This window comes from Equus caballus, chromosome 2, assembly GCF_041296265.1.
Source record: "Equus caballus isolate H_3958 breed thoroughbred chromosome 2, TB-T2T, whole genome shotgun sequence".
NCBI classification, from domain to species: domain Eukaryota; kingdom Metazoa; phylum Chordata; class Mammalia; order Perissodactyla; family Equidae; genus Equus; species Equus caballus.
The window spans coordinates 40100242-40234391 of record NC_091685.1 but is presented as its reverse complement, the minus strand read 5'-3'; the positions used below and the strand labels follow the sequence as shown (position 1 = coordinate 40234391).

At 52.9% G+C, this 134150-nt stretch overlaps 1 protein-coding gene and 3 long non-coding RNA genes across 8 annotated transcripts; 3 read left to right on the top strand and 1 right to left on the bottom strand.

Annotated features, from left to right (window-relative positions):
- The first annotated feature begins 7830 nt into the window (after nucleotides 1-7830).
- Nucleotides 7831-11293, top strand: LOC111772445 (uncharacterized). The gene is made up of 3 exons (XR_002806317.2): nucleotides 7831-7964; nucleotides 8637-8778; nucleotides 8936-11293. It is a non-coding gene; the product is annotated as an uncharacterized lncRNA (long non-coding RNA).
- Nucleotides 11294-11805: 512 nt separating this feature from the next.
- Nucleotides 11806-14401, top strand: LOC138923223 (uncharacterized). Its single transcript, XR_011436541.1, has 2 exons — nucleotides 11806-12111; nucleotides 14081-14401. It is a non-coding gene; the product is annotated as an uncharacterized lncRNA (long non-coding RNA).
- Nucleotides 14402-38541: 24140 nt separating this feature from the next.
- Nucleotides 38542-39281, bottom strand: LOC138920000 (uncharacterized). The gene is made up of 2 exons (XR_011430585.1): nucleotides 39126-39281; nucleotides 38542-38628 (listed from the first exon to the last, which is right to left on the bottom strand). It is a non-coding gene; the product is annotated as an uncharacterized lncRNA (long non-coding RNA).
- Nucleotides 39282-52297: 13016 nt separating this feature from the next.
- On the top strand, nucleotides 52298-125205 carry DISP3 (dispatched RND transporter family member 3). 5 transcript variants are annotated; one of them, XM_023635798.2, is made up of 21 exons: nucleotides 52298-52435; nucleotides 93556-94657; nucleotides 95581-95800; nucleotides 105090-105226; nucleotides 106030-106164; nucleotides 106686-106846; nucleotides 108167-108306; nucleotides 109231-109379; nucleotides 109605-109766; nucleotides 110590-110751; nucleotides 113282-113395; nucleotides 113995-114131; nucleotides 115272-115456; nucleotides 117340-117470; nucleotides 117548-117720; nucleotides 118714-118840; nucleotides 119400-119545; nucleotides 121664-121823; nucleotides 122386-122499; nucleotides 122909-123075; nucleotides 123923-125205. In XM_023635798.2, exons 1-21 carry the CDS (start codon nucleotides 52433-52435, stop codon nucleotides 124283-124285), a joined length of 4188 nt encoding a protein of 1395 aa, XP_023491566.1. In that variant the 5' UTR covers nucleotides 52298-52432; the 3' UTR covers nucleotides 124286-125205. The 5 variants fall into 5 exon arrangements, with proteins under 5 accessions (XP_023491566.1, XP_070109694.1, XP_070109701.1 ...); XM_070253593.1 differs by lacking the exon at nucleotides 52298-52435 and adding an exon at nucleotides 53914-54059; XM_001915116.5 differs by lacking the exon at nucleotides 52298-52435 and adding an exon at nucleotides 74295-75075.
- The last annotated feature ends 8945 nt before the right edge of the window (nucleotides 125206-134150 follow it).

Here is a 134150-nt window from a genome sequence, read left to right as displayed (position 1 = left end):
CCTTCTCTCCGGCCATCGACTGCAAGAGCGGGGCCTCCCGCCCTCTGTAGGAGGGGTGGTGCCTAGTTTGGGCCAGTAGGTGAGCATCTAGGCCTGGGAGGGAGCGTCCTGAGTCCCAGTCCCCACTCTGTTTCCCTGGGCAGGGTGTGCCCTTCCGCAAGGTGTGCAGCCTCTGCTTATGAAACACCCTTCAGCTGAGTTGGACAGCGTCATAAAAGGCCCAGATTGGGCAGCATCTCCACTTGGGAGCTGGTTCATCAGCCATCCTGAATCTCACATTCCTTAGTGTCTCCCTCATGGGGCTGTTGGGAATGTTAGAGATGATGCGTTCAAAGGGCCTGGCTCAATATCCGGCACACGGTCCTTGCTCAAAAGTCATAGCTCTTATTGTTACTAGGATGGGAGTAGGGGTCTTGAGTTTTCTCGAGGAGTTGAGTGTAGAGCATGGAAGACTAAGTGAGTAAACTTGGCTTCACCAAGAGGAATTTGGTGCCAAAGTGATGGAGGATCCTTCTTTGTTTCGCCTGTTTGGGCTGGTCCTCTGCACACAGGTCAGAAGGGGACTGCAAAGAGACTGTGAAACCACAGGGCAGAAGAAAGAAATGGGAAAAGCAAAAAGAGGAGAGGAGAGGGGAGGGACTCAAGTAAGCAGTCAAGCCACAGGGTGGGGCTGTAAGGGAGTGATGAGACCGGGGGTAGATTTTAAGAAGAGGTTGCCAAATACTAAATTTCCTGCCACGCCCACCTCCGTTACCTGCTAAACCTTCAATAAAGTTGTCAGTCACCAGGAAGCGCCGTTGAGGGGTTCACTGTCCCCTCTCGAAATCCAGGAGAGGGACCTAGCGCAAAACTGGAAAAGCCACATGGGATGGCAAGACGGACCACAAACTAAGCTAATTTGGGTGAAGACAGAGCATGGAGGCCGAGGTGACCAGAACAAAATGGAAGAGGCCCCCGTCCCCCACTGCAGAGATGCCCGGAAAAATTGGGAAGGATATGGAATCTTTTGACTCCTTTTTAAAGAGTCTTTTTCTCTTAAGGCTTTATTTTTAGATTTTGAAATTTCCAAAGCCACAGAAAAGTTGAAAGAGCGGTCTATCGAACGTCTGTCTATCCTTCACAGGGATTCATCAATTCTTAATGTTCCTACTTTCTCTCTCCTTCTCTATTTTCTTCTGATCATTTCAAAGTAAATTGCAGTCATCCCTACATACAGAAGCTCCTATCATCTCTGGACAAAGACCTTCTCCCGCATAACCAGAATGATGCAGTTATCACAGCCAAGGACTTTCGCACTGCTCCAATAATGTTATCTAATGTGCTGTTCACATTCCCGCTCCCCAGTTGTTCTAAAAATGTCTGATAGAGCCATTTCCCCGTCATTCAGGATCCACTAAGGATCGTGCGTTGAATTTAATTGTCGCGTCCCTTTAGTCTCCTTTAATCTAGTCTTTTTGTCTTTCTTGTAATTGACATTTTTGAAGAGTCCGTATCAGATGTCTTGTAAAATGCCCCACAATCTGAATATGTCGGTTGTTTCCTCCTGATCTGATTCACTTCAAACGTTTTTGGTGAGAATACTACATAGGAGATGTTGTGTACTTATTATTTCATCTCCTGAAAAGGCACGTAATGTTAATTTGTCCCATTTTTGGTGGCCCTATGTTGACCACTTGGTTAAGGTGCTGTCTCCCAGATTTATCCACTGGAAAGGTATCTTTTCCATCTTGTGATGAATAAGTAATCTGTGGAGATATCGCGAGACTGTGTGAATATGCTATTGCATCCACTGATGGTCAATTATGACGCTGGAGTTGCAGAGAGGAGTCTGATTCTGGGCAGGGCTGAGCCTGGGGTACAAGCCCTGCCCACAGCAGGGCCCACCTCTCTCCTACGCAGCCAGGATGCTCATGCTGTCAGACAGTGTCCCTCCTTCTCTCCAGGACAGCAAGTGCATTTGCCTCTTGCAGGGCCAGAGCCTCTGCTGGCATGTGGCTTATGTGCGTGGCCATGTGAGTTACCTCCATGCACCAGCCCGGTGGGTGGCTTTGTGAGTGTGACAACCAAGGATTGTCCTCAGTGGCCTGTCTCAGCCCTTGTCGTCAGCCTTGCCCTTTGCTGTCCTTGACCACTGGGACTGACTTCTCTGGCAAGAGACTTGGTCTTCTGCCAGCTAGAGAAACTTGGTCCCCTGGCACAGCCCAGTTGAATGGCTGCTAGTCCACTGGGTTAGCCAGCTGGTTGCTGGGAGTCTGTGTGTGTGTGTGTGTGCACGTGCGTGTGTGCGTGCTGGGTGGGAGGGCTGTCTGGGGACTTGGAACCCAGAGGCGGCACATCCGCTATGTGTCTGGGAGTTGCAGGGTGCTGGGCTCTGGCCTTCGTTTCCATGGCAATGGGCAGCCTCCTTCTGCAGTCTGCTCCTCTCTGGACCAACTGACAGTCATAGGGCCAAGGGCTTTGGGCCAGAGACAGAGGAAGGGGAGGGAACTCCATCAGACCCTCCATGGATATCTTGGAGACAAGAACTTTGAGCAACTGCTCCCTTCCCTGGGCTATAGAACGGACTTTTCCAGGAGCCCCTGGTTGCTGTCTTCTCACTTACTGCAGAATGGCCTCTTCCATCAATAAGATCTGTGAGAACATCCAGGTGCCAGCAAGGTCCAGCACCTTTCTCGTGAATTCAGCTCTAGCATTAAACAGATTTAGGTCCTTTTCTTGATCTGCTCCGTTTGATCTTGATCCTCTATCTACATGCATTATCTGTCTTGCTCCACAAGTCAGCCATTTGATGTGGGTGTTATTATTATCCCAATTTTATAGGTACAGAAATCAAGGCTCTGAAGACTTGCCTAGGGTCACATGGCTAGTAAGGGGGTGAAGGCAGAGCTGGAACTCAAGGCAACAGTGTGGCATAGCAATTAAGAGCAGGAGCTGCAAAGACAGGCAGTGCTGGTGTCAATCTTGACTATTTCACTTATTAGCTGGGTAATTTTGGCAAAGATAGAAGCCCACTGACGGCTGAGGCTGGGACTCCTGGGGGTCCAGGCTCTGCAATCAGACTTAAAAGTTCAAATACTCCATGTTCTCAGTTCACCCAAGGCTCTCAAGAGAACTTACACCAATCAAAGTCCCCAGACGTGGATGTGTCCATGTGACTAAGTTATGACCAATGAAAAGTAAGCATAAGTGATATATTAGACTTCTAGGAAGTCTCTTTAGAAGAGAGGGGCTGTCCCTTTTGTCTCTTTTCTCCTTTCTTCTGCCTAGAATGTAGTTGCTATAGATGGAGCACCAGCAGCCATATTGGACTAAGAGGTGACCTTGAAGAAATAGAGAAAGATCCTGGGTCTCTGACGACTTCATGGACAGACCCTACAAGCCTTGTATTGCCTACATCTAGATTTTTGCGCATGAGAGTTTAAACCCTTGTGTGTTTGAGCCACTAGTTCATAGTGATCTGATACTTGTAGCTGAGTGTTATTCCTACCTGATAAACCAAGTGATCAGTTTGATCAGTTTATAGTGAGGAGAAGCCCTTCCAATGACCCTGACTCCTACCCACCCACCATCTAGGACACCTGGACTGTGTATTCCCCAGAGGTTGTGGCTGAGAGTGGAACTGGCAGAGTCAGGCCCTGAGAGTTGTCTGGGGTACAAGCCCTGCCCACAGCAGGGCCCACTGCTTCTAAGCAGCCAGGAAGCTCATGCTGTCAGACAGTGTCCCTCCCTCTCTCCAGGACAGCACAGGAGGAACACTCTTTGCACACAACAGGCAGGTCGTAGCATGGTTGGTTAGACTTGACTCTCCAATCCCTTGGGGAAGCTTTGAGATTTGCACCTCAGCTGAGAGCCACTCTGCCCTCTGGACACAGGAGATGCCAGGCCTCCTTTCTTTCCTGCAACCCTGACCCACCATCTCTGAAGATGGTGCATCTGCCTGTTTTCGGTTGTGAGATGTTAATTCTGCTGACTTCGAAGGGTGGCATGTCCTGGCCTTAGGCCCAAGGTCTATGGGTGGTGTTGGGCAGGGTGGGCAACTCCCTTCCGGAACCTCCTACCCACTAGGCCCTGTGCCGGAGGACTGGCTGGTTTGAGGCTGCACTGCATGGCTCCCTCTTCTACTCTGGCCGTTGCTCCCTGCAGCTCAAGGCACTGAATTATGGCTTGTAAATTCCCAGCTCCAAAGTGCTAATCCTTCCCTCTGCCTTTTTGACTCTAGCTTTGTCTGGTGCCTGTGGGGAAGAGGAACTCAGTGTCATATTTTGGTAACGTCATCTTGGGAATTATACAAACCCTGGAAGATTTGCCATCAGCGTAAGTTGAAAGCATATTTTCCACATTGCAAAAGTTCAGGACTTTACCCGTCCACCCACCTATCCATCTACTCAAAAACCCCTCCATTCACCGAGCCAACATTTATTGAGGGCTCCGTGTTCCAGGCACTCTGCCAGGCATCGGAGATAAAGAAAGTAATAAGTGATGGTTCCTTTTTTCAAGGATCCCACAGGTACACAGGCAATTATGACATGTGGTTGTGTGTGCTGCAAGAGGGGAAGAGTCAGGTGTCCGTGGGGCCACAGGAGGGGCCACCCCAGCTGGGACAATGAGGTTTTTGGAAAGCTTCCAACTCAGGCGGTTTTTCAGCTGAGACCTGAAGGATGAGCTGGAGCTGGTGGTGGTGTGAGGAGGGGAGAGATACCCGGCAGAGGGAGAGACATGTGCAAGGGCCTGAGGCCAGAGCCCGGAGTGTTGGCTGTGTGCAGGCAGTTGGGTCTGGCTGCCGTGTAGAAGGTGGGCACGACCTGTGGGTCTGATCTGTCTAAGATGCTTATGGCACCTTCCTTTTGCAGAGTCTCAAGTGGTTTTGGTTTGCCCGGGGAGGTAGGGAGGAGGAAATCATTTCTTATCGTGTGATCCTGGCGGCCGGGAGAGGGTGAGTGGCTTGACCCCACGGCCGTTCTCTAGGACGTCTCTGTCTTCCAGCCCAACCTTGGCTCCAGGCCTGGCTCACCCCTAAACTATCCAATGGTTGGAGAGCTCCCCTCTCCTTGCCTGTCCTGCCAGAGGAAGCAGCAGGGTCCTCGTGCCTGTTCCCTGGGCAGCCGGTAACTTGGCCTGGCTCTCCCCTGCGTGGCTCCAGTCCCGGCCTTTTGGCAGGGCTGCTCACTCATTACAGCCATCACAACCAGCCCTTCTCCCTGTTCATCATCCCTCCAGCTGAGCCCGTGATATTTTCCTTTGAGTCTCCAGGGCGTGCTCCAGTCTTGAAGGTCTGGGAGAGGCCTGACCCAGTCAGGAGGTCCAGGAGGGCTAGAAGCGGGGTGCAGGGGGCCTGGCAGGCGGTGGGCAGCTAGAGCTGTTCAGCCCCTTCCCTCCTTTCTCTGCCCCTTTCCCCAGGGTGGGGCAACTCCCCTTTGGAAACTGGGCATTGGAAGGCCTAGGGTCCTCTGGGTTGGTTTTTCTGCAACATGAACTAATTAAAGGGCAGAACATGCAAGTACCTTACGAGACCCACAAACCACCCAACTCACGCAATACACAAACCACACCATAGGCAACACACAATATGCACACACCCCATACTACACACCCACCAAACCCATGCACTCCACACCCGTGCAACACACACTGTGCAACATGCGTACACACAGACACAACATGTAACCCACATAAAATGTGTGCACACACACATCACCTGCTCTTCCCCACGGAGAACACACACACACCACGTACAGGGCACACATCATGCAGTGCATCCATTGCAAAACATACAGAACTTTATAATAATACGATAATAGCTAATGTTAACTGGGCACTTACAGTGTTAGGCACTGTTCTAAGACCTTCCCAGAAATAAACTAATTTAATCCTTACAACACATCTAGAAAGTGAGTACGATTATCTTCCTTTTGCTGATGAATAGGGAGAGGCACGGAAAGCTTAAGCCACTCAATATTCATGCCATTCAACACACCCTACTTGACAGCCATCATGACTACACACAACACCCAATAGCCACTCTACACTCTACGCTCAGGAAGCAACGAGCAATTTGCCTGGACGCACCTGGCATGCACAGGACCCATGACGTACATCTCTTTCCGTAGGGCACCGCGTCCTCTGCCGCTCTTGCTGACTCCCTCATCACGTGGCCCTGCCCCATCTGCCCTTTTAGTCCTGCCCAACCCCCTCCGCCATTTGGCATAATCATTTGCCTACCCTTCACAGTCCCATTTGGTCCATATCCTAGTTCTTTCTCCCATCAAATTCCTTTTTCCTGAACTGTCAAAGCCGTTCTTTCAGCGTTCTATGGCTTTGGACAATGCACTTTACTTGTCTGTGCTTCACTTTTCTCATCTGCGAGATGAGGATTGTGGTCCAGAGCTGGCGGGATCGTGATGGGGAGGAAACGAGGCTGAAGTATGGAAGAACTTAGGCACCTGCCACAGGAGGTGCTCAGGAAACCTGGCTCCCTCCATCCCAGTCTTCCTTCCTGGCAGAGAAACTGCCAGGGTCCCATCAGGCTTCTTGCGAAACTTAACTGCCCAGCTGGGTGTGGCCACCATGCCGTCACCCTCTGGAGGTGGGCAATGTCCTGTCTCTCTGGAGTGTGTCCCCTGTAGCTGGACAGGGCCTGGTCTCCTCTGCTGCAGATCACCTGTCAGCTGCCCCCTCCTTCCCCCTCCAGCCCCCTGCCTCTTGCTCAGGATGGAGCGTAGTGACAACGGTGCCTGATCCAGGCCTCTTTCCTCCAGCAGGAAGAACGCGGTTGCCACAGTGATGATTCTCTTCGTTCCCAGCTCCCCAAGGACACAGCCCACCTACCACGACCCTGCTTGCTGGCTGCCAGGGTCTCTGCTTCCCTGCTCACCGCCCCCGTGAGGTCCTCCAGCTCCAGGTCAGCGTGTGGAGGTGGTGAGAACATCGGTGGAGACAGCAGCCCAGGCTGCTGCTGTGGGGCTCTGAGCCCCCTCAGTATCCTCTCTTTCTGTTCTTCCTGGGCCCACCCCCGGCCTCTCCCCAGGCCGAGACACCTGTCCACAGGGGTGCCCCATCCACTGAGGCAGTCGACTTGTTGAAATCGCCTCCAGCCCCAGCTTCTCCCTCTGCCACCTGCTTTCTGTCTGGGGAAGTGCTGGGGTGTGTGGGGGTGGGGGTGGGTGTCCTGCCAGGGGCAGTGGGGCCTCTGGAGACCCCGGGGAAGCAGCCACAGCAAACTGGACCTTGCACTTGGCAGAGAGCCTCAGGGAGGCTTAGGGGCTTCCAGCCTCCTTTCAGTGGTCCTGCCCCTGCCCAGGTGAGTCAAGGTTGGTCGGGGGTGAGACCCGGCCAGTGGGCTGTCCAGCGGCTGTAGGTTTCTTGAAGAGTCAAAATCCTGTCAGTCCTCCAGATGTACGGAAGGGGACTGTCAAGCTTTCCTCTCACCCGTTCACTCCTCCTGGGAGTGGCCATGGCCCAGGGCCTGTCAACTGGTGACCTTCCTCTGGGGGAGCCAGGACTCCTCCTTAAACCATCCACACCTCCTTGGGTGCTGTTTCCAGGCAGGAAACGTGGAAGGTGTTGGCCAACACCCCCTCCCGTTTTGTATAGAAAATGTAGAATTTAGGATTTTTGAGGTTTGGCCTGCAGTGCCAAGGTGTGTGGCCATGTGGAATAGTGAAGCTGGAGGACACTGAGGGAAGGGCACAGCTGCCACGGGCTGCCTCCCTCACCCCATAAACAATGCCCTATGTCCTCCCCTCGCCCCCACCTTCAGACTTGGTGGGTACCGTATCCTGATGGGAGGGCGTGGATGTGGAGGGGAGGTTGTGGGAAGTTACCAGAACTTGGCAGCAGTTTCCCTGTCTCTTTGGCAGCCTGAAACAAAGCCCCAGGGCAGACCTGGCTCAGCTGTAGACACCGGCTCTGGCTACAGAGACCGTGACCTAATTTCCAGTTTTCTAACTGGCCCTGCTATGGAGGCGGTAAGCCATATGTCTCCCCTTCCCCACAAACCATATTTCTTACGTCTTTGGAAGCCTCTCTGGTCCTGTGGTCCCCCTGGGGGACAGGCACCCCTCAGGGACCCACTGCTGCTCCAGCCCCTTCCCCATTCCCCTTCCCCTGGGAGCCCCGTTTCCCAGGCTGGGGGCGTTATGAGAGGGCGGGGCTCCTCTCCACCGTCCTTTTCTCTCTGCTCTCCCCACTCCCCATCTTTCATCATGATTACACCCGGCCTCTCTGAGGGGGAAGGAGGGAGGGAAAGGGGGAGAGAGAGGAGGGAGTAGGAGGTGGGAAAGGATAAGGGGGAGGAAAATGGGGGTCCCTGGGGAGGGCCAGGAAGAGAGGAGAAGGAGGCAAAAGTTAAGGGGCACCCCTGGGCCGGGGCGTCACTCCTTACCGCCTCCAAGTCTTTCTTCCAATGTCACCTTCTCAAAGAGCCCCCTCTGTCCTCACTGTTTAAAATGACAACCGCTCACCCCACTCCCAACCCTCCAACTCTGCTCTGCTTTTTCTTTTGGTTTTCCTACACGGCCCACATTCTTTTCTAACACACCATCTAATTTACTTCCTCTCTCTGTTTCCTTTGGTTCTCGTCTGTCTCTGAGTGCCTCGCCCCCGCCATTGGGATGTACTTTTGTCTGTTTTGTTCACAGAGGTATCCCAAGGCTCTGTAGTGGCCGGGATCTGGTAGGCACTCAAGAAACATGTGTTGACCGAATGCATGTGTGAATGCCCTCGAAGCCAAGGAATAGGCTGGCCACCCTGCGGAGGGACAGACTCCAGGTCTCCGTCCGGGTACATCTCAGCATTTCTGATCTCTGCAAGGGCCCGGGGTGGAGGGGCGGTCTCGGCCCGACTGTGGGCCAGCTACGCGGGTCGTGGCTGATGAAGTGGGCAGGGGGCCGCTGCTCCATCTTCCCGGGCTGCTGACCCACTTTCTGCTCCTCCTCAGCTGCGGCTGCCTCCCGTGCTGTGTCCAGCTGGACACAGGCTGGTCTCCTCTTCCTCCAGCCCCACCCGGGACCGAGCAAGCAGCCTCTGGGGATCCTTCTTCTCAGCCTCGGCAGGGTCCGTTCCCAGCTCCAGGGCATCCTTGGAAAGCATGCACTTGGTACCTCGCTCCTGGCAGCCAAGAAGTGGAAGAGCCCAGCTCCAGCTGCTGGCTCCTCGAGGCCTTTGTCCACCTCATCTGCCCAGCAATGGTCTCTGTCCCAGCCAGGCTGCCTCTGGGGAACCTCTCAGAAACTTCTCAGGAGAGGCCCAGCCTCAGAGCGGGTGTGACAAGGTCTTGCTCCGGCCTCCTGCTCAGCGATCATCTGTATCTTCCTTCTGAGCATGGTCACACTGCCTCCTCCCGACGGGGGGAAGGACAGAGGGGTTTCCCCACTTACGCCTGTCCATTTTGGGGAGGGCTTTTGATGGTCAGGCTGGGCCCTCCACACCCTGGGAGCGTGGATCAGGGACCCTGGAGCTCTCCTACATCCTGCGCCATCCTGAGGGTTCCCAACAGGCTTCCCCGCCTTAGCAGATCCAAACCCCTCTCCTTCACCCCACCTCGTCCCACCTGCCTTGGTGAATGGCTCCCCTAACTGCCTAGCGGCTCAGCTCTAGAACCCTGGAGTAGTTCTTGCTGCCTCTCTCTCACACCCACACCGTCTCAAGAAATTCTGTCGGCTCTGACTTTAAAGAATAACCAGAAGCCAGAAACTTCTTCCCATCCCCACCGCCCTGCCCTGGTCAGAGCCACCATCGAGTCTTGTGTGGAGGGTAGCTGTGGCCCCCTAAATGGTCTCCCTGATGACACCCTTGCCCCTGCCAGTTTATTGTTTACCAGCAGCCCGAGGGGTCCTGCTAAAACCATAGTCGGTCATGTCCCTTCTCTGCTCACAGCCCTGCCAGGTCCCTCCGCAGCCCATAGTCCCACACAATCTGCTCCGCTGCTACTCTCTGAACTCCTCCTTTGTTCTACCCTCCCGCTCCCGCCCGCCAGCCACACTGGCTATCCCTTGAAATCAACTAGTATGCTCCTGCCTCAGGGCCTTTGCTCTTGTTGTGTCCTCAGCCTGGAATGCTCTTCCTCTAGATAGCTGCATGGCTCACTCCTTCCTTCAGGTCTCTGCTCAGATGTCACCTCCTCAGACAGAATTTTCTCGACCACCCTCTGTCGATGTTCCCCACCCCATCCCTCTCAAGCCTCTTGAGAGGTTGGTGCTCTTGAGAACATCATGCTTAAAGCAGGCTGGGGCGCTTCTCCTGTGGGCTGGGCATCTGGTTGGGAGGTTTTCAAGTGTTAATTCAGCCTCATAACAGCAGCACGAGGCAGCTCTCACGATCACGTTTCCAGACAAGGAAACTGGGGCTGAGAGAGACTAACAGATGTTTTTAAGCTTTATTGAGACATAAGTCACATACTATAAAATCCACCTATTTAAAATATCAATGTTTTTTAGTATAGTCACAGAGTTGTGCAACCCTCACCACAATCAATTTTGGAAGGTTTCCATTACCCCAGAAGAGTATCCGTTAGCAGTTGCTCCCCACTCTACCGTCAATCTGCCTTCTGTCTCTCAGGATTGGCTTGTGCTTCACATTTCTTGGAAACGGGATTGTGCAATATGTGGTATTGTGTGACTGGCTTATTTTGTGCTAGATTTTACAACTCCGCGATGTTATTAAATAACCAATGGTTAAACTACACACTTTCAAATGTGTTAGAAAGGAACAACAGTAGATATTTGTTAGACAGTCCGTGAGACAGGATGATGGGGAAGAAGAAAGACGGTGGGTCTGGAAGAGATGTCTGTACATCCACGTTCACAGCATCCTTATTCACGACAGCTCAAACGCAGGCACAGCCCAAGCATCCTTGGATGGATGAGAGGGTGAGCAAATGTGGTCTATACATGCAATGGAATATTATTCAGTCTTAAAAAGTAAGGACATTCTGACACATGGGACAAGGTGAATGAACCTTGAGGACAGTATGCTAAGTGAAATAAGCCAATCAAAAAAGAAAAAATACAGTATGATTTCACTTATCTGAGGTACCCCGAGAAGTCAAATTCATAGAGACAGAAAGTAGACTGGTGGTTGCTGGGGGCTGAGGCGGGGGACAAGGAGAGTTATTGCTTGGTGGGGACAGAGTTTCAGTTTTGCAAGATGAAGCGTTCTGGAGGTGGGCGGTGCTGCTGGTTGCACATTATGAATGTATTTGATACCACTGAACTGTACAGTTAAAAATGGTTACAATGGTAAATTTTATGTTATGTGTATTTTACCACAATAAAAAAATTGGGAAAAAGAAAAGAAAGGCCCTGGGCTAGGAGTCACAGGGCTTGAGTTCTTGTCCTGATTCTGCCTTTCACTGTGTGACTGTGTGCAAGACAGCAACCTCTCTGGGGATGCTAACAGGTTTGTCCAAGTCACACAGCGACTGAGGGAAAGTGACTACAGTGGCCGCGCTTCAGGGCAACTCCCAGGGCGGGCCTTCAGCAGAGGAGTCTGTCCAGCCGTGGCCCTGGGTTCCTGCTTGCCATCCGCCCCAGCGTCTCTCTGGTCTCCCCGGCCAGCTCCTCAGGAGCCGAGGGGAACCCCTGGAGCATTGACTGGATTCCCAGAAGACCCGTGTTCAAATTTCAGTTCGCTCCTCCCCAGCTGCATGCCTACCTCCGTGAAGCTCAGTCCCTTCCTCTGTAAAATGGGACAACACACACACCCACAGCCCGGGGCTCTGAAAACCACACGTGATAAAGCACATGGCCGGCACGCGATGAGTGCCTGGCAAACCATCTGCGTCCTCTCCCGGGGAAGAAAGCTTTTGCCGAATGCGGATGGGAGGGCAGGAGGAGGCGCAAGTTCTGAAGCTCAGGCCGTTCTTTCCACCTGGCTCTCTCTTGGGGATCTGGAGCCACAGCCCCTCCCCCATTCTGTGTTCAGCCCTGAGGCTGCCAGGTGGTGTTGGGGACAGGGCACCTGTCCCCACATTTGTGGGGCGGCAAGGCAGAAACAAACTGCTTGTTTATTCTCCCCGCCTGGGACACTGCGGTCTCCTTGCTGGAGCATCTATCTCTGTGGAAATCTTGGCTGAGATTTATCGTCCTTTTCCTGCTGGCTGCAGACTGTGTGAAGGTAAGAAACGTCCTTTTTGAGGCAATAAAATATAAAATGGAACCCAATTTCTCTCCAGGGTAAGAATCATTATGTTTGACAATGGCTGTAAAGTGTGCGGCAGTGAGGGGCAGGGTTGGCTCCCGCGGGCCTGGGTGGAGGAGGGGGACGGGAGCCACCCCTGCGAGATGGAGTGACTGCGCAGTCACCAAAGTGGGCCTGGAAGGAGCCAGGAACCAGAGACGCCACCCACAGCCCATCTGATGCCCCAGTACGCTTGAGGTCCCCATCCCTGGAGGTCCCCACATGGATTCACGCACATTTATCAAGTACCTACGCGAGGCAGCGAGAGGTTAGCAGGCCGCCCTGCTTGCTAAACCCGGCACTTTGGAGAGAGAGAATAAACATGTGCTCAACTAAATTAAATTGAATTGAGCATTCAGGAGTTTGGGTCTTACGCAGGGGTGTGGCGAACCCAAGTTTTAAGAGATGTTATGTGTGTGTGTTTCCATCCTTTCGAGATCGAATTTACAAAGAGCTTAAGTCTTTTCTTTTTTTTAAAGATTGGCCCTGAGCTAACATCTGTTGCCAGTCTTCCCGATTTTTGTTTTTTTTCCCTCCCCAAAGCCCCCTAGTACATAGTTGTATATCCCAGTCGTAGGTCCTTCCAGTTCTAGTATGTGGGACGCCGCCTCAACATGGCTGGATGAGCAGTGCTAGGTCTGCGCCCAGGACCCAAACTGGCGAGCACGAAGCAGAGCGCGCGGACTTAACCACATGGCCATGGGGCGGCCCCAGCGCTCAAGTCTTAAGTGTACAATTTAATAAATTTTTTTACATGATCATATCCATGGAAACACCACCCAGATCAAGATACAGCACATTTATGGCACCCCAGGACATTCCCTCATGGCCCTTCCCAATAAAGGCTCCCCAAGACAACCACTTAGATGCGTTTCTTTCTTCTTGAATGTCGTATAATTGGAGATCTACAGTGTGCAGGCTTTTGAGTTTTCCCTTCTTTTGCTCGTAAATAAGATCTATCCGTGCTGTTGCGTGTCCCAGTTCAGTCTTTTTCATTGCTGTTTACTATTCCGTGTTAGGAATATATCATGGTTTACCTATCCATGATGACGTTGACGGACATCATGGTTGCTTCAAGTTTGGGGCTTTGACTAGTAAAGCTGCAGCAAACGTTCTTGTAAACACCTTTTAGTGGACGTAGGGAAGAGTTTTGAGTAGAGGAGTGACATGATTAGATTGGTTTTTTTCTTCTGTCCCTTGTGATGGTGAATTTTATGACTAGGGTGAATTTTGACTAGGTCATGGGGTGCCCAGATATTTGGTCAAACATTATTCTGGGTGCGTCTGTGAGGGTGTTCAGGATGACATTAACGTTTGAATTGGAAGACTGAGTAAAGCAAAGTGCCCTCCCCAATGTGGTGGGCCTCATCCAATAAGGTGAAGGCCTGAATAGAAAAAAACACGGACCCTCCTGCAAGTAAGGGGGGACTCCTCCTGCCTGACTGCCTTGAGTTGGCACATGGGCTCTTTTTCACCTTTGATTCGAACTGAAACGTTAGGTCTTCCTGGATCTCGAGCCTGCCGGCTTTTGGACCGGAACTGCACCGTGAGCTCTCCTGGGTCTCCATCTTACTGGGAGCAGATCTTGGGGCTTCTCAAGCCTCTACAATGATGTGAGCCAATTCCTTATAATAAATTTCTTTCTCTCTCTCTCTTTCATATCTATCTCTCTCGCTCGCTCTTTATGTGTATATATATATATATATCTCCTATTGGTCTGTTTCTCTGGAGTACCCTAATATAGCCCTCTTTTTATTTTGAAAGATTTCAAGTTTATTAAAAAGTTAAGATTGCATACAATTGTGATAAATTGATTGCATTAACGACACTTGCCCCCTGTGTCACCTTCTTTGGAAGCGTCTCCCTGCACTGAGCCTGGCCTTGGCCCTGTGACTTGCTTTGACAGAAGGACAGCAGCATCACTGAGGCAAGCAGAAGCTTGAAAGCACGTGTGTTCCTTTTCCTCTTCCTGCTTTGGACCCCGCCATGAGGACACGCCCAGGCCAGCCCGCCCTCGGGATGGGAGACTCGTGGGGGACAGCTGAGCTGTGCAAACCGTGGTCACCCCAGATCAGCCCGGCTGCAGCCCACCCACCAGCTGAAGACAGACTCATGACCCACCCAGCCCGGGGCTTGCAAGAAATCATAAACGGCTGCTGTTCTAAATTCAGGGATGATTTGTTAACACAAACAACAGATATGACAATAAATGCTTGTTTATCCTTTACCTAGATTGACCTATTATTAACGTTTGCCATGTTTGCTTTATTGTTCCTTTTATACTTCTTTCTCTGAAACATTTGAAAGTTGCGACATCATGACACTTCCACTGCACACGCTTTATCATCTGTCTCCTAAGAGCGAGGCCATCCTCCTGCACGGCCGTGCTACCACGATCCCACTAAGACACTCAATCTTATCGCAATAATATCATCTAACATAGAGCCCATATGCAAATTTCCCTAGTCACTCAAAGCTGTCCTTCATAGCTGTCTTATTTCTTGTTTTAGATGCAGGCTCTAATTAGGATCATTCCGGTACACTGCCCACTTCCACAGTCCTGTCCCTGTACCTGGATGTTTGTAGGCCGGGCCCTGCGTCCAACTGTGACGACCGAGGCAGGGCAGCCACACGGTCTGCCTTCAAATCCCTACAGTGCCACCTCCCAGCTGGGTGACCTTGGAGAGTCACTTCATGTTCCTTGGCCGTGGGTGCTGTATCTGCACAACAAGCACGTTACCGTCATCCACCTCATAGGTCATTGTGAGCATCAAATGAGTTATACACGGAGCGGCCCACAGTGTAAATTGCCGTGCATACGTTAATGACTTTTGTCACAGAGACAATCGTTATTACTCTCTGTGTCTGTTGATCAAAGGATTTCTTGTCAGACACCTTTCTGCTGTGGTTGGGAAAGCACAGTGGCTTCCTGCTCCGATAACCCCTGTGCAGACTGGGGGAGACGGCGTGGTTTTGGGGAAAGGGCACCCTCGTCCTCACTTTACCTCTAACTTGCTCTCTGGTCCCCAGATTCCCTCTCCTCCCTCCCTCCCTCCCTCCTGTCTTCCTTCGCCTTTCTTCCTCCCTTCTTTCAATTTTATCAGTTGAAGCTTTTTCACCCCCTCATTCCATTTTCCCCCTATTAATTTGGAAGTTATAATACATTGCTATTTCTAGTCTGGTGTAATTACCCTAGAAAATTTAACATGCACATTTAGGCTCTAATTGTCATCGCTGAGTTCTGTGTTCACCCTGCTCCCACACAGATCCAAGACCTGAAAATGCGGCCAGTCTGCTTGCCCCGGATTTTGCATCTTTCTTGTTGGTTTGTTTTAACCCCACAAATTAAGCATTTTAAATCGTCAATGTTTGTTTAAATTTACCCACTGTTTCTTTTTTGCTCACCGTTCTTTCTTGCATCTCAGACCTTCCTGCTGGGCTCATTTTCCTTTCCTCCTGAAGTTTATTCTTTAGGACTTCCTTAGCAAGGGCTTTGGCTGTAAACTCCAACAGTTTTTGTTTGTCTGAAAATGTCTTTATTTTGCTCTCATTCTTGAAAAACAGTTTCAGAGGTTATGAATTCTCAGGTGACAGCTGTCTTCTCTCGGCTTTTTGAGGGTGTTATGCTGTGGCTTCCGGTTTTCTTTGAGAACCCCGCCATCAGTCTATTTGACGCAATCTCTCTTTTATCTCTGGCTGCTTAAGATTTTCTCAAAGTCTGTGATATTCTGTAGTCTCTGTATGCTGTGTTTATGTGGAGACCTCTTTTTATTTATCCTGCTTGGGATTCGTTGAGTTTTCCGGATCTGAGTTTTGGAATTTTTCACAGTTCTGGAAAACTCTCGGCTCTTTTCTCTTTGAATTTGCCTCTCCATTAATCTCTCTAGTACCTCCTTCTGGAACTCTGATTAAACACATGTTAGATCCTCTCATTTTACCCTCCACGTTTCTTAATCTTTTATATTTTCCATTTCTTTGTCTCTCTCTGCTGTCTTCTGGGAAAGGCATTCCTATCCTTCGTCCACTTTACTAATTCTCTTCTTGGCTGTGTCTCATCTTATGTCTTACCCGTTAATTAAGTTTCTAATTTCAACTATTATACTTCCCGTTTCTAGATATATTATTTGATTCTTTCCCAGATCATCCTGGTAATTTCTCACAATCTCATTTTCCACTGTCGTACGTTTGGTACCCACTTCTACATTTTGAACAGACGTGCATACTTATTTTATAGTCTTTCTCTGATAACCCCCGCATTTGCAGGTCTGATTAGTAGCTGTTTCTGCTCTTGCTCAGAGGAGCTTGTTTCCTTGTGTGTTTCGACTTTTTTTTACTGTGCACCCACATTTCTTGGAACTTGTTTTCTGTAGGAAGTCTTCGAGGCCTGGCTTTAGAGGGTGTTTCTTCAAAGAGAATTAATGTATGCTGCTGCCAGGGGCCACTACCAATGGTGGGTCAGTTTTCTGCTTGTGGTTTTTTAAGCCACGTGAGTAGAATAAATCCTGGCCCCAAGCCCAGTGAGGGTGAGCTTGTGGGTAAGAATTCGCACAGAGGGAGCTTTCTTCCCCCGTTTTCCCCTTCCCACCAGTGCCAGGGTAGGCTTCTCCTCTGGAGGCATCTCACTTTACGCCGGGCTGGCAAACTTGACCTCCCTCCTTGCACAGGCTCAGACTTGGTCTCCCGTCCTCCCACCACAGTGTGTTAGAGGCCAGGCCTTGGGTTGACCAGATGGCCCCAGGGAAACGCTGGCTTGCTTCTCTTGAATTGCATCTCTTGTCCTTTCTGACTCCTGAAGGTTTTCTTCACTTTCCCACAAGCCTATCCATGCATTAAAAGATATTTTAAGTAGCTCATCTAGGGAAGATACCTTGAGATTAGAAGTCAGCCATATGGCTTGGTTTTATTTTTTCTTCGTTTATTCATGCAACAAACATTTCCTCGAGCACCCACTAGGGGCCAAGTCCTGGGTCAGACAAAGGGGATACAGAGATCGATAAGACACATTTTCTGTTCTTGGGAGCTCACCATGAAGTAAAGGCCCTTAAAAAGTGACTGGATGGTGTCTGGAGAAATAATTCAAATTATACAAATCACAATGGCTGCCATTTCTTGAGCTCCTCTGCTGTGCTGGGCACTATGCCAAATACTTTATGTGTATCATTTCACTGACTTCTCCTGAAAACCCCATAAGGGAGGCTGTGTTATTAAACCACTGATGGGGAAACTGAGACTCAGAGAGGTTAAGTAACTTGGCCAAGGTCACATAGTTGCAAGATAGTAGAACTGTAACTGGAAACCAGGCTGTCTGGCTGAGGAGCTGGGATCTTAACCTTGGTGTTAAGGGAGGGTACCCCACCTTTCTATCCTCCTGCCTTGAAGACACCCCTGTGCCGCCATCCTTACCTCCTCCATCAAGCGCCTGGCTCATCAGTGACTTCGTAGCCCTGCCACCGAATCTGGGCCAGACACACGCTGGGGCGTGACTCCCTCCCGGCCTGTCCTTAGAAAGACCTGGTCCCAGCCAAGAGGTAGCTCCGTAAAGGATAGGGGAGGGCGGCCTCACCGATGTTCTTGCCTTCTGTCACTTTTCAGGGAACAGTGAGATACAGGGGAGAGGGTTGTGCACCTGGCAAGAGGAGGGGCTCTGTGGCATCATTCATGAGAGTGGGTTTAGCCTAGTGGAGGTGTCAGGCTGGGGAGAGGGATGGGAGGGGTCCTCAGGCGGGGTCCCCACAGGATGGAGAGGGATAGCCCGGAAGAGATGAAGGTGGGGGGACTGGGTGCCCACCCCCAGGAGGTCACAACCAGGGCCACCCCCCAGCTGGGTCTGACTCCTTTGTGCCTATAGAAGTGGCGTGGGGGACATTCTTTATAACCAGCCCAGCCAGTCCTGTGTTGTGTGTGCATGTGCCTGTGTGCGTGTGCATGCACACACACACACACACACACAACTGTGCACTCCCTAAGGAAGGACATGACTGGACTCAGTCGTCTCTTTGTGCCCGGCTCACTTAGCTAAGAGCCTGGCGATCAACTATAAATATCCACTAAACGGATCACGGTGATATATATTTAAAAAAAAATTTAATTACATGTGTTATATCTGAATATATGCTCACTGTGCAATTTAAGCACTAAATAAGCATATTATGGAAAAACAGGTGAAATTGCCTTGTTTATCCCACCCCTTCTCATCCCCCCTCCCCCAAAGGTACCTACTGATAGCAATTTGGTGTGTCTCCTGCCGGATGGTTTTCCTGACTGCAGGAGCTACTGCTCTCACAGAGCAGACATCACACACCCTGTGCACACACACGTGCACCTGCGCACACAACGACACCCGGGTCCTCTCCACCCCCAACTTTACTTTGCCATCCACAGGTCTGGAAGAACCCCCATTGTCATCCTCCCCCTGTTGTTAGGTCATGCTGTCCCCGAAACCCCTCCGAGGTCCTGGGCTCGGCAGGGCCACGGAGCAGGATGGCAGATGCTGCCCTGTATTCCCAGCATTCCTCCTCTGCCAAGAGGAAGGAGGTGGGGCAGGGGTGGCTGGGGAGCGTGGGACGGGTCCCCAGGAGGGGGTCCCCAAAGGCGAGGGAGAGCAATCAGAAGACCCAGGAGTGTCTGCGTTTTCAGTGGGCACCTCTTCCCTGAGATCTCCCATCCTCCTTTTCTCCCTTCTCCTCCTCGTCAGTCCTCGCACCCTGCACCCCAACAGGGTCCCAGCCTCGCGTCGTCTGCTCTGATCTGGAACACTCCGTGGAGGTCGCGGCTTGCTCTGAAGGCTTGTCATGTTTGCGTTTAATGAAGTTTAATTATCTTCCGAGATTCAATGAATAATTATAAATCTTTTCAAGATGCAATCACACGGGTTCATGCTTCATTAACGGTGGAAAATCAATTGTAATTCGCATAATTCCTCTCTTCTGGAGAGCCGTCTGTTTGTACACGTGCTCCCCCTTCTCACCGCTTTGTCGCCCCCAAGAAGTACATCAGATGCCCGGCCTTTTCCTTCAGAATTGATGAGCCTGGGGGCAGGGTGGGGGCCATAGGTGGGGGGGCGAAGGGAAGAGAGAGTGGAGTTCTCTTCAAGGCCACAAGAAAGCAGTGTCTGTTAATGTTTTTAGGGAGTCACAGACCCTTTTGAAAATCTGATGAAACCTACCGATAGCCCTGAAGAATGCACGCAGAGCATCCTGCTGACAATCCGAGGCCTTAGGTCCCAAGACCCTTCCCTCAGCTCCTGCGGCCTCCTAAGAGTCGCAGATTACTCAGAGCCGACAAGATGAGGCTGCTTCTCGGTAACTTGGGACGGCCCTCTCTGAGAAGTCAAGCGCCTCTGCTGGGAGCTGGGTGCCATCCGAAGCTCGTCTCCAAGAAAAGCCATAACCTGGATTTTTCCAGACCTCAGAATCTCATCTTTGAAACATCTGTGGCCAAAGCGTCTCTGACCAGCACAGCCTCCCTGTAGCCCAGACTCACTGACCCGCAGGTGGGGCGAGGTGCCTGCATTCACACAGCAGAGGGGAGTGGGGCGCTGCACGGGGGCCACAAAGACACAGGGTAGTCCTCACCTCATCGGCCAGACCAGCGGAGGGAGCAAAGGGAAGCCTTTGTGCAGAGACCTGGGCTCTTCAAAGCGAACAGCGGCTGACGACCCCGCAGTGCCCACTGCAGGTCTCCTTCCACCGCCCCGTCTCCCTCCTCTGAGCTCTGGCAGCTCCAGGGCCCACAGCTTTTGTCGCTCTCACCAAGGTCTGTGGAGTGCCCTGAGATTGGAGACAGTGTCTTCTTCCTTTCTGCATCTTCAGACACAGAGTCTTGCCCACAGTGGGGGCTCATTGAGTGTTTGTTGACTGACTGTTGGTGATCTCAGCTGGCCTCATGAGGTGCGTTCTATTATCCCCATATACAGAGGTAAGGTTGAGAAGGGAGTGAGACCTGGGACACAGCCCCATCCTGGAGACTCGTTTTCCCTAGAAAAGACGTCCTGGCAGCTCCCCAAACTCCAACAGGCCCAGAACGGGGGTAGAACTGCCAACAGCTGCTTGGTTATCTGAGTTAGAGGAACAGGAGCTGTGGCTCCTGCCCAATGAATGATTCCTCTTCCCCGCGTATGTTTCTGGTAATCAATTGGCGCATTGTTAGCCCTCGGCAGTAGTTGTCTCAACTCCAAATGAAACGCAAATATAATTGGTTTCCTTAGGAGTGGTGGGTAGGCCCCTGGCAGCTCAGGAAGGGGCCAGTGTCCACTCCCAGAGGCAGAGACTCAAGACCTCGGGGGCTGCCCGGAGCACGGGAGGAGGCCGCCTGGGATTGGGAGAATGACATAACTCAACCACGCTCTCCCAGCGGTTGGGAGCAAGGCCTTGACTCTGGGCTGGGAATTTGCAGGGTAGGGAGGCAACGAAGACAGAGATGTCTCTTTGCTGCTGTCTTGGGCAGAGGGAAGGCCATGGGACCTCTGGTGCCCCAGGAGCCCTCCCGTCTGCACAGGCTCCCTGAGACCCCCTGTGCCTCAGGGAGAGGCAGCATGGGCCCGTGGAATCTGGGATCGTCTCCTTCCCCCACACCCCTTGCCAGCCGCACCGCCTGGAGCCTCACCTGGTACAATGGAAGCGACACCACCGACCTTGCGGGAAGGTCGTGAGGATGACATACGATGTGGGGATGGCTTGCTCAGAGTTGGAGCTTAACAAATAGACATTACGATGTGCTGATGACACTACCTCACATTTATGAAGTGCTCACAGGTGCCAGGCCTCATTCTGTTCAGCATCCACTATTTCGTTCCATCCTCACAACAATACTGTACAGTAGGTGCTATTATCTCTGTTTTACAAATGAGAAGACTGAGGCACAGAGAGACTAAGTAATTCACCCAAGGTCACACAGCTAGGGGGGCAGTGGAGCCAGGATTAAAGTCCAGGATTAAAGACTGTCAACACAGTCTGTGCTTGTAGTCTTCACTAGGCCACACTGCCTCTGACCACACATCCTGCCTTGGCCCTCCCTCAATGTCCCTGCTCTCCCCCTCCCTCCCTGAGACCTGCTGGGCTGACATTGTCTTCTCAAGTCTGCTATCTGCCTCCTGGGAAACAGGTGGGACCCTCCCTGCTTCTGGAGTCAGGTGGGCTGGCCCCACGAGGGCAGCTTATGGGTTGTTGGTGGGTCACATGGTTTGGATATCACTCGTGTGACTGGCAGGACCTAATTTGCACCCAGAACCCTAGCTGCAAGGGAGTCTGGGAAACCCAGTTTCGGTTGTGCGGCTTCTATAGTTCAGGAACCCAGGCTAGAAGGAGGTGGAAGCTTGTTTGTGTTCATCTTATGCAAAGGGGCAAAGAATCTGTGCCTCCTCCAGGCCCCTTGGCTCTCTCTGCTCCTGTGCTCCCCCACTCCCTGGACTTTGCTGTCAGGCGTGGCACAGCCAGAGTTCAGTCCTGGCTGGCTCTGCCTCTCTCTAGCTGTGTGACACTGGACAAGTCACCTAAGCTCTCTGACCTCATTATTCTCATCTGTAAAATGGCAATAATAGTATCTTCCTGGAAGTTGTTGTTGTGAGCGTTAAATGAGCTTATGCAAAGCAAAGCGCCCCAACAGAGCCAGCCCAGGGCCTGCGCACAGGCAGGGCTCCACAAATGTCGCAGCTGCCACCACGGCTACTGCTCCTCCGTCTGCTAGGCCCTTTTCTCCTTCTAGTGGGGACCCCGGGGTTGACTGGAGAGGGCTTGGAGCTGTCCCTGGAGCTGAATGATTGACCGTTTCCCAAGTGGTAGCTGTGGGTTGATCGAATTCTCTCTCTGCCCCAAGCCCCTTCCTCTGGGTGGCTCAATAGGGCAGGGGACAGTGAGAGTCTGGTGATGTCTTCTGGGAGGGTGAAGGTGTGGCAGTGTAGGTCCCTGGGGAGGAGGCAGGTGGCTCTGGCGGGCTTAGCAGGTGGTTAAAAGGACAAATCCAATCAAATCCATTTGCTCAGTTGTTTGCTAAGAAAAACAAAAAAACAGAACCACATAATTCTTCCTCTCTACCTGGTCAAAGCCTTCTTGTCTCTGATGCTCACCTGAGGGGTTGCCTCCTACAGGAAGCCCTCCTTGACCACCCAAGCTCGTCTCACATTTTTGGTTTGTTCATTTGCTTTTCCCTAACTAGCATCACAGTCTGCTTGCCACCCTGGTGTGCAGTTCAGTTGCAAGTATGCTCAAGCAACGTGTCACTAATAGTCATTGAAGTACCAACCCCTGTGAGTAATTTGCTTTTAAAAAAAAGATCAAATAGAGTAGATTTAGTGTTATCTCTCTAATAAGGTTGCTGTCACTCATCCCATGTGCTTCCTTGCAGGGAAGAGGGCGGGGGATTGAAGTCTAGGAACAGCAGGTCCTGGGGCTGGCTCATCGCCGTGGCAGCTGAGGGTCATAAACGGTCAGGGTGGCTGTGAGTGATCGTGGGGCATGTGCGTTGCAATTTTATAGGTACGTCTATTTCTTTCTACACGCTGGATATTATTAAACTGTGCATGAGCTCAGATGGGGAATTTATTGAACTGCTTATAATGAGGGTAGTTAACCCCTCCAGAGCACTTTCCCACGTTCCAGATACCACGTTCAGGATTCACTGTGCACGACTACGTTCTTAATCCTCCCACAAGCCTACGAGGTGGGTTCCATTAGTCTCCTCCTTTTAGAGAGGAAAATGCAAGCTTGGAGGAGTTGAGAAACTTGCTCAAGGTCGCACGGCTACTGGGTGGCAGAGCAACTATTTGAACCTAGGTTTATCTGGGTCCAGAGCTTGCTTTCTAAAATTCTTTCAAGATGTGTGTTGAGCCCCGTTGTATCCACTCATTCACCCACCAGCTGGGAGCTAGGCCTTGTGCTGGGTGCTCCGGAACATAAGACAGGCCGAGGGGCCAAGCCCAGGGCACGAGGGGGCCCTGCACCCCTGGGGAAAGTTGCTGTCCACATATGCCCTGGTGTCCCATCCCGTCCCCACTCAAGGACAGTGCTCCACTGATGTCCTCCTCTCACTCTCTCCTGCATCATCAATTTTCCCTCTCTGCTGGGTCATTCCCAGCACCATAAAGCATGCTATTATTTTTCCCGTCTTAAGAAGAGAATCTTCTCTACACCATGTTTTTCTCTATCTTGCCTCCCTATTCTCATTCCCTTTACACCAAAACTCCTTGAAAGAGTTCTCTTGCTGTCTCCAATTGCTTTCCTCCAGTGCCTCTTGAAGCCACCCAATCAGGACCTCAGCCCCACCCCTCCGTCAAAACTTCTCACCAAGGTCGCCAATCACCTCTGCATTGCTAGAGTCAGTGGTCAATTCTTGGTTCTCTCTGTTCTTGTCCTTTCCAGAAGAATTGAGTAAATTTGGACTCCTATCTTACGCCACTCACAAAAATGGATGAACTCAAAATGGATTCAAGACTTAAACGTAAGACCTGAAACTGTAAGAAAACGTAGGGAGAAAGCTCCTTGACGTTGGTCTTGGGGCTCTGACCCCAGCTGACTTGGGCCATTCCCCGCTCCTTGAACCTGTTCTCTTGGCTCCAGGACCCCCCCTCTCCTGGCTCTCTGCCTGTGATCCCTGGTCGCTTCCTCTCTGCCTCTTTTGCTGGTTCCTCCTCTTCAACCTGACCTGCCCCACACTCCGTCCTCAGACTTCTCCATCTACCCGCGCTCTCCAGATGCTCTCGTCCAAGCACATAACTTCAAACACCACGTAAATGCTGATGATCCCCAAAGGTCTATTTTCAGCCCCAAGATGTCGTATATCCAGCTGCCCACACAACATCTTCGCCTGAAGGACTAAATGACATCTCAAATGTAACATACACACAACTGAGCTTCTGATCTATCCCCCAAACCTACTCCACCCCTAGCACACAGTGCTCAATAAATATTTGTTTGATGAATGAGTGAATGAGGCCCCTTCCCTGTGCAACATGAATAGATCCGATTGTCCATGGGGCCCATGTCACCCAGGCATGGGGTGTGATGCTGGAGGTAACCCAAGACAGCAAACGGGACTTTGTTGGGCCAACTTGAATTTATGTTTTCTTATGTCATTGGAAAAAGTGGTTAAATATCTACTTATAAATTTATTTATTAGTTTAATTACATGCATCTATTTAAAAGCGTGTATCTAAAATAAGGTGTGCTAATTTAGAAATGTGAATTTTTCTACTCAGTGCATTTTATGAAATTAGTTTACTCAAGCTCCTCTCCAGGGACTGCCCCCCACCAGTTCCGGGAAGTTGCCAGGCCCCATTTCCAGTTGTCTTCAGAACACAGACTTGGCCTCCATCTGGGGTGTCCAAGATTTGGCACTTTTTTTTTGTTTTTTTGTTTGTTTGTTTTTTTGGAGGAAGATTAGCCCTCAGCTAACTACTGCCAGTCCTCCTCTTTTTGCTGAGGAAGCCTGGCTCTGAGCTAACATCCGTGCCCATCTTCCTCTAGTTTATATGTGGGACGCCTACCACAGCATGGCTGCCATGTCCGCACCCGGGATCCGAACCAGCGAACCCCGGGCCGCCGAGAAGCGGAACGTGCGAACTTAACCGCTGCGCCACCGGCCCGGCCCCCAAGATTTGGCACCTTTGAGTCTGTGTGTGTTGCTGTCACTGGGAATTCCAGCCTAAGCTACAGGTGCCCGCGCTTCAGAATAAGGAAGGCAATTCTTTTCCCTCATCCACTGGTGTGTGTTACACTCACCCCAACATGGCCAGTGGTCTGTAAGTAGGGTGACCGGCTGTCCTCGCTTGCCTGGGCCTTTCAGTCCTGGGAGAACCAGCCCAGGTTGGTCACCCCACCAATAAAGGGCTCGTTCATAGCCACGTCCTTGCCATTCCGAGGTCCCACACCCAGCAATAGTGGACACATTTGGGTCGATTTTCCTTCCTGCTTTTTGTAAGCCGATCCACCAGGAGACTGTGCAAGGGTCCACAGCCAGCTCTGATTGAGGCCAATGTGTTTTCCCTAAATAGCACTGTATGGCCCAAGAGAAATAACTGAGAGGGGACTCCATAAGAGGCTTTCTTAGGACCCTAACGTCACCCTACAGCCGGGCCTTCTTTGGGTTGTTGTGCAGCCTCAGTAGTGGGAATTCTCCCCATCTCCCACTTCCCTCACCCGCCCCCACCCGTCCAATGGGATTTAGAGTAAGTGGCTCACTGCCCCAGACTCCCACCCCACCCAGGGGGCATGAAGAACAGCTGCTGTGCGCTAGGCTACCAGCACGATCTCTAGTCCTGGTAATGATATCCCCATTTTAGAGGTGGGAAAACGGAGGCTCCGGGAGCGGAAGAAGTGACTTGTAAGTGCCCATGCATCCTGTACCCTCCATGCTGCGCAGGCTCTTCCCACCCCCGCCCCCAGCACCGTGTGTGTTACCTGGGGCTTGTCTAGATTCACCCGCCAGCTGGAACAAAGGTAATTTGGCCCTCATTCCTGGTGCCCAGACCCATGACCCGGCTGTAGACCCTTTGGTCTTGGGAGGCCCCAGCTCCCAGAGGCCCAAGCTGGGGACAGGGTGGAGCAAATATTTCTTTCATCTTTCATCTTCTGGGTCCCTGGCCCCCCGACGTGCAGCGTTCATTCTGCTATGACAGCGGAGTAACGGAATCAGCCCCATTTATCCTCACTGGGTTTTAGGTCATAACTCTCTGCTCAACCCTGTGCACCCACAGCTCATTGGCTCCCTTCGGCTTGGGAGGGAAGGGTGGGCGGCAAGAGTGGAGAGCCTGGACCAGCAACCTCAGGGACGCAGGGGCCGAGGGCTTGGGAACACAGGTGTGCCTACCTGCCTGTCCGCAAGCATTTCTTGAGCACCTACTATGTGCATGCACGTGCAGGCCGCTGAGGATGCGGCGGTAAGCAAGGCAAGGACCCCTCCCCACACACCCCAGGCAGACAGCAGGACTTTGTGAGCTGAGAGGGGCCTTAGGACTGCCCCCCACCCCCAACCCCAAGGCCTGACCCTGTTCCCACTGCCTCTGCCTGCCTCTCCTCGGACTCAAACCCTTCCTGCTCTTCAAATCCCAGCTCTGGAGGCCCCAGGAAGCCCTCCCTGATTGACCCAGTGCACACCTCTCCTTCCTGTCGTCCTTACCACAAGGATGAGAAATGAGCCAGAGACAGGTGAGGGCTCCTGGAGGGTGGGGCCAGGTCTCTTGTTCTTTTTATCCCCAGAGGCATCAGCCCTAGATCTCTGATTTCAACAAATTGGAGAATCAAAGAATGTCCTCAATGGAAGGAAAAAAATCAAAGGTCAGAAAGGGGCAGTAACTTGCCCGGGGTCACACGGCAGGTTAGCAGCAGAATCAGGACGAAAATGCTTCTCTCTCGAGTCCTTTCCCCTCCTTTTGACAGTACCCAACATTAATTCAGAATCTTTTTATGTGTCTGGAGCTGTACTAACTGCTTAAGGCACATGAGCTCATCTAGACTGCCCACAGCTCTTCTAGAAAAGGGTTGATGTTATTATCCCCTCTCCACTTACAAATGCACTATGTGAGGCCTGGAGAAGCTACAGAAGTGGCCTCAAGATCCCTCACAGTCAGTAAATGATGGAGTCAACATTCCACCCAGGTGGGCCGCCGTCAAATCGTGCTCTTCACCACTGCGTAGCATCATGGACTCAAGGTCATCGGGGGACCCGGACAGGCTCTGGAGGCTCTGGCCCCCTGAAATTGCGTGTGTGTGCATCGTTAGGGGAGAGAACCTACAGCTTTTGTCAGATTCTCAAAAGGATCTAAAACCCAAAACTAAGGCTCACTCTTCTATGAATTACTGATGAGGATGGGGGTGGAGGTGAGCTCAGTGGAGGAGGGTGTGTGTGTGTGTGTGTGAGCTGGGATGGAGATGGGTGGGGCAGGTCCCTGCTCTCTTCATTTTCCTGTCCTGGCCCCTGACGTTCCCCACCCACCTGCTCTCCCCTGTCAGCAGCCTGTGGACATCACAGGCCTGGCTGGGCACATGCGTGTGCTCCCACGTGCAGCAGGCTGGACCCAGCACCTGCCTCCATGCCGTGTTCCATTTCTCCTCTGCACATCATCCGGGCTTCCCCAGTGCCCCGTCTCCACGGGTGTTTTATGGAAGGTGTCAGCTCCCTGCTCCACTCTCCTGCCTGATGTAGTTATTAGGAACAGCTACAAGAAGAGACAAAACACCAGGCGAGGAGGTGGGGGCTAGGGTCCCCGAGGCAGCTGCTGAGGACGTGTAATCCCTCATTCCTCGTGTCACCGAAACAAACTCTCTGCTCCTGCCATCACTTCCTATTTAGAACTGTATAATAATTAGGATGCGCATTTGGAAACAATTAAAAATAAGCTGCCAGCATGTGGCTAATTTTGCTCAGGCCTCGACGACGATAATGTTAATCCAGAAGAAGGGAGAAGGAGGGGAGGAGGAGCCCATGAAAGTCAGCAAGACCCAGGTGGCTCCTGGCTTGGCTGCTGGTCTTTATCCGAGGGCCCCTGGCTTCTCATTGGCCCCGGTCCCAGGCCTGGTGGAGGCAGAGATGGCTTGGGCCAGCAGCTGAGGACCTTGGTGGTCAGTTGGCAGGGAGGGCTGGACTGGGGGACTCACTTCTTCCACTGGGTTCGCACGCCCCACGCCCTCTTGCCACCTGAGCTGAGTCCCACATGCCTGGAGAAGACACCCTCTGCTCACCCTTGCCCAGCTTCCCTGCTTCTGAACCTCCCGTGGTTCCTACTGCTCTGGCAGGTGCTGGTTGTTACATGTGCACTGTGCTTTGTGAACCATGGAGGTCCTGGGTTCGAGTCCCGGCTCAGCCTCCAGTTGCCTGGGCGACCTTAGCTGAGCTCCTTTCCTCCCTTCCCCACCACTGTCCCTCTGCTGCTCCAGACACAGGAGGATCCCAGCTCTGACCTCAGCCAGAGCTGGTTCAAATTCGGCCTCTGCCGCTCGCTAGCTCTACGTCTTTGAGCAAGCCTCAGTTTCCTCATCTGCAAAATGGAAAGACAGGACCCACCTTTTACAGTTCTTATGAGGATGAAACGAGACAAGGCATGAAAAACACTTAGCAAGGAGCCCGGCTCGTGGGGAGTATGCAGTAAACGTCAAGTGCAATCGTTCCACTATTTACCGTGTGCTTTGTACTCGTAGGAGCAGCTTGACCACTTGCGAGTCCCTGCACACAGCGACCTTGTCCCTGCAGTCCCCTCTCCATGCTACATCCTGGGCAGTGAGCTCTGAGAGGGCCGGGGGCCAGGTCCCAGGGGCATTTTGTGCCCCATGCCGTGCCCTGCCCTCAACACTCAGTGCGTCTTTATCAAGTTTCTGCCTGGATACTTGCTGTGGCCTCCTGCCCTTCTCTCTCCTTCCAAACTTCCTCCCATCATCTGTACTCGGTGAAGTGCACATCCCGTCTGTTCAGAGCCTCCACAGGCTCCCATTTCACAATGAACGCTGGGGTCCTTGCTATGGCCCCCACATTAGTTTCCTGTGGTTACAGTAACAAATTATCATGAATATGATGGCTTAACACAACAAGAATTTATTGTCTCACAATCCTGAAGCCAGAAGTCCAAAATTAAGGTGTTGGCAGGGCCACGCTCTCTCTTTAGGGGCGAATCCTTCCTGGCCTCTCCCAGCTCCTCGTGGCCGTTTGCATCCTTGGCTTGTGGCTGCATCTCTCTCTCTGTCTTCATATTGCCTTCTCCCCTGTGTGTCCGTGTCTTCTCCTCTTCTGCCTCTCTCTTCTGCTTGTCTCTTATAGGACATTTGTCATTGGATTTAGGGCCCACCCAGATAATCCAGGATGATTTCCTCATCTCAAGATCCTACTTTAATCACACACAAAGGCCCTTTTTTCCCAATAAGGTCGCTGTCACAGGTTTGGGGATTAGGATGTGGATAGATATTTTGGGGGCCACCACTGAACCCACTACAGCCTAATCGAGACTCCCCCTCTCCCCACATCTCCTCTCCCCGTCACTCACTCGCTCCGGCCACACTCGCCTCCACACTGTTCCTTAACTTTCTGGCTTCAGGGTGCCCCCTGCCTTCAGAAGTCCTTGCAGCTCACACCCTCACTTCTTTCAAGTCTTTGCTTGGGTGGCATCCGTCCAGCGAGGACTTCCCTGGCCACCCTATTTAAGCCCTATTGCAACGCTTCCCCTCGTCTCTGCTTTGTGTTTCTCCACAGCAGCCATTCCCTTCCACGGGTATCATTTTACTTATTTATCATTTCCCTCCTCCCAAGAGAAGAACCTCCATGAAGGCAGAGACTTTGTTTCCTTCATTGATATATTCCCGTGTCTAAAACCGTACCTAAGCCACAGCAGGTGCTCACAAACCATTTGTGGCATAAATGAGCGAATGTTAGGGGTGCTGTCCTGGGCTGGGAATGCACTGGTGGCAAAATGAGCCGCACCCTGTGCCCTCAGAGCTCAGCATCTGGGACAGAGCGGCCGGCCTCTCTGTGTTTGCTTTGCCCTCCTCTCTCTTGGAGGAGAGGACCAGCGGAGAAGACATACTCTGGCAGAGGTGAGGGATGGGCCTTCGTCTTCTTTAGCAAAACCATGGGGGGCCCTCCGATGTGCCAGGCCCTGGAGCTGGAGCAGCATCTTCAGAGGTCGATGAGGCGTGGCCCAGGAGGGCAGCTGTCTTGTCTTGCTCATTGCCGTGTCCCTAGTTCCCAGCAACTCGTAGGTGCTCAGCCAAGATTCGTTGAATGAATGACGGGCTCTTCTCTGCCCTGAATCTGAGACCATGCAGTGGGGCCAATCAGGAGGAGGGCTGAGTATTGGCCAAGAATGGAAGCTTTTGGTCTGTAACATCAGTGTGCCAAGGTGGAGGGGCCCTGGGGTCGATGGCAAGCCCTCTGCTCTAGGTACAGATGGGGAATGGGATGCCTTCAGAGACTGCCCATCTGTCTCAGCAGCAACCCGCCGTGAGAACTGGCAGATGTCCCCATTGGGGGTAGGCTGGCCGCTGACCAGCCCACACCCTCAAGCTTCACTGACTCCTGGGCCAGTCGCCCAGGCTACTGTGGAGGTGGCCCTCCACATGGCATCGGCTGGCCGGCCGTGTACCACGCTTTTCAGGAGGCCCATCACTGCCTTGGAATTCGCCCACGCAAGGGAGGATGCTCTGCTAATGACCGCCAGGCTGCCAAGCCAGGAACAGCAGACTGAGGGGTATGTCATCTATTAAGGGTCCAACCTCTCACCCAGGAACACACAAATCACCACGTCATCTGTCATCCCCTCTGCCACCTGCAGTTCCAACCTGGCCCTGCTGCTGACTGCACCTGCTCTCCAGGGACCTTCTCCAGCATCTCAGGGAGGCAGGTGTTGGGAGCTTGCTTCAGCCCCCTAGGGAACAGAGAGCAGATGGCAGGGGCATAGCAGTTGTGCTCCCTGTGGCTGCCCATGGAGGACACTTCCTCTGTCCCCTCCCAGGCCCACACCTAACACTGATGCCTGAGAAGACTGAGGCAGCCCCATTCCCCGGAAGTATCTGGGCCCAGAGGTCCAGAGCCAGACCAGACTCCCACTCTGGGGAGCAACTGGGCAGGGGATCCGGGCAATGCTTTCCTCCCAGATGCCCTTGGGCTCAGAGTCTGTCTCACAAATATGTCCAAGTCCCCATCTGGCTTCTTAGCACCAGGCGGTCTTCCTCTCCGCAGCAGGTGGGGGCCTGGGCAGAGCACACAGCTGCCCCACCACTGTCGCCCATCGTCTGTTCTGCCCCAGGAGCGCCCGGCTGTGTGTCTCCCACAGGCAGGATGTGAAGGACAGGCTGCCCGCCCGCCCGCTGCAGCCTGGCAGGCTCGTCAAAGGCAGTAATTGTTGGGAGAAATTTGCCAGCGGAGTGAAATAAAGAGCCTTGAAGGTATAAAGCGTCGGAGCGGCCGATAAGAAGCTGTTTTATATAGGCTTTCATTCCCCAGATTGGAATGAGAACACAGGGCTTTTTTTTTTTTTGACATCTGAGCCAAAGTCTTTTTGCCCCAAGAAGGCCAGTTTGGGTGCCAGACACATTGACTATGGGGCAGACGGCAGCTGGGGGAGCCTGGCTGTCCAAGGCCCCCAGGGTGGCCGCAGGGTTTCCTGTCTTCTTGGGCTGCGTCTGAGAGCCCCCTCAGAGTGATCCTGCGGCCCAGGGCCTGCTGTTCCCCAGGTGCCCAGGCTGTCCATCCCCTCTCATCCCACAGAACTGGGGGGGCCGGGCCAAGCAAGCCCGGGACCCAGCTCCTGCTGCCCCCCAGCAGGACAGGAGGGAGGATGAATGGAATTCTCCACTGGTGCCCCGTCATTCCCACTCTTTTCCAGCTTGAGAGCTCCTCTCCTTTTATAGAATTTGGTTAAAGTGACACATATCCATGGAAGAATATTGAGAAAAGAGATGAGTACAAAGAGAAAAATTAAAATGGCCTGTAAATCCTTTCACTATCTATTGTGTGCTGCGGCTTTCCCTCCTTTCTCCTCGTATATTTACAAACGCGGGCTCCTACTGTACACATTTCTTTGTGAGCTGCTTTCCCACCACCTAACAGTGCATTAGGAGCCCGCTCTGTGAAGCCGCTCCGTTCAACATTCAGCTGGTCCACGGGGTGCCCCCCCGCCGTCAGCTGTGCTTTCCCACGCACTGATTGAGAACATCCAACATGGCAACAAGTGACCATGAATCCAGCCGACATGCATACATGAATTTATCCCTTATGAACCACAACAGCATCCTCCTACCCTTGAAAATGGTCTTGCATAGACCGGCAAGACACATTATTTATTTAATCTGCAGGCAACCTGTGGATGTGTGAGGACCCCTTGTAATCAATCTGTGACCCCTTAGGATCCGTGGCTCGCTTGGGTTGGGAGGAGCCAGTGGGAGCGCCTCATGGTATGTGCTGGGGTTTAGAGAGGGATGGGTTCGGACCTGCATGTGTCCCACGTGTAAACTGAGCCACTTGAGATGTAATTTGTGATTTGCTGTATTTGCTTCCGGATCTTCTCTCCTCCTTGCTCTAGCTGCTTCCTTAGGGTAAGGTGGCGTCTCTGGACTCCCCCCAACCCCCATGCTCCCCACCCCACGAAAGACCTGGGGCAGGTAACCCATTTTTAACTCCTTGAAATCCACCCACTTAGACATCAGCATAGATGAGTTGCCTAATTAGTTGGCTAGATAGCGAGGAGGGGAGCACAGGAAGTATCCGTTTCGACGAGCGAGAGAGTTGGAAAGGATGCGGGGCACAAGGGACGTGCAGGGTCGGCTGGGATGGGGCTAGGACGCACTGCAGTGGGGGCAGCAGGAGAACTTTTAAAATAAAAAAAGAGGCTCCCCAGGTGGAAATTGCCAGAAACAGAGGTGGAAAGACACTGAGATGCAGACTTCTTCAATATTTGACAAGGAACCGGCAAGAATACAGAATCATAATGCTGGACTCACCAATATCGACACTTTCCTAAGAAAAAAAAATCCCCTCTATCATAGCTCCAACAGGGAATTGTCCAGCTGCTGCTGAAGATCTTTCTAAAATATACATCAGACCCAGTCCCTCCCCTCTGACGGCTTCCATCACTCTGAGACTCAAATAAACCCCTGATGATGGTCCACAAAAACCGCTAGCTCCTCCCCCGCCTGCCTCTTCCACTTCATCGTATACCTCGTTCTCCTCCCCCAGGCCCCAGCCCCAGGGGCCTCCTTGCTCTTCCTCCAACACACCAAGCTCTGTCCTGCCTCAGGGCCTTTGCACTGGCTGTTCCCTCTGTTAAGGATGCTGTTTCCCCAGGTCTTTGCATGACCCCCTCCTTCCCATTATTCAGGTTTCTCCTTACCTGTCACCTCCTCAAAGAAGCCTGTCCTGTCCACCCAAGACAGAGTAGCCGGCCAGTCCCTTTCTTTTGTATCACACCACTTTAATTGTCTGCATCCGTTTTCACCACCTGAGGTCCTCTTGCTTTTTACCTTGTTTATACCTTTATCCTCCATCTCTCTCCCTCCTATAGCAGCCACCAGAACTGCTGTCTCCCTAGAGCAGTGCCTGGCATACAGCAGGTGCTCAATAAATGCCTGTTGACTGAATAGACAAACAGGGATGGGATCCTCACTCCTGAGTGAGGCAGCCCATTGCATTTTGGGAAACTCCTGTTTGTTAGAACCAATCAGAGATGGCAGGGAGAGGTTTCACTTCATGTACCTGGGTCAACTGATGGATGGAGGCTGCCTGGAGCACGGGGTTTGACCTCTGTAGGAGAGAGGGCTGTGATTGACTAGTAATGTCTGCCACGGGCACCACGGCAGGAACAGCGGTATGTATGCCCCATAGCTGCCACACCTGGATTAGGCTAGCAGCCCCCCCGAAAGAGGGTAGGGCCTTCTTCCTCTCCTTTGCAGCCCCTAGCACCTGGCACACCTAAGTGCTTGGTCATGACTGATGTTGGCTGACCCGCCAACTGGGAATCATTCAGCTTTGAGGCCCAGGCTCCTGAAGAGACAGGTGAAAACATCTAAGCCAGTGGTTTCAATTTCGTTTTAGACCTGCGGGGCTCTTTCTTCAAAGGACATCTGACACGAGGCCCGTCCTGTATTAGCAGACCAAAGCAAAGCTGCTCTGGCGGAAGCTGGGTCTGGGGCCCAGAGCCCCACCTGCCTGCACCCCTCACTGTCTGCACCCCCATGGGCAGCCCTGAGACACCTTCAAGGAGCCTCATGGCTCCCCAGAACCCCATCCGAGAACCCTGGATGGTCCAGAGAGGGGAGGGGCCTTACCTGAGGTCACACAGCAACTTAGAACTGCAAATGGAGTGCCTGTCCTGGGACTCCCAGTTTAGAGCTTTTTGTCACATCTCCAGGGTCTCCTATGGGGCAGGTGGGCTCAGCCCTGGCTGGGCCTTGAGGCAGGAAAGGCCTTCTTCCCACCTCCTTGGGGCTGCATGGACACTTGAGCCGCCATCTCAGCCTGGACCCCGAGGGAGGAGCATTCACCCCTCCCAGCATGGGCACTGGCTGCGGCTTCTGCTTTATCTACCTTGCTCTTGGAGCCGCAGGGTGCGGCGTCGGAAAACAGCTCCCTCTCCCCGACTGAGCTTTATTAATTAAAGCACCTCCCCTCCTTGGTAGCAGCTGCTTCGAAAGAGCTCAGCAAATGTTTAATTCATCGGTTCAGAGCCTGTCCCCCCCGCTCCCCCAGCACCTCCTTCCTTCAAAGTGCTTTCCCAGGAAACCCTCCCGGCACGAGGGCTGTTCCTGCTTCTCCGCGGAGCCGCGCCAAGCTGCCTTCCCCGACTCCTCCCCGCGGAAAATATATACGGAAGGAGCGAGGCTGGGCGCAAGCCCGGCTTCTCCTCCTTGAGATGGTTTAAAAGGCCGCAATTTGTCGAATTACTACATGAGTATTTAATGATCATCTTCCTTGGCCGTTTAGAGGCAAAAAGTGAGAGCATTGATTACCCAATGATGCTGATTAGAGGCCGTGGTGCCCAAGGTGTGTGTGTGTTGGGGGGGGGGGGGGCAGCTGCTGCTGGCATGAGGCTATCTAGGAGGGGGCCTGGGGAAGCAGCATCTGGGGGACCCCCGTCCTCTTCACAGCTGTGGTCGGTGGAATAGAAGGGCCCTGTTGCCCAAGGTCTGCCTGGGGGCTCAGCTCCAACGGGGCCACAGGGCACAGGGAAGGGTGACTGCCTCAGGTGGGGACTTCCAGCCCACCAGCTCTCCCCAGTCCCCAAAGATAGGCTTGTCTGCTTGTCTGCACATGCACCAGAGCCCCCACCCCAATTTCCTGAGCTCTCGAAAGATCCAGTTTAAACTCCACGGTTGGATACAGTGAGCCCTCTCAAGGTTGGGAGCAGCGAGCCCCTTTTCCTCCTGTCTGTAGGCTGAAGGAAGGGGAGAAGATGTGTGTGTCCTACTCCAGCCTCCTCTCTCTTTGCCCCTTCCTCAAGCCCCCCGGGTCATGTGGCTCCAGGCACAGCCCCTTCCACGGTGTGTCCCAGGTTAACACCCAATTCCTCTTTCTCTCTCAACCAGGGAACACAACAGGGTGTGGTGACATCATAATATCGGCCGAACTGATAACAAGAAGCAGATGCTGTGCAAGTTTGTGAACTTCAGGGTGTCGGGAGCAGACTGCCTGGGGCACAGCTCACCGAGCCCGGGGACACAACAGGGGCCTCAGCCCTGGGGTTGGGTCCCGCTGAATAGGCTGGGCTGGCCTGTGGCCCTTGGCACATCACCCAGTCAGTACATTAGACCTACCCCCTGGCCAGGTAATACTACCCAGCAGATAGCCCAGCAGGGTGGCCCTGCCACCCTTGAAACACTGGGAAATATTTATTAGACATCTTGGAAACGGTAATGAGGGCGGCCAGCATTCACTGAACGCTTGGCGTGCGCGGGTGCTGTGTCAATAGGCTGGAGAACCTGCTCCCTGCACCTCATCCAGCTCTAGGAGGCAGGCGCCATTTCGTGGATGAGTAAACTGAGGCGGGTTGAGAATAGGTAACTGCTCAGAGTCGCTCAGGACTAGGTGGCAAGTCAGGATTTGTACCCAGGTCTGTCTGACCCCAGCCCACGCCGCTGACAGGGACTAACTTCTCCATTAGACCTGGTCGGGCAGCTCTGCATGGACTCCAGCCAAACAGGGTGGGCCCTGGGCTTGTCATTCCCGGGCAGCACTGGGCTGTGTAAGAGCACAGCTCGGGGGTCAGGAAGACTGTGTTGAGATCCAGGGCTGGCCACCTAACCTGTGTGGCTCTGGGCAAGACGCTGAACCTCTGTCTGCCTCAGTTTCCTTGTCTGTAAAGTGAAGGTGACAACAGTGCCTACCTCCCCAGGTCATTGTGAAGGTGTCTTTATTCAGATGACAAATATCCGAGTGTCTAATATGACCCTGCCCCGGTCTAGGCTGGAAGATAGATGAGACACAGACTCAGTGAGTCAATGGGAGCCTGTTAAGAGGACGAGAGAAAGAAGAGAAGGACAAGAAGGATGCCAAGTGCTGGAAGCAGGAGTGTGCGTGTGTGTGTGTGTGCACGCGCACACTCTGTGCACGATGGAGCAGTGGGTTACAGGATTAAATGGAGGAGGGGGTCATGGCAGGCCACAGGAGAAGGAAAGACCAGGCAAAGTGGTCCAAGCAGACGTCCAGGAACAGAGTGTTCTGGCCAGAGGGAGCAGCCAGCACAATGCCCGAAGCAGGCCACCTGGTGTTTGTGGAGGAGGCCACCTGGTGTTTGTGGAGGAGGCCGCCCAGTGTGAGCAGGTCAGCATGGCTGGAGCAGAGACAGTGGGAGGGAGGGTGGCAGGAGATGAAGGCAGATCAGGCGAGGCTGCAGAGGTCTTGGTAAGGCCTCCTGCTTTACTCTGAGTGGAACGGGGGCGTGAGAAATCCAGGTGAAGCCCTGGGCACAGTGCCTGGCTCAGGTAGTGCCCCTAAATGTTAGTTATTCTTTGCTGTTCTTATAAAATAGTTATCTTTTTTGTGATGGGGTCCAGTGGGGTCCTAGTGCAGCCTTGGAGAGAAGCTTCCGTCTTGCTCCTGGAGACAAATAGCCTAATGAGATGCTGGCCGCATTGTGAGGCAGTTTCTTCCCCGGACCTTGCAATGGAGACCTGCTCCTTTGTCCTGTTTCCCACTGACAACAGGTAGATTTAGCGAAGTGAGGACTCCGTGCACTGGGAGGCCCTTGGGCAGGAGGGGGCAGCAAAGAGGAGGACGAGGAACGGAGGGGAAGAGGAGCAGAAGGGAGAAGGGGGGAGGATGGCGGGAGGAGGAGGGAGAGAGGAGGCGTGCAAGGAGGAGGGAAAGGGGCACATGGGGAAGGGGGATGAGGGAGAGGGGGGGAGGAGGGAGGAGGAGCACCATTGGGATCAGAATGTCATGCAGTCCCCTCAGCTCGGGGATCCTCACATGGCTCCCTCCCAGTGGGGCTCTGCCAGAGTCTCAAAGAGGTGGTTCTTTTGGGCGGCAGCATGACTGGGAGCTTGGAAAGCAGGAAATTGAGTGGTGATTAAGATTGTAATAAGTTGACAACATCAAATATCATTACACCCAGAACATGCAAATGATCCCATCTTTACCCGGGATTTGCCATGCAAATACCAATTAGCAGAGAAAGTATTTGCCTCGATAGGAGGAGACTGGTTCTCCTTCCAGTGTGCCCCCCAATGCCCCCGCAGGAGGGTAAACAAGCGGGAGGGGGGCAGTGGCAGCGTGGAGGAGGGGGCTGTGCTTGAATGTCACCAGCAGAGGACAGTGAGGATCCACAGGGGTGACCGCGGATCTTGTGAAAGGCTGCCAGAAACTCTGGCCTAGACCTCCCCTGCCACAGGCTCTGCCTTCCCCATGGGCCCAGGGGCTGCTAGAAGCTTCTTGGACCAACCCTGGGGCAGCTGGTCTCTGCCCCAGCTGTGTCCCCACCATGGGCTCCTGTGCAGTCTTTGCAGCCTGGGCATCCTGACACTGTCAGAAACTCATTTTCCAGGACTGAGAGCCACACAGCTGGGGATGCCCTGCAGTGGAAGGATCTACAGTAAGACCTGCGGGGCCCTCTGGAGGCTGTGGCCCCGGAGAGCTGGCGCCACTGTGTTTTAGGGTTCAACCTCTGAAGGGTCCAGGGCAGATGGCTGAGAGGCACAGGACGAGAACCTCTGGAGTTTCCTTCTCTTGGTCAGCTATTTGCTCCCTGCCCCCAATGTATCTGGCACCACCATACTGAGATGAACGCGGCACAGTGTCTGCCTCAAAGAGCTTCCTGTCTCATTCGGCAAGTAGAAGGAGACAGTAGATGATGAGGTGCAAGGTGAGTGGGACCAACAGGGGCGTCTTAGGCTGTTTGCAGAGATGAACTTGCTTTTTGCTGTGGTGGCATGAGAAGACAGCACAGGGTTTGGGCTGAGCCTTGAAGGAGGCATAAGAGAAGGGGAGAGAAGGAGCCCTTGGTGGGAAGAACGGCAAAGCCAAGATTTGGAGGTTGGAAAATGCATACTGTGCTCTGGGGTCATTGAGTCCGCCATGCATCCTATCCAACCACCCAACTGTCCAGCCCTAGGCCACCCATCCAACCCACCAAACCATCGCCCAACCCATCACCTACCACCTTTCCATACCCCACCCAACCCACCACACCAACCCACCCATCCAAGCCAACCTACCATCACCCAACCCCCAACCCATCACTCAATCCATCAATCCACCTCACCTACATGAACCAGCTCGCCCACCCACCTGCCCAGGTGAAGAGGATCAGCTCTGGAGCAGATGGCCGGGGTTCTTCAAATGAGGGTGATGAGTATATGGGGTTGTTGTGAGGAGTTGGTGGCACCTTGGGCTAACGCACATCAAAGGCTTGATCCAGTGTCTGGAATATAATAAGCCCTCGAGATATGGCAGCACTTGCTATTTAGGTTGATGTGATTTATTCCAAAGCCAACACGGCCCGCTAGGCGAAGGAGCACCGGGGTTGAGCTGAGATGGAGAAAAGTTAACCTGCGGGAAGATATGAGCGGGATCAGTGGGGGCAGAGTCCAGAGCTGGGCGCCCAGTAGGCCATTTGTCCAGACCCTGATCTGGTATGGAGGAGCTGGATGCTTGGGGGTCCTCCCACCACCCCACCCGTCCATCCTGCCTCAGAAGAGGACCCGCCCGGAACTAGGCACCCCAGAGTTTGTCAGCAGGGAACTTGCCCTTATCCTCTGCCCTTGTATCTGAACTTTTGCTGATGGGCACAGCCCCAGCAAGCTGGCCCAGGCAGGACAGCAGGGCCAGGCTGCAGATCAGTGGATCTTGCTGCCCTCTGGAGCCCCCATCTGGCCCAACCCCTCTTCCACCCTCCATCCCACCAGGCTCCTGCAGACGGAAAGGAAGGCTTCCTGCAGCCCATATCCAGCTGAAAGCTTCCAGCGGCTTCCATACAGCTGCCTCCAGAAATGCTTTTGATCGTCTCAATCCAAGTTGTATTAATTCACCAAATCCCTTAAACTCACAGAGATTTTCTCTGACGTCTCCTCAAAGTCTCTTCCTCAGCTCCTTGGAGCATCCTGTGGGCACTCAGGGCACAGGCGGTGGATGAACTTGAAGCTTCCTAGGCAGGAACTGGGCAGCCTCGGCCACCCTTCACCACACACTCCTGTTCCAGTGCCCAGCCAGGCAGTGCGGGCGTTGGGGTGCCCCCGACACAGTGCCTGGGCGGGTCGGGGCTGACCCAGTGGGTTATTAGCCCCCGGCCGCCGGCTGGCAGAGCTATTACAAGGCGCAGTGCAATTTCATGCCCTGTTTCCTCCTTCCCTGGTCTGCAGTTTCTGCTCTATTTCTCCAAAATGAACAGAGATGAAGTGAAATGAATTACAGTCTCTCCTTTCCCCTCCCCAGGCCCTGCCCCTCTCTTCCTCGGTACTCCCCAGCCAACCCCTTGCCCCCATCTCCTTTGCCCAGTTTTCTCTTCCGCTCGTGCTGTCTGACGCTCTCCTCCCCACTCCATGCTCCCTCTCTCCTTGCTCTGTGAAAATCTGCGACTCTATCCTGCTTGTACGCACTCCTTCGTCCATCCATTCGGCAAACATTCATTGAACACCGGCTGCGTACCAGAGAATGTGTCTTGTGACAATTGTCTGCTCTCCCCAACCTCTCCCCTCTGTTGTCCTGCCTGGGCAGGGAGGTGCCAGCTTGTGTCCGGTGATGAGGGGGCTGGATGTCTCCAAGAGCCCCGTTTAGTCCCTTGGGGGGCAGGGTGGCATGCTCTTTGGCTCTGAGTGCCACAGCCCTTTTCAGCTCAGGTGGTTATGACTGGACAGCTGGCCCTAGGGTACCCCTTAAATGTCAGAGTTACTGCCAGCCAAATGTCAGGGCCACTCACAGTGCTAACCCCCCCACTGAGGACTAACTCTGACCCCCAGGCACAGCCTCACAAGGCCTTGGAATAGATGCACCTCTGGGTTGGTCCAGCCCAGGGCCTCTTCTCTGAGAAATGCCCTGAGAGCTAAGCCCTGTGTGATGTTCCCGCAGCCACCTGGGTGGGCCAGACCAGGGATGTAGGTGCCGGTCCAGGCCGGGACCCAAGCAACCACCTTGCAGGGGTTTAGAGTCTGGCCCTGGGAGATTGGTATCAATTCTCTCATTTACAGATTCTCTGATGGGCTGGCACCTGAACTGGATGTGGTGGGAAGCTGGGGCTTCGGTGGTCACATCCGACCCTCTGCATGGGACAAAGGGAGGGCTGATGCAGAGAGAAGGAGGGGAACCAAGTGGACCTGCAGAGAGGGGCAGAAGAGGGGCAAGCTGCAGGCAGGCCAGGGCAGCACGGGACAGAGAAAGACAGAGACACATAGAAGAGACAAAAATGGAGAGGAACAAAGAGAGGAACAGAGACTGAAAGACAGAGCAACGAAGGACAGTGAAAGGGACAACGAGAGACAGGTTGACACATGCACAGAGGAAGACGCAGGGGCAGCCCCTTAAATCCTATCATTTTGCCATTCAGTGCCCCGCCCCCACCCGTGGGGGCGGAGGCACCTTTAAGACTGAATGATAAGCCCCGCTTTGCGCAGGTCAGCGCGAGGTGTCTTGAGGCGAGCTTGATTCCTTTGAGTCTGTGCAGGGACCACAGCACAGGCGCTGCTCCTAGGGCCCCTCTGGCACTGTCCTCCTGTCCTGCTGCCCCCTGGTCCCTCCTCTTACCCCCTACATCCCCACCGCAGCCTCAGCCCTCTCTTCCCCGACCCTGGAGGTCTCAGGTTCATGCAACACCTTTATTCTTCCAAATTCATTTCAACTGTCTGGCTTTTATTGAGCACCTGCACCATGCAGAGTGCTGGGCCTGGGGCTTAATTTATTCCCTCTGACATCCCTGTGAGGTTGGTATCAATTCTCTCATTTACAGAAGAGGAAAACCGGTCCAGAGAGGTCAAGTAACTTACCAGGGCTCATCTGGCCGGGAAGAGGAGAAGCAAGGAATGGTACATTTTCGCACTCTGATTCCAGAGCTTTTCTCTGTTGTGCTCAAATGAAGGCCCTGCTATAGACAGTGCACCGTGCTGGACACTACAGGGTCCCTTTCTTAGGAGAGCATTGGGTGACCCCCTATCTGGCCGGCCTCTCAGCAGCTGCCTCAGCCGTGGTGAAGTGGGGAGGCACAAGTGGGGAGCACTTGTCCAGATGGGCAGAAGTTCAGAACCTGTCCAAGGTCACCAGGCAGTGCCCCATCCAGGGGCCATGGCTCCCACTCTCACTCCAGGCTGGAGGTGGGGAGGGTTCGGGATGCTGGTGCTCGTGGCAAGTCGGGAATCGAATTACCCATGAAAATGCCCCACAAGACCCAAGGCTCCTGCCCCTGTCCCCTCTGATGGTGGCTTCTGGTGATGAGGCTTAATTTCTGGAACAAGTGTGCTTGTGGCGTCATCTAAAACATGGAGGGTTGGTTCTTCCCCACCAAGGAGGTCTGTGTGCGAGCAGGACAGGGAAGGCAGGAGCTGCCCCTCACCCAGGCATGCTCCTTCTCCTACATCAAGAGCTTGTCCCCCTCCGGGCTCCTGGCTTCTAGTTCTTAGCTTTGCCATTCCAATCCTCTTCATTTCTAAACTTTCCAAATCCTAAACCAGGAGGTACAAACTCAAATGCCTACAGGGCCCAGACAGGTGAAGCAAATGGACAAAGTGGGCTGGGCACGGTACAATAGGAAGTGATGGGGACCGCAGTAAACTGGAGATGAATGCCTGTCACCAGGGGACAGCCGCCACTCTGTCCAGCCCGCTGTCACCATGTGGGATTGTGGCCCAGCATGGGCAAATTTCTCCATTGTTCCACAGAAATTATAAATCCAGGTTATCCATTTTGTTTAAATATGGTGCAGGCCAACATTTTAAAACAGGCATGCAGGCCAGATTGGGCTGACAGGCTGTCAATTTGTAACCATTGTTTTAAATGCCCTGAGTTCTAAATGCTCCAGAACTCTCCAGAACGCCAAACGCTCCCTATGCACACTGCCATCCAGGATGGATGGATCCCATTTGCTGGGCTAAAACTGTTTCCAAACCATTGCCTTCGACAGAAGGGGTAGTAATTACACTCTGACATTAATATTTAAACCACAAACAGAGTTAGTGTGCTAATACCATCCCTGAAGGCTTCGGACTTGTTTAAGTTTTATTCTTGTGAGACCTAATTATTGTCAGCAATGAATCCTGCAAGACTGTGGGATTAGGGCCAGGGAGGAGGCGCGAGGCAGATCCCTGGGGCCTGTGGCTTCCGAGGCTGAGGCATAGGGTGGCCTGAGGGCCGGGCTCCATGCCCACTCGTCATGTGTTCTCCTGACTATCTCCATAATTAGGGAGCTTGTCCTAATACTTCCCCCGTGAGGCGGGGGCATCTAGGTCTCACACTCTGGGAAGTTCACAACAGTCTCTGACCTTTGACCCCTTGGCCCAACCTCATAGGAGATCCCCAACCCACTTGAGGGAGATCTCAGCGGGGAATTGGTGTGTTATGGCGTCTCGAGAAAAGAAAATGGGTCTGTGTAGGAGTTGTGAGGTAGGGGGCAAAGGGCTGGGGCAGGTGTGTGGTGTGGAGAGGATACTGAAGCTGACTTCTCAGAGACTGGTTTCCAGAAGCTTCTGCTGCTGGACTGCTGGATGGCATTGGACAGCTGAGGCATTTGCTTTGTTCACTACAATGGCAGCAGCACCATCTCGGCGCTGGTGGGGCTAAAGGGCAATGGCTGTGATGAGCCAGGAGACCTGTGCAGAAACAGTCCAGAAATGTCCCCCTCCCCGTCTCAGCCGGGGTTGGCCTTGAGAAGAGGGTCTGGGTGGGGAGGGGGGGAGCTGAGGAGCCGTGCACGCAGAACCCAGGTTTCTGCTCGGAAAGCCCGTGTTCTCTCCTCTTGGAGGACAGGGGCTGAGAGCTGAGGTTTAGGGCCAGGGGACCTGAGTTAGGATCCAGGCTCTGCGCTCTCACCAGCTCTGTGACCTCGGCGAGTCACTTAGCCTTCTAGACTTAGTTTCCCTCTCTGTAAATGGGATCCTTTCTGGGGTGCAGGGTTTGAGGGAGAGTTAAGTGAGAAGATAGAATCATAGAGGCCAGCACGCAGGGCGGGCTTGCTGAGCGGTGGCTCCCTTCTTATTTTACTGCTAGTCGTCTCTCCCGAGGGACCCACACGCTCTGCTGAGGATGCTTTACTGTGAGCAGAGTGAATGGATTGGGGCCCTTCCCCGCCAGCCCCTGTGCCCCGTCACAGCACATGAGCACCCCCCATGCCTGACACCACAGCTGTCTCCCCTCAACGCCCTGGTGGTCTCTCCATGCCTCCGGCTCCCCAGGCCCTTCCTCCAGACCCGTAATGCTTCCCAGCTTGCCCGGGAGAATGGCAGGCTGTGAATTTTCTCAGTTTGTCTCAGGGAAAGAAAGGCCCAAGATAAATTTCCTTGGACGAATTCGCTAGAGGAAGGAATGGGGCTGTAACTCAGCCCAGGCCACCCTGGTGGGTGGAGGCGGCCCAGGCTGCGGGTCTGCAGTGGAGACTGAGGAACCCAGGGGGCTAACGGGAGAAGGGGCCTAGCCTCCCCTTGGCCTGGTTTCCAGCTTGGGGACAAAAGTCAGAGCGTTTCCAGGGACAGCCATGTCAACAAGGGAGACAGTGGATGGGGGGTTTCTCCCTCAAAGCCAGGGAGAAATGACAGGAGACCTGGGAGAGGCTGAGGCTGGCTCACCCCCTGGCCCCCCTCCCCACCCTGAAAGGCAGTGCTTGCCTGCCCTCACAGCAGCGTCCACTCCGGGCGAAGCCCCCTCTTCAGAGGGTGATTAGAAGCATCTCTCAGGATTAAAAATGTGCAAACCTTTTGATCTAGCAGTTCCACTCCAAGAAATCCACCCGACAGTGACATTCACCATGTGTACACAGAGCAGCGTGCTGGAGGGACCGGAAACCACGCATAGGGCACCGCTTAGAGGAGTGGTGGCTCAGCCACATAGCGTCAAAATGAAGCTCAAGAAGGAATGGGGCAGCTCTAATGTGCGGGGGGACCATTGCCAAGATCTTCCACCGAGGGACTGAAGGGTACACACGGAGCTAGGAAGAGTGGGTGCCCTAAGAAGGGAGACAGCATCACAGAACAACAGAACCTGGACGACCCCACTCACCTGAGGCTCCTACAGGGGTCAAACTCAGAGACAGAAAGCAGAACAGGGGGTGCCGGGGGCTGGGGGACGGGGAAGGGAGTTAGTGTTTCTTGGGGACAGAGTTTCAGTTTGGAAGGTGAAAAAGTGCTGGAGATGGATGATGGTGGTGATGGTTAGTCCACAGTGTGAATGCACCTAATGCCACTGAACCGTACACTTGAAAATGGTTAAAATGGTAGATTTTATGTTATATGTAATTTATCACGATAAAACAAAAAGAAGGAAAAAGAAGGGAAGCAGGAGTCCGGTTGAGGAGAAGCTTACTCTTTGCTGTCTGTACTCTTCACAATGCTTGATTTGAAAAAATCACATACACGTATTACAAAATGGATTACAAAAAGATACAGTGATGCCACGGAGATCCCTCTGCTGCCCACACCAGCCACACTCGGCACTCCCCGCCCGGGGCCGCGGGGGCAGAGGTCAGCGTTTGAACGATGGGTTTGGCACAGGGCTGATGTGCCCAGCTCCTGCAACGCTCGTTGAGTAAGCTGGGGAGATCTGGACTGGAGAGTCTCTGGGCCTCATTCAGTGTCCCCATCTGTGCAGAGGATACTGGATCTGGTCCTGCCCGTGCTGCCTGAGGCCTCTGACTTACTGACCTTGGGCTAGCGGGCCCGCAGGGCACGGCTGAGCAGGACAAGGACTGGCAGACTGCAGCTGGCCGGCCAGAGCATCCTGGGCAGGGCTGGAGGAGCTGCCCTGACATGTGGAGGCTGGCGGGGCCCTGGGGTGGATGTTCTGACGAGAAGGAGGAGGAGACGGCCTGAGCCACCTCCTGTGGTCCCTGCCATGCTTCGTCCCGGGGAGCTGGCTGCTACCTTCCCTCCGAGAGCGCTCCGGCTCCCGCTCCTGCCGAGCACCCCCCGTCCCCCACCCCCACAGCCCAGGAGGCAGCCCCTCTGCCCTGCTAAGTGGCGCTAAGTGGCGACTTTCATTTCTAGCCTCCCAGTGATCCTCAGGGCTGGGCAAGGCCACCACCAGCACGCACAGCACTTTTGGGTGAATGGAAACAGGTGCCCTTTACACGGACCAGGAGCTGCTGGGGTGTGACTTTCCTCCTCTGTACAGATGGGCGACTGGGCCCCAGCATGAAGCCGTCTGTCCTAGGCGGCCCAGCTCTGTAGCAACGATGTTGAGCAGGGACGGGGCCCCCACCCCGAGGCCAGGACAAGACTCTCTGTTGAGAGGTGATTGGGAGAGGAGGCCAGATGACCAGGGCAAGGCCAGGGCACTTCCCCAGCACAAGCCGAGAGCCTGGGCTGGGGCTGGTGAGTGGGAAGGGCACCACGTCAGAAGGAAGATGGGAAAGACTCATCACCTGGAGGGGAAGAGAGCAAGAATCGGAGGTTCCTAGACGAGACCCCACCAAGGCGCTGAGGAGCCAGCTCCCAGACAGGAGGGCCTGGGTGCGAATCCCAGCTGTCCCTCACAGTCTCTGCTCCTCTCTGAGCCTCAGTCTCCTCGTCTATAAATTGGCAGCAAACTCACATCTACCACTTGGGGGGTTGTGAGAATTAAATGAGATGATTGTGCAAAACGCCAGCACTGTGCTTGCTCACCACAGAGTGCTCAGGAGTGGGAGCTATTATTGTTACTGTTGTTCTCGTTACCTGCGACGGCCGGTGGTTTCGGCCTGACCACCTGTTTTTTGGAGGTGCATTTGGAGAAAAAGGAAGCACAGAAGGGAAGAGCTGGGTAGGGGCTGGAACAGGACTAGGGTGACGGCAGCAGAGAGGCGGGCTGGGAGGATGCTGAAGAATTCGGCTCTGGACTCAAGAGCAGGATCTCTGATGTGGGGCACAGGTGCCCTCCATTGGTCTTCCCAGACGTGTCCCCAGGCCTCTGGGCCTGCTTTCTACATGCTCCAGTTTGCCCTCCTTCCAGGATCCATCCATTCGCAGGGCGCCTGCTTAACACCCACCCCCGGAAGGATTTAGATTGGAGCAAGAATTAATTGCAAGGGAGAGAGAGGTGTTGCTCCGTGAGCTGCGGTTGGGAGCTGGCCTCCGAGCTGGCAGACAGGCTGATGGCTCAGTGTGGACACTGCCCCTGGGACTCCTCAAGCGCCTGGCTGCCTGCCACCTTTGCGCATCCCACCTCAGTTGCAAGACACAGAGAAAAACTGAGGCCTCGGGAGGCCAAGGGACTGGCTCAAGGTGGAGAGACAGAACTGTGGGGTGGAGAAGGGAAGGCGAGCCCTGGCAGGCGGCCCAAACTGTTAGCCACGAGCGGCCTCCGTGGAGATCTGGGTGGTTGGGGACAGCGTGTTTTGGGGACTGCTGACCAAAGTCCTCATGGAAAAGGGAAGGGTTGAGCCGTGAACTGCTGGCTCCATTGACACCTCAAACTACATCAAATGAGTTCCCGAACTGAATTGAATCTCAGAGAACACTGAGGGGCAGAGTGTGGCATCGTCCACAGATTGGGGCGTGACCAGCCCTTGTTGAGCCCTTGCTGTGGGTCTGGTCCGTGCTTGATGAGCGTTATCTTCCCTGGTCGTTGGGGCATCTCAGGCTCCAGGAGGCACCAGGCAGACCTGACTTCAAATGTTGCCTCTGTCATTTACCCGGGACAGGTCACTTCTCGTGGGGTTGGTGCCCTTATTACCACCATTTTACAGATGGGGAAACTGAGCCTCTGCAAAGGTGATGGCTTGTCTGAGGCCCACGGTCAGTGGGAAAGCCGGGACTTAAACCCTGGTTGATCTCACTCCAGAGCCTGTTCCGTCCGCCAATGCACTGCCGGCTCAACGTGGGCTAAAGGAAGCTGGCGACGTCTTTGGCAGAGCACAGAGGGAGGGGGGTCCCTGTGTCCCATTTCTCAGATCGTGCTCCTGAGTCCAGAGCCAAAATCATCATCGTATCCCCAGCCTGTCCCTGCCCCACCGTCACCCGTGCCCTGTGCCAGCCCCTAGCTGGTCTTCCCTTCTGTGCTTCCTCTGGTGTGGAACAAGCTTTCATATGGGAGACAGCGAGGTGTCCTGGGCTCCAGTCCAGGCTGCGACTGTGTCCTTGGGTAAGCCGCTTCCTTTTTCTGGCCTTAATTTCCTCATTTGTGAAGTGGAGATCTGCCCTTGCCTCCAAGCAACTGGGTTTTATCAACTGGGTTTATAAAACTGGGCACGCTGGAAAGAAAAATGACCAAAAGATACCTCCCTGTATCGCGAAGGGCTGACGAACACCGCACCGAGGTTGTGGGTGGTGGAGGGGAGGAGACAGGTTCCCTCTGAAGCTCTGTGGCCTTACAGGTGGCTCCTACTCCACACCCAGGGGGAGGAGCTGGCACCTGGACTGGCCCCAGACAGCCAGTCATTCCTGCTGAGCCTTAGGAGGCATTCCACTGTCGTTGCTGACACCTGAGTTACTCTCAATCCTCTAGGCTCAGGAGGCTGTTTAGATGAGCCTGCCTTCCCTGAGTGGTCACGGGAAGGATTGGAAGAGAAGCCGGCTGGGGAGGGCAATGCATGCCAACATGGTGCGCCGGAGGGTGGTGTGGGGGTGGGGCTCAGCGGACCCGGAGGGAGGAATGGGGCTTTGCTCCAGTTTGGTCACAAATTGCCTTGCGCAAGTCCCTTCCCTCTCTGCTGTCCTGGGCCTCTGCAAGGGCTCCCCCTGCTCCATCCAGCCTGGGTACCCTTGGGGCATACAGCAGGCACCCTGCCCTTCTAGCTTGCTGCTGCAACCCCTGCACCCGGCTCTTGGTAGGGTCCCAGTTTACCTTTGCTTCTGTGGTTCTCCGTCTCTTCCCCCATCTCCCCATCCCATCCCACATCTCCCACCTGACCCTGGGTCCATCTGCATCCCTGTGTGGTCCAAACAGAGAGTGAGGTGCCCGAGCTTCTCAGGACTCCATCCTTGGCTGGCTTCTCAGAACTGCCAGGTGCTCGAGCCCTGGGTGGAGTGAGCCGTGCAGCAGGGCAGTGATGGCGGGAGGACCAGACGACCTTACCCAGAGCATCCTGGGCTGCGGAGCTCTAATTTATTTCATCAATTCCGGCCCCCAGGCTGGGGAAGGAAAACGGCAGGATATTAAATCTGTCTCTCTCACCAATCTGTCATAGGGATGTCAGCGCATTGACTCTCCTCCTCCCGCCTTCATTAACTATCTCCTCTGGGGGCCGCCGGCTCTGCCAGTGCCAACCTGGACCCTGCCTGGGACAAGGCAGCAGATTGCAAGGCGGCAAGGAGGGGCATGGGGCGGGGACACAAGAACCTTTCAGGGGACAATAATAACAAGAAAATATTTAGAGTTGGGAAGCAGGGACCCTGAAGATCATTTGTAATCCAATCCTTCAATTTACAGATAAGGAAACTGAGTCCTGGGAGCAGTGGGAGATGCCTCAGGAAGTACAGCCAATAAGGTGCTGGAACTAGAATCCAGACTCCTGATGCCCAGGCCAGGGTTCTTGTTATTCACTTAATCAACATATTTTTCTTGTGTGACTCCTAAGCGGTGACAGAATTGATTGCTCAGTGGGCACTGTACTCGGTTCCTGTTGCTGCTGTAACAAATTACCGTCAGCTTAGTGGCTTAGAACAACACAAATTTATTACCGTACTGTAAGTCGGATGTCTGAAATGGGTCACCCTGGGCTAAAATCAAGGTGTCGGTCAAGTTGCATTCCATCTTGGAGCTTCTGGAGGAGAATCCATCTTTGTGTTCTTCCAGCTTCTAAAGGCTGTCCACATTCCTTGGTGGTAGTCTCCTTCCGTGTTGAAAGCCAGCAATCCTGGTGGATTCGTCCTCATACTGCATCACTTTGACATTGACTCCTCTGCCTCCCTCTTCCACTTCTAAGGACTCTGTGATTACCTTGGGCCACGCGGATAACCCAGGTTAGTCTCCCCATCTCAAGGTCAACTGATCAGTAGCCCTAATTCCTTCTGCAGCCTTGATCCCCCGCTTGCCACGTAAGGTGCCACATTCACGGGTTCTGGGGAGTAGACGTGGATGTCTTTGGAGGCCATTATTCTGCTGACCACAGGCACACCCCCATGGACCACACACCAGGCTGAGCACTTCACATGCAGTGCCCCACTTCGTGCTTACAACGACTGATGAAGTCAGTGCAAGCTTACCCCCATTACACAGATGAGAAAACTGAGCTTCAGGGAGACCGAGATTTCCTAAACCACACAGCTGCTCGATGGCGGAACTGGGATGCAGACTTGGTCCAGATGAGCCCGGAGGTCAAACTCTCCCCTGCTTGGCTGCCCTGGGGAGTCACAATGTGCAGTCATTCAGGGAAGGGCAGCCTGGAATGGCCTGCTATGGATCCAGGCAAGGAGGGCAAGACCCCCTGCCTTGGCCCACGGAGCAAAGTGGAGGAGCCACGCCTTTAAAAAGGGGGAACATGGACAGCCTCCCAGACTTGGGGAGGCACTTCCTGCTCTAAGTAATTGAGTGTCCTGCCCCGCCTCCCCTCTCTCAGCCCACTCTCCCTCATGCAATTTATTTGCTCATAAAATAAGGCCTTCTTCTCAGGCACCATTTTCTATTCAGCTTAAACAAATATTTACCAGCCAGACCTGACCTTAATTTCCTTAAATATCAGGGTCCCCGGAAGATGGAGAGCCTGCCTGTTGGGTGAGGACATGCTGAATCTGGGGTGGGGAGAATGGTTGTGCTGCTGCTGCTCCTCCCCTGGTGAGGACCGCATGTCCCCGTGACCCACCAGGTACGGGGCCCCTCCCACTCCCTATCAACTATCGGGTCTCCCCTCCGCTGAGGCCACAGGAAGAGGCGGGATGCAGACAGCAGGGTTCCAGCAACTCATGCCGCCTGATGGAGCTGACATTCTGGGCTAGGTTCTCTCTGCTGGAGGTGATGGGCAGAATGGCTACCAGACCCACCCCCTGAAGCCCCCTGCCGAGAGGGGTGTGGCCTGGGCTGTAGACAAGGGGAAAGAGGAAGCAGGAGTGGCCATAGAGGGTAGGGGAGCCTCACTCTAGGGCTGAGGGGACTGGTGACTCTGTCACTTGTTCCCTTTCCCAGACATTCACTCATGGACTCATTTCATTCATTGATTCATTGAGAAATATTTCCCGTGCTTGACCTGAGAGTCTGAAACAAAAGTCCAGCGCTGCTTTGCAGGAGCTCGTGTCCTGGAGGTTGGCCAGTGAAAGGAGGTACACAGAATCTTGGGTGAAGCAGGGATGGAGGGAAGAGAAAGGGCAGGACCATCTTCATGGAAGAGGAGTGACCAATGAGTCCTGGAGGATGAGTTAAACAGGCTCCTAGCAAACGGCCGGGTTTCTGAAGGAGATCATCAGGGTGTGCAGGAAGCAGGGTTGGCGATGCTGGCAGAGCCTGGGGGTGCAGCTGGGAAGACAAATGGTTAGTGCCAGCAAGAGGCAAGGACCCTTGGGTCCTATTCTCAGATCTTGCCTCTGAAGTCAGCTCCAAAGCCCTTGTCCTCCCACGTGCCCTGAGCCTGTCCCTCCCTTCTGGACTCCCTGTTTTGTTAAATAAGGCCACCCGCATCCTCCCAGCCATCCAAGTGGAAACCACCACCACCTCCTCTGACTAATAATGGTAACACCAGCTACCATGCCAAATGCTTTGCGAACATCACCTTGTTCAATTCTCCCAGCAGCCCCAGGAAGTAGGCACATACACGTCCCCATTTTGTAGAAACTGAGGTCTCGGGAGGTGAAGTCCCTTCTCCAAGGTCACCCTGCCAGCATGTTGTAAAGCTGAGAGTTTGCAAAGAGGACAAGGCTGAGGAGAAGGCACTCCAGGTAGGACACAGCCTGTGCAAAGGCCCAGAGGTGGGAGAGAACATGGCACATTCAGAGAACAGCAGGTGGTTGGTGTCGCCGGAGGCTCAGGGGTTTGCAGGAGAGAGTAGGGTGGGAGAAGTGTTATGATCAGATCTCGCATGTTGTAGAGGAAGTGGTGACATTTCCTGAAAGCTTTTAAGTCCCAAACCACTTTCACTTCTATCATCTTATTTGATCCTGTTCAGTTGCTGTGGCAGTAAGTGTCTCAGAGAGGTAGTGAAGGTGCCCAAGGGTATACAGCTAGGAAGTGGCAAGGCTGGGCCCTAGCTCTGTCACTGTGTCTCCGCAGGGCCTTTGGGGGATGGCCAAGACCACCAGGGCCCCTTCTGGGGAGCTGGAGTCAGACCAGGAGCCTTTTAATGGGGAGGGGGAGGCAGAAGGGGCACTGGAGGCCAGAGCTTCTAGCCTCTAATTTTGCTGGGTCTCGCCCCAGGGTGCAGAGGTCGGAGCCTGCCACACCCAGCCCTCAACACTCTGTGACCTTGGGCTTGCCCTTCTGTCCTCCGGACCTAGTCTCCCTGTGTATAAAATAACCCCTGTTCACTCTCCAGATCTCTGTTCCTGAGCCATCTCCTCCAGGAAGACCCCAGTCCTGCCCTCTCTGTCTGGCTCACCTCCTCCAGGAAGCCTCTGGGGCCTCTCCACCTGCATCATGTGTCCATACTGAACGCTCTCAGAGCTCTGGCCCCCCAAGCCCTGGATCCCCCATTTCGCTGTTGCGATGCCACCTCCGGCAGGACTCTGCAGCGTGTTCCCGGGTCTGGGTCTGGATTTGGGACCTGCCACATTTCAGCTACACGTCTCTGAGCCTCAAGTTTCTCATCGATAATAATAACTTTTTAAAAAGTGGGGATGGTAACAGTACCCACTGCGTGTTTCTGCTGTGAGGGTCCAACCAGAGACCCAGGAATAGCTCCCAGCAGAGTGCTGGGCATCGAACAAGCCATCAGCCAACGTTGACTGTGCTGTGGGCTGAATTGTGCCCCGAAAAGATACGTTGAAGTCCTAAGTCCCAGGTACTCGTGAATGGGTCCTTATTTGGAAGTAACGTCTTTGCAGATGCAATCAAGTTAAAAGGAAGCCATAATGGATGGGGGCTCTGATCCAGTGATTGGTGTCCTGATAAGAGGAGGAAAATTTGGACAGACACAGACACACAGGGAGAAGCCACGTGAAGATGGAGGCAGAGACTGGAGTGATGTATCTGCAAGCTGAGGAATGCCAAGAGCTGCCGGCCACCACCAGAAGCCAGGAGAGGGGCACGGAACAGACTCCCTCACCGCCGCCAGAAGCATCCGTTCTGCCAGCGCCTTGAACTTGGACTTCCAGCCTCTAGAATGGTAAGAGAGTAAGTTTCTCTTGTTTTAAACCACCCAGCTTGTGTTAACCAGTTACAGCAGAACTAGGAAACTAACACAGTTGTTAACGTAGCAAACACTCTGAATGCAAGTCCGGGGACACAGTGGCGCCCAGTAAGCTCCGGCTCCCTCTGGTCTCCTTGGTGCTGACCCTCTGTCTCCACCACCTCCTCCTCCAGCTGCCGGCACCCACGCCCCGCCTCCTCCCCGGCTTCTGAGGCCGGGCCAGTCTGGGCTGGGGGACTCCGGCCGGGGCAGGCGCCAGAGCAGCTCCTGGCCCCACGCCAAGGCCCGCAACAACTCATTACCGGGCAGGATGTAACGCAATTTCACCCATGGACAGCGCTGAAAGCCAGGCCTTTGCCGGCGTGATGGATGGGCCGGAAGCCGCTATCTTGCCTCCGCCCCTCCCAGGCCTGGGAAGGCTCTGAAGCGCCCAAGCAGCTGGCACGCAGCGCGCCTCGCAGCTGAGGCGCACAGATAACCCTCAGCAGCGCGCTGGGCTGCCCGGCCGGCCCGGAGCGAACGTCAGGGTGTTAATGAGTCTCCGCGGGCGGCGCCTCCCGCCGCCCCACGCCCTGCTGGGCGCCTCGCTCCGCCGCCCGACTCCCCTCCCAGGGCTTTGTTCCTTTCTTCCTTTCGTTTCCTGTTTGGGATAAACATGATTCATGCCAGCCCCAGGGCCCTGTCACCCTGCCCAAGGCCGGCTGTATGTCTCGGGATGAGCCTCCGCGGCTCCAGCCCGGGCTGGACGTGGGCGCAGGGGGAGGGGGCCGGACAGGAAGCGGCCGAGAGGGCGAAGGCAGAGGTGATGGGCCGCACCAGGCGGGGAGCAGAGCGCCAGGCACCGAGGGGGGCTCAGAGAAGTCGCGGGGCCGGGCCCTGTGGGATTCGCCCTCTCTGCCCTGGAGCTGTAAGGAGCTGTGCTGCTCCCTAGGGCTGCTGTGCAACACATCACAACCTGGGGGCTTCCAAAACCAGAAAGTTACGCCCGCACAGTTCTGGAAGCCAGAAGTCAATATCCAGGCGTCAGCAGGGCCCTGATCTCTCTGAAGGTTCCAGGAAAAGATCCTTCCTTGCCTCTAACAGCTTCTGGGGGTGCCAGGCAATCCCTGGCCTTCCACAGCCGCCTACTGCCAGTCTCTGCCTCCGATGCCACCTGGGCTGCTCCCCTCACGGGCCTCGTCTTCACATGGCATTCTCTTCCCAGTGTCTCTCTCCTCTTCTCACAAAGACACAGTCATGTTAGACTAAGGGCTCACCTGCTCCAGCATGGCCTCCTCTTGACTAATTACAATCTGCAATGATCCCATTCCCAAATAAGGCTCCATTCACAGCAACTGGGGGGTAGGACTTCAACATGCCTTTTTTGGGGACACGAGTCAAACCATAACGGCTCCCAAGACTCCCAGCATCTGGCCCCGCCCCCTGTTACTCCTCTCTCATCACTGCCCCTCACATACTGGGCCACTGGCAGTTCCCTAGATGAGCCACGTTTTTCCTTTTCTCTGGGCCTCTGGGTGTGCTGTTTCTTCTGCCTGGATGCCTGACTCGTGCCTAACCGTCCACCTGTCCCCCATGATTGTCAGTCATGGTGGGCTCCTTGGTGAGTAATGCCTCATCCATCAAGATCAAGCTTAGCTGTCAGCTCTCCCGGGAGCCCTCACTGACCCTGTGCCTCTGGGCTCCTTAATGCCCCGAGCTAACCTGCACTGCCCCTCGCGGCCCCCCAGGTGGTCTTTACCCATTCGCCTCTCCTCGCCAGGCTTTCTGTGTGTAGGCTCCGAGTGGGCAGGGTCTGTGTCTTACCTCTGCGTGCCCAGCAAACAGGTGCCCGGTAAACGAATTATTGAGTGACGAATACTATGAACCAGCATTCACTGAGCACTTACTAGGTCCTCATGCTAGGCGCTGTTCAAGCCCTTTACTTGTATTCTCTTTTTCTTTGATTGAGATAAAATTGGCATATAACATTACATAAGTTTCAAGTGTACAACGTCATAATTTGACGTCTGTATTTGACAACTTCAGTGTGCTCACCACTGAAAGTTTAGTTTCCATCCATCACCACACGATTGACCCCCTTCACTCATTTTGCCCATACCCCCTACTCCCCTTCCCCTCTAGTAACCGCCAAGCTATTCTCTGTATCTATGTGTTTGTGGTTTCTTTCTTGTGTTTATTTTTATTTTTAGATTCCACATATGAGAGAAATTGTATCGTGTTTGTCTTTCTCTGTTTGACTTATTTCACTTAGCATAACACCCTCAAAGTCCATCCGTGTTGTCACAAATGGCAAGATTTCATTCTTTTTTATGGCTGAGCAATACTCTGTTGTATAAATATATATATATATATGTATATATAGCACATCTTCTTTATCCATTCATCCGTGGGTGTACATTTTGGTTGTTTGTGTATCTTGGCTATTGTAAATAATGCTGCAATGAACATAGGGGTGCCTATATCTTTTCAAATTAGTGTTTTAATATTCTTTGCATACATACCCCAAAATGGAATAACTGGATCGTATGGTATTTCTATTCTTAATTTTTTTGAGGAATCTCCATACTGTTTCCACAGTGGCTGCACCAGTTGACATTCCCACCAAAGAATACAAGGCTTCCCTTTTCTCCACATCCTCGCCAACACTTGTTATCTCTTGTCTTTTTGATAATAGCCATTCTCACAGGTGTGAGGTGATATCTTGTAGTTTTGATTTGCATTTCCCTGGTGATTAATGATGTTGAGCGTCTTTCCATGTGTCTGTTGACCACCTGTATGTCTTCTTTTGAAAAATGTCTATTCAGGGCTTCTGCCTGTTTTTTCATTGGGTTGTTTGCTCTTTTGTTGTTGAGTTGCATAAATTCTCTATACATTTTGGATATTAACCCTTTGTGGGATATATGATTTGCAAATATCTTCTCCCATTCAGTAGGTTGCTTTTTCATTTTGTTGATGCTTTCTTTTGCTGTGCAGAAGCTTTTTAGTTTGATGTAGTTCCATTTGTTTATTTTTTGCTTTCGTTTCCCTTGCCTTTGTAGTCTTAGCCACAAAAACATCACTCTAAGACTACTCTCAAGGAACTTACCACCTATGTTTTCTTCTGGGAATTTTATGGTTTCAGGTCTTACATTCAAGTCTTTAAACCATTTTGAGTTAATTTTTATTCACGATGTAAGATAACAGTCTACTTTCATTCTTTTGCATGTGACTGTCCAGTTTTCCCAATACCATTTATTGAAGAAACTGTCCTTTCTCCATTTTATGTTCTTGGCTCCTTTGTTATAAATTAACTGTCCATATATGTGTGGGTTTATTTCCGGGGTCTCAATTCTGTTCCATTGATCTGTGTGTCTGTTTTTGTGCCAGTACCATGCTGTTTTGATTACTATAGCTTTGCAGTATAGTTTGAAATCAGGGAGCATGATGCCTCCAGCTTTGTTCTTTTTCTCAAGATTGCTTTGGCTATTCGGGGTCTTTTGTGGTTCCATACAAATTTTAGAATTATTTGTTCTAGTTCTGTGAAAAATGCCACTGGAATTTTGATGGAGATTGCACTGAATCTGCAGATTGCTTTTGGTAATACAAACGTTTTAACAATATCAATTCTTCTAATCCGTGAGCATGGATTATCTTTCCATTTACTTACGTCTTCAGTTTCTTTCATCAGCGTCTTATAGTTTTAGGTGACCAGGTCTTTCACCTCCTTGATTAAATTTACTCCTAGATTTTTTTTTATTTTTAAAGACTTCCTTTTTCTCCCCAAAGTCCCCCGGTACATAGCTGTGTATTTTTACTTGTGAGTCCTTCTGGTTGTGGCATGTGGGACACTGCCTCAGCATAGCCTGATGAGCGGTGCCATGTCGGTGCCCAGGATCCGAACCGGCAAAACCCCGGGCCGCTGCAGGGGAGCGCACAAACTTAACCGCTTGGCCACGGGGCCGGCCCCTTTTTAAAATTTTTGATGCAATTGTAAATAAGATTATTTTCTTAATTTCTCTGATAGTTTGTCATTAGTGTGTAGAAATGCCACAGATTTCTGCGTATTGATTTTGTATCCTGCAACTTGACTGAATTTGTTTATTAGTTCTAACAGTTTTTTTCTGGAGTCTTTAGGGTTTCTCTATATAGTATCGTGTCATCTGCAAAGAGTGACAGTTCTACTTCTTCCTGTCCACTTTGGATGTCTTTTCTTTCTTTTTCTTGCCTAATTGCTGTGGCTAGGACTTCCAATACTGTGTTGAATAAACGTGGTGAGAGTGGGCATCCTTGTCTTGTTCCTGATCTTAGAGGAAAAGCTGTCACCTTTTCACTGTTGAGTACGATGTTAGCTGTGGGTTTGTCATAGATGGCCGTTATTATGTTGAGGTGTGTTCCCCCGATACTCACTTTCCTGAGAGTTTTTATCATAAAAGGATGTTGAATTTTGTCAAATGCTTTGTCAGTATCTATCGAGATGATTGTATGATTTTTATCCTTCATTTTGTTGATGTGGCGTATCACGTTGACTGATTTGTGGATGTTGAGCTATCCTCGCATCTCTACAGTAAATCTCACTCCATCATGGTGTGTGATCCTTTTAATGTGTTGTTTGTATTAACTCATTTAATCCCCCACAATAACCCTAAGAGGTAGATGCTTTTGTTGTCCCCATTTTACAGATGAATGAACTGAGCTCAGAGCAGTTAAGCACTTCTTCAAGGTCTAATGATTGATAAACCTCAGAGTGAAGATGTGAATTCAGACCACGAATGAGGACGCTGTCCTTGCCTTGAAAGGCCATGCAGCTGAGCAGCAGAGAGAGGAGCATGTACTCAAGGGTCCAAGGAGAGGCCCAGAGCTTCAGTGCTAGGAAAGGCTAGAGCCCAGAGATACTCCTGGACTGAGAAGGTGGTATTCTTGCACATCGCCATGTGGGGGCCCTTCATTTTATCCCTGAGACCGTGAGCTCCCGGAGGGCAGGAGAGGACTATGTATGATTCCATTTGCCTCTCCCTCTCCAGTCCTGACAGAGCCCTGCTCACAGCAGGCAGAGCCTGTCATCTCCAGGTGTGGATCCTAACCAGCTGGGCGTCTGTGTACTTTTCCACCACACCAGTCACCATTCAGTGAGGCTCAGGGAGAGGCAGCTGAAAACTGCTCCAATTCACCCCAGGAAGGAGGAAAGCTTGGCTTTGGGGTCAAACCAACTGGTGTTTCAATTTCAGCACTGCCACATATCAGCTGTGTGACCCCAGTCCAGTCACTTGAGCTCTCTGAGCTCTCATTTTCTTATGTGTACGGTGGTGAAGACAATGAGGGAAACTATGACAGACAAGTAGGGAGCAGGTCCAGAAAGCCAGCAAGCAGCTGATGGTGGCCATTATCCCTCCCCCAGTCACTTCCTCCCACGGTGCTCAGAGCCATCTTCCATGGGGTGGTGGACACAGCTGCCATTTCCTTTGCATTTAACTCACTTACTTAAATTTTAACAAATTTTAAAGAAATGAAGCAAAACACAGATAAACAACCATTTAGATTCATGACTCCATAATCCAGGAATTCTCCGTCCGATGCAATCTGTTCAGCAATTGTTGTGTGAGTGGGAGGGAAAGCATCGTGGGTAAATGTTTCTGCAGATCCCCAGGGAGGAGGTGAAAGCCCAGCTTCTCGGGATGAGTCTTTTCTCCCCAGAAACGTCAGCACGTGTCCCAGTTTGGGACTCTAATGCTGGAGTCTTGGTAAGCTCCCGGGGAGAGGTCTCTGCACATGGGGGCAGGTGCTAGTGTGGAGTGGGGTGAGAGGCGGCCAAGTGGGGACAAAAGCTTCAGTTCTCTGTGGTTAAAATGGCCAGCAGATGTCCTCTGGGGACAGCCATGTCCGGGGGCCCAGAGACTGGGCTGGGTCATTCACCCAATGTCTTGGCAACGGCTGAGTTTATGGCCAAGCTCTGGCTCTGTCACTTGCTGGCTGCGTGGCTTTGGGCGAGTCCCTTAGCCTTCGGGACCTCAGTTTCCTCAGGTGTAAAATGGTCACGGTAGTGCTCTCCTCATCACAGGTGATGAGGAACTAGAGAGAATGCATGGCAGAGCTCAGCCCCGCTTCTGGCCCTTGGGAAGGGCTGAGCACGTGGAAGTCTGGTGGCCAATATTCCCAGGCAGACAAGACAAGGACTGCCTTGACACGCTCTGAGAGAAAGCAGAGAAAAGAGCCAAGAGCTCTGCCCAGGGTCAGGAAGGACTTCCCACAGGAGGTGGCATTCCCATAGGAGATGGCCTTCGAGCTGGGCCTGGCATGGAGGAGGTGGGTTCCCATGGGGAGGGTACAGAAGTGAAAGCCCATTTCCTGGAGCTTCCTGCAAGGACCATCATAATGTTTAAATGAGTGTGAGGCTCTTTACATGGGGCTGGTATGCGGTGGGTGCTCACTCCGCATCGCCCTGTCTTAGGGAGTATGCACATCCACCTCTCACAGAGCTCGGAACACAGTAGGTGCTAAATACCTCCTTCCCTCTCACAAGGATTCCACCTACTAAATGCCCTATTCACATTCCTCTCGCTCAGGGACTGGCACATGGTAGATGCTCAATGTGCGTTGCCCCCACACAAGATGTGGCACACGGCCATGTTCAATAAATGCCCGTGACGCTCCCCTGCTCCTGCCTCTTTAAGAGCAGGGCCTGTGTCCCCTCCTTGTTGCCCCGCTGCGTCTCACCCACGGCTGAACGCACAGCAGGTGCTCGGTCAATGTGGACTGAATGGACCTCGACTTGGCACGTGAGCATGATTACAGTCCTGGTGCCAACGTCCTCAACTCTCTGGGATCAGTAATCTGACTGCAGTTACTGCCTCACTAACCTGCCCGTTAGCCCCTTGCTGGAGACCGCAGGTATGCTGCTGCCACCTGTCTGCCTCCCTCCTCCCTCCCTCCCACTTTCCTGGGAAGGAGCCAGGCCAGATGGGCTGTGCCGGGCACCTCTCCGCAGCACACCAGGGCCAGCACTCAACTCTGAGTGCTGGAGGATTGGCAAGTGAGAAGTTGGCCAATATGCCGTTAGAACGAGGCACAAAAGGAGCCATGACCAGGATGGAACTGAAGCCCATGAGGACATTTTGTCCTCTGACACTGAGATCTGGGTACCTCATTCAGTCACATTTGTCACTTTGCCCCCCACACTGGGAATCTTGGTGTCTCACTCAATCACATTTGCCTTGAGCATTTATTCCTACCAAGCCTAGAGCTTGGTGCTAGGGATCCTGATGGTCCCTGATCTCCAGGAGCTGCGGTCCACTGGGGCAGGGAGGTTTTAATGGAGGTGCATAATGCAGGCAGGAAGTGCTCCCGTCTCCAAGGAAGTTGGGTTGTCCCTACCTGGAGGCATTGGGGGCCTTCACTGAAAAGGTGACGTTTGAGTTGGGCCTTAGTGACTGCGTAAGATTAGTCCAGAAGAGGAGGCAAAAAAGTGGACATCAGGTAGTGGGAACAGGTGATGCATGGTGTGAAATGTCGTGAAGGTGGGGACGGTTCACCTGCCCCCTGGACCCATCTTTGTGGCCCATGTGGATGCACCAGCTTCTCCATTTCTTAGAGCCTGAGGAGGAGGAGAGAAAAATCACAGCATTTCAGGGTCCAAGGCCTGCAGCTGCCACCAACACAGAGTCAGAGAGGTTGTCAGAGATCATCCAGCATCCAAAATAGTAAAGAGGGTTTAATTTCAATGCCAACCCCGACCACCTGAGAGGGGAGGTGGGCGCAGGAAAGCTCTGGGGTCAATCCGGGGCGTGGTGGGAAGCAGTGCTTCATCTGCCAGGGGACGCTAGGGGAGGGTGGCAGCCCTGATCTTGTCCACCCCGCTCATTTACACACGTGGAAACTGAAGCCCAAAGGACAGTCACCAGACCAAGGACACAGATGAAGGACCTGCCAGCTCTCCTCTCCCAGTCCAGGGCACTTTCTGTTAGACCAATGGTGCTCCAACTTGAGCGTGCATCAGAGTCTCCTGGACAAGCCTGATAAAACACAGATTCTGGGCCCACCCCCGGATCTTCTGATTCTGCAGTTCACATTTCTAGTCAGCTCCTGGGTGCTGCTGATGCTGCTGGCCTGGGGCTTGGCTTTGAGAACCTCTGCTCTACGCCTGCTAGGTAGAAAAATGAAGATATCCTCATTTCCAAAAAATAGGGATAACCATACCCTCCTGAGCTCCTAGGGTTGTCATGAAGGGCGTATGAGGTCAAGTTTAGGAATGTGTACTGTTGGTTAAAGCAGTGGTCCTCAACCTCAGCTGCACATTAGGATCACCCACGGGACATTAAAAAGTCCTCCTTGAAAAGAAATGACAATTATGTGATGTGATGGAGGCATTAGCTAACCCCATGGTGGTGATCATTTTGCAATATATAAGTGTATCTGGGCCAGCTCCAATGGCCTAAAAGTGTGACACATTCTGCTTTGGCAGCCCTGGTTCGGTTCCCAGGCACAGAACCATACCACTCATCTGTCAGTGGCCATGCTGTGGTGGTGGCTCACATAAAAAAAAAAAAAAGTAAGATTGGCAACAGATGTTAGCTCAAGGCAAATCTTCCCCAGCAAAAAAAAAAAAAAAAAATATATATATATATATATGTGCATCAAATCAACATGTTGTGCACCTTAAACTTATGCAACATTATATGTCAATTGTATCTCAATAAAGTCCTGCTGCCCAGGCCACAGCCCAGACCAATAAATCAGAATCTCTGGGGTAGAGCCAGGCATCAGCGTTTTCCAGACCTCCCTGGTGATTCTAACGTGTGTCCAGCCTTAAGAAACAGTGGGGGACCTCGTTGAAAATGCAGACTCACATTCAGTAGGTCCAGGATGGGACTGAGAGTCTGCATTCTTAACAAATGCCCAGGTGTTGCCAATGCTGCTGGTCCACGGACCACACTTTGAGAAGCAAGGGCCAGAGGACAGAGAGAACCTGCTGTCATCATCTGAGGCTGGCACATTTCAAGATATTTTCAGCAGGCAGTTAAGGGTTCATCCTCATGTTTGCAAACCCTCCCTCTTTGCTACTGGTGTTAGCAGTGTGTCATCATGATTGCAGCTTTTCCATCCTCTCTGCAGCCCTGACTGGGGGGATCCGGGACCACTCCAGAGCTCATCGCCCAAGCGCAGCCCCTGCAGGCCCCAAGCTGCTTTGTCAGGCAGGAGCCAAGCACACCAGCCGCCACCGCTCATTTCCTTCATCTCCGTTCTGGTCTTTAGCAAACAGCGTCAGATATGATAGATTTTTGTTTGCAAACCCAGCCTCGAGGCTGGAAATTGACGTCTCCCTTTCTCCTGTTGCATCCTTTGCATCCCGCTGTCTTTTTGCCAATGATGCCTCCTTGCCCGTTGCCCACAAGGTATTTCAGCCAATGCATGCATTGATTGAGCACCTACTATGTGCAAGGGATGATAGCTTCCTCTATGAACTTGAGCGAGTCTGTTACCCACCCCGACTGAGCAGCTTGTGGGTTGAGATCTTGTTTTTGTCACCTTAGTGTCCTTGGAGCCCAGCACGGTGACTGGCAAGTAGAATGTGCTCATCTAGTACTTGTTAAATGAATGCTACTGAATGAATGAAGTCAGGACCTCTCAGAGCCTTGGTTTCCTTGCCTGTAGAATGGGAGTGGTAAGGTATATTTCATAAAAGTGTAGTGTGGGGCTTATCATTATTGGGGAGGCCTCCAGTTTATAAGTGGGTAGACTGAGGCCAAGATATGCGAGTAGCAGGTCACCAGAGAAAGTGGATCTAGAACCCAAGTCTACTACACTCACGATACTCCCTTCAGGGTAAAGGAGCATTTGCCTTCTGAGAAGAGTGGCCAGGCCAGAAGTGAAGCTGCATCCTGGAGCTGCAGCCAGGCAGGAGGCCGCGTGGGTTGGAGGGGAACAAAGGCAGTGGCAACCCCAGCCCTGGCAGGGGCAAGTGGCCCAGGAGCCAGGTCAGCCGCTGGCTCCCTTGAAGACTGTCTCAGCAGGTGGGGAAGCCAGAGCAAGGTGTGAGCCTTCATTCCCTTTCCTGAAATATCTGCTCAGAAAGGTTAGCCAGCAAGAACGGGTACTGATGCCAAGCTGGAGGTTGGCACATTGGGCCAGGAACCTGGCTCAGAGGAGTCCAGTCTGGGGCAGCCTGCTCTGCCAACCAAATGCAGGCCTTCCAAGGGGCGCCTCACTGTCCACCCGTCCCTCTGAGCATCTTTGTGCTTTCCAGATCCTTGTCTGTAGCAGCTTGTCCTGCACTGTCCCAGGCAACTCAGACCCCATCTCCTCGTCGGATGAGAGGATGAGAGAGTGCCGTGTAGAAACACAACCATGAAGGGCTACAGGTTGGAGCCATTGTTGAGACCAAGAAGCTGGGCTTATCCATCTCATTGCACCTGGCTCGCCCAGGCCAACCTGCAGGCAAGAGCCTGGTGCTGCAGGAGCTCCTGGTCAAGGACAAACGTGCTGGCATCAGTCAGGCTACATAAAGTCACCTGGGTTCTCCACCTCCCCACACCCATAGCTTTGGGCCCCTCCCCATGCTCCCCTGAATCAAGAACTTCAACTCTCTGAGATTCAATGAATTTTTTATTCTAATCATCCTTGGCTCTAGGTGTCCAAATTTTTGTAATTATAGGATTCCAAGTTTATTTCTCAGTATTCTTTCAGTTGCAAGGGACAGAAAACCTGTTCCACCCGGGCTTATAGTTGAAAAGTCCAAAAGTAGAACTAGGACTTCAGTCATAGTTTGATCCAGGAACTCAAATCTCTCTCTGTTCCTCAGTTCATGGTGACTTTATTCTTGGAAGCAATGTGGTGGCATATGGCTCCTGGTAACACAAAGCCTGTATCCTCTCAGGTTCAAGTCCTGTAGGAGAAATAGTCTCTTTCTGACTTCCTCTAACTCCTCATACCAGGCCCAGCAATTTGACAAAAAGTCCAGGACTGAATTCTCTTTGGCCTGGATTTGTCGTGAATCTATCTCTGAAGCAATCACTGTAGCCAAGGGGATGGTGGGGTACTCTGACTGGCTTAGGCCTGGGTCACATGAGCATCCCCCCACACAAATCACATGGCTTGAAGGGGGGTGGTGGTTCTTCATTGGAAATTGGGGAGCTGCTATCAAAAGAATGGTGAATAGATGGAAGAAGGCAAAAATAAAAAGTGTCCCCAGGGGCCAGCCGAGTACCGCAGCGGTTAAGTGCGCACGTTCTGCGTCAGTGGCCCAGGGCCCGCCGGTTTGGATCCCTGGTGCAGACATGGCACCACTTGGCAAGCCATGCTGTGGTAGGTGTCCCACATATAAAGTAGAGGAAGATGGGGATGGATGTTAGCTCAGGGCCAGTCTTCCACAGCAAAAAAAAAAAAACGGAGGATTGGCAGCAGATGTTAGCTCAGGGCTAATCTTCCTAAAAAAAAAAACTGTCCACACACTGAGGTTCTGAGGTTATACAGATCAGTAATCCTATGAGAACTTGACTCAAAGCTTTGAGGGATCCCTAAAGGTCGCCTCTCAGATTGGCTAGTTCCAGAAGGTGGGGTGAGGGAAGTCTCCCCCACTGTCCACCCTTCCAGAGCTAAACAAACTGTGTGCCCCTTTCCTCTTCCTTTGCTTTCAATTCTTGGAGCCTGAATATTCTCTTTACACTTCTCCGTTGTTATTTTGCAACCAGCGTGGCGAAGTTTTGGCTGGGGAAGGTGGAGAGTCAGCCAAAGGCTCTGCGGGAGGGAGGTTGGGGGGACCTGTCCAGCGGCTTTGGGGCAGTTGGCTATCAATTTGAATCTGTGAGAGGGAAGGTGGAGGCGTAAATGCAGCACAGAAGATTGAGATAGTTGTCTCAGTTCTTCACTCTCCTGAAGCAGCATCTTACATTCACACCTTTGCTTGGCCACACGGTGAGACACGTCTACTCCCTCATCACTTGACTTTGGGCTTGGCTGGCTGACTTGCTCCGGCCAATGGGATGGTAGCAGATACCAGGAGAGGGGAGGCTTGAGATGTGTTTCCGTGGCTGTGCTTGCCCTCTTGCACTCCTGCCATAGCCAGAAAAGGAACTTCACTAGGGTAGCCACAGCCCCTTATGTGACACGTGGAGCAGACACGAGCTGACCCACAACCAGAAACAGAGCCCCTCCAGTCAGCTTCCAGACCTGTGAGCTAAATATGTATTACTGTTAGATGCCACTGAGATTTTGAGGTTTGTTAGGTCGCGTTATTTTGGCAAAAGCTGACTGATAAAGGTATCAGGGAGGACTGGAGGCTCTGGGTGACAGAGAGCGAGTGTGCATCAGCCCAGCCCTGCAACTGGAGCTTTGGGGACCCCACTGGATTAGGAGTCGGGAGCCCAGTTTCTACAGTCCACTCGTGAAGTGCCATATGATCACGGGAAAGTCGTTCCTTCAATGAGCCTCAATTGTCCCGTCTCTGAAATGAGAAGGATCATGTGACCCTGACTTCTGACCTCAGTAGCCAGGTCCTGGAGCAGATGGTCCCAGAACGCCAGCCCCTGCTGCTGCTTATGATCTGCCCCTTTACCCTGCCCTCAGCCCTGGCTGGGAAATGGCCCCTCTACAGAGTCTTCGGGCATCTTCACACCTCGTGCATTCTCACACAACAACCTCTATATAGAAAACACGTCAGACTGTGATACACGCAGAAATAGATGTGTGAAACTGTTCTAGGAGCAAGGTGGAAAGCAAGTTGAAGACTCTTTGGGGAAAGAGTGGGGGTAGGGTTGGGGGTGGCTTCATCATGGAAGGGATGAGTACTTAAGGATGAGTAATAGTTCAGCTGGTAGAGAAGAAGAGAGAGCTTTTCAGGCAGATGGAGAGACATGAGTCAAGTCTGAGAGGCACGAAGGATCTTGGTGTGTGTGAGCGACGTGGACTGGCTCCTCAGCTGGGAGCGGAGCTGGGGCTGCTGGGGTGGGGAGGGGGCTGCCGTTGATGGGTTGGAGAGAGGCCACTGAGGAGGAAAGGGCCTTGAGTGCCATGTTCTTCGTCAGGGCTGTGTCCTGCAGGCAGTGCAGAGGGGCAGGAACAGCAGAAGTCGTGCTGGCTTCCTGGGTGTCCCGGGATTTCTCCTGGCTTCCCCCAGGCCCCGATACCAGGCCTGGATTCAGGGCTTCCGTAGGCCCCCAAGCCCTGGGAGCCCTGCAAAGTAAGCAGGTTTGGGAGTGGAAAGGTCCAGGGAATCTGTTGGGGTTAAAGAGGAATTTTTGAAATAAATGATTGGGTGGGAGAGGGTGAGTTTCCAGCTAAGACAAGAGGAAGCGAGAGGGTGGGAGGTGAGCTCACCTGGGCCATGCCATTGGAGCAGACGGACGGAGCCTTGGACGGGCCACGAATCCCACCCTCCTCTTACCTGGTAGAGACGTGGCTGCAGTGGGAAACCCCTAGGCTCGGAAATCAGTCCAACCTGAGTTCAAATCCTGGCTCTGGCATTTACCAGCTGTATGACCCTGGACTAATGACCCAACTTCTCTCAGTCATCTCTTTTCTAAAACAGGGACTATAATATTCACTTTCTGAGATTGTTGTGGAGATTACATAATTAAAGCTGACATTGACCGAGCACTTACTGTGTCTAGGCACTGCTCTCAGTACCTTCCAGGCACCCCCTAACTCCTCAGCACAGCCTTAGGAAGAAGGCGCTACTATAAGCCCTGTTTACAGATGAGGAAACTGAATCACAGAAAGGTTAGGTGACTTTCCCAAAGTCACACAGCTAGCAAGTGGCAGAGCTGGGATTTGAACCCAGGTCATCTGGCTCCAGGTCTTGTGCTCTGAACCCACATGAACTATGTGAGATGATAGGAGCAATTCACACATCACACATGGGACACATACAAAAATGTTGGCTATTAACTTGTTAATTAAATCCTACCAAAAATTATTTAGGAGGACACACAATTTCTGGGAAATGAGTCCCAGGGATACCTCCACAGGGTAGAGTAAGTACGTTCCTCTAAATTCCCTTGAGACAAAATGAGATGGAGCCAGACAATGCCATTGCCCGGGGACTGCTGCATGCCAGACACACCACATAGGCCATCTTCTTGGATCCTCACAACTACTCCTTGGGGTGAGTGTTGTCTCCATTTTACAGGTGAGGACACTGAGACTCAGAGAGTTGAGGCAACTTGGCAACATCACTCAGCCAATAAGTGACATAACTGTAAATGGAGTCAAGTCTGTCTGACTCCAAACTCCCTGCTCTTAGCCACCAGCGCTGCAGGCTCTGTGGTTGTCCATGGATTAAAACGACAGTGATCACAAAATCCCCAGGGGATGAAGGGAAGTACTCTGTACTTGGCCCAGTAATGCTCAGTCCCACATGTGACAGTCTGGTTCCATTTTCCTGATTTCCCAAACCTGATGAGCATCAGCTGACCCTGGGCTGCCCATACGTACAGTGGGAAGGGAAGGATTAGAAGGCACAGAGAACCTAATAATCCAGTGTGGGGAGATGAAGTCAGCTTAGAGTTTTAAAGGAAAACCAAAAGAAAAAAAGCACCCGCTAAACAATCCATCCAAGGCCAAAAGAGAACGCATCATAGCACCTCCTGCCTCCTTGCTCCATGTGTGATGAAGTGCTACTGTCCCCAGCAGAGCAAAGGGACCGGAGAGTGTGGGCTCGGAAGTCAGCTGGACCTTATAAACCCTGAACTCTTTGCACCATATTTTCCTCATCTGTAAAAGGGAGATGATGATTCTCCAAGGGCTATTGTGAAGATTAAAGGGGACGGTGCATGTAAAACCCTTGGTATGGGGCTTGTCACACAGTAAGTGCTCAATAAATGTTTACTGTGGTCAATATGAAGGGAAGGGGTAAGTGTGAAGGATGAAGGTGGGGAGTTTGGGAGCATAGCAGGGAGAGACAGAAAAGAAAACAAGGAGGAGGAGGAGAAGGAGGAGGGTAAGGAGAGAGGAGAAAGAGGAGGAGGGTGAGGGGAGAGGAGGAGAAGGAGGAGGAGGGGGAGGGGAGAGGAGGAGGAGAAGGAGGAGGGTGAGGGGAGAGGAGGAGAAGGAGGAGGAGGGTGAGGGGAGAGGAGGAGGAGAAGGAGGAGGAGGGTGACGGGAGAGGAGGAGAAGGAGGAGGAGGGGGAGGGGAGAGGAGGAAGAGAAGGAGGAGGGTGAGGGGAGAGGAGGCAGGTCGCTAAGGGGACATGTCGCTAGCCCAGCTCCCCAGGCACCATCAGCCGTGCTGGCCTGGCCCAGGCAACTGCCCACGTGGTCATTAAGGCTACTCATGCATTCCTCCTGCATCCTGCTGCCACATCTGCCAGATGTGGCCCTGGATGCCAGCAAGAACAGATGTCCCCAGACGTGCCCAGCTGCAAAATGAGGACTTGGGGGTGTTGTGAAGGACACAGAGGCCTTGTAGGGGTGGCCAAAAGGACAATTCTGTCAGCAGGCAACCACCCCACTGTGACCACTGCCCTGAGGCTCGGTCTCCCCATTGATCAATGAGAAGCTGGGACATGACTTGGGTTTTTGTGTCAGGTGATGCCAATCCCATGATGTGTCCACAGCCAGCAGCCCCAGCCCCTACATCTTGTTCTGGAAGGTACGGGTGTGACCCTGTCCTCCTGGGTCCTAGGACTGTCCTGCCATTTTGCAGGATGGCCCTTCTAGTTTCCATGGGCAAATCTCATCAGACAAAGCAATTCTCAAATTGGACTGTGACTCTGTCTTAGAATGTTTCCCTTGGGACATTGGGGCTCAGAGAGAAGCAGTGACTTTTCTAAAGATGAACAGGGAGGTTAGTTGTGTTGTAGACCTAGGATGAGCCCCGAGTGCCACAGTAGGGGGCTCTGAAAGTGGGCACCCAAGGGGGACCTAATTCATCGGGGAGCAGCAGAGTAGAGCAGATAAATGTGGTATCTTCGACATAAGGTAAACCTTGGTTCAAATCCTCTCCATCATTGAGGCTTTCTGTGACCTTAACCAAGTCCCTTAACCTCTCTGAGCATCAATTTTCCCTTCTGTAAAGTGGGAATAATAATGTGATAAAGATTTTGGGCTATAGAATTAAATTGCCTGAGGTTGCGTTCTCAGTATTTACCTGCTGTGTGACATGAAGCGACTTACTCTCTGAGCCTCAATTTCCTCACCTGGAAATGAGGATGACAAGAAGACTCACCTCATGGGGTGGTTGTGAGTTTAAATGAAGTAACGCATATATAGGGCCTGGCGCTCAATAAATGGCAGCCACTAATTATTATTGGTGCTGATGTTGTTAGTAGCATCTCTTGCTTCCACAAAGGTGTTTTAAAAGCCTGGGCACTGATGATCTGTCTACCAGCCCTTCATTCCAACTTAGGGGCCCTGGCCACACGGTTCTCTGGCATAGAACATTTCCTGCCCTGCCCACACAGGATGTGCTGGAATAGGAGCTGGCACTGGGGCAGCCCATCAGAGCCGCACAGATTCCTGGCTGGGAAAGTGCCAGAAAAGCTCTTTCTTGCTGTCACTGCAGAAGCCCAGATGGAGCCTGGTGGTCAGGGTTAAAGCTGGCCTGGCTCCTGGCGCCAGAGGGCCAGCCAGGCTGACTGGGGGAGGGGGAGGTGCTGACCAACTTTGCCAGGAAGCTGAGGCCAGAGGGACAAAGGGGCAGGGTGGAGTGAGGAGATGGGGCTGGGATTCCATGCTGAGTCATGGAAGAGCTTGCACACAGGCAGGTGCACCAGGAGCTTTAGGAATTCCTGGGGAGGGGCTGGGAGACAGGCCCTATACATGACCCTACCCTCTAATGCTTGGGCAGCCCCACCAAGCACTCAATGACCACCAGGTGTAACTGAGTTATTCTTGAGCCCTGGCATCACTAACACTGAGCATCACACCACCTTCAGGGATCCAATTCAATGGCCAAGTCTGCACCACTCATTGCTTTGCCTGACCCTCAGCCAGGGCCCAGGTGTTTGGAGGCTGGCATCGGCTGCTGTCCATGGTCCCTGAAACACCCCACCAACAAGGGCTGCACTTGGGACAGGTACCCAGCCTTTCTCAGGAGTTCTGAACCAGGTGATGATCTTTATTTCCTATCTTGATAAAAGGTGTGTGGTTTCTTTGATGTAGAACCAACAGATTCAGGACTCTAGACTTAACTATTCATATAAATGATTTCACATTCTTTTGACAATTCCATCACATTTACGACTGCTGCCATTCACCCCCTCAAAAAACTGGTGATTCCATGTTCCCCGTGGCCTCCTACTCATTCTACACTCATTCCCTCTGCCAATACTCTCCTGAAAGATCACATTTAGAGGGGCTCTAGGGCAAATCTTGCCTCATGCCCTCATTTGCAGGTAGGAACAAGAAGCCAGAGTGGAAAGGGCATCAAGAACACAGTGTAAGTTAGAGCAAACCTGGGGTCAATGTCCAGGTTTCCTAACTCCCCATCTATCTCATTCCCTATTGCCCCGCACTTCCAATCCCCTGCCAAGGAACCTACAGGCGACATGGACTTTTTTCTCCTTCCAGTGCTCTTCCCATATTGAATGCAATTGCTACCGTTTATTTCCAGCTCACTTTGTGCCACTCGCTGTGCTGCTATCTGCTTCTGCACAGCATATTCCTCCTTGGGGAGGCATGGCCACTGTCCCCAATTTACAGGTAAGGAAATGAGCTCAGAGACATGAAGAAATTTTCCCAAAGCCACAAAGCTAGTATGTGACTGAACTGAGATTAAAACCAGAACTTTGGGGGGTATTTCTGACCTCTCCCTTTCAAGCCAGTCCTAACAATCAGACCCTCAGGGAATCTACTTAAAACCATCAACCTGGAGGTTATACCCACTCCCACACAATGGGGCAGTCTTTGGCTAACGCCATACTGTCCAGATCTTGGGCAGGTCCTGCTCTTCCCCGCCAGTGCTTTGGTCCTGCTATGCACAATGCCCCTCGAGGTCTAACCTCTCCTTGACTTTCATTCTTGAAGGCCTCAGCAATACTTGGTCTTCCACCGATGTTGGGGTCAGAGCAAAGGTCCCTAGAAACACGGATGGGGATGAAGGGACTATCATGCTGGGAAAGGATTATGTGGCAACGTGAATACTGATGGAGCTGTAATTGGCTCCCTCTTTCCGAGCCTGGGTGTCTGCAGGCCCAGGTGCTGGGGCTAATTGTTGCAGGCAATTAATAACTTGGATTGTATTCACTCTGGCGCAGGCTGCCTACTTCCTTGGAGGAGGCAGGCAAGGCTGGGAAAGGAGAGCTCGGCCCGGCTGCTTGCGGAATTCTGGAGGAGGCAGGAGTGGAGGGCTGCCATCTGTCCAGCTGCCCCCAGGCCTTGTCTGCAGCATCCCCATCCCAGTCTGGCCCTTTCATCTTTCTTCAGACCTCTCTCTCCTCTTGAAGTATTGGCTTCTCTATCCTCTTCCTTCATAAACTCTCACTCACCTCCTGAGTGGTGCTCCAGGGAAGAGGGGGCTGGGGAGAGGAAAGATGGTGCTTGGAAGAAACGGAAACCTGGGAGGCCTGGGTCCAACCCAAGCTCTTCCACTAACTTGCTACATGACCTTGAGTTGGAAATTCATTCATAATGAACTTGGGCAAGTTTCCTGAGCTCTTTCACATTCATTTTATTTCACATGAAGTGCAATCAACCCTGGAAGTCAGGGAAACAGGAATTGATAATTCTATCTATCATGTATCTCTCTAACTACATATAACTATAACAATATATAACTATATATGTAACTATATGCATATGGCTAATTATCAAGTTGTTACCTATACATCCGTGCTCCATCTCAGCTGAAAAGATAATTGCAAGCATATTATAGGTGGAGATCATTATTACTCCCACTTCGCAGTTGAGGAAACTGAGTCTCAGAGAAATGAAGTGAGTCATCCAAGGTCATACAGCTAATAAAAGACACATAGAAAAAACTCAGCTTCCTGAATCTAGAGCTCTTCCCAGCACACCCCAGTTCACTTGCCTGTACCCAATGGCTTCCTGGAGAAGGCAAGATTGGAGGTAGGGGCCAAAGTCAGTGTCCTAGCAGATTGAAGAGAGAATTAATTATAAGGGTAATCCCTCAATTCCCTGATGCTGGGACAATGGAGAAACTGTCTTAATATATTACATTTTTAAAGATAAACACCCTCAGCCCTCCCCATATAGCCTTCCCCTCGGGGGCCCAACCATCTGGTGGGACTTGATTTATACACAGTGCTGCTCACCACAGATGGGGCGAAGAGGTGAGAGATGTTATGGTCATCTCTTGCCCGGCAGGTAGTAATAACAATAATAAGCTAATATTTATTTAGACTTTGGTTTGTGCCATGCACTGTGCTAAACGCTATTTTTGCCCTGAGATTATCTCATTTAATAAACTCTTTATAACCACTGCTATGAGACAGGTCCTTTTACCATTCTCATTTTGTAAACAGGATGACTGGAGCTCAGCAAGGTGAAGTGACTTTCCCAAGGTCACATAGCTGGGAAGGGGCGGAACAGAAATATGACCTTACTGGGAGTGGTGGAATCAGAGGCTGGGCTCAGAGTCCACAGATGAAGAGAAGATAGAAATAAAGGCATGAAAGCTAAGGACAAAGCAGCCCGTTATAGCTCAAACCCCTTACAAAAGAAGGCTTTTCAATTAGTTGTGAAGACAGAGTATAAGGGAAGCCACTTATTAGCAGCAAGAGGCATTTAAATCAGACCCAGGAAGAACGTTCACCAGATAGTGCTGGAGTGGGGGCCAGGCAGGATGTAGAATCTGCAGCCTTTTAGTTGGGCAGACCATTTGGCCACTGGAGTCATCTCTAATTACCACCAAGAGGTAAAGGAGGCTTCAGGGATGTGCCCTGAGACTGGGCAGGGATCTCTGAGTCCAGTACTCCCAGGCCCCTGTAAACAGGCACCCTGCAGGCAGAGCTGGGAGCAAAGGGAAGGAAGTCTGAGGATGAGGCCCCAGGAGGAGGATTCTCATGACTTTGCACACCCGCGCCAGCTCCTGCTGCCAGCACTGGTTCCCCTTTATGGCAGGCATATTTCAAAGGCCCGGTTCCATTTGCATTTTTAAAACCCTGCTGATGGCCTGGGAAAATTGCATCCTTCCAGTGTTCCTGGGTACCACACTTGCCACCTCCTCCCCGACTCCGCTGGGCCTCTGCCTCTGCACCCTCGGTTCCCAGAAGATCCTCAACCCAGGGCAGAGCAAGCCCACTGGAGATCATCTGGAGGTCCCAGGAGGCCAGGGAGGGCTCTGAGGCAGGTGTAGCTGGGGTGGCCACGGCTATAGCCAGAAGGGCAGCATGAAGCTAGGACCCAAATCCACTAAAAATAGTTACCAGGGGAGTGGGGGACTGTGTCTCCAGGAGTGGGCTGAAGTGACACGGCACCTTAGGGCGCACCAATGGCATTCCCTGTGGATTTGTCAGACTGAGAGGAACAGTGCAGGAGCCCTGGAGAACTTCCTGGAAGCAGCCTTCAAACCGACTGAAAAGAGTAAGCCATTCACCCAGCAAAGAAAACCCTTTGCTCACCTCTGGGCTTGGGAACACAGTTTGTGTCTCCCCCGGTGCTCCCTTAAAAACAGATCTTTCCCTGTTCTCCTTCCTCCCACCCTCTCCCACGGCTCCCTGTTCTCTGCCTTCCCGCTGGGCTGTAACAAGAGCGACTGGAAGTTTGCAGGGCAGTACTTGGTCTGTTCCTCTGCATTTTCACGTCAGATTTGGCCTCCGATCTTGGGGCAGCAACATGCACACTCTCCACTTCTCAGGAGAGATCTCCTGTCTCTTTCTGTCTCTTCACAGGCCCAGGCAGTGCCCTTCGTGCCAGGAGCTGCCTCCAATCCTAATGTCTTTGAGGCCAGATGGAGCCTCTGGGAGTCCCTTGATAGGCTTGGTCAGCCTGGCAATGGATCCCCAGACAATCCTGAGCACATGGGGAGTGAGTGCCAGGGCAGGGACATCGGCTCGGGCCATTTGCTTCTGCATAGATGAGCTCTCAGGGCATCCAGGGTTATAAATACCGATGTGGCCAGATGGCAGCCAGCCAGCGGACACAGCTCCAGGGATTTCACACCAGAGAGACAGAAGCAGTGGCAGGTGAGCAACAGAGCAGGAGCTCCGCTCAGCACCTTGAAGTTAGAGGTGCCTCTGACTCAGTTTTCCTCTATTAAAAAGAGGGGCTGCGGGGGCTGGCCCCATGGCCAAGTGGTTAAGTTCACGCGCTCTGCTGCAGGCGGCCCAGTGTTTCGTTGGTTCGAATCCTGGGCGCGGACATGGCACGGCTCATCAAACCACGCTGAGGCAGCGTCCCACATGCCACAACTAGAAGGACCTACAATGAAGAATATACAACTATGTACCAGTGGGCTTTGGGGAGAAAAACGAAAAATAAAAATCTTTAAAAAAAAAAAAAAAAGAGGGGCTGTGGAAACTGACATGGGCTGAGCGCCTGTGTGCTTGGGGCTTGGTGCTTCATTTCAGAGCTCTCTGGTGTTCTTATTCCCCCCAAAGCTGGGAACTTCCTGAAGGCAGGGCTTGTATCTCACCCATCTCGCTCTCTTCCCTGTTCCTCTCTCGCTCAGCTCTGAGAATGTATGATAAACTCCTGGCTCACACAACAGTGGGCAATGGCCTGCCTTCTTTCTGGCTTCCATAAGTAAAACCTCTCGATCCTGCTGGGGGCTGGCAGCTGGTCCTCTTCTGAGGTGACCCCCTTTGGCTCTCCCTGGGTGACACCAATGCCAATGCCCTCTGAACCCTGATGGAGAGAAATGGCACTGGCTTTGGCTCCCCAGCCCCTTCTCTTTGTGGCCCTCCAGCCACGGGCAACAAGGAGACCGTGTGCTAGAGCTGGAGCGATGCCTGGTTCCAGGGACTGGCATGACTCTGGGCTCTGGTGCCAGAGAGGTGAATGGAGGAGGGAGGAAGGGACGGCGCCAGCAGCCTGGGCTTGGCAGCTCCCTCCGGAGGAGCCCGGGGATGCCCTCGAGTGTCCAGGGGGCTGGTGACCTGCCAAGGCTGGACGCACCGGGAGAGGAGCGCAGGCGGGGAGAGACGTGAGAAACTCGGGGGCTGGCCAGGGGGCCCAGCCTGGGCCGTTTGCAGATGCGGGGACTGACCCCCAGGGGTCGCTGCGCCGCGCGTAGCCCCCTCCCGCAGGCTCAGGGAGACCGGCTGTACCACCGCGCGGCTCCCGCAGGGGGAGCGGCGGCCACGGCGGAGCCTGGCGGCGGGATGCAGACACAGCAGTGCGCGGCGGAGCGCCGGCCCTCGCTGGCCATTGACGCAAGGCCCGGCAGCGCGGAGACCAGAGGCTCCAGTGGCTGCGGGGCGGCAAGGCTCCGGAGCCTGCCTCGGACACCCCCACACCCTGTGGTAGGAGCCAAGACCCAAACAAAGGCGGGCGGCGAATAAAAGGCGGTGGCGGCGGCGCCAAGTGCTTCGGATTCCGCGCTGGGGACTGGGATGCGCGCTAGGCTGTGCACCGTCTATGCGCTCTGGAGCGGAGCGGGGAACCCCGGCCTCCTGTAGCTCGGAAGAGCTTCTCCCTGCGACTCCCTCGAGGGGACAGGTCCGCACGGCGGGGTGGCTGCAGTCCCCGGCCCCTCCGGCGCGCCTCCCTCCTGCGCCCGCGGCTCAGCCAGCTCAGCTTGGCCAGCTGAGGTGAGTGCGACAGCCGTTGGGCACCATCCGGGGTCGGGGCCGGGGGATGCATTGCTCGGAGGAGGGTGGCAAGTCCTCCGCGCCGCCCCCACTCCGGCCTGCGCGGGGCTGTATGTGAAGTTCTCCCGCTGTGCACTTAGCCGGGATGTGGGCTTCGGACCCTGCAGGAAGGCTGGCTGGTGGGGGTGCTGAGCCCAGAGCTTGCCCCACCATGGCCGGGCCGCAGCTCCACACCAACTCCCCGTGGGGCCCGAGGACCCTTGATCTGCACTGGCCGGTTTGATGTCCACAAACGGCAAGGCTTCCGACCTCCGGAGAGGCTTCAGACCTCCGGCCCCTGCTCGTCCCCGCGGGCGGATGACTGATTCCATAAAAGTTGAGCGTCAGTCTGAAACCGTCTGAGATCGAGCTTTTGGCCAGGCTAGCACGGAGGGAGGAGACAGGAAAAGGTTAATGACCTCCTCTCCATCCACTCCTTACCTTAGCACACTCATGCTTTTGGCGGGACGTTTCCTGAGTCCTGGGGCCAAATTAACCTGGCTGCAGGTCCAGCCAGGCACGCGGGGAGCTCTGGGGCAGACCGAGCGGACGATAGAAGCCGAGCGCGGGAGGGTTCCCACGCTCTACCGAGAACGCAAGTGAGGGTGGAGGTGGCATGGGCAGCCGGGCAGTGGCGGCGCTAAGGGTCAGGGGAAGATTCCTGGCGAGAGCGGCGGCGAGTCCCATGAGCCAACCCCGCCGCTGGGAAAACTTTTCCCAACTCCCAGTGGGGGCCCGCAGCTGGGCTAGGAATGAGCCTCCTTGGAGGCTTCCCTTCCTCTGCCCCTCTCTCCTCCACAGTCTGCGCCAGCTTCCTGCGGTCCCACCTGAGGCTGGGCGCGGGTCCCTTTCCGTCCACGCCCTGGGTCAGCACCGCGGACAGCGCCTCGAGGCCGCCTTGGAGACTCACGATCCCCTCACGTGCCCACGGTCCCACGCATACAGACCTACAGTCCACGCGCACACTCACACAGATCTACAGACCACCTGCAAACAATCCCCACACAGATTCATAGTCCGCTCACGCAAATATTCATCCCCCCACCGTCCACACAATCCACATACAGAGGGAAGATGCACGCACACGTGGACAAAAACAGATCAAGCACCAGCAATCCGGGCAGCATCTGCACTCCAGGTCCCGCAGTCTCTGGGCACCTGACTAAGCCCCAGACTCCAGAGCTCACCGACAGGTGCTCACAGAAATGCCCAGTGACTCAGAGCCATTCAGGCTCCTGGGCACACACACACTCTTCGGGGAAAGCAGCAGTTGAAGAGCGAACCCTTCCCCGCACCCCAATGCGGACCTGGGCAGGAACCAGGGCATATGCTAAATGGAGGGAGGAGGCTGTGGCCCAGTGGAAGCTGCAGGCAGAAGCCCAGCCTTACAGAATCTTGATTTTATGCTCAGAGTCCATTTTGCTCAGCTCAGCACCCCCTTTCCTGCTCCCCTTTCCTCAGACCTTACTCTAGACAAATCTCCATCTACAACCAAGGTCCATGGCCCCTCCCCCCATCATTCTTTGCTTGCACTTTCTGTGTCTTTGTTTCCCTGCTCTGTTCCCCTCCCCCACGTTTATCTTGCGCCCCCCTCCCTTTTTTGTCTTTCTCAATTCCACCTCCCCAGCTGCCTTCACTCTCTCCCCAACTTAGGTCTTAGACCAAAGACCCCATAGCTTGGGTCTAACCCAGTCAATCTACTCTACTGCCGGCACAGCTGATGCTTAAGGGGAGCTGACTCTATTCTCCGGGCAGATTCCACGCCCCTACTCTTCTCTCTTTGGAAGTCTGGTACCCGCTCCCCATGGGGAGCTTCTGCCCCCTCCCTGGGAAAATCTCCAGGGCCAGACGCCCCAGATCCCCCACAGTCTCTCCAGGGGGTCAGGATTCCCTGGTTTCCCAGCCCCTTGGGGATTTGAAGGATCTGGTACCCATGCCCCGGCTTGCCCTTTGACAGCCTTCCTGCTGTTGCCCTTAAAATCCGGAAACTGGGTTGAAAGAGGAAGCGTCCCAGCATGATGTGGTGGAAGGATCACTGGAGTGGAAGTGGGGAGACCTTGGTCCTAGCCTCCCACAGACTCCCAGTGTGTCCTTGGGAAAGTCACTTCTCTTTTCTGAGCCTCAGGTGTCCCATCTGTGCAAGGATAGGGCTGGTCCAGGTGATCTTCAAGGGTCCCTGTTTGGCCTTAATAATGTGGGACATTGACTCTCTCGTGAGTCTCTTGAGTGTGTGTGGGATTGAAAATCATGGTTCTGACCCTAGAGGTTATGGTACCTTTCCCCTTCCTCAGAGCACCACCACTGGGGAAGTCATCCTGTCCTCTGAGCAAGGGATGTTCAGATGATTTCCTTTATAGGACCAGAGATGTCAAGTAATTTTCTTGAGGTCACACTGCTGATATGCAATCTCCACTGGGGCAGGCATTGATTCTAGTGTCAGTATATCCTCTGCATGAACAGCTGGTTCTGCTGGCGCATGCTTGGTGAATGAATAAATGAATGAGTAGAAGAGTAGGGACTAAAACCTGCATCTCCTGACCCTTAGAATCTTGGAATTATGGGTTGAACCCCTTTCTCTGATAGTTTAGACCTGTTTCCCTTGTTTCCTCATCTCCCTTCCCACTCACTGGGTCATTCAAAGGCAGATGGAGTTGTCTGAGTTAAGACCCTTCTTCCCTTAAGGCAGATGCTAGGGTGGTGCAAATGACCACAGAGAAAGGACTACCTGGGAACAGCTTTAGAGGCCTTGCCTGGTGGGTAGGGGCTTAGCAATCAACCCCTGGTCCCTAAGACTTCACCAAGTAGGCTGTCCGTGGGCAGCTGGCCAGCATCTGAGGCTGGGGTGGGGGAGACAGTCATTGCTGCCATTTGTCTGAGCAGCCACTTCTCTCAGCCCCATGAGCTGGGCACTGCAAACACTGTCTTTACAGATGAGCAGAGTGAGATGCTGAAAGATAACGTGGTTTTCCTAAGGGCAATCAGCCAGCCCACTGTCAGTCATAAAAATAGGCACCCAAAAATGGTGGTGGTGGTGACAACGGTGGTTGAGAATAAAATCATTGGTGTTGATAATGATGTTAGCATTGTTACGATTGGAAGTTCAATGGCTGGCATCCTTAGTTCCCTTCCCCCACTTTGAAATTGTTCACCCACCTGAATCTCTCTTATACTCCTCCCCACACCCAATATGGAGAAACCGAGGGCTGGGACAGTGAGATAGGGGTATCCAATGGTCCATCAGTCCTAGCAGGGGAGGAGAGCTTGTCATTTGAAAACCTCCTTTTCGTGCCCACCCTCCCCCGCCTCGAGCCTGTCTCCTGCCAGAGGAGCCGGGAGCAGTGTCAAAGTCTGTCAAAACACGCTTCCAAGCTGGGTTCCAAACGCAAAGCCCAGGGAAAATAAATAAAGAGAGCAGTGTCGGCCCGAAATAGAAACACACACCAGCTCACCAATATGCATGTTTTCCGAAAGTCGCATTTCACGGGCAGACAGTGTGGCTCACGCTCCAGCTGCTCAACAAAGGCTGGAGGCATGGACCCTGCTGGGACTGGTCCAGGAAAGGTGGCAGAGCCTCCCCCAGTGAGCTCCCTGCCTGCCTGGCCACCGAGAAACCAGACAGCCACTCCTGCTCCTCACCAGCTGGAAGGTACGCGGGCGGGAGGGCTACGATGAACGCTGCCGTGTGGTAGTCAAAGCTCTTCGGAAACGGGCACCAGACGAGGCTGATGGCCTCGGGGCCTCTGCCTACAGTGGGAACAGGAGGCTGGTAATAACAATAGCGATAATAATAGCTGCCATTCGTCGAGTACCTACTGTGTGCCATGTACTAAGCATTTACAGGTGCTATCTCAACCTTGCAACCGTCTCATGGTGTGTGGATTTTTATCCCCATTTAACGTAACGGAAAACCAAGGTTCAGAGAAGTGAAGAGGCTTGCTCAAGGCCACACAGCTGGAAGAGGCCAAGTTTTGGGATCAGATTTTGATTTGAATGAAGCAAGCCCCTCTTTTGCCCAGTACTCTGCATTGTTTCTGGTATTCATTCATTCATTCATTCATTCAATATTTTTTGTCAAGAAACCATTATGTGATGGGTTTCAAAAGGATGTAAATTCTTCTGCTGGCTAGGTGAGGGGTGAAGGGCAGCACTGCCACCTGAGCATAGCTCTGGCCTCTCTCAGTGGCTCCCAGGATGGTTACCCGAGGCTTCTGGGCTGGGGCTGAGACTGGGTGCCTTACCTCTGCACCTCGGGGTCTGATCTCAACCGTGAGAGTCAGAACCCGTCTGCCTGGGATATGGACTCAGGTAGGAGCCCCACTGTGGGGCTCGGACTATGAAAAACAATTTAACTTCATAAGAGGTCAGAGCTGCGAGAGGCCTCTGCTGATGGGGAAGTTACTTTAGAGAGGGCAGTTGAGTTGCCCAGTATCACACAGCACATTGGTGGCGGAGCCTGAATCTCAGAATCCCAGGCTGGCATGCCACGTATCCAGGCTGGCCTCCTTGAGTGTGTGGGGAGGGTCCAAACGGCCCCAGGAAAGGGGGTTGAACAATGCAGGCAGTAGGCCTAACACTTCCCTTCCCAGCACAGAGGTGAAATGCAACTGCCTTTCCCTGCCCAAGGCCTCTCCTCCGCATCCTCCCTGAAATCAAGCCTGGCCCTGCTGACCTGCCCCAGGCCATCATCATCGCGAACAACAGCAACAGTAGCAAAGACAGAGCGTGTGCCATGTGCCAGGCACTGTGCTAAATGCCTGGCATATATTGATGGATGAGATCCCCACAACAACCATGGAGACAGGTATTCTTACTCCCCTTTGCCACTGAAGGATCTGAGGCTGGAGAGGTCGACTCGCCTGCACAAGGTCACACAGCTGGTAAAGAGGCAGGTGGAGCCCCACAGAGCCCCTGCCAGCAGGTTTACTCTGGGGCTGAGGAAGGGGAAGCTTTGGAACCAAAGCCAAGGGGAAGGAAGAGCTGACGGGCAGCAGCAGGCTATTTATATTACACCTCCAGGCCTTGTCACACTTGCTGGCATTTGTGCTGGCAGAAGCCGTGTCTCTGCCAAAACCTGGAAGGAAGCAGGCTGGTGCAGGGTCCTGGGACTAGCCCTTGGGGGATGTTACTGAAGCGTGGGGTCTGGGTATGTTTCTCCCTGGACTCGGGAGAGACCCCCCCTAGGCGCTCAGAACCCCCAGACATGCCCATGATTCTGGCATCTCACTTCTTCCCTTTGTTCCTCCCTCTGAAGGAACCAGACTGGGGACCTGGGCAATTTGGAAAGGGCCATTGGGTGGCAGATTAGAGTGTCGCCGTATGCAGTGAGCTTGGCCATTGGGAAGGAGGAGGTGGAGGGGAAGTGGGAAGGATTGGCATGGATGTGGATGCCAGCAGACATCCTTGGATGCTCCTTGGAACCAGGGAGTGATGTCCTGACTTAAACCTCTTCTACCAGAAAAAGGCTTCTGTTTAATCCCCTATCCCCCAAGTGTCTGCCTGAGCAGCTGCATTCTGTGCCAGGCACTGGGCATGCTGACGTGGGAAAACCTCAGTCTCTGTCCTTGCAGAGCTCACCCCAGTGTCTCCCATCCCCACCCCTGGCACCTCCTGCCTGGAGCAGAGGTGATGGTTAATAAGCAATGGCTCACCCAGGTCCCCCACTGGAAGTAGAAGAGGGACCCAGATGATCAGAAGACACGATCCAGGCAAATGATCATTCCAGGGTCAGGAGGAAAGTTTCACGTGGGTGGTGACTGCAGTACCCCCGGGTGCTCTCCCCAGCTTGACGTCTTGGTGGGAGATGGGGTGTGGTAGGGAAGACTCATTCCCGCCCAGCCATCTGCCCAAGGTATCCTACATACATACTGGCACCTGGACGATGGTTCTTTGCCAAACCTTGTTAATAGAGAAGACATGACTGCCAGCTGGAAGCCACTGCTGTCATGAAGGAGAATGTGCTGATCTTGTCTCTGGGGTAGGCCACTTAAATGGGGCTCAGAGCTGGATCGGTTGTGGTGAACTGATGTTCCTGGGCTGTGCGGAAAGGAGTCTGTGTTTTTCCCCCACTGCAGTGGCCTTTGCACTGTCCTGGAGGATTTCTCATGTTCTTTTCTGGAAGAGTTCTGCAGGGTGGTCACCCCAATGATAACGATGATTGTAATAATGGCCATCATATTTTGAATGTTTACTACTTGCCAGGCACTGGGCTTAGAGCTTTACAGGTATTTTTTTCACCCTCATACCTGCTTTATGAGAGAGTTACCATTATTGTTCCTTTTTAAGGATGAGAAATGTGAAGCACAGAGAGACTAGGCAGCTTGCTGGTAAGCAACGGAGATAGGACGCAGCCCCAGGCAGGCTGACCTCAGTGCCACAAGCACAACCACCGTACGATGACTGAGGCCCACAATTTGGCCTTTATATTAGTTTGACTTCGGTCTTTAAGGATGAGCATCACTGAAACCAAAATATCTTTTGGGTCCTTCAGTGATCTAGGTAATTTGCACACAGACACTCGGGCTGCATCCTGGCTGACAGGATGATATGGGTTGACCATTTGCTTCTTGACTCCCAAGCAAACGAGCAGATCACTTTTCGGAGTCTAGATGTGGGCAACATCTGGCAGCCTGGCAGGACTTTCCTGGCCTTCATCCACATGTTTTCCCCTGTCCTTCCGTGTGGACACAGCTGGGACTGGGATCTCTCTAGACATGATTGTGTGTGTGCCGTTCCCGGTTGGAAAGAGTTTGCTGGTTTTAAAGCATCATCTTGTGACTTCACAAAGGCAGCATGCTGGTTTTGGTTCCTCTCTGCAATCCACGCCTGAGAGACACTAGGCTAAGTTGGAGACAATCCAGGCTTTGGAAAAGTGTTTGCAGCTGGAGGGGAAAACGCCTTCCTTTCTTCAGCCAGAGAAGCTGGGAAGAGGCTGGCTGGTGGAGAACCTCGCAGGCTTGTAGCTGCTGCGTGTTCCTTGCAAGGGTTCCTCACTTTCCGACGTGGTCTTCCAGAGGCTTTGAGCAGATGGGCCCAGAGTAACAGAGGCGGGGATCAGTGATGAACAGGGACATGTCAGCCAAGAGGCACTCTTGGGCATTAGTTAGCATGAGAATAGATCTGGGGTGGGAAGTTTCACAGAGCCTTTGGGAGGAAGGAAGTTTAAGACATCACAAAGTTAAGATGCTGCTTTAAAAGAATGTCCTTATTTTATATAGCAAGTACCAACAAGTGAATGACTTAAGATGATGAATGAGTGAGGGAATGAATGGACAGGTAAATGTAGAATTGATGAACGGGGCTGACGGACTTTGACAGCCATGGCCTTGATTTGGCAAGGCCTGACTCCGAGTACTGACAAAGGGAAGGGTCTTGTTCTTGTCCCCGGAACACCCTTCAGCTCAGGGTTGGGGAGAGAGAGTCTGAAGCCCTGAACCTTGCCCTCCCACTGCATGCCCCAGCCCTACCCCATTCTGCAGGCCGTGGGGCTCCTCTGGCTCCTGTCCACAGCAGGGGCTGGAACCCAGGAGGCTGCAAAGCTGACAGAGGCTGCAGCCCCAGCCCCCTGAGAATCCTGCAACCCTCTTCAACGTCCCAGCTGCTCCCCAGCCCTAAGCTACCTCCTCTTCTCTCTTGTCACACTTTTGCATCCTGGCCCTTTGGGGACTCCAAATGACAGAACTGGGAAGTACCTGAAAGCTCATTGAGTCCAGCCCTCCCGTTTGACAGAAGAGCAAACTGAGGCCCAGGAAGGAGGAAAGACCTGCCCGAGGTCACAAGCAAATAGGAGGCAGAGCCCCATGGTGGTGGAAGGATTGGGTGAGCAGTTCCCCGTAGACTTAGGGTAACACTGCACCACTGGGCAGGGTGGAAGTGGGATGGAAGAGGCCTGGGATTCCTGAGCCCAGCAGCTTCATTTGGTCTTTCCTGGCATCCGGGGCCAGGAGCATCAGTCCTTAGTTCCTGGGGCCCTGAATCTCCTAAGCATTTTGTGGGAAAGGCAGCAGAGTTGGGGAGGGTGGTACTCAGCGATCTGCTGTCCCTCTGCTCTGGCCGCTCAGCTCCAACCTGGTTCTTATCTCCATAGGGAGCTGCACCATTGTAGAAGGTGGGCTGAGGCTGAGAGCAAGTGTCAGACCCCCTCACCCTTCAGGGGCCTCTGTGCTGGCCCCAGGTGTGGAGGGGTACTGAGCGCACCTCCTGGACTGACCTCCCTGTCCCCACTATACACACCTGAGCTGTCAATCAGCTGTAGAGCCGAGAAACCCTTTCCTAGAGCCACTGACCTGTACTGACTCTGAAGGTGCCTTTCCACCTGGACACCCAAGACGGTGAAGTTGTGCGTCAGTCCCTGATGATTCTGCTCTCCTCCCTTCGCGGGAGGCTCCCACACAGGCAGGGCTGTGCCTAGACTGGGCCAGAATGACTCGGGGGGCAGGCCCTGAGAGTGCCTGTGCGTGAGTGTGTGTGCATGAGTGCGAGTGTGCGCACGCCACCGGGGGTTGGGAGAGCTGACGCTAGAACGCTGGGAATTTTCATGGGAGACTCGCATAAAATCTAATATAGTGAGCATAGGACTCGGCTTATGAGAAATCAGGTTTAAATAAATCCCTTTACTTCTTTTAGCCTCTGTCTTCTTGTTTGCAAATTGGAAATAATTCCTGAGACTAGAAAACCTATACGAAAATCACCTGTAAGCTGTAAGCTGCTCCATCGATGCAATATCATTCAGTACCCCCCAGATGAGCGGATCAAGGACAGGAAGAGAAATGGCTCTGGCTTGGGGACATGGGGACCTGAGCGGCCTCCAGCATCTCCTTGCTGGGCTGCTTTCATCTGGTTCTGGCCTCTTTCGCCCAGGCAGCAGGGGCTGGGGAGCCCTGGGTTCTCAGAGGGGCAGATTTGCCTTAAGATTTCTCACCTTCTTTCTCCAGGCAGCAAGGCTGGGGGTACAGCCCCTTCCCAGAGCTCCATCCCCACCCAGTCGGGGTGGCCCCTCAGTGGGTTTGAGCACATGGCCAATGTGCCTTTTTATCTTTTAGCTTCCAATTTACCCTCAGGCTTATCTTTTGTGGTATGGGGCCAAGATGAGTCTTGCAATGTCCCTGGACCCACAGATGTGGTCTGGGTGTGCTGGGGGAGGGGAGGGACAGTGGTCACCGAAGGTTTCCCCACAGCTAAGAACCAGCAGATGGTCACCTCCTGGGTCCCAGCAGAAATGGTGGTACCCAGCATGCGCTATTTGGCAGCTCCTGCTGCTTGATGTGACATTACAGTAGGACCTACCCTGCGTGCCCCGCCCCCCCCCCCCCCCCATTAAACAATAGCTTCTGAACAGGGGTAGAGGGGAGCCCAGTCCCCTTCCTCTGCCGCCCTGCCTCTTGGGCAGCCACTGAGAATCAGAGGTGGGGTGTTTAGAGAGTGTCTCTCCCCATCCACCATCTGACAGGTGGGGGACCAACCATCCAGAGACGTTAAGTGACTTGTTCTGGGTACCCCAGCAGGCTGGCGGCAGGGCAGGTCCATACTCCCAGCCCCTGAGGCCACTTCTGCTGCCCCAACTACCCGTCCCCTGCTTCTTCCACCTCCCTTGCCCCTGAGCTTGAGCTCCAGGAGGAGCTGGCTCCTGCTGGAGCCGGAGATGTGAGGGGAACTGTTTTACATGTTTGTTAATCAGGTCTCAGAGAGAGAGAGAAGGGCCCTGAGCTCATCAGCCAGGAAGGAATCCAATTTGGCTTTTATGGCCATGGTTATTGGTCGTATTTTGTGGGGATCTTTTTATTTTTCACTAACCCAGTGGTCTGGGGGCTGGGGAGCTGCCTGGCTGCTTGGCCCAGTGGGTCCTCCGGGCTCACACAGAATTCACAGCAGTGGCCAGGACTTGGGCCTGGGGGTGGGGAGGGGAGGTGAGGGGGGCGGCTTTAACAGGTTGGCCGAGGCGTGCTGTGAGGGTTTTTAGGAGCCTTCTGACCCTTCAGGCAAGGGACGTCTGGGGGCCGGGCTGTATTTCACTGGCTCTGAAAGGGTTGCTGGTTTTATTAAGCTTTTATTGCCTTTTCCTCAGAGATGCCAAGGCTGCTTGGCGGGTACCAGGAGCCAGAGCTGATGCATCTGGGCCGTGAGGCCTGAGTTGTGCAAGCAGAGAGGAGAGGGGAGAGAAAGGCAAGAGTAGGTCAGGCAGGGTGAAATTCCTTTCGGCAGTAGAGCACAGCAGAGCTCAGCGGCTAAACGGATGGCTCAGAAGCCGGCCTGCAGAGGCTTAGATCTCAGCCCCACTCCTGCAAGCTGCCCTGTCGAGCTGAGGCTGGATCAGAGATGACATAAACAAGGAAAGCGCCCAGCACTGGGCACACAGCGGTGCTCAGCAGACGGGAGGCTTCCTGCCCAAGCCCCTTGTGCGGGGCGTGGCAGATAGGAAGCCCTTGGCCTTCTATTCTCTTTCACTGCCTGGCCCCACCAGGAAGAGCCAATTGGCAGATCTGGGACGCCTGTTTGCGTCCCCCTCTCTGGATATAAAGTCCTGTTTTTGGCCCAAATGCCATTATTTCTTCCTTCCCCGTGGCTGGAAGAAGAGGTACTTTGAGGAGTGAGCCCTGGCCAGAGGTCCAGGAGGCTGAGTCCATGCGCTGAGCCAGGAGGCAGGACAAGCCTGCACGTGTGAGCCCCAGCTGGGGAAGGCCAAAGGCCAGATCACCAGGGAGAAGTCACTGGGGACTGGGGAGGGTGCCCAGGGCGGCAGGATCTCTCAAAGAATAGTCGTGGACTGCTTGCAACAGAATCACCTGGGGAGGTGGTGTGAACCCAGATTCCTGGGCCCCATGTCCTGAGAGTCTGATGGACTGCATCTGGTGTCCGGTCCAGGAGTTTGCATTCTAACAAGTGCACCCGGTGACTGATCCACATCAGAGTGCGAGGGCCTCTGCGGTCGACAGTAAAGGAGTCAGCTCCGGCTGACCTGTAGACCTGCCCATGAGTAGGGGCCGGATTTGGGGCTCCTCCCATCTGCGAAGCTTATCATGACATACTGGCTGCTGTGACTCAGCAAGCTGGGTTTCACCATCCCCAATTTACAAATGAGGAAACTGAGACTTGCCCAGGGCACCCAGCTAGCCGCAGAGCCAGGGTTGGAACCCAGGTTCGTCTGACTGCAAAATGCCCGCTTAGCTCCCCGCTCCCCCGGACGATCGGGCCCTGCTGCTCTCAGTACTGGATATCACTCTTAGTGTTGGGGGACCAGTTCTGTTCCACTACGCCCATTAGAGAGAGAACACAGAAATGGGGACAGTGACAGTGGCTGTTGTGACCATTAATGTTGGGTTCCTCTGGTGCTGGCTGGGACGTTTCCCCGGGTGATGTATTGACCGGAGCAAAGCTTGTTTGCCTGATATATATGGAGCTGTTGGGTGTATGAGTCAGTGTCCACAGTTTCCTCACCAGCTGTCAGCCCGGGGAGGCCAGCCATCCTTCATGCGCTCCATCTCCGCAGCCCGCCCTTCCCTGAGAAATGAGGGGCCTGGATAGGCTCACCACAGAGCCCCTGCCTACCTCCCTTCCCTCTCCAACTCCACCTGGGCTCCCAATAAATAAGCCCCGATTTTCTTTGGGGGAAGGAATGGTCATGTGCATCCCTCTGAATTTCCTGCCCTCTGCTGGCAAATTTAGCCAAAGAGGATGGTGTTTCTTGGGGGCAGCAGGTCTGATGGGGAGCAGGTACCGGCTTCAGCTGCAGCCACAACGCCAGGTTTCTTCGGGGCCGGGGCAGTGAGGATGGGGTGAGGACTTAGGGTCTGCTTGCTGGGGGAAGGGCCCAGACGAGTACTGAAAGTCACCCAGCCACCTCCTTCCCCTACAGATGTGGAGGGCGTTCCCTGGCTCTGCTGCCGTTTTCCTTTGAGCTTCTGGGTGGGACTTGGGGCTTCTTGAGAGAAAACTCTAGGAGGGCCCTGGGGTCCAGATGCTAGGATGGGGCTCCCTGCTTCACCCCGACTTTCCCCCTGTGGAAATTGTATTCGTCAGAGTTCTCCAGAGAAACAGAACCAATAGGAGAGAGATAGATGATGGATATAGGTAGATAGACTGGTGATAAGGAATTGGCTCACAGGATTATGGGGGCTGCGAAGTCCCAAGGTCTGCAGTTGGCCAGCTGGGGACCCAGGAGAGCCAGGCATCTAAGTTCCTGTCCAAAAGCCAGCGGGCTCGAGATCCAGGAGGAGCCGGGGTTTCTGACCGAGTCTGAAGGCTAGAAAAGACCAATGTCCCAGCTCCTGCAGTCAGCAGAGAGTACTCTTATTCAGCCCTTTACTCTGCCCAGGTCTTCAGTTGATTGCATGAGGCCCAACTCAGGTCTGGTGGGGATGGTGCAGGCTTGCTAAAGGGCAGTAGGTTTCTTCAGTGAAACGATGAAGACATCTCCGCTCTCAAGAAACTCAAGGGCTGCCTGGAATGGAGAAAAGAGCGTGGGCTTTGGAATAGGTACACCTGAGGTTCAAACTCTAGTTCCACCCCTTATTAGCTGTGTGGCCACAAAGGAGTCACTTAACCTGTCTGTTTATTCTTTGGTAAAATGGGGACACTCATAATGCCTCCCTTGCAGGGCTTATGTGAGTATGAGAGAGGGTGGATGGAGAGATTGCACATGTTCTAGCATAACAGGTAATTATTATATTATGCTATCTTAAAGGGTATCAGAGTTTCTGCATTGATCTAGTGGGACTTACGACTTCACCCCATCTGTGAGATTTTGTCCCAGTTTTGCCACCATGTCTCCAATGCTTCTGCAGCCTCCTGGCCTGAGATGGAGTTCCCAGGTCTCAGAGAGGAGGGTTTGGGACTCTGGATGGCAGGCACAAAGCCGGGGCATCTGGAGGGTGGCGGACTCTCAGAAGATGGGGTATTGGGACTGAGGGCAGTGATGCCCAGGAGGGCCAGCCGTCTTTCCTTTCCTCCCTTCTCTGCGTCAGATGGGCTGAATTCACCAAAGGGTGGGCCCATAACCAGGAAGCAGAGAAGGACACAATGTCCCCACTTGGGCACATCAGGTATAGATGAAGCTGTTCAACTCAAAATATCTCATTTTGAACTCTGCCTGAATCTCTCAGCCCACGGGTAGGAGAATCAAAGACCCGAAGATGTTTCCAAGGACCAGAGCTGAACCAGGGAGGCAAAACACCCCGGGACAAGAAGAAAAGCTGATTAGCTCCTAATTGCTGTTAAATTGTACATACATATACGTATTTTAAGTCAAATCTGCATGTCTAATGTGATTTTTTGATTACATTTTAATAGTCTGGCTGGGATGGGGGAATGAAGAAGGAAGGCTTCCGTCACCCCTCGCCAGGAGGAGGGAAGTGGTAGCCAGGGCTGCAGGCAGGCTCTGGCATGGGGACACATCCCTGAGCCACCGGGGAGGAGAGTGAGACCTGGTGGGGCCTGGGGGCGTCTTTGAGGCAACACTGCCTCCCCCCGAAGCCCCTTTCTGTCCAGCTGGGGAAGTCCATCTGGCCTATGACTTGAAGAATGCATCTTTTCTCAGACCTTAAAAATAGCTTCCCTATTTTGCCTCTTTGAGTCCACACGGCATCTTCTCCAGGCCTGGTTGTCGCCTGAGGCTGCCAAAAACTCCCCCCAAAATCCGGTGATGGAGGAGACTGAGCACTCCTCTGAGCCAAGAGTCCTGGCTCTGCCACTGGGATATGACCTCGGGTAAGTCCCTTCTCTTCGCTGGGTCTCAGTTTCCCCATCTGTAAAATGAAGGAGTTGGACTACCTGTGCTCTGGGTCCCTTCTGGGTCCAAGGGGACCATTGGACCATGATCTACTTCCTGCCCATTTTACAGACGCCTCTCTCCATCTCAGGGGAATAGGAGACGCCATACTCATCCACCCATTGAGCACCTGCCAGCCCCCTCTCTGCCCAGGCCGTCTGCTTTCTTACCAGGATCGCTTCTGCTGCAACTTGAGCCACCTCGCCTTGTTTTCTCTCCCTGGAGGACAGAACCCTCCCCTCCTGCCTATTATAGTCTCCTCCAAGAGTTGAAGGCTGTTAGCAAAATCCCTTCCCCACACATACACACGCTCTCTTTTCAAATAACATTTATTTTTGATTCTAAAAGTAAGCCTGTACCTGATCAGTGCAGCAAAATTGGAAATATACAAGTATAAAGGAGAAAATAAAAATCACCCACAATCCTTCCAGACAGAGATAACCACTATTAGCGGAGTTTTTAAAAATGCACATATATGTGGATTTTTTTTTTCCTGTTGTAGAACTGGGATTACACTGCAAATGTGGCTTTGGGTTGCCCCAAGCCTGGCCCTTGAAACTGGGCCAGGTTCTTCCTTCTAAGGCTCCCACGGTCTGCTGTTCCCTTTTAGGCAACTGCCCCACTTGCTTTTCCCAAGACAAGGGAGACCTTGTTCCATGGATGTGTGTCCACCTTGGTTCATGGGCCCCTGGGAAGCACAGAGTTTAATTTTGACCACCTGTGAGTGTGTATGTTTATGTGTGTGTCTGTGTGTGCGTGTGTGTGTGTGTGACACAGAGATAGAGATGGAGAAAGGCAGAGAGCCCGTTGCTCGCTGAGCAGGAGCACACTCCAAGGGCCCGCCCTAATGGGGGATCATAACAGCATGATCTGTGCCCCGTGACCACAGTCCTACTCTGGGCTCTTAGTCTGGGCCAAAGACAGGTATCGAAGGAGCCACCCTTAGCTCCCTTCCAAGGAGCAGCTGGAGCTCTTCACCAAGCTAATCAATTCCTGCCACTTGAGAAAGGAAAGCAAATTTGCAGTTTACTGCCCATCCTGTGGACGGGCCTGGAGAGGTGGTTGCTGCCTGAGGCACTGACTTCAGACTCCACTCACTAGCCAGGCCTCCCTCGGTTTGGTGGCGTCTCTCAGATTCCACCCACACTCCTTGGCCTGCAGACTAGGGCTTCTCAGAGAGTCTGGGGGTGTCACAACTGGTGGGACCTGGGCCTTTACCATCGCACTGCCAGATGGGGGAGACAAGGACCAGGAGTGGACCGGACATCCCCAGGGCCACACAGAAAGCTGGAGGCAGCGTCTGGTGAGATTTCCCACATGGAAGCTTTTCTTTTCAGGGGTGGCCTGAGAAGGTGGGGATGGGGCCGGGGTCAAGTCCACTTCGGGCTGGTCCATTTCATACTCTCCAGGCCTTCCCACCCCCCGCAGAAGAAACCGTACTCTCTGCCACACGCGTGTACGTGTGGTGTCTGACTGTCTCTATCCGTGGGAAAGTTCTATCTAAAATCTAACCCAGATTCTTCAGAGAGTCCTTTTCCTCCCTTCATTCAATAAACGTCTGCTAAGCACGGACCCCCTCCAGGAGTATTTTAGGCCACAGGAACCCAGCAGGGAACATGACAGCCAAGTCTCTTATCCCTCGGAGTTCACGTCCACCCAGCTGCGGGGCTCTCACTGGGAGGGAAAATGGCTGTGCCCAATTTTCTGGTCACTTAAATCCAGCAAATGCTGCCTGCAGGCCATGGAGTCATGCATATGGGATGGGCGCTATTGCCCTTGTTCCAGTTACAATTGCCTTGTAACAAACTATTCCAAGACTTAGTGATGTATGACAACCAGTGTGTTATGCTCATGGACTCTGTGGGTTGGGACAGACACAGGAGACGGTGGCTTAGCTCTACTCCACAGTATCTGGGCCTCAGCATGAAGACCTGAAGGCTGGGGTTACTCAATGACCTGGGGGCCGGAATCATCCGTCTTCACACGTGTCCAGTGGTTAATGCTGGCTGTCAGCCGAGTTGTCGGCAGGAGCTCCTCCATGTGGTCTCTCTGCATGGGTTAGTCCGGGCTTCCTCACAGCATGGTGGCTGGGTCCCAAGGAGGAGTGTCCCAAGAGAGCCAGGTGGAAGACCTGGTGCATCTCCCTTTACGACCTAGCCTCCGCAGTCACAGAGCCCCACTTCTGCTGCAGTCACCAGCCCAGCTGGATCCACGGGGAAGGAATGCAGGCATTACTTCTTGATGGGAGAAGTCTCCAAGTGCCATCGTGAGAAAAGCATGTGAGATGGGAGATACTGTTGAGGCCATCTTTGGCAAATACAATGCATGTGGGTCTTTTAGGAGTTCACAGCCTTTACGGAGAAGCAGAGTCTAAAAAACAGTACCTGTCATTTCCCAAGTTCTTATACCTACCAGGCACTGTGGGCAACCTGCTGTGAGATCATCTTTCTCACAACCTCTGTGGTGAGCGCTCTTAGGCCCATTTTGCAGATGGGAAGACTAAGGCTCAGAAAGCTTATATCGCCTGCCCTAAATCATACAGCTGGGATTGGCACCCCAGTCTGTCTGCCTCCAAAGCCATAGCTCTTAACACTCTGCTACACTGCCTCACCTTCTCTGTCTGTAAGTAATTTTTATCCCCAAAGCATGGCAAGAAGCTTAGACAAGCAGCTGGGGGTGGGGGGCGGTCAGATTTGGGAAGGCTTCTTGGCAGAGGTGACGTTTGAGCAAGGCCTTGAAAGATGCTTTAGATTTGGACAGCTGGGGAAGGGAGTGGCGTTCCTAGTGGAGTAGCAGTGGGATAGAGGGGCCCCCAAATCACCCAATCAGTGCTGCTGTGACCCAGCATCCTGGCCTTTGACCTCCTCACACTCCAAAGCTTTGTAAACTACACCCTGAGATGCAGGCGGAGGCTGGGGACAGGTTGGATGGACTTGGTCCCCAGAAACAGTTCAAAAGTCGCTCCTGCCTCCTCCACCGTATTACCATCGGCTTCCTCCTGCTGGTAGGTGGCTGGGACTGTGCGAGGCTCCCACAGGCCCCCACCTCCATGTGCAAACTTGGTTTTGCCCTTTGGAGATGGGGTGAGTCTGGGCGCCTTTGGTTCACTCGCAGGTGTTTCTGCGAATACAAATTGGGCCTCAGAGCAGTTGGCGTCCCTTCATCCCCTTGGCAGACTCGCTTTAGGGCATCATAAACCGGAGTTTAATTATTTCATTGACAAGAATCTCGCATATTACAGAGCAGTTCCCCCCTCTTCCAGGCCTCTGTCCCTTTCAAGTCTTCTGCTGTGCCCCCTCCTCTCCCACCCACCGCCAGCGCCCCATGCTCACTCTTTCCGTTTCTCTCTTTGCATCCCTGTCTCTGCCCGGACCCAGTCCCACTCACCCTTCTGTTTCTCCTCTTTCCATCTGTCTCTGTCTCTCATCTCTCCTGCCTCCTGTCTCTGTCTCTGTCTCTGTCTCCCTCCTTCCCCTTCCCCTCTCTTCCTCACTTTCCCGGGGCTGACGGCTGCCCCTCTCTTCCCGGACAGATCGTCTAATTGAAATGGAGCACTCTAGAGAATGTTAATAAGAAAGGCAGCATTAATTAGCCAACTCTGGCATAATTAGCTTCCTCCTCTCTCTGCCTGGCGTCTAACTGGATAATGAGTCTCTCTCTGTCCAAACAGAGGGCAGACAGGACAGGGGGACAGGCCGTGCCTGGGGATGCCTGGGGGCCTCTTGCCTTCGGGCCATCCTGCTGGAATCCTCGGGCTGCCCAGCCCTGCCTTTTCCTGCCAGGCCCTCCTGCTGCTCGTGCCCATGTCTTGGGGAGACAGATGCCTGACCCCTGTCTGTGCCCAAAGGTCTCATGCTGCTGGAGCTGCATGTTAAGTGATCTGAGCCTGACAAACAGTGGCTGCAGCTGCAGCATCCCAAAGAGGGGGTGGGAACTATGGAGACTTCTTGAGGAGAGCTATGACAGGCATCCGCTGTGGCACAGCCACATGGGCCATGGCTGAGCACATTACAGTCCCCAGAGGGGAGCAAAGAAATCTACTTATGCGACAGATAATAACTAATGTACTATACAGACTGCAGAGTGCTTCCACCCTTGACCCTCCCCACAATCATGTGAGGCACGAATGGCTACCTCTATTTTATAGATGAAGACTCTGAGGTTCAGAGAGGTTCACGCCACCGGGACCCAAACCAGGGTCCGTCTGATTCCAAAGATCATGTTCTTTCCCTCCCACCCTGATACTTCTGTAAGGTACTTTATAGTAAGGTACTTTAAAAGTGATTGCAGTGGAGTTACGCCTCACATTGGCAGTGAGTTCTAAAATCAGAATGCAACAAAAATTGGGAAATCATGCATAGCCAAAATTTCCCTTGAATATCCCTTACATGGGGAGGAATACCTCTTCTGTTTGCAAAAGGGCTAAGATTTTTCTTTTTCTGTGACCTTGAAAGCCATGATCTAGTTGGGGGAGGTGATGGCAAATAAGAGGATTTTTCTTTCTGCTTGGTGCACATGTGGTTGAATTCTGTTGGGCTGAATGCCTGCGGGATGCAATTCCATTGTAGTATTTGTACTTGGTTATGAGTGGGCAGGGTTCATACCCAGGGCTGGGCGACTGCAGCCACAGGGCACCGTCCTCTCCCTCTCTCCAGCCTGCTAACCCTCTCCCTCTCCTGTAGGCTATGGACTCGGAGGATGACCCCTTGCTGCAGGATGTGTGGCTGGACGAGGAACAGGAAGAGGAGGAGGAAGCAACGGGTGAGGCCTTCAGGAGGGCCCAGAAGCTGGGGCCCCAAGCTGGGGCAGGGGGACAGTGTTGCTGGCGGCACTGGACCTTGCCCTCCCGGCCCCCAGCCTCGGGCTTCTGGAGTACCCTGGGTTGGGCCTTCACCAATCCGTGCTGTGCTGGGCTGGTGCTCTTCCTGGGCTGCAGCATCCCCATGGCCCTGTCAGCCTTCATGTTCCTCTACTATCCGCCGCTGGACATTGACATCTCCTACAATGCCTTTGAGATCCGCAACCACGAGGCCTCCCAGCGTTTCGACGCGCTCGCGCTGGCACTCAAGTCCCAGTTTGGGTCCTGGGGGCGCAACCGGCGCGACTTGGCTGACTTCACCTCTGAGACGCTCCAGCGCCTCATCTCAGAGCAGTTGCAGCAGCTGCATCTCGGCAACCGCTCGAGACCCGCAGCCAGGGCACCCCACGCGGTCCCTGTGGCCCTGGGGCGTGGCCCCGGCCTGTCGTGGGACACCTCTGCCTCCCAGAAGCCAGTAGCCAATCGGAGCGGGCGTCTTCGGCGCGAGACCCCGCCCCTGGCAGATCTGGCAGCCAACCAGAGTGAAGCCCCGAGGAACCAGGGGCTGGACGAGACTGGGCGCCGCCAACCCAGCGACCCGCCCCCCATGGCGGCCGCGGCCAATCAGAGCCGTGCCCGCCGGGGCGCCTCGCGTTGGGAGTACTCTCGCTCTTACGTGAGCGCCAACACCCAGACGCATGCGCACTGGCGCATCGAGCTCATCTTCCTAGCACGTGGCGACGCGGAACGCAACATTTTCACCAGTGAGCGGCTGGTGACAATCCACGAGATTGAGCGCAAGATCATGGACCACCCGGGCTTCCGGGAATTCTGCTGGAAGCCCCATGAAGTGCTCAAGGACCTGCCGCTCGGCTCCTACTCCTACTGCTCCCCTCCCAGCTCGCTCATGACCTACTTCTTCCCCACTGAGAGGGGCGGCAAGATCTACTACGACGGCATGGGCCAGGACTTGGCCGACATCCGGGGTGAGCAGCCTTGGGTGTGGCTGGGGCCTGTCCTGTAGAGGGCGGGGCCTGAAGGAGCTGGGGGTGGGACTTGTAAGGGACGGAGGCTGAGGGTGGGTGGGGCTTGCAAGGGGAGGGTCCTGAATGAGCTGGGGCGGGGCCTGGTGGGGTCAGGACTTCAGAGCCTTGTAGGAGGACGGAGTGGGGCTTGGCTGTGAGCCGGAGTCAGGCTGGGAGATGAGTGCCGGGCAGGCCTGGGGGCCGTGTGAGGGAGGGCTAGGTGGAGGGTTGACTGAGATGGGACCAAGGGAGGCAGGGAAGGAGGTTTGGGCGCACGCTTGGATTGAGGGAGGCTGGCAATTATGCTGTGGCCAGAGTTAGAGAAAGCCTGGGCTGGGGCTTGGGCTTGAGGTTTTTTAGAGAGAAGCCAGGGTGTGGTTACAGAGAACTGGGCATCTGGTCAGAGGAAGATAGGGGAGAGGCTGAGATCGAAGGAAGACCAAGGTGGGGTTAGTTTGAGGTAGGTTAGGGGTGGGACTTGAGGAAGGATAGGGCGGGGCCAGGGATGGTTGTAGGGGCGGGGCTTAGGCTTGCTTTTTAAAGGGGATGTGGGCAGCGTTCCAGGTAGATGGAGGAGGGACTGGAAGGGGAAGGTGGAGTTACAGGACTGCGGTGACTGAGCCTTTGCATTAGGTGACGTTCAAGCTGAAATGGAAATGTGAACTTAGTGGGAGCCGCCTGAGCAGATCTGGGGGCCTGCTCCTCTTGGGCGGCTGTGAATTCTCTAAACCGTCCCTCTGTCCTGTTAGGGACAGTTGGAGGCAGCCCGAGGGGGACTTTCCCAGCTCCTTAGAAAGGAGGTGAGGTGGTGAGAGGGCGGGATGACGTTGGTGGAGGGCTGGTGGGGGCTGAGCTGCTGCGTCCTTGGGCCTCCACCCCTACAGGCTCCCTTGAGCTGGCCATGACTCACCCTGAGTTCTACTGGTACGTGGACGAGGGCCTCTCCGCAGAAAACCTCAAGAGCTCCCTCCTGCGCAGCGAGATCCTGTTTGGAGCACCTCTGCCCAACTACTACTCGGTGGACGATCGCTGGGAGGAGCAGCGGGCCAAGTTTCAGAGCTTCGTGGTTACCTATGTGGCCATGCTGGCCAAGCAGTCTACTAGGTAGGAGGTCCAGCCACACCCAGTATGTGCCTGCTCTTGTGTGTACCAGGAAAGGGCTGTATTAGCGTAGAGAATTGGTTTCCAGGTGCTTCTTTCTTATAAATCCCAGATCCCCTTTCCTGAAACCTCTTCCCTAGGAAGTCTTTCTTCCCCAATCGGGGGCAGAGCCGGATACCTCCTTGCTGTCACTCTGACAGGTGAAAGACCTCTTTTCTTGATCAGTGCTAATGGTTAGTGAATATGACAGCTTTGGAGGGCGTAGGAAATCCCAGAACTCTTGCCCTGGAGGTCTTGGGTATCGATTTTCTCCTGAGATAGTACTAAACGGCTTTCTGGAAAGAGTATTGACCAGGGAGTAAGGAGTTCCTCTCTGCCTCTGATACCCAGGGGGATAGTTGGCAAGTCACTTGACTTCTCTGGGCCTCAGTTTCCCTACAGAAAAAGTGGCAATGGGTCTTGCCACCCTTCTGCAGTCACTAGGAGGAAATGAGCTGTGAGATGTGAAAGTGATGTGGGGCTGTGGGTGCTTGGTTGTCATCCAAGCCTTGGGATGCGCGTCTAAGAACACAACTGGACCCATCCTCCCGAGGAAAGGGCAAGGTAGTTCATCTGTCAGTCCTGCTGGGGAATAATTTCAGTGCCTTTCAGTCTCCTGCCCTGACCAGGCTGCCGAGGCCAGCCCCGGGTGCAAGACGAATCATTCTGCCTGAATACCCTCATTCCTTCCATTACTCATCCGTTATATCGAGCAACTGCTGCAGTAATCAGAGCTAACATTTATGGAGGGCTTACTGTGTGCCATGCACTGTTCTAAGCCCTTTATACAGGATCTCATTTAATTCTCACATCAACCCAATGAGGGAGGTGCTATTATAATGATCTCCATTTTACAGTAGAGGAAACTGAGGCTTAACTAAATTATCCAAAATTATAAAGCTCACAAGTGGTGGAACGAGGTTGGAAGCCAGGCTTTCTAATCCAGAACCCTCATCCTTTGTGTTTTTCCGCCTGGTGCTGTGGTCGGAGCCTTCTCCCAGCCCTGCTTCTTTGCCAGACAAACTCCTATTTGTCCACTAAGATGCAACGTGGGTGGCTTTTCCCCGAGGCTGGATTAGATGCCCACCCTACCCACTTCCACAGTCCCCTTCCTTCTCACTAAGGGAGGCAGGAAACCGCATACACAGGATTTGGAGTTAGATATATCTGGGGTCAGATCCCAGTTCCTCCACTTCGCAGTGGGAGTTTCAGTGAGCCGTTTCACCTCTCTGAGCTGCAATTTCCTCATAGCGCTTGTCACTCTGTATTTTAATTGTTGAATTCTTTGTCACTCAAAGTGCAGTCCTGGGGTCTTGTTAGAAATGCCGAATCTCAAGGGCTTTCCCAGACCTACAGGATTTCTGGTGATTTGTTCGCACATTAAAGTTTGAGGAAGATCTAGTTTAATTATGTCCCGAAAGAGTGTGAGTTTGCTGAGGACTGGGATTGCTTCTGGTTCATTTCTGTCAGCCTAGCCTCCAGCACATGCCAGGAACCCGTTAGTAGGGCTTTGTCTGGGGACTGAATGGATGGTTGGATGGATGGATGGATGGAGGTGCCTCAGGGAAAGGTACTGGCTGTGTGGGCAAGCCGGAAGGGGCTGGCTGTAGAAGGATCCTCAGGGTTTCTGCTACCAACAATTACCTCTCCCTAATATGTTCAGCTGCTGAGGCAAAACTCCCGGATAAAAAAGCCCCTCTCCCCTCAGAGCTTCATGGGAGTGGTGACAAGCAGACTTGACTTTAGTACCTTCTTTTGGATTAATAAAATCTTTTTTATTATTCTATTATTGGTTACCCAAGAGATGGCAACATGCACCTTGACTTATTACAGAATAATACAAATTATCACTTTTACTACATCCTTGATAATACTAGAATCTTAGGACACGTTTATTGCATTTTTGCACCTTCGGCCTTTTGCATTTTGTTGCCTGTGTTTTCATTCTATATACATTTTAAACCCCATAAGACATTACATTATTATTTTACTGAGTCCATATCCATCTATATTTGCTCATATATTCATCTTTCCTCTTGCTCTTCATTATTTTCTACAATTTCTTGTTTCCCTCAGGGATCATTTTCCTTGTATCTGAAGGACTCTCTTTAGTGTTTTTTTAGTGCAGATTTGCTGGTGATAAATTCTGTTTTGTTTGCCTAGAAAACATCCTTATTTTACTTTCCTTTTTGAAGACTATTTCTGCTGGTATTGAATTATAAATTGACAGTTATTTTCTTTTAATAAAGATGTCAATCCATTGTGTTCTGACTTCCATCATTTTTGTGGAAAAATCAGGGGAAAATCTTTTGTTGTTCCTCTGAACAATTGTCTTTTGTTTTTCTGGATGCTTTGAACATTTCTCTTTGTCTTTGGTTTCACCAGTCTTACTATGATTTATGTTGGTGGGGTTTTCTTTGTATTTGTTCTGCTTGGGGTGCACAGAACTTCTTGAATCCATGAGTTAAACACTTTCATTGGTTTTAGGAATTTAGGAATAATTTAGGAATTATTATCTCTTCAAATATTGTTTCTACCTCCTTTTCTGTCCCTTTTCCTTTTAGGATTCTAATTATACAAATCATACAAATGTTGGATCTTTTCATGAGTCCCAGGTGTTTTCAGTACTCTTTTCTAGGTTTCTCTTTTCTGTTTTGTCTTTCTTTGTTTTGGTTTAGATATGCCATTTCATGAATCCTGTCTTCTGTTGTATCTAACCTGCCATTTAATGCCTATTAAGATTTTAATGTTGATGTTGTGTTTTTCTGTTGAGAATTTCCATTTGAATCTTTGTTATTGATCTAAATCCTGGTGAAATTCTTCATCATTTCATTTATTTTGACCATATTATCCTCTCTGTTCTTAAACATATTAATTATAATTCTTTTAAAGTTCTCATCAGCTAACTTTCAATATGGGATAACCTGTGCATTTGTTTCTGTAGTCTGTCCTTTCATTTGGTTTTTGGTCATGTGGTTCTGCCTGTGAGTATGCCTGGTAATTTTTATTGAGTGATGAACATTGTGTATAAAAACATAGAGGTCCAGATCATGTGATTTCCTCCAGAGAAAGTTTATCCTTCCCTCCACTAGGCAGATAAGAGTTGTGGCTGATCACCTTAAACGGCCAGTGGTTACCCTGAGTCAAGGCTGGTTTGCAGCCCTGAAAAGTCTCAGCCTGCCTCTAGTTTGCTCTTGGTTCTCTAGGATTTTCAACTGAGAACCTGGTGTCTTCTGAAGAACCCCTTCCCCTGACAAGTTCCAAACTCTAATCTTTGTGTCTCAAAACAGCTAAAAAAAATTCACTCGGGCTTTTTCAGAGGCTTTCTGCTTTAGATTTTTAGCCTCATGCCCCACACGGCTCCAGTATTCAGCGAAAGTGCTAAGGGGAAACTTCCCATGTGTTGTGCTGGTCTGCAAGTCTCTACCTGAGGTTCTGCCAGTTTATCTGACTCCCAGCCTAGATTTTCAGCCTTCTGCCTGTGTACAGAATCAGCAAATGCCTCCAGGGTAAAAATGGCTATAGGAGGGCAGCTTACCTTTCCTAGGTTCTTCCCTTTCTGGAGTCTTAGCCCTCTGGTTCTGATTGCTTCAGGAACTCTCTACTGTCATCAAACAGGTGACTTCTGAATTTTATCTGTCTTTTTAGTAGTTCTGGGCAGGAATACTGGTCTTCCAGAAGCTGTTCCTTTATACCTAAGAGTGAAAATTTGGGCCTGTGTCCTTTTATAGCCAGCAGCTAAGACAGGACCTAGAACCTAGAAGGTGCTCTGTACATGCTGTACAAATGAGTGAATGAATGAATGCACAATTGCTTGAACTTTCCATTTTCTCCTCTAATGAAAGATCAATTAACCATTTAACTCAACAAAGGAGGTCATCCAGATGTATTTTCTACTTGGTTTCTAAATGTCCTGTTTGGTTTTTTAAACAGCTTTATTGAGGTATAATTGATGTACAACCAACTGAGTAGACTTACGAGTTTACAGTGTGATTAGTTTTGACACATGTATACACCATAAAACCTTCACCGCGATCAAGATAGTGAACACATCCATCACCCTCAACACTTTCCTCATGTCCCCTGATAACCGCTCCATCCTTTCTCTTCTTGCTGTCCCACCCCCACCCCAGGCACCACTTTCTGTTTTCTATCACTGGATATTGGTTTTTGTTTTCTAGTTTTATATCCATGGCATCATATACTATGACTCTTTTGATTGAACTCATTCACTCAGGCTAATTATTTTGACTTATATCTGTGTATTGATAGTTTATTCTTTTTAAATGCTGAGTAGTATTCCAGTGTATGGAAATGACACATTTTGTTCATCCACTTACCTGCTGAGGGATATTTGGGCTATTTCCAGGATTGACCATTGCAGGTAAAGCTGCTGTGAACATTGATGTACAAGCCTTTGTGTGGATGTATACTTTGATTTGTCTTAGATAAATACCTAGGAGTGGAATGAATGGATCCTACGTGAGATGTGTATTTAACTTTTGGAGAAACTGCCAAACTGTTTTCTGAATTGGTTGTCCCATTATGCATTCCCACCAGCAGTGTATGAGAATTCCAATTCTTCCACATCCTCCCTAATGCTTGGTCTGGTCAGTTTAAAAAGTTTTAGCCATTCTAATAGACACGTAGTGGTATCTCATTATGATTTTAATTTGCATTTTCCTAGTTATTAGTGATGTTGAGCATCTTTTTATGTACTTATTTGATATCCATTTATCTTCTCTGGTGAACTGTCTATTCAGATTTTTTATGTCTATTCCAGTATCATTTGTTGAAAACATTATTCGTTCTCCACTGAATTTACTTTGCCCATAGAACAAAAATCTATTGTCCATCTATGTGTGGGTCTATTTCTGGACTCTCTATTCTGTTCCATCAATCTGTTTCTTTATTTGCACAAGACAATACTACGCTGTCTTGATTGCAGTTGCTTTATACTGTGTCTTGTCCAACTGTTAGTCCTCCAACTTTGTTCTTTTTCAAAGTTGTTTTAGTTATTCTAAGTCCTTTGCATTTCCATATGAATTTTAAAATTTGTCTGTTTCTCCAAAAAAAAAAAGCTCTGCTAGGATCTTGATTATGATTGTGTGGGATCCATAGATCAATTTGGGGAGAATTGACATCTTAACAATATTGAGTCTTCTGACCCACGAACATAGTACATCTGACTATGTCAGATGCATCCCTATTTCATATTTTTATGCACTTGTACATGACATTATTCTTAAATTTCAATTTCCGCTTATTAGTTGCTAGTATATAGAAATAGAATTGATTTTGTATCCTGTAACCTCGCTAACTCCCTTATTAGTTCTAGAAGTTTTTTGGTAGATTCCGTTGGACTTTCTACATAGTTAATCATGTCTTCTGCTAAAGAAGACAGTTTATTTCTTCCTTTCCAGTTTGGAAGGCTTTTATTTCTTTTTCTTGCCTGATTACACTGGCTAGAACCTCTGGTACAATGTTGAATAAAAGTGATGAGAGTGAACATCCTTGTCTTATTCCTAACCAAAGTATGTAGGTTTTTTTTTTTTATAGATGTCCTTTGTCAGATTAAGGAAGTTCCCTTCTATTGCTAATTTGCTGATAGTTTTTTAAAAATTAGCAATGAATATTGGACTTTGCAAATATTTTTTTCTGTATCTACAGAGAATTCATGCAGTTTTTCTTTTTAGTTTCATGTGACCAGTTACATTGTTTGAGTTGTTAGTGTTAAACTAACCTTGCATTCCTGGACTAAACCACTACCTTGGTTGTGATATAGTTTCCTTTTTATATAGTGTTAGATTCTGTTTATATTCTGTGTTCATGGGCACAATATGTTCAGGATAGCCATTAGGCTATAGTTTTCTTGTAATGTATTTGTCTGATGTTGGTATCAGGGTAATTCTGGTATTATAGAATGAGTTGGGAAGTATTCTCATCTCTTCAGTTCTGGAGAGTTTGCATAAAACTGGTATTATTTCTTCCTTAGATGTTTGATAGAATTCATGAATGAAACTGAGTCTGGAGTTTTCTTTATGGGAAGGTAGAACAACACATTAAATTAAGAATACACACACACACACACACACACACACACATATGTAGGGCTATTAAAGTTATCTATTTCTTCTTGCATGACCTTTGGTAGTTTGAATCTTTCATGAAATTTGTCCATTGTCAAATTTGTTGGTATAAAGTGATTCATAATATTCCCTTACTATCTTTTTAATATTTGTAGAAACTGTAGTGATGTCACCTCTTTCATGTGTGTATTCTCTTTTTCATGATCAGGCTGGCTAAAGGTTTATCAATTTTATTGATTTCCTCAAAGAACTAGCTTTTGATCTCATTGATTTTTCTCTATTGTTTTTCTGTTTTCTATTTCATTGATTTCTGCTCTGATCTTTATTATTTCCTTTCTTCTGCTTACTCTACGTGTGATTGTCTCTTGTGCTACTTCCTAGAAGTAGAAGCTGAGGTCCTTGATTTGCAGCCTTTCTTCTTTTCTAATATAGGCGTTTATTGCTATAAAATTCCCTTTAAGTACTGTTACAGCACATCCCACACAAATTTTTATATGTTGTGTTTTCATTTTCATTCAATTCAAATTACTTTCTATTTTCCCTTTTGATCTCTTTTTGACCCATATGTTATTTAATTTCCAAATATTTGGGATATCATTTTGTGGCTGATTTTTTATTTAATTCCGTTGTAGTCAGAGAACATCTTTTATATGACTTAAGTCCTTTTAAATGTATTGAGTCTTGTTTTATGGTCCAGAATATGGTATGTCTTGCTAAATGTTCCCTGTGCACTTGAAAAGAATGTGTATTCTACTGTTGTTGGGTGGGGCGTTCTGTAAATGTCAGTTTGGTCAAGTTGGTTGATTGTGTTTTTCAAGTCTTCTTTATCCTTACTGATTTTCTGTCTAATTGTTCTAGCAATTGGTGAGAAAGGAATTTTGAAATGTCCAGTTATAATTGTGGACCTATTTCTTTTTTCATTTCTATCAGTTTTTGCTTCATATATATATATATATGTATTTTTTAAAGATTTTATTTTTTTCCCTTTTCTCCCCAAAGCCCCCAGGTACATAGTTGTATATTCTTAGTTGTGGGTCCTTCTAGTTGTGGCATGTGGGATGCCACCTCAGCGTGGCTTGATGAGTGGTACCATGTCCGTGCCCAGGGTTCGAACCGACGAAACACTGGGCCGCCAGCAGCAGAGCACGCGAACTTAACCACTCGGCCACAGGGCCAGCCCCTGCTTCATGTATTTTAAAGCTCTATTATAGGTACAAAAACATTTAGGATTGTTGTATACTCTTGATGAATTGACCCCTGTATCATTTTGAAATTCTCTTCTTTATTCCTAGTAATATTCTTTGCTCTGAAATTTACTTCATTTCTTATTAGTATAACCACTCCAACTTGCTTTTATTCGTGTTAACATGGTATATCTTTTTCTATCCTTTTGCTTTTAATCTATTTGTGTCTATATTTAAAATGAATTTCTTGTAGGCAACTGGCTCTTGATTTTTTTTTTTTTGTCCAGTCTAACTGTCTTTGCTTTTTAATTGGAGTAATTAGGCCATTTACAGTTAATGCAATTATTAATACGGCTAGATTTAAGTCTATCTTATTTTTTTCTATTTGTCCCATATATCCTTTGTTCCCCTTTTCCTCTCTTTTGCCTTCATTTGGACTAATTGAGTATTTTTTATTATTCCATTTTCTTTCCTTTGTTAGTTTTTTTTAGCTATAACTCTTTATTTATTTTAGTGGTGGCTTTAGGGTTTGTGGTATACTTTAAATTATCACAGTGTACCCTCAGATGATGTTATATGTCTTCATGTGTAGTATACGGTCCTTACACTGGTACGCTACCATTTCTTTCCTCCTGGTCTTTATGCTATTGTTGTCATACATTTTATTTTTATATAATGTTACAAATCCCACACTATGTTATTATTATTATTGTTTAAATGGCCATTTATATTTTAAAGAGATTTAAATAAGTAATAAGAACACTTTACATGTTTATTCATGTTGTTACCATTTCCAGTGCTTTTTGTTCCTTCAGCTAGATCCGTATTTCCATCTAGCATCATTTTCTTTCTGCTTGAAGGACTTCCTTTAACATTCTTCTAGCGCAGGTGTACTGGAGATTAATTCTTTCAGATTTTTCATATTTCAGAAAGTCTTCATTCTGCCTTTGTTTCTGAAATATGTTTTTTTCCAGGTTGACTTTTTTCCGGTGGGTAAAGCACGATGCTCCATTGGCTTCTCACGTGCATTGTTTCCAGCAAGAAGTCTGCTGTCGCTCTTACCTTTGTTCTTTTGTGCGTCTGCACCTTTTTCCTCAGGCTGCTTTTAAGATTTTCTCGTGGTCACTGTTTTTGAGCAGTTTGGTTATGATGGGTATTGTGTAGTTTCATTTGTGGTTTTTGTGCTTGGAGTTTGTTGCTCAAGCTTCTTGGATCAGTGGGTTTACAGCTTTCATCAAGTTTGGAAACTTTTCAGCCTCCTTTGAGGGGTCCAGTCATCCATATGTTAGGCTGTGCAGAGGCCTGGGAACTCTCAAGGTGGTAAATCGGGGCAACTGCAGGGCCCATTTTATTTCTCATCTCTCGAGGATCATCAGCCTTTGTTGTCTTATGTCCAGAGTCTTGTTTCACATATTTTCTCATTTTTCTGTTCGTTTCACCGGCAGGGTAGGTCTAGAGTTGGTCTTGTTCCTCCGTCTTGGCCGGAAGCAGCTGTCACTCCTGTGTGTATTTCAAAACTCAACTTGACCAGCCTGATTATGTTTTTGTTGTTAAGCAACTTGTTTAAGTTGTTTTAAACTTGTGTTAAATGCTCACTGAGTAGCAGTGTAAAACTGAATATGTGGAAGCTAGTTTGAATTTAGAATTTTGCTGTGAATAACTGAGAATTGAGAGATAACATAGAATTTGACTGTAATGTATTATTGTCTGTATAGAGCAGTGTCTCAACCTCGGCCGTATGGTTGAATCACCTGGGAGACTTTTAAGCACTGATGATTCAGCTCCACTCCTGGAAATTCTGATTTATTTTGTCCAGAGCACAGCCTGGACAGCAGGATTCTTGGAAGCCCCAGGTGATTTTAATGTACAGCCACGGTAAAGAGCGAGGGGTGAGGTGGGTAGCTCCTGGTCCTTCAAGTGTTAACCACCATCTCTGATCCACTTCCATCTTTCCTCTCTGTGTGTCCTCCTTTCCCCCAGCAAAGTGCAGGTTCTCTATGGGGGGACAGACCTCTTTGATTATGAGGTGCGCAGAACCTTCAACAACGACATGCTCCTGGCCTTCATTAGCAGCAGCTGCATCGCTGCCCTTGTCTACATTCTCACCTCCTGCTCAGGTAGGGCTGCCCTGAACACCTGGCATGGAGCCAGCCACTCCTTTCCACCCAGTGTGCTCCTGTCTGGCCAAAGCCTTCCTTCTCAGGAATGCTAGGAATAATCCAGGTTGGGCCATACCTAAGGGCCCCCACTCCCAGGACCTCACATAGTTTAACCTTTTGCCCTTTGACCATCTTTTTCATGTTGAAAACCTTGTTTGGGGGAGTCTAGACTATTGGAACCTCCTCATGGATTATTCTGTGGCCTCTTTTACAGTCCCAGGTCCCTTTTGTCCCCCACTTCCCTCTTCTACTGCCACCTTTGCATGTCCCCTTGCACCTTCTTGCTGCATATACAGTAGGTATCTCTATTGCCCAAGTGAATGGGAGATTGGTAATACCTTCCAAAATGGAAAAGACATTCATTCATCTATGTAACAGATATTAATTGGGCACCAACTATGTGCTGGTTGCTCTAAGGTGCCAGGGAACCAGTGATGAACATCACAGACACACTTCCTACGCCCATGGAACCTCTAGTCTACTGGGGTGACACGTTAAATATATAAAAATTCCCTACTAGCACCTGACGTGAGTTCCGCAAAGATGAGGCCCATGAACAACCTGACTGATTCAGAGACGGCCCCATCTGCCACCTGGGTTCCTGCCCAGCCCCTTCTCTGGGGGTGGAGAGATGTACTGAGCACAGAGAGAGTGGTGAAGGGCACCCTGCTTGGGGGTGGTGGGGGTGAGGCAGGACCCAGCTGTGGTCAGGTTCCACTGGGTCCCCCTACTCTATCCCCTATGCCTCTTGCCCTGCCCAGTGTTCCTGTCCTTCTTCGGAATCGCCAGCATCGGCCTCAGCTGCCTGGTGGCACTCTTCCTGTACCACGTGGTCTTTGGTATCCAGTACTTGGGCATCCTCAACGGAGTGGCCGCCTTCGTGATAGTGGGCATTGGTGAGTTGCCTCCATTGCTGGGGCGATGGGCTTCCCACTGGGAACTCTGTCCCAAAAAGGTGCCTTCTCCCAGGACGCAAAGCCTGGCTTCCATGGAGGCTCCACGAAGTCCCTGTCAGGCCTCGGAGCCTTGAGGCTAGACTGAGCGGTGGGCCAATCCTGAGCATATGGTGGGTGGAGCCCCCACGAGGCGGAAGGAACAGGCAGGTGTGCTGAGTAGAAGTCAAAAATGGTGGGAAAAGTCTAGGAAATGTGGGAAGGAGGCTAAGATGTGGAAGAAGGGGCCTCGTTCTGGGGATGGGGCGGGGCCCGGGAGCATGAGGGTGGGGCTTGGATTCTTGGTGGGTGGGGCCAGGGTCAGAGGGGTCTTTCCAAACTCCAAGCTGAGAAGCCGGACGCCCCTGGAGCCTGAGCTCTCAGAGGGCCTCTCAGGGTTGGTCTAGGCCCAGGTCGGGTCTGATCGTGGACACAGCAGAGTGATCCTGAGCCTGCTCCTGCTGGCCCGGGACTCCCTCCCGCAGGTGTGGACGACGTCTTTGTCTTCATCAACACCTACCGCCAGGCCACCCACCTGGAAGACCCACAGCTGCGGATGATCCACACCATCCAGACGGCAGGCAAGGCCACCTTCTTCACCTCCCTGACCACGGCCGCCGCCTACGCAGCCAACGTCTTCTCCCAGGTTGGAGATGGCACTCTGCCCCGCCCTGGCCTCCCTGTTCCTCCCGTGCATACCTGGCCCTGGTCTCTGCTCTTCCCACCTCCCCTTCTCGGGTAGCTACACAGCTTTTGCCTCAAGGCACTCGCCATGTCCCTAGAGTCCTTTTTATTTTATTTATTTTTTACTAATCTCCATTGCCAGAACTTAACAAATGGGAAAATTACAATAATACAAATCGTCTTTATTATTGATGCTCATTAATAGTAATCCAAGCTCTCCCCTGAAGGGCATTTGGCAGTTTCCAAAGCTCTTTCATATTTAGTCCTCATGACGTACTTATGACTTAGGTATAATTACCATCCCTATTTTCCTGATACAGAAACTGAGGCCCAGAGAGGTAAAGTGACTTGCCCAAGTGGTGAGCCTGACCAAGTCTCCGCTGGTCCAGAGCTCTTTCCACCTGCTGCGTTGTCATCCCTCGCACTGACTTTCCTCCCGCTGGCCTCAGGCTCCGTCAGGCCTCCGAGTTGGGCTCCAGAGAAGGATCTGAGTTTGGTCAGGTCCTTGGTGCTGACAGAAGCTGAAGCAGTGAGCCCGCCAATGTCTGGGAGAGATTTTATAACCTGGGCTGAATCCCGTTTAGAAACCACTAGATGCTGTGGGGTTTTCCAGGCCTTCCTAGAGAACCACATCCAGAAAACAGGCAGAGCTGGGTTCAAATCCCACCTCTGCCGTTTACTGGCTGTGTGACCTTAGACAGGTTGTTTAACCTCTCTGAGCCTCACTTTCCTTATGAGTGGATTATTCAGGGGCTGAAATGAGATGACTGTGAAAGTATTTTGCAAACAGTGGAGGCTGGTCTGCCTGGTTGTTAGTTTCCTTCTGACGTAATGCCACATCCCTGCGCAGGTCCCACCCAGGACACTTCTGGAACACAGCTCCCAGGCCCCAGGCTCCCTGTGCCCACCGTGTGGCAGCACTCTCTCCCTTCCCCTCGCTCACGCATATCCTGGTCTGACGGCGTGTCTTCCTCTGACCCCTAGTCATTCACGTAATGACAGTTACCCAGCCCTTGCTCAGTGCCAGGCACTGTTCCGGGCAGCAAGCTGCAGTGTAGACAAGAACCTCCGCTGCAGAGGTGGGACTCTCCCTCCTCCGCGGCGTCAGCCTTTGGCTTCTGATGTCCCCCTGGGCCAGTGTCTGCCCTGTCTGCAGCCTGGGCCTCCTTGTCCTGCTGCATGCTGGGAGTGCTCTGGGGTCCTAAGTGCCTTTGGCTGCAGAGACCTCAGGCGCCCTGGGCTCCAGGCCTGACCCCACATCACCCCTACTCTCTGTCACCAGATCCCGGCCGTCCACGACTTTGGGCTCTTCATGTCTCTCATTGTGTCCTGCTGCTGGCTGGCCGTGCTCTTCACCATGCCCGCTGCCCTGGGCATCTGGAGCCTTTACATGGCGCCGCTGGAGAGCGCCTGCCAGACCAGGTGAGCCGGGCGGAGGTGGAGGGGCCGTGTCCTCCTCTCGCTGAGTGTCCGTCCCAGGTCCCCAGGGCCCCTCAGCACATCACCTTCCCCTCCGAAAGCTTTGTGGTTCTGTCTTGAGCAACTTCCGTATGCCCTGTATGTCCATATGTCCTGTGCGGGGCCCTCCTGGGGACCAAGGAAAGGAGAAGAGGATCCTGTCCAGCAGTTCCCATTTGTGATCTCCTGCTACTTACCAGGAGGTGGGCCGCGTGCTTCTGTACGAGGTCTTATCACTGCCCCCCCCACCCCGACCTCCGCAAGGACCCTGGGAGCTGGGTTCTCTGATTTTGCCCATTTTACAGACGAGGAAACACAGGCTTAGGGAGGCTGGGCAGCTTTCATCTGACTCCCGATCTCACGCTCTTAGCTGCCGTGTTAAGTGTCCTCAGGGTTCTTGTCTTGGTGGAGAAACAATATTTACAGTCAGTGAGCCATGTGCAGAGTTGAACGGATCAGTCCAGAGTTGCTGCTGGAGGTCAAGGGGTTGGGGTCTTGTGGGCCAGGTAGTCGGGGAAGGTGAGGAGAGGGGAAGGGCCAGTGGCATCAGGCCTGGGCAGCTGCCTGGGGCTGGGAGCGCTGAGGGATGATGGAGAGTGCCTGGGCTTGGGCCAGGGTGCACAAAGGCAGGGATGTCAGGGGTCCCCTCTCCCCAGGTAATGGCTGCTGTCACCATTTGTCTCCCCAGAGGAAGAGTGGCCCTGAGGGCCCTGGGGGAGATGGCACTGGAAAGAAATCAGGCAGCAGGCTCCTGGAAGCCTGTGATGGGGGTCCTGTGGACATCAATGCGGTGTGATCGCTGAGTTCCTGTGGCAGCTGGGGCCTCGCCCCGCCCTCCCTGGACACCCAGGAGCCTCGGGGGTCACTGCTCTCCCCCTTTCTCCATAGCTGCCACCAGAAGTGTGGCCACAAGAACTCGCTGCACTTCCCTGGGGACGTGTTTGCAGCTCCCGAGCGGGCTGGGGGCAGCCCTGCGCAGGGCCCCATGCCCTACCTGGACGATGACATCCCCTTGCTGAATGTAGAGGAGGAGCCAGGTGAGAGCTGGCACAGGCCCGCCCTGCTGACCCGGCAAGACCCAGGGGCTGCCCCTGCCGGGGGAGGGGACCCTTGACAAGCTGAGGTCTGAGGACAGGCTGGTCTTGAGGGCCAGTGGGGATGCCCATCAAGCATTCGGGCTTCCCTGGAGAGGGCGGAGACCAGGATGGACTTTGACCCAGTCTGGGCCAGGCCTCTGATGGGCCTCTGCTCTACCCTGGCAGTGTCGCTGGAGCTGGGAGACGTGTCCCTGGTGTCTGTGCCCCCCGAGGGCCTGCAACCAGCCCCTGACAGGGGCAGCCGGGGTCAGCTCATTGCTCAGCTGCAGGAGCTGCTGCACCACTGGGTCCTGTGGTCAGCCATCAAGAGCCGCTGGGTGATTGTGGGTAAGTGGGCTCCCCACCCTCCTTCCCCCCTGTCTCGCAGCTTCTCCCCAGTGCCTGAGCCATGGGGGACAGACACCCCCAAAAGAACATGAAGGCTTTGGGAGCCCACCTGCCTCCTGCAAATGAACGGGAGGTCAGAGACGGGGTTGGCGTCCCTCCCTCTCTCCGAGCCTCACCTCCTCCCTGTGAGTGAAGCTGGCCCCGCTGTAGCCGTTGCTCCTTGCGCACCTGCGATGTCACAGGCATCGTGCCGGGCGGTCGGACGGCGTGCTTTATGCTCGGGCTCTGCAGTTAGACCAGCTTGGCTGCGTTGGAATCCTCATTCTACCCCATCCTAGCTGTGTGAGCTTGGCTGTGTCAGTCGGAGCCTCAGTTTCCTATCCTATAACTGAGGATTAGAATAGGGTTGATCTAATAAGGCAGTAGAAGGAATGCCATAGTGCATGGCACGCAGTCAGTGGTCACTAAACCTGAAGTGCTGTTATCCTCGTCCTCGTCGACAGTGTTGAGGATTGCATGCACTCAAGTGGATATGCTAGCTCTTTATAAACTGTTGAGTGCTCTAAGATGGTACTGGTTCTTGTCCAGGAGTATGAGCTCATAGCTTATGGTCTCACCCCCAAGCGACACACATAATAGCCAACCCCTGCCCCTGGAGGACTGAGGCCAGCAAGCTTCACCCACAGGCCAGGCCTCTGCCCACTCCCTCGGGATGCTCCTCTCCCATAAAGGGAGCAACTCTTTCCCAGGGCTCTGGAGGCCCCGACTGTGAATGTGCCGCCTGGGCCCCAGCCCCGCCTGGTGTGGCGTCCTTTCCTCGCAGGGCTCTTTGTCTCCATCCTCATCCTGTCCCTGGTGTTCGCCAGCCGACTCCGCCCCGCCAGCCGCGCCCCCGTGCTCTTCCGGCCCGATACCAACATCCAGGTGCTGCTGGACCTCAAGTACAACCTGAGCGCTGAGGGCATCTCCTGTATCACCTGTTCAGGTGAGGGTTTCCAGCCAGGGATCCCCGTGGGCCCTGCTCTCTGTGAAGTCCAGGTCTCAAAACTGTTGGCCCGAGAGGTGCGACATCCAGGCCCCCCATCACTGCGTGACCTCAGCACATCACTCACTTCTCTGCCTCAGAGCTCCCTCGTTTCTTTAAACAACTACTGGGTGCCAGCGATGCTGGTGCAGGGGAGACCACAGTAGGCAGGACAGGCTTCCCAACCTCAGGGAGTTCACTCCACTGCTAGGGGCCGTTGTTGTAGTAGATCTGAGCTGAGATGGAGGAAGAACAGGGTACCCAGGGAACACAGCATCATGGAAGGCTTCCTGGAGGAGGTACTGTCTAAGCAGAGACTCGAAGAATGGGAAGGAGTTAACCAGGCTGTGGGAGGGAGAAGAAAAGGGAAGGGGTTAGCCAGGCTGGCGGGGGGGAGAAGGGAAGGACTCTAGGCAGAGGGAAGCATCAGAGGTGGGCAAGACCAAGGCCAGGTTTGAGAGAGACAGGTGCAGGAGCTAAGGCTAGCGAGGTGGGCTGGGCCAGGGCCTGGTGGGCTAAGGTGAGGAGTCTGTGGAATGGTTGGGTGGGGGATGACAGAGTGGGTATGGGGAATGAGTGAGGAGGGGAGAGAAAGATATCTCCTTGCCTTGGAGGTAGTCTGGTCCAGGCCCTCATTTTACAGAGGGGAGCCTGAGGCTGGGGTTGGGACGTGGGAAGTCGGCCCAAGGTCATACAGCTTTGCCAGGGCAGTTAGAAACCAAATGAGAAGATGCTTCGGTGAGTGCTCCCAGCTCCCGGGAGAAGATCCGCTGACTGCTGTAATTGCCTTCATTTAATTAGGGCGGTGTTCGGGTTAACCTGGCCTTCCCCCGGTAATGGCATTGGCCGGATGCACCGAATGCATGATAATCGACCACAGCTCAGAGAGGTGCCTGAAGACACCCTCCTAGATTGGAGCCAGCCCCACCACAGCCCCAGTCACGGCCCAGCTCCCCTCCCCGCCTGCCTGGGCATACGAATTACACTCCATTATCACTGCTGCTACAGGCCTCCTGCCATCTCTCAGAGCCTGGAGGCAAAAAGCCACATCAGCTCCCATTTCACAGATGGACAAACCCCAGGACAAACCCCTAAGTTCCTGGGATTCTCTGGAGAAGGGCCAGGACCCTGGCCAGAGGCCAGCCCTAGCCCTTGCATCTCAGCTCTGAACTGCCTCTTACAGGGACCCCTGCGTGTTGTAGCAAAAAGAGCTTCGGCTTTAGGGGCAGACAAGATGGGATCTTGATGGGGCTCCGCCTCTCACTTCCTCTCCAGGTCACCCAGCCTCCCTGAACCTCCGCTCTCTCCTCTGTCCAAAGGGGTTAATAAGAATGACTTCTAGGGGGGCCGGCCCGGTGGCGCAGCGGTTAAGTTCGCACGTTCCGCTTCTCGGCGGCCCGGGGTTCGCTGGTTCGGATCCCGGGTGCGGACATGGCACTGCTTGGCAGCCATGCTGTGGTAGGCGTCCCACGTATAAACTAGAGGAAGATGGGCACGGATGTTAGCTCAGAGCCAGGCTTCCTCAGCAAAAAGAGGAGGACTGGCAGTAGTTAGCTGAGGGCTAATCTTCCTCCAAAAAAAAAAAACAAAAACAAACAAAAAAAAAACCACTCTTTGGGGCTGGCCCCGTGGCCAAGTGGTTAAGTTCGCACGCTCCGCTGCAGGCGGCCCAGTGTTTCGTTGGTTCGAATCCTGGGCGCGGACATGGCACTGCTCATCAGACCACGCTGAGGCAGCGTCCCACATGCCACAACTAAAAGGACCCACAACAAAGAATATACAACTATGTACCAGGGGGCTTTACATGGCACTGCTCATCAGACCACGCTGAGGCAGCGTCCCACATGCCACAACTAAAAAAAAGGACCCACAACAAAGAATATACAACTATGTACCAGGGGGCTTTGGGGAGAAAAAGGGGAAAAAAATAAAATCTTTAAAAAAAAAAAAAAAAAGAATGACTTCTAGGATTATCGTGAGAATTAAGTTTTTGAAGGTGTAAAATTTCTCGTTAATCCACAGTGCTTGGCACAAAGCAGGAATGTCTCCCATCATCTCAGCTAGTTGATAACATTCCATGTGTGATGCTCCTGTTTAGTGAGCGTTGATCATGCGCCGGACACATGATTACTCAGTGCATGAGATACAGCATCCCCTTTGGTCCCTTGGCCACCCCCTGTGGAGTATGGTGTCATCCCGTGTGACCCACGAGGAGAGTGAGGCTCAGCGAAGATGAGTAGGGAAAGCTGCAGAGTGTCTTTCTCTGGCTGGCAGATGCCTTTTGCCTTAAGTTTCCTGTAAATTCATTATTTGATGTTTTTTTTTTTAGTTCCATCTAGCTTCTTTCAGACCCCTGACACCCCCTCACTTCCCCAAGCTGAGGACCCCGGGGCCCCTGTCTCTGGGGTTGTCACCCATCCCAGCCTCTGCTCTCCCTTGGCTGGGCCCAGCCAGGGAGGCCCTGTTGTCCCTGACATGGCTGGGGTGGTAGGTCTGTTCCAGGAGAAGCCCCACAGCCTGCAGAACAACATCCGGACGTCCCTGGAGAAGAAGAAGCGGGGCCCAGGGGTCTCCTGGGCCAGCCGGCCTGAGGCCGCCCCACAGGGTCAGTGGCAAGTATGGTCTGTCTGGGGTGAGGGTGTCGGGAGAGCCTGCCTGGTGCCAGGGTGTGGTGCCCTGTGGGGAAAGCAGATTAAATTCCTTCTTTGGTTCTCCTGCGAGAACAAGAGCCTGTGTTCCTGGGTCACTGTGGAATGGTTGGTTGGGGGGTGAACTCAGGGTGTATTCAGGTCCCTCACCCACCATCCCACCAGCTCTCCCTGGGCAGAACAGTGGGATCCCTTCCTGCCACCACCCCAGCCTGGCCTGTGGTGCGCCATGAACCTGCCCCGTGCACCAAATCCATCCTGAATATCTGGGGGAGGGCAGGGGCGTCCTGAGCACTGAAGGCAGGTTTATCTCTGCTGGGCTCTCCATCAGAGGTGGGATGCTGTTCTGTATGTCCTTGTCGCCCCCTCTGTGCCCACCATTGTCATTACCAGCACCAGCCCCACTGTTGATACTGTGCTCTCCATCGTTGGCTCAGCTCCCCCAAGGTCAGGGCTCAGCTCCTCAGTCAACAGAGCAGAGGGTGGGCTGTTCCAAGTCAGGGGAAGCCAGTCAAGGTGACCGTCCACCCCTCCTCCATCCTCGTTTGTCCCCTAGACTCGCCAGGCACCGTGTACATCTCCAAGGTGAAGAGTAAAGGCCACCCGGCCGTCTACAGGTTCTCCCTCAACGCCAGCCTGCCGGCCCCTTGGCAGATTGTGTCCCCCGGGGACGGGGAGGTGCCCTCCTTCCAGGTGAGCCTGGGCTGTTGTGAAGTGAGCTGCCACCGCCAGGGGAGGGGCCCTCAATGCCGCACTGGTGGTCACTGGCCAAGGAAGGAGGGGGAGGCTGGGCCTGAGGATGGAGCTGCTGCAGACAGAGGAGGACCCCGTCCTGCCGTCAGCCAGGTCTGCGGCAGGGACCTGCACAGTGTGAGGGCTGGGCTTCCCAGTCAGCCAGACCTGGGTTCGAGTCCTGGCTCTGCCATTTATAATCTGAGTATCTTTGGGCAGATTAGTTAATCTCTCTGAGCCTCAGTTTCCTCATCTATGAAATGGAGACGTGAAAAGTACCAGCCGGGGTGGTGGGAGGTACAGGCGGGGAGGCCTGTGGGTAGGACATAACATCTGGGATGTAGAAAGTGCTCAGTAAATGGCAGCCATTAGTTACATTGTTGTTCTTGGCAGCTCCCCCAGCACCCCAGAAGAGAGCCTCCGAAGGCCAACCCAGGCCTCCAGTTTTCCCCTCACAGGAATCGTTTGTTTCTTTAACGTGTTACACCCTCCAGGGTGACAGTTACACGAATCAACTCGTTTGTTCAGAATTTGCATTTCCATTTGAAGGATGAAGTGTCTGAGGCATTTCCTGAGGCTGAGCCTCTGCGCTGCTGTTCCCACTGCCTAGGAAGCTTTCCTTCCAGCTTAATGCAAGGCTGACACCCCATTCAGTTCTCAGAGTAGATGCCGTCTCCTCGTAGAGCCCTGTGCTGGCTGCCTGCTCCGTGCCCTCCTCCCTTGCCTCTTTATCCTGCGTCTTATCATCCCCATCATTTAATTTGTTGCCCTTAGAGTCTGAGGCCGTCGTAACTGGCAGCTCCATGAGGACGGGGACCAAGCCCGTCTGCTCACGGCTGATCCTCTGAGGCCCCCTCAGGGCCGGGCATGGAACAGATGCTCAGTGGGAGGAAAGACTGAGGCTGAGAGAGGGCGGGGAGGACTTGTTCCATCTTCAGACTCGAACCCAGGCCTCCTGAGCCTCCGCCCAGGGCTCTGTTCCCCACTCTGGAGCTGGGTCAGGGCGGGTCCACCTAGGAGGGAGGGGCCGGAGCCTGAGGCCGCCCAGGCCGAGGCAGCCTCCGGAGCCACGTGTCTTGTCTCTGTCGACCCACTGCTTAGGTGTATAGAGCGCCTTTTGGTAACTTCACCCGGAAGCTGACCGCTTGTATGTCTACAGTAGGGCTGCTCCAGGCGGCGAGCCCCTCCCGCAAGTGGATGGTGACGACCCTGGCCTGCGATGCCAAGCGGGGCTGGAAGTTTGACTTCAGCTTCTACGTGGCCGCCAAGGAGCAGCAGCACACCCGGTAACCACCTTCCAGCCCCGCCCGCCGGCCGTTTGCCCCGCCCCCACGCTCTCACACAGGAGATGCCAGCAGGCCCCTTTAAGATACCCCTGTCCATTCCTACACATCTGTTCAGGTATTTCTCTGCCCGGGACAGGGCGTGGGGAACACTGCAAAGATGACAGGCCACGATCTGCTCCCATAGCTGCCGCTCTCCCTCTTGGTGGCTCTGCAAGAGACACAGTGGTCATCTCGCTGTTCCTCAGCATGCCAAGCAGTTCCCACCTCAGGGCCTTTGCATCTGCCATTCCCTCTGCCTAGAATGCTCTTCCCCAGCTCCTTGTGTGGTTGACTTCTTCTCAAGATTCGGGTCTCTACCGAAACGTCCCATCCTGGGAGAGGCTGTCCCTGACCAGAACTCCCTCCCCGGATAAAGCACGCGCGCCTGGTCTCTCTCGGTATATCATGCTGCTGCTGTCTTTCTGGCCCCATCCCCTCTGGGAATCGTACTGAGCTGCTGGCTTAGCACCTGCCTCCGCCGGGAGCACACAGGCATCCTGCAGTGGGCACTCTGACTGTTCCACGCTGTACCCCAGCCCCCAGCACTGTGTCTGGCACAAAGCAGATGCTCAGGCAACACGTGCTGAGTGAATGAATTAGTCCACTCTGAGCTTCCTCTCCAAGGCACTAGCCACACTCCTGATAGAGATCATTAATTCCGAAAATGTTTGTTTAACATCCCCCTTCCTTAGACTGTAAGTTAACAGGAGACAGACTGTGTCTGTGGTATTTACCTACTGTATATTCAAGCCCCGCCTAGCGCCTGGCATGGAGTAAGTGCCCCAGAAACCTTAACGGGTGACTGCATTCTGTGCCTTGGGGGGTCTGCAGGCCAGCTGGGTTGTCTTTCCGAGGTTTTATCCCACGTGGTCTGCACAGGACCCTACACTCATTTATCCAGTGAGGCCACGTTAGCTGAGGGTCTGCTCTTTCATCCGTTCATTCATTTAACAAACACTGGACCCCGACTGTGTGCCGGCACCCTGCTAGTGCTGGGGATGCGGTGGGAAACAAGACAGATGTGGCTCCTGCCCTCGGGCTGACAAGCGGAGACAGCAGCTAACAAGTCAACCGCAGCGTCATTACAAATGACGTTACGTGCTCTAGAAGACAGCCGGGCTGCCAGATTCTGGAGCACGGCAGTGCGGGGCCCTGCACTGGTGACATGTGGGGCTGTGGTCTGACAGGGCCTGACCTCAGGGCGTTGAGCACCCACGTGAAGCCGAACTCCACCTGAGGCGGAGGGGCGTAGCGTGGAGGCTGGGAGGTGACCAAGACCGTCTCGCTGGGCCCTTCTAGCCTGGTGCATCAGGGCTGGGCTTGCTCTGTACATACATAACAGCAACCAAGGCCAGGCTGCCTGGATGAGCTTAGAACATTCTAGAAAGAAACTTGAGCTACATCAGGTCCAGTGGTGAACAAGCTGATCACAGAATCTTTTCTTCAAACAGAATCTTGAGGCTCAGTAACTGTTCACATTGGGTGGGGCAGGGGGCTTCTGAGCAGGGACCCCCAAGGCCGGCCCTGAGGCTCTTCTGTGAACTCTTTCGCCTCCTGGAGGGCAGTTTGGGAACTGTGGGTCTCCTCCACGCCTCCTGCCACAGGCCGAGAGACAGGCCTGGAGGGGAAGGGCTTGAGCGGGCACGTATGGTGGGCCTCGGCAGGGGCAGGGCTAAAACCAGCCTCCAAACCCAGCCCCCAACATGAGACCCAGGCCCTTTGCTTGGGGAGCTGGGGTCCCTGCCCTGCACTCTCCCAGCCCCTGCACGTGGCTGCGCTTTCCTCACCTCCCTGGCTCCTCCTGACCTTCCCGGCCTCAGTCCCGGTCCCCCTTGCCTCCACAGGAAACTGTACTTTGCCCAGTCTCACAAGCCCCCCTTCCACGGGCGCGTGTGCGTGGCACCCCCCGGCTGCCTACTCAGCTCCAGCCCCGACGGGCCGACCAAAGGCTTCTTCTACGTGCCCAGTGAGAAAGGTACATGCGCGGAGGCTGCGGTGGGGCCGCGGGAGTCTGGGCCTCGCCTTCCCCTACAGATGTGACTCCCTCTGCAGTGCCCAGGTCCCGCCTGTCGGCCACCTTCGGCTTCAACCCCTGCGTGAACACAGGCTGCGGGAAGCCAGCAGTGCGGCCACTGGTGGATACAGGGGCCATGGTCTTTGTGGTCTTTGGCATTATTGGCATCAACCGCACACGGCAAATGGACAACCATGTCATCAGAGACCCGGTATGTGTGCCCACTGTGGGCAGATGCCAGAGGGACCGGAGCAAGTACCAGCCTGGGGGCCACCAGCCCAGCTCATACACATCCTCTTGGCTCCTTGACGGTTCACCCAGCCCAGACAGGACCCCATGGGCCACTGGGGCAGCGTTTCTTGCCAGGACTGGGCAAGGTTGAGTTCTTAGCATCACCCAGGACTCTAGGTACATTTTGGGGCCTTAGCTGGCTGGCCTCACCATTACGGGCTGGAACAGGGATGAGGGAAGTGCAGGTGTGTAACACTCCCCTGCCCCCTTCCTTCTGCAGGAGGCTCTTCCCTGTGCCCACAGCCCTTGCTTTGTCCTCAGCCGTGGTGTCCCCGGCCCTGTGGGATCTGCCTCCCTTATACACGTCTGCACCCTGTGCTGGGCTCTCGGGCATTTGAAGGGAGAGGAACTGACTGAGCTGGGGCTAGGGGTGTGCCTGGCACATGATGGGTGCTGAGCATGTGGTAGGAAGGACCTTGGACGTAGGAGCGGCCATAACCCCTGCGTTGAGAAGTCAGTCCAGCTGGGAGTATGGGACTTCAGACACGAAGTAATTCAGGAGCAGGTGGAGTGGGAGGAGATCCATCTGTTGAGTCCAGACCACGAGTCCCCAGGTGTTCAGAGGGGTGGGGAGGCCGGGAGGAGACAGGCAGATGCTGGAGGACAGGTAGGATTTGGCTGTGCAGAGGGAGAGAAGGAAGAAGGAGCCCCGGGGAGAGCGTCGTGAGTAAAAACGAGGAGGTGAGACCCTGGGGCCTGTGCAGGCGGGCAGCGATGGGAGCAGAGAGTGCTGGTGGGCCAGGGCAGAGTGGGCGGGTGGGGACCGCGAGCCGCCAGGCAGAGGGCGCCAATGTGATGGTGACGATGGCAGGATGGTAGCGGGAGCTGCGGAGGTTCCTCCCCAGGGGCGGGACCCAGGACTGGGTTCCCGACTCACTGAGTGGCCATGCCGGCTCGTGTCTCCTTGGGAAAGGGCAGCGTCATCTATGACAGCAGCTTTGACCTTTTCAAAGAAGTTGGGCACCTGTGCCGACTCTGCAAGGCCATCGCGGGGAACTCAGAGCTGGTGAAGCCGGGCGGGGCCCAGTGCCTGCCCTCAGGTGTGTAGGGGATCTAGCTCCTGAGGGAGGACGGACTGGGGAGGCCAGGGTCCACGGGTGGGCGGCCCCGTGGATGCTCGCACCTGTCAAGTGGATGTATCTGCAGACATGCCTCTACACTTGAGTGTGTCCACACTGGGGGTGTGTGAATCTTCCAGATGAGAGTAGGCTTGTGCGTGAATGTGAGCTGACACAGAGGTGCACGTGTGGGGGGAATTGTGCGGTGTGTGTGGGCGCACCTGCAGGAGTGGCTTTTCCAAATTGGGAGCGGGGTAGGCGGGGGCTGGCCCACAAATAACCTGGTGAGGTCATGCAGGGTTCTCCCTGAGTGGCACAAGATGCCGTTATCCACCCAGATGGCAAATGAGTGTTGTGGGCTTCCAAGTGACATTGCCAATGGTTGCAGACACTTTTTAAACCTGGGAGGTGGGGGAAGGGTGCATGCCCCTCCCACACTCACGCTCAGGTGGGTGACACCTGTGCTCAGGTGGGATGAGGTAGGGAGGGGTGCTCTTCCCAGGTCCCCACCCCGACCCACCACTCTCCCCTCTCCCTGCAGGCTACAGCATCTCCTCCTTCCTGCAGATGTTGCACCCTGAATGCAAGGAGCTGCCCGAGCCCAACCTGCTCCCGGGGCAGCTGTCACACGGGGCAGTGGGGGTCAAGGAAGGCCGCGTGCAGTGGGTCTCCATGGCCTTCGAGTCGGTGAGCCCCTGGCGGCCCCACTGGGCACAGTGCAGAGTGCTTGTCTCACGTGTGTCACTTCTGATCCCCAGCCCCTGACCCAGATCAGAGGGGTTGCTCTTCAGAGGGGCATCCTGAGGCCCAGAGAGGGGTGATTGCTTGCCCCTTGTCACAGGGCTCATCAGTGTCAGCATCACGTGCTAAACCAGGCCATCCGACTGCAGAGCTGGGCCCTTCCCACCACACAGGCTCCAGCCAGCTCCCACCACCCTCACTCCCCACCAGCCCGTCAGTGTCAATTTGCAGCTTCTGGGCAGGAGGGCTGGGGCTGGTGAAAGACCAGGGCACTCCTCTCTGCCACTGTGGGGGCCGTGTGCTGGGCCACAGACCCCTGTGCTGGGCCTCCCCCAGGAGAGCTTGGAAGACAGGGGACTGGCCATCTACACATCTTGCTGCCTCCTCTGTCACCCCTGACACTCCCTGGGTTCTACCCAAGGAGACACAAGTGCACATGCACACACACGCACACACACACACACGTGCACTTGACCTGGGTACCTGCTGTCCTCGCAGCCCTGGCACGTCACTCTGTGAGGCTTGCCAAGTCTGTCCTTGCTGCCTCGTGCTGAGACATGGGGTCCAGTCCTAGCTCTGATCCTGGTGTGTTCTGTGTCCTTGAGCAAGTCACTCATCCCCTTTAGGCTCAAGCTCCTCCTCCAAAGAATCGGGGTCCAGATTCCCACCCTCCCTCTGGCGGTCCTCAGTCATCCAGAAGCAGCAGTGAAATCATGTGAAGGTGTCAGGGAATGAGGATGAGAATGACAAGGTTACAGGTGGAAACCGAGTCTCCTCTGGTGCCCGGCCCTGCTGTCCTTCCCACCATCTGTGCCACTCGCTGCACAAGCACCCAGGCCGCCAACCTCCAGTGAGAGCCCCAGAGGCCCTCCAAGCCCTTGTGAGCCCCAGGCTAATGCAGACACCAGTTCAAATCCCTGGGTAGTTTTTTAAAAATTGTGGTAAAATATACATAAGAAAATTTACCATCTTAACCATCTTTAAGTGTCCAGTTCACTATATTAAGTGTATTTACATTGTTTTGCCAACATCACCCCCATCCATGTCTCGAACTTTTCATGCAAAACTGAAACTCTGTCCCCACTAAACGCTAACTCCCCAGTCCCCTCCCTGAGCCCCTGGCACCCACCATTCTGCTTTCCGTCTCTGCACATTTGACTGATTCAGGTACCTCCTGTAAGTGAAATCCCACAGTATTGCCTCTCTGTGTCTGGCTCATTTCACTTAGCGTAATGTCCTCCAGGTTAATCTGTGTTGTGGCACGTGTCCAAATTTCCTTCCTTTTTAAGGCTGAAAGCCTTAAAGCCCTAGACAGTTTCTGAGAGGAGAGAATGTCTGCACAGGCTCCTCCACATGACAGGACGTCGCTTCCAAGCTGAACCCCGCCAACACTCAGACACATCCGTGTACACGGACACGGTTAACTGGCTTGTGCTCAGGGAGCGCAGAATTGGGCCAGTGAGATAACATTTGTGAAAGTTCCAGAGCAGAGTAAATGCCTGTCTCCTTCACCATGCCCTGAACAGCTCCTCAGAGCTGGGCGCTGTGAGCGAGGCAGGCCGCTCCCACCCTCCCGGACTCACAGTCCAGCCAGGAGACGGGCAGCTCGCCAGGCAGTGACAAGAGCTCTGATGGGCAAGGACTGAGGGCTTGCAGGGCCGAGTGGAAGCCTATCTTGGGGCATCAAGGAAGGCTTCCTGGAGGAGACACGACCTCAGCGAGCCTCAAGGATGAGTGGGAGCTGGCTGTGCAGGCAGAGGGAATAGCATGTGCAGAGGGTGGAACATGAGAGTGTAGGGGGCTCTGGGAGCTGAAGGTGGCTCTGTTGGAAGGGGACAGGGACTTTGGTGGTGTTGGAACCCAAGAACCACATGTGCACCCAGAGACTGGCAGGAGGTAATCTTGGATTGGGTCATCTGTCACCCCCAACACACACACGCACACACACACACAACATGCTCTGTTTGCAAGTGGCCGAGTGCTGGCTGCATTTGCCACGTCCACCTGGGAAGGGAGAGTGGGCCACAGCCACCGGCCCGTCTCACTGGCTCTTATCACCCGCAGACCACGTACAAGGGCAAGTCCTCCTTCCAGACCTACTCGGACTACCTGCGCTGGGAGAGCTTCCTGCAGCAGCAGCTTCAGACCTTCCCCGAGGGCTCGGCCCTGCGCCGCGGCTTCCAGACCTGCGAGCACTGGAAGCAAATCTTCATGGAGATCATAGGCCAGTGGCAGCCCAGCCCCTGACCCCGGGGGTCCCGGCAGGGCGGGCGGTGGCGGTGGGGGAGACAGGGAGGTGACCCAGGGCAGTGAGGGCATGGCATGGCCTATCTGAGCCACACTTGTCCTTTTCTCAATGCTGGCCAAGAGCCCTGGAGAAACTGGGATGACCCAGTGGCCAGAACACTAGTCAGAGGCTGGAGTTCGGGTCCCCTCCTGTTCGGGGACATCTGGCCACATTCTCTGACATTGAATTTGGCCACCTAAAAAGTAAAAGTCATGAGCATAAGGCAGCTGTCTGTCGTTCAGAGCCCTTCTCGGGGCAGGCCCTGTGCTGAGGCCTGATCTGTGTTCTCCCTGTAAACTCCGAACGAGGCTTGTGGGATAGGTACTGTTATTAACCCTTTTTATAGACGAAGAAATGGAGGCTCAGTGGTTTCACAGAGTGACAGCTAGCCGTGACTGTGCCCATCTGTGTAACCCCAGCAACCTTTGAACCGTGGGGTGAGGGGCTGTGGGTGCCCTGTCTGCACAGCGCGTCTGAGGGCCCTCCTCTCCCCTTGCAGGGGTGCAGAGCGCCCTGTATGGCCTGGCCCTCTCCCTGCTCATCTGCGTGGCTGCCGTGGCCGTGTTCACCACCCATGTGCTGCTCTTGCTGCCTGTGCTCCTGAGCATCTTGGGTACGTGGGCCGTGGGGCAGGGGCTGCAGGGGTCCCACAGCAGAGGTCTCTCAACCCTTCGCTGTCCCATCTCCTCGGGGAAGGCTTCCCGGCCTCCCCAACCCCCAGCCCCAGCAAAAAGACCCTCTGCTCACTGCTGTCTCTGCGACATTTGTAGGACTGTCCTCAAGTCTGCATGCTCCCCACGGAGAGCCAGCTGTCACCATGTAGTAGCTCTCAGCCCAGTGATATGTTGCTGCACCTGTCCCCTCTCTTGGGGCCCTCCCAGGTCTCTCTGCCCCTGTTCCTCCTTTTCCGTCCTGTCATCAGAGCTGGGGGCTCCACTCTAGACTTCAGCGTTCCCCGTTCCCCAGGACTATGAGGGTAGGGCCGAGTCCGAGCTGCCTCCCGCTGTCCCCTGCCCCTGCAGGCATCGTCTGCCTGGTGGTGACCATCATGTACTGGAGTGGCTGGGAGATGGGCGCCGTGGAAGCCATCTCCCTGTCCATCCTCGTCGGCTCCTCTGTGGACTACTGCGTCCATCTGGTCGAGGGCTACCTGCTGGCTGGAGAGAACTTGCCCCCCCACCAGGCTGAGGTGAGCCCCCTGCCTGCCCTAACCATCCCCAGCAAATCTTCTCTTTCCTTGGTGCAGCTCCCCAAGGGCAGCTGGACACCCCAGTGCCCAGCCCCCAACCAGGGCATGTTCCAGGAGCTGAGGCTTCTGGGGCCGATCTCCACGCCCAGGGGACTCAAGTCTCTGCCCGAGCAGTGCTGTGGGCCCTGGGCGGGTCCATGACTCCAGCCTCTGTCTCCTGACGTGAGCCTGAGCAGCTAGACCAGGCCACGGCCAAGGGCCCATCCTGTTTCTTGGCTCCAAGTCTCCTTCTCCAGCCTGGGAGCACGGCTGGGCCCTTCTAGTCATGACCCCGAGGCCACCAATCCCCCCTCCGGCCCTCTGGCTTCATGAGGACATGCCCAAGTACTCAGTGCTGAAACCAGCCCTGGGTCTCGTGAAGTTTTTGTTTTTTCCTAGTTCGGAATTGTATTGGTGTGAAAACATTCATAAATATGTAAGTTAATTACACAGTTAGCTGCTTTTGGTCAAGAGAAAGAAATCAGTTCCAGTCAGGGCTTCCCATTTATGAGGACCTACTATGCGAATGATCAGCATCCTCGTCATCACAGCAACACTTAATGCACCCCCACTGTGCACTGTGCCTAGTGTAGGGGAATCATTTCACCTTCACACCAAGCCGTGCAGTAGCTGCTGTTATCATAGCCAGTTACCGAGGCAGAATCTGGGGCCTCCAGGGGCAGGGCTGGCCTTGGGCAGTGGTGTATGTGTCTACCCAGAGGCCAAGCCCCACCCCAAGCCCTGGGCAGGGAGGGATCGCAGCAGTGTCCAGGGCCCCAGCTTTCCCTCTCCCCCCCGCCGCACCCAGGACACCCACTCCCAGCGCCAGTGGCGGACGCTGGAGGCTGTGCGGCACGTGGGCGTGGCCATCGTCTCCAGCGCCCTCACCACTGTCATCGCCACGGTGCCCCTCTTCTTCTGCATCATCGCCCCATTTGCCAAGTTTGGCAAGATCGTCGCACTCAACACGGGCATCTCCATCCTCTACACGCTCACGGTCAGCACGGCCCTGCTCGGCATCATGGCGCCCGGCTCCTTTACCCGGACCAGGACTTCCTTCCTCAAAGCCCTGGCCGCCGTGCTCCTAGCAGGGGCCCTGGGGCTGGGCGCCTGCCTTGTGCTCCTCCAGAGTGGCTATAAGATCCCCCTGCCCAACGGGACCTCCCTATAGCCCTGGCACTGGGTCTTGACTTCTCACCTTTGGTCCAGTGGATGGGGATGAGGCTCTTGTTCTCTGACCCCAGAGACACTCTGTTTCCCAGCTCGGCTCCAACTATTTGTGTTCCCAGGCCTGGGCTGGAAGGTGCCCGGCGGCCCAGGATGGGAACTGGTGCCCACTTGTGTGGCCCACACTGCCGTCATCACAGCGCTGAGCCAGAGCTGGGTGTGAAGCCAGCCGCCACCCTAGCCTCCGGGCTGCTAGCAGTCGCCCTGGGCTCCCCCCGACAGCGGAAGAGACCATCCCTCCTCCCGTGCCTGGTCCCCCCCGGGCTCAGGTTAATTTTGCAGGGGGCCTCCCTCACACTCCCTCAGTGTGCACAACAACTTTCCAATGTGGGTGTCAGAGCCCCCAGTCTACAGATGTGAAACTGAGGCACCAAGAGGCAAAGTGACCCGTGGCTGGGTCGGTGGCAGAGCCAGAGGGACCTCCTGAGCCCCGTGCCTTCCTCCGGGACTTTGCAGGAAGAGCACAGTGGGTTCGCGGGCGGGGGCTTTGCACCCCCTGCCCCCTCCTCTCCTCCCTTTCAGCTTTGCAGCGGCCAGTGCTCGGTGGTCCTGTGGTCCTCCCCAGGCCTTTTGTTCCTGGCCAGAGAGGATGGAGGGACGAGCCTGGGGTTCTGCATGTCCTACTCCCGGCCCCATCCTCAAGGGGCTCCTCCTCCCTGGGGGCTGTGGGGCCCCAGCACGGCCTTCCTCACAGCTCTGAACCCCCATCTCCCCTACTCGACTCCAGGGATGGAATCATTTTGTGGGGGGAGGCTGTGTGGGGGGAGAACTGGCCGTGCCTGCCGCCTGCTCGCAGCAGATGGTTCCTGTTAAAGTGAAATGAAACTGCAGACCGCCGCTATTAACACACGCATTTTAAGCCTCGCTGACTCCGTCATATTCTTAAAATTGAAATAACTAAGTGTTCGGGTGCTGCCCAGCCATAACGTGGGACGAGGGGTGGGCCTGGGGCTGGGCCTGGAAGGAGGTGGAGGTGAGGTGGAGGGTGCTGGACCTCCTAGAGACCAGGGTGAGGGAGTGCTCTGCGGCCCAGGGGGGAGTTGGGGGCCTCTCGGTCACACTGTGGGAGTGGGGCTCATCTGGTTGCCCAGTTGGGACATTTTTGAGTGCTTTCGGAGAGCCCAGCTTTGTGCTGGGCACTGACCTTCCTTGGGTCAGGCATGGCCCCCTGAGCCTTAGGCGACTGGACACAGACTGAGCCCTGAGGGTGGGAAAGATGTCATCAAAGGTGGTCTCCAGGCCAGCTCACCTGGTCATCTGTAAATATGAAGTGGGGGGCTAGGCATGCAAGACAGATGTGCAACACCATCTCCCCTGCCTAGAGCATGCCTGGCACCAAGCAGAAACTCAGTATTTGTTGAAGAACCATCAGACTTTTGGCCCCACCATCTGTGGTGAAGACAGACACCAAACAAGCAGTTAGTGGTGCTGGTTGACACGTAGCACTAACCATGCCAGACGCTCCTTGCTGGGCTCGTATTAGTCTGCCAGGGCAGCCATGCCAACGTGCCACCTGCGGGGTGGCTTATAACAACAGAAGTTATTCTGTCACAGTTCTGGAGGCTGAAGTCCAGAGCCAAGGTGTTGGCAGGAAGGTTCCCTCTGGAGGTTCTGAGGGAGAGTCTGTCCCATGCCCCTCTCCTGGCTTCTGCTGGTTGCCAGCAGCCCTTCGTGTTCCTTGGCTTGTAGACACATCGCTCTGATCTCCACCTCTGTTTTCATGAGCCTGTCTTGTCTTTGTGAGGCTCACGTCATCTTCCCTTTATGAGGACAGCAGCCATACTGGACTAGAGCCCCCCTTCCTGACCTCATCCTGACTTGACCATCTGCAAAGACTCTACTTCTAGAGAAGCCCATCGCAGGTACCAGGGTTAGGATTTGAGCACATGTTTTGCGGGAGTAGGTACACAAGTCAACCCATAACAGGGCTCGACATGCATCAGCTCTTTTGTTCACCTCAAGGAGCAAGTACTTTCATTCCTGTTTTATACATGGGGAAACCGAGGCTCCGAGAGACTGACTTGCCCACGTCACGCAGCCAGTGATGGTAGAACCATGCTTTTGACCCCAGCCAGCCTGCCCCAGGGCGTGTGCTCAACCATTAAGGTGTACAGCCTCTCCTAGAATTTTAACACAAAGGGTGATGACAGTTACAGGGAAGCTCAAGGTTGGTGGTCAAGAAGCCTGTTCTTAGAGACTCTGGAATGGAAACCCCTGAATTTGTACAATACTTCATACTTCAGCATTTCCCCATCAGTCTTACATGAAACCTGAGCCCTCAGAGGCTCAGCAAAGAGCACTGTGGCTGGGGGGCAGGGTCAGGACCACACAGCCCTAAAGGGGCTGATGAGGGATCCAGGCCAGTCAACCCAGGGCTCCGGCCATTGTGCAAGGTCGTACCTCTTCCAATGACCACAGCTGCCAGAGGAATGGGGCAAACTTACGGGAGGAGGCCAGGTGGGAAGGGGTGAGACAGAGGAGGAGTTGGCAAGCTAAGACACCCCAGAAAGTGCTCAGAAAAAGGACTGCCATCTCTAAGTCCTTGTCCTGAGACCTTCCCAATAGCCTAGTTTTAAAGTGGAGGCGGAGTCATTTGCGTATCATTTGCACGCAGTCCAAATAATGTCCATTTGTAAGGAAACCCTCACTTAGCCCATTTCTTTGCTTTTAAGAAATAGCTTCTCTTCCTTCCCCTTGGCCTCTATCTTTTCAGAGTGTTGCAGGGGTGATGGGCAGGCAAATCAGGGGTGGAGGAGGTCAGGCCCTGGTGTCACTGTCGCTCCCCTCCCCCCGGGTGACTAGGGCTCCCTCGCATCAATACAACTCTTTCTTGAGCCTCATAACTCTCCTGCAAGCTGAGTTCCCATCTTACAGATGAACACACTGGGGCCCAGAGAGGGGGAGGTGAATGCCCACAGCACACCACAAGGCAGCTTCTCCTGGCCCAGGGTCGCTGCCCTACTCTGCCTCCCTGCCAGCCTCAGCCTTTATGGATGGCATTTTCAACTTCAGATCTTCCTCTCATTAAAACTGACCTGCCCTGGTCCCTAAGGCCCTGCGTGGTGACTGCTCTGCTCAGCTCCCGGCCGGTAATGCTCTCCCTCCCAGGGGCAGAGGCCAGGGCAAGGCTGGGAGCAGGATGTGGGTGACTGGGAGCTCCAGGGAACTTGGGCCACCCACCTGGCTGCCTGCTTGCCTACAGATAAATCCCCCTTCATCTTGTTTGTGAATATTGGTGCCACAGGGTCCCAGAGGCACTAACTCTCATGGAAAGAATCTTGACCTTCCTTTGTCGCTGTTGCAGAGCTCATGGTCTTAATGAGCTTTTGCTGAGCATTAATGAGATGCTCTCCAGTAGCTCTGGCACAGCGGTTAGCCTAGGATCTGTGAGGCTGTGCAGGCCTTCTGCAGGCCAAGGAGGGGCAGAGGGCGTGAGAGGAGCCCAGGGTAGGGGGACCCCCCCATCACCTGCAAAGATTCTTTGAGCCCCTGCTTCTCTCTCTCCTTCCCTTGGAGGCCAGGAGGTATAAAAGAGAGCCAGCGTTTTTGGAGTACTGTGTCCCAGGACTGCCCATACATTCTCGGGAATCCTCACAGCATTCCTCAGAAGGGATGATTTTGTCCTGTTTCACTGCTAAGGAAACTGAAGCCCAGAGACATGAAGTAACTGCCCTGAGGTCACACAGCTTGTGAATGATAGAGCAGGATTTACACTCAGGGCTGATGGTGGAGAGTGTTTGCTCTCTCCCCTGTGGCCTCTCAGGATTCTGCCAGGTTTGACTCATAGAAGCAGCCAGCCAGCTAGGCAGGCAAGGTTCTCCCCACAGCAGCAGTCACTCACCCACCCACATGCTACTCTGAGCGGAAGGAGCCCAGGCTTGGAATCAAGAGTCCAGCGTCTGAGTCTTAGCCCCAACCCTGCTTGGGGGCCTTGAGCATGCCACTGAACATTGATTTAATCCTCTGGAAAATGGGACAGGGGAGAAAATGATGTCCAGAGCTCTGATTCCTTCCACTGCTGAGCTGCCAGGATCTGAGTCTCCTAAAATCAAGCTGCCCTCAGTGCCCACCATCGTTGCCATCCTTCTTCTGTGAGTCTCTCTTGTTCTCATTGTTCACATCTGATAAGCAGGAGGATGCCCATGGGAGCTGTTCATTCATTTGTTCAACAACTATTTATTGAGCACTGCTCTGTGCCAGGCACTATTTCAGGCCTCGGTGATACAAGAGAACACGAAAACAGACCTGACCCTGACCTCAGGGACCTTATAGTCAAGATGGAGAGAGTAACTTTAATAAAAGAATCTCTCAAATATACAACCACAAGCCAGAGGTCTTCGAGGGAGAAGAGTGTGGGGTAAGGGCACTGAGCCATGTGGCCGGGCTGGCAGAGCAGTCACTGGGGAAGTGGCTTCTGCCCTGAGATTTAAAAGATGAGGACCAGTTTTCTTGCCTTTGGGGAGTTGATCCTACCAGATACAGGGCTTGTTGAGCCAAAATCCAGCCTCCTGCAGGCTGATGTTAGGGCATAAAAGAAGAGGTTCATTGTATCTTATAGGGGACAAGACTGGAGCCTTCTGGGGACAGTGAACAGAGAAAGGGGTGGCATGCTGGGCCAGGAGAAAACAACTGGACATCTCAGGAGCTTGGAACTCCTACCTACAGGACTCAGAGTCACACACACACACATCCCACCAAGTGAATCAAGGTGGGCTGGCCCTCTGCGCAGGGATCTCAGACCAGCCTTGGTCACTGCAGAGAAAGTTGCCCAGGAAGAACAATCTCCTTTTCCTCCAGGGCCTCCCTGACGCAGAACAGGATGGCTGCAGCAGCAGCTACTGGATGAACTTCAAGACATGCCAAATGAGAATTGAGTTATGGTCCAGCCTTGTGATTTCCAGCAGCTGTCATTGCAGCGTGACCCAACAATGGCAGGGTACGGTGACCACATGCTGCCAGACAGCGCCTCAAGGCTGTTTCAGCACCTCGGACAGAGGTGCCCCTTGGAAAGCCGGGGCCTCCAGAGTTCAGACTGGCGTTTATGCCTGCTCCAGCAGGCTAAATACCATTGCCTTTGGCATTCAAGGCTCAGCGGAGTCCTGTGAAATGCCAGCCACTCCAAACTGACTTAAAATACGAGCCCAGCAGTCAGGGGCCATCGGTCCACACACCACCACCCTGCCTGAGGTCTCAGATTGGCATGGGGCCTCATGTCTTTGCCCAGACCTGCCCTCCAAGGCCACCTAGATTTGCCTTAGGGCCCAAGATCTGCTGTTTTCTAGAAAGAACCAGAGTGCAGCGGCCGGTGGAACGCACCACCTGGCCACAAGGAGAAGCTCAAATCCCCGCCCTACACCTTCAGGGGAGGAGCTCACAGGGAGCCCCCTCTACTTCCCTCATCCCTCTTGCCTGCACCTTACAGTCTCTTCTTTAATTTCTCTACCTTTATTCTGTCCCCCATATAAGCCCATTCTTCCCTTTTCTGGTCACCACACATTGATTTGTCTTTGAGGGTCCCTCTCCACCCCAGACCCTGTGGTGCAGGGGAAGCTGCTAGACACCCTCCCCTCATAAACACTCCCTCCGTTTACCTCCACTCCCCCACCCCCCATTACCTCCCAACTTCCCACCACTCCACCATGTGGGTAGGCATGTGACCCAGGCGAGGCCAATCAGCATTCCATCTTCCTGGCCACAGGGATTGGTTGAGGGATGGGCGACTGACCCAAATAAGTCCAATGAGTGTCTTCCTGTGTGCTTGCTGGAATTATTGGGAATGATGTACTCTCTTTTGACTGATATTTCTAAGGCGTGAGAGGAAAGGCTGGAGACAGCCTGGGAATGAGGTCAACACAGAAGAAAGCAGAGCCAAGGGAGATAGACAGATTTCTGGTGATGTCATTTAAGCCCCTGAATCCAGCCATGCCTGAAGCTAACTACCTCTAGTTTTTTTCTTAAACAAGCCAATAAATTCCCTTCTTCCTTAAGTCACCTTGAGCAGGGTTTTCTTTCACTTTAAATCAAGAGTCCCAACTAAACAGTCCCTCCACTCACCCACTTCACATGCCTTCTCAAAAGACTTCATTGTGTTCCTATCATTTGCAGGTCTAATCCTCAACTCTTTCACATGACATTCAAGACCCATGATGACCGGTCCCCAAACCCCTCCAGGCTTGTCTTCTTCTGGGTCCTCCAGCCACCTTGGGCTCTTTACTCTCTCCAGACATTTCCCATCTCTCTTCTGGACTATGGACACATCTCCCTCTCTTTCCTCTCATTAACACCTGTCAGACTCTGACCTATCTGTCTAGGCTCAGTTCAGATGCCACCTCCTCCATGAAGGCTTCCTATTCTCTCTCGGCTCTTTGCTGGAACACAAGTGTCATGCTATAGTGAGCCGGGTCCACATCCACCTCCCTGGCTCATGAAAAGCTCTTGAAAAAGGACACCCCTACAACCGCCAGAGGAAGCTGGACTTTATCTGAGGAGAATGGGGGTATCATGGAGGGTTTTTTAAAGCGGGAAACCATTTAATGCCTATCCAATTGGTAAAAATCTAAAAGTTTGATAACACACTCTGTTGGTGAGGATATGGGGAAACAGGCTCTCTTATGAATTGCTGGTGGGAGTATAAACTGATTCAACTGTCATAGAGGGTAATTTGTCAATAACTGTTGCATTCACACAATCCTTTTGATTCAGCAATCCCATTTCTGAGAATGTATCCTGCAGATAAAGCTACACTGGTCAAGTGTGGAAGTTATTCGCTGAAGACTTGTCTGGTATAGCGAGGGGCTGGGAGCTCCTAGCCGTCCATCAGCACAGGGACAGACAAAATAAGTTACAGTCAGTCCATACTGGAAGGAAAGAACGAGGAAGCTTTCTAAGTGCCAATATGCAAAAAATCACCAAGTTATATTAAATGGTGGGAAGATGTTGGAAAACAGTGTGTAAAATATGCTAGTTTGTGTGTTAAAATATGGGTAAGTGACTATATACTTATTTTTGCTTGTATATTCGTAAAGGAAAACAGTGGTTACCTGTGGAGATGGGAGGTACTAGGTGAATGGCAGACAGCAACGGGAGGAAGCCTTGTTATAAATCTTTTTACACTGTTGGATTTTTGGACTGCGGGAACATATTAGCTGGATGACTTTTTTGAGCAGAGAAGAGATGTGGCTTCCATTTGCTCCTTAGAAAGCGCAGTCTGGCTGAGGAGTGGAGGGTGGACTGGAGGAGGATGGAGTGAGTTAGGGAGAGCAGTGAATAGGGAGGGAGGGGGTTCACCCCTCACCCAGAGAAAGCATCAAAAACTCAGCTGAAGTGCTCTGAACCTGGGAGCTGCTAGGATCTGGTGGGGCCAGCAGCAGCCTCTCTGCCTCTTCTCTGAGCAGGGATGTGGAACCATCATGTGCTCTGGAGCCAAAGAGTTCCAATCACAACCTTTGGTATGAGCAGGAGTGTGGCGCCTTCAAGGCCCTTTACGATCTCACTGACAATTTCCCCATTTTTTTTTAAAGATTTTATTTTTTTTTCCTTTTTCTCCCCAAAACCCCCCGGTACATAGTTGTATATTCTTCATTGTGGGTCCTTCTAGTTGTGGCATGTGGAACGCTGCCTCAGCATGGTTTGATGAGCAGTGCCATGTCCGCACCCAAGATTCGAACCAACCAAACACTGGGCCGCCTGCAGCAGAGCACGTGAACTTAACCACTTGGCCACGAGGCCAGCCCCAATTTCCCCCATTTTTATTTCATGCTACTGTCTCCACTTTTTTTCAGGCTTCAGTTCAACCAAACTTCTTTCAGTTCCTGACATGTGGAGAGCTGTGGCTTATGGCCAGGCCCTCGCACAGGCTGTTCTCTTTGCCTGGAACACTTCTCCTCTCACACTGCACCTTCATAGCTCCCCGCTTATCCTTCAAGACTCAGATTCCTCCAGGAAGCCTTCGCTGGTCAAGCCACGCTGTGGCAGCATCCCACATAAAACAGAGGAAGATTGGCACAGATCTTCCTCACAAAAAAAAGAAAAAGAGAGAGAGAGACTCCCTAAAATGTATACAATACTATGCAACTCACAAGGGGCTATCACATTCAGAGTCTCGCTGGTTCCTCACAACTTTCCAAGGCAGGCTTATTACCACCCCATTTTACAGAGGAGAAAACTGGGGCTCAGCAAGGTGAAGTGACTGCTCCCAAGGTCTCACAGCAAATGCTGAAGCTGAGGCAAGATTCTTCCCATGTTGTCCCCTGGATCACTGAATTCCAGAGGTCTCACTCAGGGGCTCTTGGACCCTTGTCCTAGGGAGACTTTGACAAATCTGATACCTTGGGACAGATCCTTTCTCCGTGGTGTGGTATTCAGACCATCAGGTTGCCTGGGTTCCACCTGCAGCTGTGCAACCTTGTGCAAACCACGTGATCTCTCTGAGCCTCAGTGTACCAGCTATTTGTCGCTGCTTAACAAACCACTTCAAAATCCAGTGGCTTAAAACAGCTGCCATTTATTCTGCTCCTGATTCTGTGCGCTAGTTAAATTGAACTGGGCTCGTCCGGGTGGTTTTTCTGATCCTAGAGGTCTCCCTCATGTGTCTGCAGTCAGCTGTACATTAGCTGGGTGGTTTTGCTCTGGGGGCTTGGCTGGCTGTCAAGCTGTGGGAACAGGGTTCACAGGGCCATGTGTCACTCACCAGGCTTGTTCACAAGGCAGTGTCAGGGTTCCCGGAAAAGGGGTGAGCATGCACAAGGCCTCCTGTTATGGGTTGAATCATGTCCCCCACAAATTCATATGTTGGAGCTCTGACCCCAGTACTTCAGAATGCGACCTATTTGGAAATAGGGCCTTTAAAGTGGTTGTTAAGTTAAAACGAGGCTGTTAAGCCGGGTCCTAATCCAATCTGACTTGTGTCCTTATAAGAAGATGAGATTAGGACATGCAGAGAGACTCTAGGGGTGTGTGCACACAGAGGGATGACCATGTGAAGAGGCAGCAAGAGGACGGCCATCTGCAAACCAAGGAGAGAGGCCCCAGAGGAAACCAACCTGCTGGCCCCTTGATCTTGGCCTTCCAGCCTCCAGAACTGTGAGACAAAAAACTTCTGTTTACACCACTCGGTCTGTGGTACTTTGTTATGACAGTCCCAGAAAACCAATACAACCAGTGTCCTTATAAAAAGGGGGAAAATTTGGCCAAAGACATGCACAGAGGGAAGATGCTGTGAAGACACACAGAGAGAACACTGCGTGAAGATGGAGGGTTGGAGCAATGCATCCTCAAGCCAAGGAATGCCAGAGATTGTCAGCAAACTATCAGATGCTAGGAAGAGACAAGGGAACATCCTCCCCTATGGGTTTCAGAGGCAGCTTGGACCTGCCAGCAGCTTGATCTTGGACTTCTGGCCTCCAGAACTGTGAGGTGATAAGTTTCTGTGGTTGGAGCCCCTCAGCGCTTTGTTATGACCGAAGATCAGAATGGGTGTGCCATCACCTCTGCTGCTTTCTACTATCAAAGTCAGACACAGATCAGCCCAGATTCAAACGCTGGGGAATAGACTCTACCTCTTGATGGCAGGAACTGGGAAGTCATGTTGCAAAGGGGTTGGGATACAGGGAGAATAATTATGGTCATTTGCGCAAACAATCAACCATGCTTAATCACTTCACCTGTTGAATGGGGCCAGTGAAAGTATCCAACTCAGAGTTCCAGTGAGGATTCAACGAGAAAATGTTGATAAAGCACTTAGCACAGAGCAAGACACAAAGCAGGGACTCCATAAGTGCAAAGGGTGGTCTATCCGTAGGTATGTTTGA

Bases quoted from the DNA above. Each gene is read 5' to 3' on its own strand.
- DISP3 (XM_070253593.1), top strand. The intron at 95,801-105,089 runs GTAGGAGGTCCA...CCTTTCCCCCAG, and splicing joins CTGGCCAAGCAGTCTACTAG to CAAAGTGCAGGTTCTCTATG. The intron at 105,227-106,029 runs GTAGGGCTGCCC...TGCCCTGCCCAG, and splicing joins CATTCTCACCTCCTGCTCAG to TGTTCCTGTCCTTCTTCGGA.